Consider the following 144,179-nt stretch of genomic DNA (forward strand, 5'->3'; position numbering starts at 1 on the left):
GCCGATGCCATTACATATCTTTATTATCAGAACCACACATAATGGTTAAGTGTCAAAGAGTACAACTTTTTTGTTTCAAGTACTTTGTATTGCTTTAATTGGTCACAAACATGCATTGGCACATCGCGCACACAAATAGTTCAAACTTCACTTCATTACCAACTAATGGTATCATCATTCATTTATCATTTTTTGTAGGGGTGTCTGTGTCTAATATTTTTAATTTATATAAAAATATATTCTAATAATTTTCAATTAATTATTTTGGATATTGAAAATAGTTTTCATGTAAAATTATTTTGAAAGATACCCCCCCCCCTCCCCCTCCCCCTCCCTCCTAAAATCTCCCTCTCTACTCGAGGACAATGTCAAATACCTACCAATACTCATAATATATCCATACAAGTTTGAGATTTTCTAACTTCCTTGATGAGTTTGGAATCCAAATTAGTTATTTAAGTTAATCTAGTTGGTAAATTAATCAAATAAGCATTATAAATCATGCAAAAGCAAGTAACCACGATACACAAGAATTTTACATGGAAAACCCTTCTAGGAAAAATTATATTGTTAAAAAAAAACCTACTATAGTCAAATATGAGTTTACAGAAGTTACCATGCTCAAGACCGGTTGATTAGACTTAAATCCATTATCTATAAATGCCTTGATTCCACAGACCTTTTGTAACTCCACGATCTAAATCCACAAACCGTGTTGAGAACCACTCGATTCCACGAGCAAACCATGAACAATCCAATATCCATGAATAAATAGCAATACTTGTTTCCACAAGCTAACCACAAACAATCCAATATCCACAGATCAACAACACTCATTTCCACAAGCAAACTCGAACAAATCTTTGATTTGTGATTGTCTTATCTGATCTCTCAAACACTCATGGATGGAGAATGAAATTCTAAGGTTTGAAAGAGGTTAGTAGGGGTTGAAAGAGAGAATAGTTTAACCTAATTTCTTACTCTCTCTAACTTGTTACCTTAGAGGTATGAAATGTCCAATCTATAGGATAAGATTCTGAGTTTTACAAAAATTTGAAACTTTGTTCACCGATTAATCTAAAAGAATTAAAAACACAAGTTTACGTGCTTTGGCTCAAGGCCTACATGCACCGGAGAAGAGAGGGGAGAGAGATTTTATTCATCGTATCTCAATGGAGAGTACGACAGCAAAATATATAGAGATGTATAGATATAAGGAAACTAAAATTAGTAACACTCACTAACAATAGTGCCCCAAAAAAGGAAAACTCTTATAACTGTAGCACCCATGAAATTAGAAATCCATCTCCCCTCTTCTCGCCAACACTCCCCCTCAAGTTGATATGAAAATATCAATGGAGCCTAACTTGGATAAAATCTCTTGAAACTTGGTGGTTGGTAGACCTTTAGTGAAGATATATGTTAATTGTTGACCACTCCGAACATAAAGTATGCAAATAACATTGATTTGTACATTTTCTCGCACAAAGTTACAGTTTACCTCAATATGTTTAGTTCATTCATGAAATACTGGGTTCGAGGCAATATGAATTGCAACTTGATTATCACAAAACATTTTTGTTGGTTGAGATGAATCAAATCCCAATTCTTGCAACAAAGCATGGAGCCAAATAATTACACTAGTAATGGAAGCCATCACTTTATATTCTGATTCAACACTTGAACGCGCAACGACATTCTGTTTCTTACTTTTCTGTGTCACTAAATAATCACCCACAAAACACAGTAACATGTTGAAGATCTTCTATCAATTGGGCATCCATCCCAATCAGTGTCGGAATAAACTGTCACGCAATTGTGCCCATTTTTTTGCATCCATATGACTCTTGAACAATTCCTATAGTAAGAGAAAATTTTATCCATCAAAAATTTGATTCGGTCCATGCAATATTACTTGAATCCCATGGGAATCATTTGTATTTCAAACTTTATATTTGTCAAAATGCATAAAAAAATGGTCAGTTATCGTTGGGTTTTACAATGTTTTGGGATTTAAAATAATTATAGCCTATAGAAAATGATAATAAAATTTTATGGCAACTTATGTCTTAGAACCAATCTCTTTCCTATGATTGATTAGTGTGGATACTTTATATTGGCCATCGTTGCAGTGGAAATGAAATGAAATTTTAGTAAATGATTGATTTGCCTACATAATCATTTTTACAATTTTTATTATATTATTTACAAAGGATTTAAAGTAATTAAGATTTGTATTGAATCGACAACCCAACTTGAATATTCGAAACACAAGGGATTTCGTAGAAGGTTGACTAAGTTTTTCATCTTTGGCAGCTTCAACTCTGAAGAACTAGCCCAAATTGCCCATCTCAAGATAAACGATCAAGCCGAGGAAAGCTCTTTGTATGTGTTCAAGTTGCACCCATCTTGTAGTGTGGATGCCATTGCAAAGCTTATAGAGAGAGAAACGACAGATACTTAAAGATCTTACACAAGTATCGAATGTAAAAATGTTATTTGACTTCATTAAGAGTGGTCACATTTATACAGGTTTGCTGTAGATACAAATCAGGAACCTAATCTAAATAAGTTAACTAAATATTTACAGAATATTACAAAATAAAAAAGGATATCTACAGAGTAATTATAGAATAGTACACAATAAAGAAGGAATAAGTCCAGCCATAATTTGGGGAGAGAATTATGGCTTGACTTGTGGTATTGGTTTAACATGCCCCCGCAAGATTGACTGTCCGTTGAGGACTCCAATCTTGAACCAATGAGTCTGAAAATGAAGACGTGGCAAGGGCTTGGTGAGAGAATCAGCAAGTTGATCGGAGGTATGAACATGAGAAACTCGCAAACGACCTGTAACAACTTGATCCTGAACAAAGTGAAAATCGATGGCAATGTGTTTCATACGTGAATGAAAGACTGGATTGGCACAAACATAGGTAGCACCAACATTGTCACAATAGATGATCGGAGAGGAAGGCAAAGCAATGCGTAATTCACCGAGTAAGTTGGTCAACCAATTAATTTCAACAACAGTAGAAGCAATGGCACGATATTCAACCTCGATAGAAGAGTGAGCAACAGTTTTTTGCTTTTTGGAACTCCATGAGATAGGAATGGAACCAAGGAACACAACATATGCAGTAGTAGACGTGCGATCATTGGGATCACCTGCCCAATCGGCATCTGCAAAAGCATGAAGATTTAAAGGAGACCCCTTACGAAGCATCAAACCAAGGTCAAAAGTGCCTGCAAGATATCGTAGGAGTCGCTTTACAGCAGACCAATGAAGTGTAGAGGGCAAGTGCATAAATTGGGATAGTTTGTTGACTGCAAAGGACACATCAGGACGAGTCAAGGAAAGATATTGTAATGATCCAAGAACTTGTCGGTAAATAGTAGCATCAATGGGAGGGCTGTCATCCAAGAGTTTAAGACTTTCAGTTACAGCTAAGGGAGTGGAAACAGGTTTAACATTCGACATGTTCACCCGATGTAAAAGGTCACTGATATACTTTTGCTGAGAGAGAAATAAACCAATTGGAGTAAAGTGAGCTTCAATTCCAAGGAAGTAGGAGAGAGTACCAAGGTCTTTGAGTGAAAAGCATCGAACAAGTACTGAAATAAAGTTGTTGACAACTGAAGTAGAGGACCCCGTGATGATAATATCATCAACGTACACAAGAAGATAAAGAACCGTGTCTGCACTATGAAGCATGAAAAGAAAAGCATCAGAGTGAGAGTTGGTGAAGCCTGCAGAGAGAAGGAAGCTTTGAAGTTGATAGTACCATGCTCGTGGGGCTTGTCAAAGACCATAGATTGTTTTTTGCAGTTTGCAAACATGGTTGGGATAGGTGGCATCTTCAAACCCGGGAGGTTGATCCATGAATACCTCATTAGACAGGGAACCCTGTAAAAAAGCATTATTTACATCGAGTTGATGGATAGGCCAACTATTAGTTATAGCAAGTGCAAGTAATAAACGAACAGTAGCAAGTTTAACCACAGGACTGTATATTTCAAAAAAATCGATCGCGGATCGCTGATGAAAACCTTTAGCTACTAAGCGAGCCTTATATCGAGCAAGAGTCCCATCTGGATTTTTCTTAATTCTATAGACCCACTTACAACCTATAATGTTTTGTGAAGGGGTGCGAGGAACTAAGATCCAAGTTTTATTGGCTAAAAGAGCATTAAATTCATCACCCATGGCATGACGCCAAGCTGAATGTTTGTGGGCTTATTTGTAGGTGGAAGGTTCAATAAGTAAAGGAGATGTTGTGGTGTTGAGATCAAGAATCTATTTGAGCTTGATGATATTGTTTCATAACCTAGTATTATAAGGATGGGGTTCAGATGATGAAGATGAAAATCTTGAGTCAGAGGATTGGTGACTTGCTTGTAAAGGAGAGGAGGTGCCCTTAGAGTGAGACTCTGAGCAAGTGGCAGTTGAGGGAGCCGAATGTTGAGTAGTTGACCTGGTTGACGAGGTTGTGTGACAAAGAGGTAATGTTAAAGTGTCATTTTGGAAAAGATTTGGTGTGGAAGATGTGGACTGAAGTGGGAAAGATTTTGGAGGAGATGGTAACAATTTTATTGCCTTCTCAATTGAGGGAGATGGACTTTCAAAATCAGGATTCATAACAAGAGATATGGTTGAATCAGAAATCCAATATTTGCTAATTGGAAAGACTGCGGATGTATTGGAAGAATTGTGTGAATGGGAGGGAAATATATTTTCCACAAAGCGGACATGACGAGATAAGAAAAGCTTGTTAGTATTTGGGTCAAGACAAATATAAGCATGGTGAGTAACTGAGTACCCAACAAAAGTGCATGGACGAGACCTGGGTTCCAATTTATGAGAGGTGTAGGGTCGAAGCCAGGGGTAGCACAGACAACCAAAGATTTTTAAAGTGGAATAATTGGGTGACACATGAAATAGATAAAAGAAAGGTGATTGGTTGTGAGTTACGGGTGATGGCATTCGATTGATAAGGTAAACTGTTGTTTGAAAGGCTAAAGACCAGTATTTGAGAAGCATTGAGGCATGGTGAAGAAGTGTGAGCGTTGTTTCAACAATATGTCGATGTTTACGCTCGGCTGTACCTACATGTTCAGGTGTATAAGGAGATGAGTTGAGATGTTGAATGCCATTTTGTGATAGAAAATGACCAAGACTTGTTGCTTCACCACTTCCATCTGTGTAGACAGTTTGAATGGTAGTGGTGAAGTAACGTTCAACTAAAGTTTTAAATTGTTTAAAAACTAGTACTACATCAGATTTGTATTTGAGAGGATAAAGCCATGTATATTTGCTAAAGTAATCCACAAAAATAACATAATAACAGAAATTATTGAAAGAAATAATAGGGGCTGGTCCCCAAACATCCATAAAGATAATCTCCAAAGGTTTTGAACAACTTAAAGATGAAATGCCAAAAGGAAGCTTATGGCTTTTATGACATAAACAAGAATTGCAATGAGAAGAAATTGTACTTGACTTAGATAGAGACTTAGACAGAGGTAATTTATGAGAAGCAATAATGTTGTGGAGAGTTTTAGATGACGGATGACCAAGACGACAATGCCAAGAAGAGATAGTTGTAGAGAATGACATGTTGGAGGTGGCCGTGAGTGCTTGATTTCGTGAATCACCAGGCTGGTTCTTTGAATCTGGCCACTCATACACATGCCCTTTATTCCGGCCTCGCACCAAGGATGCCCCCGTAGTTAGATCCTTCACAAGAAAAAAATCAGGGAAGAATTCAATGGAAGTGTTATTTTGTGAGCAAAATTGAGAAACAAAAAGTAAATTTTGCTTAATTTTTGGAGCACATAAAACATTATTAAGCTGAAAAATAGTCATTAGAACTAAGAGTAGTAAATCCAATATGAGTGATAGGAATGTTTTGACCATCTCCGACAACAACATCATCATTACCACCATAATCTGAATGGATAGATAAATTCTGAAGGTCTGAGGTGATGTAGTGTGATGCACCAGAATCAACAATCCAACCTGACTGATTTCCTAGATTGTCATGTGTTGTGAAATTTACTTGTGGCCAAGAAAGAGCATAGGGCAAAGGACGAGACCTGCAGAACTTAGCAACATGACCAATTTTGTCACATAACTGACATACAATCCGCGGTTATCCACTGTTAGTATTGGATTTTCATGTTTGTTTTGGCGAGAAATTTTGATTATATGTATTGGAAGTGGGCAGATTTCCTTGAATGGATTGATAGTGTTGATGTCCAAAGCCTTGATTTTGATTTCCGATCTGATTTTGACTTCCACTGTAGTTGCTAACGTTGCCTTGTCGTCCTTGTGAGTTGTAATGTTTTCCATCTTTCCCTTTTTTGTTCTTTTGAGTATACTGAGCAGTGACAGCAGATGATTCTTTCGTGAAGCCATTATGCTTGAGACTAGTCTCATAATCAAGCAATTCTTCCAGCAGTTCTTCAAAGCCCACAGGAGATTCTCGAGCTCAAAAATGTAAAAATCTTACCATAAAGATCTTACACAAGTATTGAATGTAAAAATGTTATTTGACTTCATTAAGAGTGGTCACATTTATACAGGTTTGCTGTAGATACAAATCAGGAACCTAATCTAAATAAGTTAACTAAATATTTACAAAATATTACAAAATAAAGAAGGATATCTGCAGAGTAATTATAGAATATTACACAATAAAGAAGGAATAAGTCCAGCCATAATTTGGGGAGAGAATTATGGCTTGACTTGTGGTATTGGTTTAACAATACTTACTCCACCTCACACTTAACATCTCTCTCATTTCCTTCACAAGTCTTGTTTTTAGCAATCTCTGGTGTTGCAATGGACAATTCCCTTGTGCACTCGAATGGTTACCCCATCATTCTCTCTCAGGTATGGATTCTTGGTCTCTGGCTTTGGTTTTGGATTCTTGAATTTCATCATTTTACTCAAAACACTTGACAATGTTTTTTATTTCTCCATGGATGTTCATAGACTGAAGGAAAAAGTGAGAAGTTGATGAATAAATCTAATAGGATTCACATCGCTAAGTTGATTCTGTATTTCTCAATTCTGTTTCATTATTTTTTTTTTATGTTTTTTTTTTTTCCTTTTGAGATATATATAGATTTTCCCTTGAATAAAAATATGATGAATGTAAGGGCATGTTTGATTGAAGAGAAAATCGCGCAGGAAACCATTTACCTGGAAATCATTCGAGCATATTGTTTGCTTTCATTTCAATTTTTCTATTGCTCATCTTGGCTCTGGAAAAAATTTCAAGATTAATATCCATTTTTTACAGCTTCATCAATGTAATATTTTATTCTCTCTCTACCATACAGTTTTTTGTACATGAATGGTGATTTCCATATAATTTATGTTGGATATGATTTGTATTTAGAAATTACTAGAGTTTGTTTGCACCTACCGGCATGGGCATCTTATTTGCGAGTTAAGGAGTAGAAGAGGAAAGACAATTAAGTTGGACGGGTATTATTTAAAAGAATCGTGATAAACTGATGCTCTTTTTTGTATGCTCTTTGACCTGAGAGTTCATAGAACCATAAATCTTTGCCCTTGTGTATCCTGAAGTAAAGGATCTACGGTTCTATGAAAGGAGCATACAAAAAATAGCATCAGATTATCACGACTCTATTTTAAAAGGGCGAAAAGAGGAAAGTCGATGAAGTTAGAGGGGTGGTCTTGGAAAAGAGGAGAAGAGAAAGGAATCATATTAAAGAGTTTTCCTTGATTTGTGGTAAGGGGTGGCAATCTCAATACTATCGGCAAACAACACTAAGCTAGTGGATTTGGGTTAAGCCTAATTGTGTTGGAGTAATAATCGTGTCGACCTGTCAAACCAAATTATTAGACGGGTTGTGTCTAGGACTCTAGGTTAAGGACATCAACACACTTAACACATTTTCACCCATTTAGTTATGTGCCATTGGTGGTAGGGTTCTTGACCAATGTCGTAGTGCACTAAAGCTGAAAATTTTGAGGCTTTGATTTGCACTCATGATTTGGTCTTCTGGTAATTAACAAAGTTAAATTTTATCTAACTTGTATGGCTTACTTATCAAAATATAAACATTTATAAATTCTCTATTTTTTTTTTTTTTTTTTTTTTTGCATTTTTTGATATATTATAATGTGGATAGTTTGGTAACTAAATTGGAAGATCTCACTGAGGATATTTGCAAGCTTAATATCAACATGAATGAATCTCAATCAACCCAATGCTCTAATACTATTTGTCTTAATGCATTATACCTTATTAGAAGTATTAAGATTCACCTAAAATGATTTTAATTTTTTTACATCTTTATTTGTTTTTACTCTAATTATGACAGTGATAAGATTGGAGATACATTATCAAACAATGCTTTTATTATTATTTTTTGTTATCGGTATACATGGTTTTTTGTAATAGGTTATGGCCGATTTCTTATTCTTCTTTCCCATCCCTTTAATTGGTTGTGATACGCATTTTTGTGGTGAAAATTAATTTATGTCGGTTGATATTGGCTTATGGTTCTGTGGTTTTATTTTTAGTAAAAGTATTTTATTTTTGGTGGTGGAAATGGAAACTATTTTTTTTGCTTAAGATTAGAATTTTGTTAAATGGGTTACACAAGTCGATTAAGTTACCTATTTAACAAGAGTGGTGATAATTTGACTATCCTATGTGGCACACTCAATCATCTCTCCTGATGTGACGAGTTTGAGAATTATAGATCTTTATGCATCGGGATACACGGTTCTCTTGAGATACACATTTTTATGGGGAAGTGCAGTTTTGTATCTCGAGACATATAGATTTACGATTTTTGAATTTGTCACGTCAGGAGAACCGATTGAGTGTTCCACATGGGGTAGTCAGATTATCACGATTCATTTAATAAATGTGTCAAGTTGGGATCTAAGCTTTTGACACAATTATTTAACAGGTCAGGTTTGGGTTGGTTAAATTTTAAGAAGGGTTAATTACAGTTGGACCCCTTATAGTTTGACATAATTCTATTTTGACTCTTTAATATTTTGATAATTGCACTTACCTCCTTTATAGTTATATAAGGGTTTTACTTACCCCCTTCCATCAAATTGTTGTCAACCCAACGGTTAAAATCCTTTTTAAAAGGCCATTGTACCATTTTAAAAATGTTATGTTTTTTTATAAACAAAAATATGCCTGTGAAAAATGGGTTCCATGAATGCTTAGACAGGAGCATTTTAATTAGTATTTAACAAAAAAAAAATTTAATAAAAATAATATAAAACAAGAAGGTAAAATAGTAAAATAACATCTCAATTTTACCCCTTAGTGAAAGGGGAGGTTAGTGCAATTATCTAAACATTAGGAGGTTAAAATGAAATTATGCCAAATTACAAGGGTTAAAGTATAATTTACTCTTTTAAGAATAACCTTACCTCAGCACCAAACCAACACGACCCGACCCATTGCCACACCTAAATGGGAGAGGTGATCTCATTCACGTTTTGGTTGAATACGTTAGATATCCTTTATGTTTTCAAAATGGCAAATGCACCCTTGACCTTAGCCTCCTATGATAGAATAATGGAAAATGACTTAAATGATGTACATTTAAATGTTACTTGAGTATTTTCCCAATATATATTATAAGCGGAAGATCATATATATATATAGGGTAGCGATCAAGGGCAAACTTTTTAGCAAACTTTTTGGCAAAACATTTTTCAAAACATAGGTTAGAGGTTTTGGAATGGGCTGATTTTTGGTGAGGATGATCTCTACAGTGAGGAGATCATCCTCACCAAAAATCAGCCCATTCCAAAACTTCTAACCCCATCAAAAACAGTTTACAAAAAACGGACGGTCCACGATTTTTTAGCTTGTAAATATGGGTTAGAAGTTTTGGAATGGGCTGATTTTTGGTGAGGATGATCTCCTCGCCGTAGAGATCATCCTCACCAAAAATCAGCCCATTCCAAAACCTCTAACTTATTTTTTGAAAAATGTTTTGCCAAAAAGTTGGCCATTGAACGCCCCCCATATATATATGGGAAATGTTCAGCACCAAACATTTTGGCAAACATTTTTCAAAACATGGGTTAGAAGTTTTGGAATGGGCTGATTTTTGGTGAGGATGATCTCTACGGTGAGGAGATCATCATCACCAAAAATCAGCTCATTCCAAAACTTCTAACCCCTTTAAAAATGGTTTACAAAAAGTGGATGGTCCATGATTTTTCAACTTGTAAACATAGGGCTAGAAGTTTTGGAATGGGATGATTTTTGGTGAGGATAATCTCCCACGGGGAGATTATCCTCACCAAAAATCATCCCATTCCAAAACTTCTAGCCCGGGGAGATTATCCTCACCAAAAATCATCCCATTCCAAAACTTCTAGCCCATGTAGTACAAAAATGGTTGGCTAAAATGTTTGATGCTGAACGGGACCATATATATACCACTTTCTGAAGCATGGGCTCCAAGGCTGCATAAAAGTTCTGTACCGATTTCCCCATCACAGCTTCTCTGATCACACTGTCAAAACAGTCATTTTATTACCCTAAAATAATAAAAAATTAACCTTCATCTTCAACCTTAAAATTAATCTACTTCAACCTTCATATCCTAAGGTAGTATATGATTTTTGGGTAAGACGAAGATGAAAATTTTGAGTAAAAATATTTAAGACTTTCTACAAAGAGTTAATGTTAGGTTGGAAACAATGGATAGAAAATGAGGTTAAAAATATTAAAGTACCATACCATAGCTCAAAACTAGTTTTAAAAAGAAAAATCAAGGATTTTTTACTATAAGGCTAAAACTGAAGGGATTGGGGTCTTTTTTAATTACCGGCCTATGTTGTGAGATATCTATATGATCTGATCAATTGCGTAAGGTCCATGGAAGCAATAGAATTGGGAAAAGTATACAGAAAAAACAGTTATTTTCTATTAAATTAGTAGTAGATAGTAATCCCAACTCGGTTCCATGAGGCATCAATTCTACATTTTCTCTCTATGGACCAAGGAGAAAGGGGGACTCATCGAGAAGAGGATTATCATCTCAAATGTTCATTGAAACGTGAAGGGGCAAGTCTGAATCACTCTGTAGTTGATTGTTGTTGAGATATATGAAAAAATATTTATAAGCAAGCAGAATAGTGATTAGAAGAGAGGGAGAGAGAAGACTAACCACCAATGAGTTAGCCCAGCCCCAATCCAACCCATATTCATAATAAATTTCAAGCTTGAACAACCCAGAACACACAATTGAATCACATTGAGCTAAAGACTTATTGTTACAAGTTCGAGAGAGAGATACATATGGAGGGACTCAAGTTACCTGTAATAAACAAAAAAAATTCATGCCTACTATATGGACCCCTCAAATCTGTAATATTCTTTTATCAACTAGAAGGAAGCCCACCTGTTATTTCCACATGGCCCCAACCCCAACTAAAACAAAAACACAAAAAGGAAAAAACAAAAAGGAGACGAGAGGGAGAGACTCGCAATCCATGAAAGGCAATTACACAAGTAATAAAACAGAAACCTGGAATAAGACCAAACGATAACATATTCTCCACAAAGTCCATACCAACAATCAGGAGACACCAAATTTGGATAAAGCTGATTGGAACAAATCTGAGAATGCATCAGACATACTTTGATCATCAGCTTTGACTTTTATCTTTGCCTGGGATGATGATGTATTGATGAGACATTCCACAAGAAAGAAGATTGTGGAATCCTCAGCTTTTTGAGCAAAGAAGAAAAACTTGAATTTTGGTGCTTGACCACCTGAAGCAATGCAGTGGATGGAATGGCCTTGCATGTGCCGGAGGAGTACTTGCGGTGTCGTCAAAGCTGCAGTTCCTTGAGGGCTTATGGAGCAATCCTGCACAGATTACAAATTTGATTTGTAAAGGCAGCAAAAAGCTAGTCTTAGGTTAAAGAGAGCGAATCTAACAAAGGCAAAAAAAATGTACTCTATACATTATGAAGAGAAGTGCATTAAGCAACTTGGCCGGTTCAAACAGAGAACCGAACCAAACTGATAGCTTCGGAGCTGGTTTTGTTCGGTTTGAAACAAGTGTGCAGTTCTGGGTTAAGAAAATGGAGAATCGATGACTTTGGTTCGTTTCTCAGTTCACAGCTTGTTTAGAACCGAATCGAACTCTCATGTAATTTTATATATATATACATATAAATTTATTGTGAATTCCTATAGGTGTAAGGACATAGATTAATATTTTTTTATGGATAAATTAATGACTATTTTTTCAATGGATAGGTTAATGATTTATTATATATAATTTTATGTTTATTATATTTTTTTTCAATTAAAAATATGTTACTTCAAGCAGGTTTATAGAAATTGGCAATCCATAGAGAACCAAGCCGACCCTAGTTAGGTTTAGGTAGGTTTGGTTCTATCGGCATTTCTATTCAGTTCTGGTTCTTATTTAGGGGAACTGACTTATGTCAGTTCGGTTACAATTTGGCCCCAAACTGAACCGAGTTGCACTCCTACAAGCAACAACACAGCCACATATATCAATGTTTATAATCAGAAACAGTTGAATACTCTTGGTGCATGCATTAATTCTTTTTTAAATGGAAAGATCAGAAACTTGAAGGCGATCAGGTTCTAGTCGATAAGAAAGAGTTATTTCATGGCTCTACCATCAAGCGGTTGCAAGATATCGATGCTGGAACAGAATCTGAAATCAAGCAACCATGCATGGAAACAGAAACAAAAGATTAAAATCAAATCAACAAAATTAAGTGCAAAGTAAACCTTTGACAAAGATACTGGTAGTTGGCCCCATTTACGCTGAAAAGTGCTTGGATCTATGACTGCTTTTGCATTAAGTTTCAAAGGAGGAGGTGAAGGTGCAGGTGCGGGTGCAGGTGTGGGTGTAGCAGGTAGACCTAAACCAAGTAGATCGTCAATGGCCAAGCTAGGTTGTGGAGAATATGATGGCAAAGAAGAGTTCAGAACCAGTAGTTCTGATTGTGACTGTGAGGCAGCCAGAGATACAGACGCCGCATCATATGCAGGGGCACTGTATGCAGATCCATTGATGCTAGGACCTCCACTTTCTTCTTTCTCTGAAGTACTTAATAGAAGATCATTATCGCTTGCTTCAAGTCTCTGCACCGGTATTACATTATCTGTTGATTCTACTCCTACAGACAGACTTCCAGTTTCTTCGGAAAATTCAAACGGGCCTCGGTGTTCCTTATCGGTGAACATGTAAGAAGGCTGCAAGATTTTTTAAATGCTCAATTAGATATATATCAAGTATTCCACTTTTAAATACTTTGGATAGCCAAATATAGACAAAAGAAAATGAGAAATGTGACAGATAGTATCCGATACATAACCAAGATAATATCAAACATGAGCTTGTTAAGGTCTGACAACCTTTACAAAGTTTAGTTAATGAGAACTTCGGATAGATAGTTATGTCCATCATTTCTAATGAAGTCCAGTATCCAAAGAAAACAAGAAGCATGCAAGTATTCATTTCCTAACCATCACTTAAAACTTCCAGATAAAGAAAACAATCTGTTTCCCAAGAAAAATGTGTCCCAATTCTGAAGTTCTAAGAGGAAAACCAAATATGCCTTCCCAAGACAATTCGTCGGCATTGCTAATGTGACAGGCTTGTGAAATGAAACTCATCGATGCACTTGAACAGTGGTAGAACAGAACTTTCGGCACTCGTAGAACAGATACCAGGGTCGAGGTGGTTACTTTTGACTGCAACATACATTGGAACTTTTCAGGAAAAGGTCGTCTGCTAATTGGTTTCTAAGAAAAGCAGATTTCTATTTCGAAAATTGAATGTTTATTATGGAATTCTCTCCCAGAGCTGCTCCACTCACGACTCTATTAAAGAGTAGATCAATTTGGTAAAGAAGAGGAACACAACGCTTTTGGCTTGATGAGGGACTCTTCTATACTACAAGGAGCCAATTGTATGTACCAAAGAATGATGGGCTGAAAAAGGAACTCGTATGAGAGTGCCATAACATGGGCTGGCCATCCTGGTTGGCATCGCACGTTGGCCTTGCTTGAAAGGGGATATTACTGGCCGAGCATGTGCAACGATGTGATTTACTATGTCAAGACATGCCTCATTTTCCATAAGCAACAAAAGGTTAGAAGGGTGTGGCACTCGCCCATCCAAATGAGCACAAAGGCAACAAATATAAGCAATTAGGCAAAAGAAAGGAAGACAGAGAGGGAACCAAAGTATGCTGTATTCTTGTTAAGAAATCTCCTTGGCTTCATCCACATATGCAGCATACAGAAATGCACCTGCGCAAACTGAACATTCTCCCAACCATACGTTGACCAACTAAACCTTGTTAAGACAATTCCTATGTTTGCCTTCTCACCATCTTTCACAAGTTTTGAGACTTTGCAAATGTCATTTTTTGGTCACTGATGACACAGTAATTTAAATCCCTACCACCACTGAGAACCCTTGTAACCCCTCCGCTGAGTATTCAATTCCAAAGCCCTATATCACACTCTCATCCATTGCAGATAAGATTTGCCACCATCTCTTCCATGGTGTGTTTGATGAATCGTTGAGATTTTGAAATTGCTCAGAACTAAAATAATCCACAACATTTGCAAAATTAAACTGAAATTTATAACCTAGCCCATAATTTAATTGAGGATAAGCATTTATTATCACTGCTCATAAATGAGCCCAATCTAAACATCCAATTAAATACATCACACAAGGGAAACAAAACTGTTGACACAGTAACTACGAAACTTATCCCAGATTACTTCCTTTTAAATATATACACCCAGTTACCTAAAATGGGGGGAAAAAACATTACAAGGTAGCTAAAAATGCAAGATAGATCATTTGAAAACAAAAACTGAAAGAACGAAAGAAGGAAAATCAATGCTCAATATTAAGTGCCATCAGAATTCCAGAAATTGCTGGGATAAGCACATACAACAATGAAGAGAAAATCAGGGTACTCCAACAGCCTATAAGTTAATACAATGCCTCAAGACAACTGAATGACCATTGCCTAAAGGAACACAACAATTTTTTAATCTTTGCCACAGTATGGACATTATGTATGAAATCAACTTTAAAGAAAAGAGGTAACTCAACTTTTCTTTTTCATTCCAGAAAGGAAGATTATATTGTCATACTTTTTCTTTTTTCTTCATTCTTTTTTTCAATTTTTTTTTAATAAGCAATTAAGGCTTAATCAGAACCATATTCAGGAAACTCCTAGTCATAGAGGATTTTCTCCTTTTTTATGCTGCCTGTTCACAACAATACTTACTAGAAAACAAAAATCGAAAAATTGGTCCAGAATTTATAAGAAAGAGAACTCCACACACCTTTTGGTATATGACCGACAAGCTATTAAATTCATCAAATATGCGATCTTTGATTTCACTGTTCTGAGTATCAGCAAACACTGAAACCGCTTGCTTTGGAGGGTTCACCACATGTTCTGCTACAGATACATCATATTGTAAAAGCCTGTAGTAAAATAAGGCTCTGTCATGAACATCCTGCAGTAAAGTGATCATTTAATAGAATATCCATGCATACGACGTACAGAGGAATAACTTTTGGAAATGTTTCTCAACTGTTGAAAATAAAAAAGAGATCAACCAAAACCTGATGAGAATCCGCAAGGCCAGCAGCCAATGCAGCTCCAAGGGCTTTCTGAGTCTCAGGTGGCCTTCTAAAGAAACATTTCAGTACTGCAGTGAGAAGGTGCAAACGAACCTGAGATACAAGATGAAGTAAATGATGACTTAAAATTGATATTTTTTTTGAAGAATGGAAACAATACATAAGGCATTAAAAGGTCAAAGAGTTCAATCTGAAGAGATAAATCATGCACTCAATGAACTAAGGGTATGTGATTAAGACATTGATCTAAGGAGAAAACATTATGATCTATGTGCCTCCCAAACCAACTAAAGTGCTTAGTGAAAGATACAAAAATAGGGAACCAGTAACATAACTGCAAGAATAAGAGCTACCCGTAGAAATTTTACTAATTAGGAACAGATGCTTCTACATCCCTAATTTTATTTAACTAAAAGCATGCACACACTACAAATGAAAAGCAGTGAAATTCACTCAAATTGTTTGCTTTATCTGGAAGAATCTTCTTGAATAATGCCAACCAAAACTAGGGCTTTAGATGCTAAATGACAAAGGCTAATAACTTTAGATCTTTGTTACACATCAGATTCTTTCTTCTTTTATGGCATCTTGATAAGTGAAGAATAAAATATATCCATACCACATGCAAAGAGAATGGGTGACTGATGTGGGAAAGTTTGAAACTAGAGATTTGTATTCAATCTCATTTTCCTCTTGATGTAGGGTAGAACACCAAACCTAGAGTTTATGTTAAAGATCAGGTTCTAAGGTGAAATCTAAAGAACTAGGAGTAATGAAGAATCTCTATGTCGAGCAAAACAGACTAGAAACTTCAATCTAGTACTAAAATTGATGGAAATTAATCACAAACACTAAAATTAAGAACCAATATCGGATTTTTATGCTCTGAAAAAACAAAGAAAGGGGAGAAAAAGTCTCTCATTTTTTTCTTTTATTAATCAATCTCCAAAAATCCTAACTAATAAATTTATTTATTGGAGCTCCATATATAGATAATTCCCTCATAACAACTTAGAAACATTCTAAAATACTAAAAAATAATTTTTTAATCTATCTATAACATATTACTAACCTTCTAATCCTATTAGAACTAGGACTGCAACTTGGGTAGGCTAACCCAGGTTCAACCCAATTGATGGGCGAGCCTGAGTTGGGTTATATGGAAAATGAGTTAAGCCTGGCTAGGAAATCTCAACCCGAATTGAATCCAGGTTGAGCTCGAATAGAGGCTCCGAGCAACCCAAACCCAATGCTATATATTTACATATAAATATTTTTATTTATTGTAAAAAAATATATATTAGTTTTCTCTTCCTAAATATATTTGTAAAATTAAGGGAAAAAAATTAATAATATAAAAATTAATGGATTTGAAGGTTGTATGCAAATTTATTTACTAGTGATTTTGTCTTTTTAATATTGCATTTATTTTTTAAGATATAAAATAAAATTTATGTGTTGATCAAAATGAAATTAGACTTGCTCAATGAGCCCAACCTACCCAAAATTACCTAACTTGGGCTAACCCGAGCTCAACCCAATTTTAAAAGCTCAATCTCGGGTTGAGTTTGGGTTAATGAGCTCTAACCCGATGATTGGGTTGAGTTCAGCTCGGGTTGAGGGTTCTGCAACTTGGGTTGACCTCCAACCTGCCCAGGTTGCAGTCCTAATTAAAACTCAATTTGAACACTTAAACGCACTTCTAATTATAACCTAAAGAATAAAAACAAATTTAGAAAAGAATAGAAACATAAAACGAATTAAAAACTAGATAAAATAGAAACTTTCTAAAGTTGAAATGGCAACTAACTAGAACTACTTAAGCAACTTAAAAATAGAAGCTCAATCAAATAAAGAGTCCTAAGAGAAGTTAGACCGGGTGTTGTCGACCGGTCAAAGATTAGACCAAGTTGACTCGGTTGGTCAAGCTGAGTTGGCTCAAGTTTGACTGATTTGACTCGGGCCAATGTTGATTTCTTCTACGCATCTTAACTCAATTATAAGCATTGAGATAAGTGTCACTAAGCCGCAAGCCTATCTACATCACCTCTTTTAAGCCCGCATCCAAGACCAAACATACTTATTTCCCCTGCAAAGGATTTTAAGACACCCACATTGCCCTAGTATATGGAAAGACCAAAAATACTCTAGAACTCATAAGATTTTTAAAACACTTCCATATAGATATATTGCTAAAGTTAGCCTTCTAGAATTAATTAAAGCAACCTCTTATTATAATAGCATCATGCACTAGTGCTATTTGGTCTCATTTCATTAGTCTCATTTGGTATGTACTTGATCTTCCCACGATAGATTTAACTCTTTTACAAGTTGGCAGGTAACAGTTTTACAGTTTTGAATGGGGGAAATAGAATCTTATGGAATTTTATCCCTTTTGCAGTTTACTGGGGTATCTAGAAGGAAAGAAACCAATGTGTTTTCGATGGGAAAGAAGCTTTCAGTCCATGAGGCCGTCATTAGCATTTCAGACCTCATTTTCTTTTAATGCAAACTTTTTGATGATTTTGCGGGCCTCTTTTCCAAGTATTTTATTTTTTGGTGAAGCTGTACTTCTTTGGGTTTTTCCTTTTTTTTCTTTATGTGCTTCCACTGTACTTTTGGTGGGTATATCCTTGATCTCCTGCTGCCCTTTTCTCATTTGGTCACTGAACCTTACATCTATCCAAAAAAAAGTCGTTACAAATACACATGTCCCAAACATGACTATCTAATGAATAGCGGATTTCAACCAGATTCTTCTCATCTTTCTGAATCCAATATCTCCTACAATTTAGCTAAGCCATGAGGTGCAAAAAAAATAATTATATATGCAATAGCATCAATAAACAACAGTTCACATGTTCCATCAAAGTCCTAAATGAAAAGTATCGGCAATCCCTAAACAAGAAAGCTAATGAAACATAACATAATGCATCTTCACATACAAAGCAATTTCATATAAAGAGACTAGACTGGTGAAACCTGCATTCCACTGTAAAAGCACATGAAAGAGAAAAATATATATATTTTAACAACGTGAATAATACAAGCTCATCATTCTTTCAGTGGTCCTCTACACTCAATTTATCAGAGCTAAACAGAGGGTTTCTATTAAGTTAAAGCGTATTCGTATGAACTTCAGCAGATAATGATAGCTGGAAGGAATATGGCACCCAGTCTGCAAAATACTACAAAAAAAAATCTAAAGCATAGAAGTGGAAAAAAAGTAGTGCATACTCTAGAAGGAAATTTAAGGAGATTGACAATTACCTCTGCAGAATGCTCATCATCCCAGTTGTCAATAAGACTTTCCAGAATATAAGGAGCATCAAGCATGTCCTGAGAATACTCCCCCAGCATCCATATAAGAGCCGCCTTGGCCTTCGGTTCTTGAACATTTTTACTGCTAATATTTCCAACAACTGCAATACAATCCTGACTCCATTGAGGATATTTTCTCAGAAGATCTTTCACAAGTACCTGCACATAAAAAAAATTATTATAGGCAAGTCAAAGAGACTCAAATCAATTTGGATAACTACAAGACAGCTAAATCATTCAGTTTTTCCAATCCAATAGATCCAACCCATCGACAAGAATATTTATTTAGCATTCACAAAGTAAACTATTTACCAAAGTCTCAGCAGTAACGTAGTCCTTTTCCATCTCAAGAAACTGAAGAAGCCTATCAACGATAGCATTCACATCATACTGCTGTAGTGCTATTTTCCCAACGGCCCGGACTGACTCCCTTGCGACAGGCACGTCAACATTTGCAACATATTCACATAATTCCGTCACTGAAAACGGACTCAATAAGTACATACCAGTCATACATGAAAATCAAATCAAGGAAGAACATTGCCTATGAATGGAAGAGTCACCAAATAGATGGAAAAGAAATGCAGTTACCCTAGCATCAGGTGTCACCTGTGAGGGAAAAAAAAAATGAAGAAGTGGAATTACTTACCAATTTCATATGTGTTGCTCTCATTTGCCACTGCAGTTAACATATCAAGCTTCAGTTTCTTAACGTAAGATGGCTCATTGTACTGGCAATAGAAGTGTTTGTAGTCTGAGGAGAACAAAATTGGTGCACGCATCACCAATAGATGCAAGTGACTCAGTACTGCATAAGATTGTTCTGGACTTCCAGAACTCACTAGGGTGAGAAGAGGGGCTTTGATGCGTTCATACACCTACAATGAAAATTATGTCGTTGAAGTCAATAAAATCTGATTGATTAAACAAGTTAGTAGCTACGCAAAGGACAAGAGTGTTGAGTCCAGTCACCCAAAGATATGACATGTTGAAGAGGCCAAAGCAATGCTAGGAACCAATGACAGGGCCAAATGAGATGTTTTGGCACATTCTTAACAATAATAGCAACTGGTCTTAGCAAGTAAATGACACGAGAATAAAACTTCATTAAAAAAATGGTTACTGATATAATGATGCATATGGATGTCATTGGACAAAAGCCTTTCCCAGGGTTGACAAAGTGTAGGAGGCGTGATACTCAAGGCACGGTCCTAGAGGGCCTAATCCCATGAGGTACATGCCTCAAATTGTAAGGAGCACGTGAACATTTGGGAACACTTGAACATTTGGATACTCAAGGCACGGTCCTGATGTGGATGATTTTTAATGAAAAGATGCAAAAACTAAAAGCATCAATTGTATGAAATATCAACCATGTAGGCATAGGTGTGTCAGAACACCTTTTTTTGAGGGGGTCAAAAAATGTCTCATTGGGTTATTTTGTACAACTCATGTATTCTCCTTGTTTGGGGTGGAATGTTGTGTTCCGGGCTATATTAGAGGTATCATTGGGAAATGGCTTCAGTTGAGATTGAGCTTTCATCATGCTAAGAATTTAATTTGGAGCTTAACACCGTTTGCGATCATTTGGGGCATTTGGCTAGAAAGAAATGATAGAACTTTTCAAGGACAGACGAAGTCGGAACAAGAGTTGACTAGATCAATACTCGGTCTCTTATTCTTTTGGTGCAAAATCTTTAAGGAGTTTACAAAGGGGTTTTCGAGGACTTTTTGTCCTGGTGGGATTTCGTTTGTAGGATTGAAAGGCCTTAGTGGTTTGTTGTTCTTTTCGTTCTCTTTATGTTTTTCTTTTCATTTGAGAGGGTCATCTCGACATTCCCCTTGATTCCTTGTTTCCTTCTTTATCTTATCAATCAAAAAAAAAAAAAATTGTACGACTTCTAACATTTTACTTTATAATGGTTCAATCATTTACATTTGTTTCCCTAGGTTTATATTAAACTATATCTTTATTTCGATGATTCTGCTCTATTGCCAAAGGCAGCATCTAGGCACCACCCACTTTAAGCAGAATTTTAAAATAGGTATATTGATCACTTTTTAGTCTCTCATAGAAGACCACGGTCTTGGAGAATGTCATCAGTTTTTAGACACAAAGGAGTATGTCAAATTTTCACCAAAAGTGGCAGGGTATGGCTAAAATATTTGAGAGAGGATATGTCAAATATTCGCCGACACATTAGGTAAGAGCATTAAGTCCTGACCTCTTTCAACTGAGCCAGGTAAAAAAAAGGATTAGGTATTGGTAGGGGTATGTCAAATTTTCACCGAAATTGGAAGGATATGTCTAAAATTTTTGAGAGGGGAAAATGTCAAATATTCGCCAACACATTAGGTAAGGGCATTAAGCCCTAACCTCTCTCAACTGATCCTCAAAAAAAAAAAAAAAATCATTATTATGGCCTCCCCCCTCTCCCACTCTCTTTTTCTTTTCAAAGCCTTTTTCTCCCATCTCAATCGTATGTTTAATGTTAGGAATCAAATTTTCTAGCCTCAAACAACTTGTGAAGCTCTCCATCAAATATGAAGTAAAGATGAGAGGAAAACACAAGTTTTATGGAGATCAATATTGATTTCTCAGGGATCAGTAAAAGTTTTCTAAGAATCCATTTTCCTTTTGAAGCTCTCCATTAAACATACAGCTGAGATAAGAGGAAAGACATGTTTCCTCAGATCAGTATAGATTTTCTAAGGATCTATTTTTATTTTTATTTCTACGGGTATCTTCATATCTCAATCGTTCGTTTGATGGAAGCATATTTATCATTATTTTTTGCTCTTTTTTTCTCCCTATTTTCATTTTCAATGACTTTTTATTACAACATTAAACAAAAGTGAAACAACGTTTTTTGGCCATTCAAGGGGAAGACCTAGCACTTTTGACAATTTTTTCGTAATTACTCTTACTTAATTGATTTTAATTTTTAAACAGGGGACAAACATGAGCTAATCTGCCTCCACCTAAAAACTGATCGTTGCATATCAATATAAAATAATTTCTTATTGAAATTTGAGAAAACTTCATCAAATAGGTAGAACGCACAAAATAAATCCAATGCATAATCCAAATCTGCATTGCTACATCACAGCACTTTCTAGGTTAATTAATGTTATGGATCTCATATTTTAAAAATTACAATATCTACTCTTTCGGCTATCACATGAGCCAACATTTGGAAAAAAAAGGGCTAATTTTAATAGGTACCTGTTGATGAACATCAGTCATGGACAAGGTCACATGTAGGAACACCTTGATTGTTGCTAAGACAACAGCACCATTTGCATGTTGAAGTCTATCCTCAAGGAGATTCATAACATCAAATATCTCATTGCTATCAGAAGGCACATACTTGGATACCAAGTCAAGTACAAGACATTGTGCCCATTCACTGAACTCCTTGATCCTGCAAAAGCAATGGGGGTATAAAAGCTGGAATAAAAAAAACTTTTATGAAGCTGCTGTAAATGAAAAATGACTTCAATATTTTACTATTGATATAAAATCTGGATTCTGGAGTTAGTATATTTTTCACGGACATTACTATAAATGAAATTTGATTTACTATTGTTATCATAAATAACATATTATCCTTTTTGGTAGGTAATCTGAGATGGGAACTGACAAATAAATTTTAAAGAATGCTTCATCTACAGTAGTTAAATGTATTAACTATAATGAATAATCTACATGGACAATATTAATCATAAAATATGCAAATACTGCAGGGAAAAGAGAAATAAAAGCAGCCTGGTAGAAAAACTCAGCATCATCACCATGAAGCCTTTTCTCAAAGAATTGGGGTTGGCTGAACAAATCTTGTTCCCCAATTCAATTTTGTCTAGAACCACATCTTATGTTATTGAAACTTGGAAGTGTGTTCCTATCCCCTTCACCATCTAAATCGACATTCCTTTGGGTCTTCCTCTCACTCTTTTAAAACCTTCAACTAGCACATTCCTTTTTAACTGGGACTGCAATTAACCTTTGTCGAACGAGTCTAAATCATCTCAATCGAATTGGCAGTAAAACCCAAATAAACTTACTATAGTAAAATGGACTTGGCAGATCAAGTTTGGTACCAGCTTGCTTTGTTCATAAAGTTTGTGACTGTTGATACCACAAAACTGAGTTCAAAACTCAACCTTCACCTACTAATCCACTTACCCACTTGTTTATAATATAAAAAAAGTACTTGGCAGACCAAGTTTGCCATAAGTACTCCACCCAAAGACTAGCTAAACCAGTTTAAGAATTAAATCCCGAAATACCAAAGCAATAATAGATCTGTTATTGAATCAAATTGATGCAAGTTTCTCCTGATTCCGCAGGACAACATTTACGTATCTAGCAAACTTGGAGATCATCACCCAGGGACAGCCGAAGGAGAGAAAAAACACTGCTACTGGCCGGTGTTAATTGCACATCCTGTATGTCTCTTTCAATCAGATGAGTGATTCTTTTATTCAGTGATACAATACTAAGGCTCTCAAATATCAATATAAAATTTATTAGCAAGATTGTTAATTAGATGGAGATTAGCAATGGTGCCCATATAAACCCAACAGAATGTGCCTATCAACCTATCTATTTATGAGTCTTTAGCAGTGTCGCAGAAAGTTACAATTCAGGATGCAACATTAAACATGGAACTAAAGTCTCCATCTTTTCAGTTTCCATTTGTGTCCCAGTAGATAGGTTTGTTTTTTGGTTTATTTGTGCTATTTAAATTTTTCAATGTCAAGGAACAAATACAAACATAAATAATAGTTAAAACATGTGTGCGAGAATATAACTGCCACAATATGCTTAACTGGAGTATATAATATAAGCACCGCCCCATAATACACACATCTAAATCGTTTTCAGGTGTATAGTCATTTATTCGTGAGACAACTTGGAATTTCCATCAACAGAAAAAAAATCCATATGTGAACAGAAATCATGTTAAGTTACATGTACTAGTTAAATTAATCTGTAACCGCATGGATTGCCAGCCAAAAATTAATTATTAATTAGAATCTACAATTTAAAATAAAGAACACACCGGTTCAAAAGGTAATATATTACTGGCTTGCTAAGCAAAGTTTCTCTTTCTCTGTAAGCTTCCTCAGAGCTACTTGCTTCCAAGCTCCAAATCTCTTGTAAAGCAGATAAACAATTTGCAACTACCTGGCAAAAAATTATGATGAAACTACCAATAAATTGAAATGAAATTATGCATCTTTAAGAATTATCTTAAAAATTAAAGCATAAAAAAATATAAATTCTCTTATCTACCAATAGAATTACCACATATCCAATTTCTTGAGACTGCAAGCATATATATATTGGGACAAAATGAAAGATACCTGTACCCAGAAAAAAATGCTCATTTTCACCTTTTTTACCAAGTTGATGATCAGTGAATGAACCAGCAATTTGATCTTCACTTTTTGACTACCCTTTTTCTTTTCACCTTGTTCTAGCCAATCTCAATGTAGATATATTTATGGATGTCTCAAATATTGATGCTATTGGATTTCTTATGTCAAGATATCCAGTGAATAAGCGAAGTCACTGGTTAATCATCTTGACTAGATCTAGTGTGTTAATTCATTAGGCCGATAGTTGAGGTTTGACTAGGTTTTGGTTTAAGGATGAGCAGTTTTAGGAACATTTGAACATTTGGGAACCTGTTGGATCTGGGCTACAATTAGCAGTTGGATCAGTAAGGCATTGAACTTTATATAGGCCTAATGAATAAGGTATGTGAGTTGGGTATGACTAAGCTCGTTTGGGTTGATCTAATGTTTTTAAAAATAAAAAAAAGAATGGGTTAACGGTTGGGTTTGTAAAATAACTCCAAGCTAAATAAACAAAAAGTTTACCATTTTTTTAGGTATTAATCCAACCCAAGAGGTTATCTTCAAAATCTTGATAGAAACCAAGTTTGGGGTTGGGAATCCTAACCTCAAATTGCTTTGTTCTTGAAAGTAGGTTAATGGTCGAACAAAAATGATTGCAACGGCTAGTTGAAGCACAAAGAGAACCCTGATGAAGGTGACTTCTCAAAGGTGCAGTATACTGGTGAAAGGGCAATAACACGCTATAGTGTTGTAAGCAATGGGTCAGGTTCAAGAGCCAATAACATATCCAAGTGTTGTCTTACATGGGCTAGAAGTTTCGAAATGGGCTGATTTTTTGTGATGATGACCATAGAGATCATCATCACAAAAAATCAGCCCGTTTAGAAACTTTTAACCCTAGTTTACAAGTTGAAGAATTGCAGACCATTAATTTGTAAACAACTTTTTACGGGGCTAGAAGTTTCAAAATGGGCTAATTTTTTGTGAGGATGATCTCCTCACCATATAGATCATCCTCACAAAAAAATCCACCCATTCCAAAACTCCAAGTCCATATAGGACAAAACACGTTGGCCATGTTATTGGCTACATTATTGGCTTTTATCCATATATATATATATATATATATATATATGGTAGCGTTCAATGGACAACGTTAGAGAGCCAACAAGTGCCCAACGAAGCTAAGCCGTTAGATCGCAATAGATCCAACGACTGAGATCTAATTCTCAATTGCAAAATTATATATTTTCTCGATTTTACAATGACCTCCCTCACCACTTAAATATCTTCATGTATTTACAAATACCTCCCTCCCCACACATTACAAGAAATCGAGAGAGCCAAAACCCTAACTCACCCCTCTTCTCTCTCTTTCTCTCTCTCCGATCTCTCACGCTCTCTCAATCTAGAGGTGTTTGAATGACTCATTTTCGATAGAAAATTGTGTTGAATCGATTCTAAAAAAGAAAAAAATGACAAAGTGACCTTTTCAAACAAATTGCCTTACTCGAGGAAGATGATTTATGAGGAAATTACTACCCTCTCTTCAATCTCCCTCTCAATCCATCTCAAGTTTCTTTTTTGGGGGGAAAAATCAGAGCTTGTTTGTAAGGATGTAACTCGTTCGAGTCAGTTGAACTCAGTCAACTAAGGATTTGCAGTTTGAAGAAGTTGAACCTTTTTAAGCCATTCTCCATGAATTTTGGCTCAAGTTTTGAAATTGTTTTTTTTTAAGGAAATTAATTTGGAGAGATCTGATTTTGTTTGATTCTGATGCTTGACCTTTCTCTTTCTTCATGTCATTCACGATCAAGAAAACCTGTGATCTTCATCAATATGATTTTTGTGATTCAAATTTCACATCTGGAAAAGATTATAAATCTTGGAGTCTTATTAAGTTTATCTGATTTTTATATGAGAAGAATCCAATTAAATATCTATTAACAGATTTTAACAAGAACACTGAGATGGAATCATAGAGCTATTGAAAAAGATTGATGGATCGTGTAATAATCAAACACTGTTTGGAAGAAGGCGTTGTACATCCAGAGTGAGATAGGCCGAGGGTGAAAGAGAGGTGAGTTAGGGTTGAGAGAGGAACACGATTTGTCCTTAAATGTGGGAGTGGGTTCGTTGTAAATAAACATAAAGTTAGTTAACTGGGGTGGGAGGGTGTTGTAAAAACGCGAAAGTTTCAATGTCTCAACTAAGAAAAAGATCATAGACTTTGGATCTATCGCGATCTAACAACTAAGCATCGTTGCGTGCTTGTTGGCTCTCTAATGTTATGCCGAACACTACCCATATAAATACAAAGGCTTATACACAAGGCTTTAATGTGCAATATCTCTTCTTGTCTCTTCAAGTTAGTTTTGCTTTTGAATTTTGACAATCATGTTCTTCGTCATGGATTTTGCAAGAGACCAAATGAATGAAATCCATTACCTAAATAATAAAAACAAAACTAAAAGAAGGAAGAGCACCAGAATATCATTCAAAGTTCTCTCCAATCAATCTGACAATTATCAGCATCCCTAACTCAGTTTTCATTGTAGAAATGACGAATACAATAACCCAAGCAACCATTTTGCATTCGGCCCCTCTCTCTGTACTATATATTGGGGTTTTCTCTATTCTCTTAGTTACAATTACTACCAACATAAGATCACCAAATAAAGCCAAACATGGGGAGATAAAGAACTTTAAGAAAAAAAGGGATTTTGAACTAAGTGTGTGTTTGGAAACACTTTTGAAGTCTGAATGGAGGTGGTCCACCTTTAAAATTCAAACTTTAAAAATTTTATTTCCGTTTGTTTTGGTTCAAATTTCAGACTTCATAACTAAAATTCAGAAGTTTTGAACTAGCGATGGAAGGATGCTGGACGAAACTTCTGAAATCTGATTTTTTTATTATTCCTAAAATATCCTCCTCAAAACCCTGATTTCTATCACTTATCATTTCTTTATACAAACCTTAAAACCCTTATTTTTAACTTTTCTACTTCTCATTTCTTTTCTACTTTTCTTCCTCTACAATTGTGTTGCCAACGTCTCTCCCCTTTCTCTCGTCACGTGTTCGAAAATCCTATATTTTTATATGAACTCTAAAACCCTATATTTTTCAACTAGAAAATGAATGATTATTTATTGTTTGACTATTACCTTGTTAGAATATAATTTCTCAAGTATGAATTCAAATTGAAAATAATACTTTTGGGATGTTTGATGTGTTAGAAATCGAAATTAAATGTGTGGATGGTTTTATTATGCATAACATGTTATGTTTTTCGGTTAATAATTTATTAGAATTACAAAAAGGAATTATTGTCAAAATGGCCATTATGTTTTAAAATTTTATTTGTAACCAGAAGCTTTTAAAAATGATAAACAAACAACTTTTCCAGAATAAGATTTCAGATTCCAGATTTCAGACTCCTGACTTCAGAAGTGTTAGCAAACATACTCTAAAATTGGTATGCATTAATGGAAAATATGCATCAAGACAGGTTGCATGTTGTAGAAATAATGAAAATGCTCTCAATTTGACAATTGTCAATATCCCTAGCCTAGATTTCATTGTAGAAAATGATGGCTATAGGAACCCAAACAACCATCTTGCATTTTCTCTCTCGATCTCTACTCTAGGGTTTCCTAAGTTCTCTTAGTTACAATACCAATGTAAGATCACCAAATGAATCTAAACATCAAAAATAACATTAAAAAAAACGATTTTGAACTAAAATTTGCATGCAAAAATCCTACCTGAGCATCAGGATCATTAAGCAAGAGACTTTTAAGCATCGAGGGAAAATCTGCATCGATACATGTTGTGGCGGAGATATGATACAGCTTTAGAACCCCAATTGCCGAAACCATCCTAACATAGCTATTTTTATCCTTCAATCCCGACCCCAAAGGGCCAACCAAATACTCCACCAAATTCGCCACTCTCAAAGAACACAAACTCCTCAATGCAAGCCCTCGGATCATCGGATCCTCATCTCGACAATCCTTCTGAAGGAAATTGATCGTAAGCAATGCCAGATCTGGATTCCCTTTCGCATAATTCCCAACATATAAATAACACATCTTCTTTAAAACAATATCAGATGTAGCCGAACACATCACCATCTCGCTGAAGAGTGACGAAACATCGATTCCAACTGTCATGTAAGAGATCACCTTTTTGAAGAGCTCTCGCTTCGAATCGTCCGTTCCAGGGGCTCGGCTTCCAGCGAGTTGGCGAAGTTGCAGTTTCAGATCTGAGACTTCTCCTTTACTAATAAGAAGTGGAATTAGGGTTTCAGAACGAGTTCGATCTGTAAGGAGAATAAATCGAGAATTGAGAATCGAAAAAGCTTGAATTTTGAGAAAATTAACTTACCCTGAAGGCTGAGAAGGAGACTGAGATCTCTGCGTTTGTGCTGGAGGAGCCATGATAGACCGATCGATCGAGCTCGAGCAAAACTAGGGTTTCGCCTGCAACTTATAAAAGGGTTTTACATGAAATCAACATCGCAATCGAAAAATTCTGAGCTTATCGACATTTTTTCGTTGTTTCTCTGCAAATTTTGAGATTTCCGAAAAAGAAAAAAAAAATCAACACGTGCAAAGAAATGCCATGAGTGGATTTCTAATTTGCGCGGCTGTGCGTGGTAACCTAACTACCGTGCGCTCCTACGCACCGGGCGTATTTTAGATTTTTTATCTTGACTTCCGTAAACTAAACGGATGTTTTTGTGAATAATTGAGATATGTCATGCGTTTTTAAACTAGGATAAATTACATTCTGACCTCCTATATTTTGGCATAATTCCATTTTAACTCCTTAATATTGATAATCAATGCATATCTCGAGGTATGGATATATTTTTTATGAAATTATTAGTTCAGATTGTAATCTTATTCAGAAATAAAAAGTCTCTTAATTGACTAGAGAATATCTATTTCTAAATAAGGATAGATTTTATAGAGAATTCTGATTTGATTTAACTTTTCTTTTAAGGTTTGTTTCTCTATCTATATAAGAAAAATGAATAGGTAGAAGAAGATGGGAGGAGGAGGGGAGATCTTAGGAAAAAAGAATATGAAAAGAAGCTAGGACTTGTAAATCTTGTAATGACTTAAAGAATAGTTAAATGACTCATCGGAGTCCAAGGACGTAGTCCGATTTTGGGACAAATCCCATAAACAAATCATGATTCTTGTCTTTTTTTTTTTTTTTTTTGTATGATTTTTTAACATTTTTAATGCATTAAGAATCATGAAGATCAATTGTTAGGAGTAAATCTCGAGGAATCAACAGCTATCTGAGATTTTAACTATACAAATTAACGTCGTCTGTGGGAACGAATCAAGAACACTCATGAAAACTACAAGGTAAGGTGGATCAATGAACGGTGGGAGAATTTTGGGCACCCCATTAGGTTCTGATTTTGTTGCTAAACCCTTTGATCGGCATGGGTTTAATCGGATCAAAAGTAGTGGCATATCAGGAAATCGTAGGTAGTGATTTAATTGAGTCGCTACGATAGCGACGATCGATTGTACAAGGTGATAAGTTAGTGTTGTTCTAGGGTAACAGTCATTGAAAAATGTACAAGAAAAAAAAACGTGCAGATTATGAAACTCTAAATATGGTGTTGTGTCAACATCAAGAGGAAAAAATAAATACATAAAGTAAAAAGGTAAAGATAATGTTATTGATACTACTAAGGTATTTTAACATAACTATGTGAAAGGTATGATGTATAGGAAGGCAAAAAAAAAAAAAACACACACACACACACACAATGCATCTAAGGGTGGTGATATAGTCAAGGATATTATTAACATGGCCAAATATATGTGTCATTCATGCATTGCACATAAGGATGCTCACAGGAAGGTGTAAAAATTTGTAGGGTTGTTATCACCAGACCACTTTGAATATGACTAGACTTATGTGGGAGTGGTTGACATTGAGATAGACTCCTGATAAGTGCCAACTCACAAGAGTTGACTCGATTTACCTAACTCTACTCGATTTTTGCTCATAATGATTGGTTTGTGCACAACATGAAAGTATAAAATAAGGCACGTTTTTATTTAAGTTATGAACTTGGTCGAGTCACAAAATTATGCTAAGTTGAGTTTATCTTCAAGAATTTGATTAAATCAAGAGACTACATCAAATCATGTGACTAGATTGGGGGTTAATAATTATGTTATATTCCGTATGTGTTATTGTTTTTTGGTGTTGCTTATAAGTAATAGGTTGTAAGGTCTTCGCAACTCTACGTTGACCTAATGGTAGAGCACAAAGTTGGGCGTAACCGTTTGGCTCCTTTGGGGTTGTAGGGTCTTCACGACTCTACTTTGACATGATTGGCAAAGTACATAGTTGGGCGCAACTGTTTGGCTTCTTTGGGGTTGCAAGGTCTTCACAACTCTACTCAGACCTGATTGGCAAAGCATAGAGTTGGATGCGACCTTGCTCTATCCCGAGTAGCAGAGCAGATTATACAGGTAGAGCAGAACAAAACTGTACAAGCAGAGCAGAGCATGACTATACAGGTAAAGTAGAGCAGGATTATACGAGTATAGTAAAATAATACTATGCAAGCAGAGCAGTATTGTGCAGGTAGAGCAAAGTAGAGTTGTACAAATAGTGCAAAGCAAGACTATGCAGGTAGAGTAGAGCAGGATTGTGTAAGTAGTAGTAGAGTAAGGTTGTGCAGGTAAAACAGAGCATGATTGTGCAAGTAGAGCAGAGTAGGACTGTGTAAGCAGAATAGAGCAGGGTAGACAAAAATATCTTGTATGAAAAAACAACCATGAGTGGCTTAAGGGTCTCGAATGACTAATGTCTTGAGTAACAGTTCTATAATGAGAGGATGATGACTGAATAACCAAGATATCATGAGTAATGACAAGGCTCTAAGGGACTATCGTTTCCTCAAAAGAAGAGGAGGGAATAATATTTTCATAAAGCAAAGTGAAAACACGAGAGTGTAATGTTCTCGTAAATGGATTTTGACCTTACCAACCTCCATTGACAAGAAGGGGGCTAACTAAAAAAATCGTTATTGGACACGTAGCATAAATAAGACAAATATTGATGGGCGATCACATGATAATTAATACATATCTCGAGGCATGGATATATCCTTGATTATATTTTTGTTTAAGGTTGTAATCTTATCCAGAAATAGAAAGTCTTCTAATTTACTAGAGAATATCTATTTCTAGATAAGGATAGATTTTGTAAAGAATCCTTATTTGATTTAACTTTTCTTTTAGGGTTTGTCTTTCTATTTATATAAAGAGAACGACTATGTAAAAGAAGATGATGGGGGATCTTAGGAGAAAAGAAGATGAGAGGAGGCTAGGGCTTATAAATCTTGTAATGGCTTGAAGAATAATGGAATGACTCTTTAGAACCTGATGACGTAGTCCAATTTTGGGATGAATCCCATAAACAAATCCTGCTTCTTGTCTTCTCTCTTTCTTTCCCTTCTTTTTAGTTATTTTCTGTATGATTTTTGAACATTTTTCAGTACATCAAGAATCATGAAGATCGATTGTTAGGGGTAAATCTCGAGGAATCGATGGTTATCCGAGATTTTGCCTCTACAGGTACCATCAACACCCTTATGATTGTCAATGAGAATAAATGTTTATAGAAATAACAAAAATACTAAGGCGATTAAAAATGTCCCTTAAGACTTTGGTGAATATTTAAGACACCTCCTTATATTTTTAAACCAATGAAATATTATCATCTGCAACCATCACGAGACATCAAGAAATATGATAGGAATTTTAGCGAAGGTGATAGAATTTCGAGAAGAAAAAAAGATTTTGGAGAAAAAACAAATACAAGATCAATAACTTTAGAAAATTTCCTTGTATTAAGAGTTTGAAGAAAATGTTTTTTTTCAGACAAAATATCAAAGATTCTTATTTATATATAAAATACATCTTTATCCCCCACATAAACATGTTTATTAAGTGGTGTGAGATTAAGTTGTTAAAATCCAAGGGTTGAGATCCAAATTCCTTTTAACCACCCTACCCTCTCCACAGCTTCTAAAATTTTGAATTGACTCCACTATAGAAATCCAAGGGTCGAGAGCACTCCTTACTAATAACCAATCCAACTGTAGACACGTGATTTCGTCATTACGACGACCACATCTACAATGGTTTGGATTCGCCACCATTCATATTATAAATGGGTGTGAATGGTCACCCGATGTGCATTTTTTGAAAAAGTGACATTTTTGACGTTTTAGCGACTCTCGATGGATAGGAACTAATCGAACATTTAGATTCGGGGTAAGCGGCTCGGTTGGAGAAAAGGGAAGGTGTTAGGCACCATTTTCTCCCCACTAAAGAGTGGTAACCTCAACTAACTCGTGTAGACACCCCATTTTTGCATCCGCCTGATTAATCAAGTCGTCAACCCGACCGCAAAGGTTCCCAATGATGGATGTCTATTCCAATGCTTTATTTTGTTATCAGATATGTTTCTGAAATCCGGATGAGGTATCTCGAACTGACAAAACTTAGAAATCACGCTACGCTAGGAAAATACGACCCCAGAAACATAGAAATCATCATCTTGCAAACCAAAAAGAAGCTTCACGATAAAAATCACTAAAAATGATTAAATTACCAAAATACCCCTAACCTCAAAACAACCTTAGAGCCTACATTACGCTTAGGAAAATCCGTTCAAACACATAAAACAACAAATCGAAACCAAGTAAACCACTTCGCCAATTTTCACAAAATTTGACAAAATTATGAAAATACCCCTCATAAAGTTCACGATCATTTCATATAAAAACTTCATAAATGACAAAAACCAACATTCCCATTGAATTCCTTACAAAAAACTGATTCCAAAACATCCTGGAACATTGAAAACCGACTTGAAACGTGAAAAGTCCTCTCCGGGGGCAAAACAGTAATTTCACAATTTTTATAATTAAAAAATTCGAAATTAATAAATAAAACATTAAATATTTAAAGTGAAATATTAATGAAATTAATTCAAAATTTTGAACCTCAAAAGTCGATTAATTGGACTCTCAGGCAAAATTGTTGAGGGTTCGTGGGATATTTCTTTAAGGACCCCTCCATTTGGGGGTCCAAAGAATTAAAGATATTTTAGAGGGGGGTTCTCCAAAAATTAAAAGTAAATCAAGCAAGACTGAAGTCAAGGTATTAAAGTCAATCAAGTAAGACTGAAGTCAAAATTAAAGTCAATTAAGCAAGACTAAAGTCAAGATATTTAAAGTCAATCAAGCAAGACTGAAATCAAGGTACTAATCGAGTCAATCTCATAAGACTAAGGTCAAAACCCTAAATCAAAACCCTAATCTAAACTAATCAAGTCAATCTCATAAGACTAAGGTCAAAACCCTAAATCCAAACCCTAATCTAAAACTAATCAAGTCAATCTCATAAGACTAAAGTCAAAACCCTAAAACCCTAAAGACTAAGTCAAAACCCTAATTGAAACCCTAAAAGAAACCCTAATCAAACCCTAATGCTTCTAAAAACTTTATAAATAGGAGCCTCCACACCCTATTTTCGTATCAAAGAAAAAACCCTAGAAAAAGTAGGTGAAGAAGCCTCCATAACCTCCCCAAAACCCTAATTTTGGAGCCTCAACTCCTTCCCTAACACCCTATTCCGATTTTAGCCTAAAAAACACCCAAAAACCTTTCAAAAACACCCCAAAAATCCACCACAAATTCGAAGCATCCAGATCCAAGAAAGAGACACCTTGCCTCGGAGATCAGAAATCAGATCCGGAGACAAAACGAAGCAAGGAGTACGGTACAAGGAACTATTTTTTTTTCAGATCTGAGGGAATAGCACCTTTGCAGATCAAAGGTAAATTTTTATTATTTTTTTTAATCTAGTTTATCATTAGCGATGTAGATCTATTTGGGATAAGTAGAGACCGGTATTGGCCGGGCGAGGTTGGTGCCTAACACCTTCCAACCCCGTAACATGATCCCCGGATTCAGATTTCTATGTAGATTAGTTCTTTTTTATCCATTGTAGAGTCATTTATGGTTCCTAGACCTAAACTAGGTGGCGACTCCCAAACCTCAAGGGTCAAAAGCGGATCCGCGCACCCCGCGGATCGAGGGCGCTTTCAACTCGGTCATTTTTTATTTAAAACAAAAGTGTGAAAGATAATGTGCCACGTGGGTGCATTTGTACCCTAGATAGGGGTTCATTTTCGGCTTGATCATAGGGTCATTCCATTGATGGAAATGACCCTTATAGACCTTTAGCCTTGGGGTCCATTCATCCTAAAAAATAAAATGAAGGGGAGAGGGGTGATAGAAGAGGGAGGAGGAGAGGGTGTAGAAGAGAAAAGGGGGGATTGCTTTGAACCCACCTTGTATCTTCTTTCTTCTTCTTCTTTGAGTCTTCTTGAGTCCTTAGTATTTTAAGCAAATATAACTTTTGTATGATTGAAGGAATAGAGAAGAGATGATGAGAGAGATGAGTGTAGTAGGTGTTTTTTTGTGTGTGAGACTTGAGGATGATTAGTGAGAGAGAAGTGGTAATCTTGGTGAGAATTGGTGATGGTTGTTAGTAGAGAGAGTGTTGGGGAGAAGTTTTGTAATGAAAGTTGGGGACCATTTTTGGGAAGAGGAGGAGGGTATTTATAGATGTTGAGGAGTTATTTTAGGGATATAATGGGGTGAAGTGAAGAAAAAGGGTAGAATGGTTATGAGTTTGAGAGAGAAATGGGTGTAATTTAAAGGAGATTGGAGGGTATTTAAGGAAGGGGGGTTAAATAGGTGAGTTTTGACCCAAATGGTTTGGATCATACCCAACCCATTTGGGTGGAGTGTTTGGTGAGGTGAGTTTAAGATGGTGGTTGAGATTAAATGGTATTTGGTTTAAGAGAATGGAGGATTTAAAGAGGTGGTTGATGATATTTTGGGAGGGTGAGGGAGATGATGCCATGTGTCAAAGTGGTTGGAAATAAAGGGTTGAGATAAGTTGATGGGAGAGGTTGAGTGTTTGACTTGAGAGGATGGTGTAGGTTTAGGTTGTAGATGTAGGTTTTGTAGGGAATGATGAGGGTAGATTAGGGGAGGTATAGGTTAGGGGTGTGGGTAGATGTGTTTGATTTGAGAGAAAATGTGATGGGTTGATGTGTGGGTAGATGAGATTTAAAGCAAATTAATGGGGTAGGTAGTTGGGTGAGGGAGGTGAGATGGGGTGATGACATGTGTCATCTTTGATTATCAAGATAGTGATTGGTTGATGTGGGTAGTGGTTGATGGGTTAGGGTTGTGGGTTGGATATGAATTGGATATGGATTTGGGCTTAGAGGCTTTGGAGTGTTTTGGACTTGGGTTATGAAATGGTTTTGGATTTTAGGAATTGGTTGGGGGTTATTTTGGAATGGATTTTGAGGGTATAGGTTGGTTTTAGATTTTGGTTGATGTGGATTGATTTTAGGTTAGGGGTAAGATGAGAAATCGATTTAGGAAAGTGTTGAGGGCTCATGGGCCTTAGGTGGGCCTATGGTTTTTTGCGGATTCGGAGGCGGAGCGGTGGTAGTAGAGGAGGGGTAGGCATCCCAAGTCTCACATTTTTAATTTTTTAATTTTTTTAGATTTTTGCAATCATTAGTTTGATCAAAAATGCCACATGTTGGCGAATCGGGCTTTTTAGGCCCGTTGGTGAAATTTATCGAAAATTTGGCATTTTTTATTTTGGAAGCGGAGCGGTGAATATTGGGAAGACGTAAGGTAGGCCGAGTCCTTTTGGTAGGTCTCCTAAACCATTGAGAGGTCTTAGGGGCCTCGGGTTGGTAAAAATGTCACTTTTCAATGACTTGGGCCTTTAAGGCCCGTTGGCCCATTTATTTAGAAAATCGATATTTTTGGGCCCTTTCGAGAAATGGCCCGTTCAAATTGAGGTGTCTACACCAACTATTCGGGAACCACCCCTCTTACTCTTACATTAAACGTTTCTCTCTCTCTCTCTTACTCAATGATATTATTTCCTCTTTTTCCTATAGTTTCTTAAGAAGAATTTTACGGGGGCTAACCACGTGGTTGTGGGGTAAGAATCTTCAAAAGTAATTCCCACATACGACACCCAAAATGTAAAGGCTTTTTACAAATTCTATTCCTCAAAATGCGAACTATCTCTTGAAGTCAAGCTTGGTCTTGATTTAATGACATCTTCCTCTTTACGATAGTGGTTTGACTCTCTTTTTATAGTTTGCTGGTGCTGACTTGGTTGACCTTTTTTGATGGTTGGCTTGATCTTAATTTAACGATCTTTTTTCCTTTTGTTGACAATGGTTGATCTTTTCTCTTTCGCCACTTATTGGTTGATAGAAGGCAAGAAGAAAAGAAGGATGAAGGTAGAGGCCCCGACGTGGTGCCAACCAGAGATCCTCCAAAAATTTAGGTAGTAAAGTGGTGGTGATAAACAAATGAAGAAGATTTGGATGAGCAAGACGATGAGTAATGAAATTGCTGAGAGTTATGGTATGTAAAGACTTCAGGAAAAAATTGTCTATCCCTCTCTCAGACTGAATATAGGGATTTTATAGCTAAAATCCAAAGATAAGTGTCACCGCATAGTTGGTCAAGGTGTATGGTGAGTTGGGTAACTGAGATGCATTTGAGTGCTTTGGAAGATGTACCTATTACTTGTAAACAAGCACTTGAGTTGGATTTGCAGCGTCTTCGTGCATTAAATGCTCACTAGTCATATTTCACTATTTCAGGATGGATGAGTTAAGTCATGTCATATTCATCCCTACATTGATTAGTATTTATAGATATCACATAATGAGGAGATTTGGCATATGAGAGAGCTCATATTGTGTTAAATCCTCTTATTATAGTTAGGATATTTGACCAAACTCACAAGTCAACCAATTTTCGAGATCATACCGAACTGATGTGGCCTACAGTCCTAAGTTTGATTTACATTTGTCATTTGAACCAACCCACAATGGGAATCTTCACTCTATTTCTTGGGTTCACCATTATGTTTGGTTAATACCATCTTGTTGACTAATTGGGTGAATTAGGGTGGGATCACACTCCTTACTATTGTTCTGAACCTCATTTAGGTATTAAATCTAACCTCGACAAATACTCTTTTTGCTTGTGGTGATTATTTGGTATTAGTAGTTCTAATTTAGCATTTTACCTTAGGCCCTACTCAATCTTTGATGACATGTGCCTTCATCATAAAGCGTGGCAAAAATGGTCTCCACATTGAGAATTATTAGTGGTTGGCATGAATAAATATCATCCATACAATCTTGAAAAGAAGAATAAGTGGTGAAAGCTTCTTGCATATGGCTTTTTCTTTGCCAAATTATTTATTTATTTATACATTTCAAAACTATTCAACAAGTGAACATACCTCCAATCTCTTAAAACAATTTATAGCCCCTACTCAAGTACAAATGATTATCAAATGCCCAAGAACAAATAGAGGACCAAGAGTGAATGTAAAATGCAAATTATTTGACCTACAAATATTTGGGCCCTCTCTCATAAATCAGCTTGATCATGGATTTGAGATCTTCTTATAAGTAATTTTTAACAATTGGATTTAATCGGGCATGGTTGATAACTATGTAAATGAGAGAGAAAGGGGCAAATAATTGGGTTGGACCAACATGTCTATATGTCTGCATTCAAGATTATTAAATGTTCTAGGTGGGGCTTTGGTGGACTTAAAGTATAAAATCATGCTTTAAATTTCTAATATTTTAGTAAAAGTCTTCCATCAAATGAACAACTAGGACATAAGAATATAATTAAAGGTATCAATTAAAAGCAGATCCTCAAATAATCTTTAGTGATATTTAGGAAAATATGTCTGCCCTCTTGTTTCAATTGCATGTTTATGGGAGAGTGTCAAAAAGAAAAATACTTCTCAGACGACATTTGCGACTCTTCATCAATCAAACAATTGATATGGAAGGACATTCTTGGGGATTTTCAAGAAAAATAAATTTTGAAAAAACCAATTTTGATCGATAAGAAATTAATATTCATTTATAGGATATTTGTGTTTTCATCTCAACTAGTCGGATGTTTGATCTAGAGCCTCAAACATTATTTCAACTTAAAAAATTTGATTTGATGCACAACATCAAACATATAGTAGAGAAGTTTCGTGAGTATTCAACACATCTCCTTTCAAATATTTTAGACATACTTTATGTCAAACCTTTAGACCATGATCTTCTATAAAAAACGACTAACAAAAAAAAACGATCAAAATAAGTAAATACTTCCTCTATAAGTCTTGTTTAAATCGGGTGGTGCTTAGATGCAACATTTGATTGACGATAGGGCACTATTAATAATAGGACTATGCACCTTGCGTTGCTCGTTAGGATATAGGCTTTGGATTAAATTAGGGTTACCAATGGATCAGATTATACTCGGAATCCGATTTGTTCTGATCCCATAACAGAGGTTATGGATTGATGTTTTCCAGATCGTAATAAATATTTGATTTGATATCTTATTGGATCGGATTTGGATCAACCATGTCCTGATCTAAAAATGACATTTTTGATAATATGTTAGTAAGTATATAAATTATATTATATATTTGTTAAGATACGTGAAAATTATTTAGATTTTGTATATAGAATCAGGTTTGGCCAGATCAAGACCCGATCGATTAGATCTGGATCTTAATACTGAGATCCTATAAAACCTGATTTAATAAGTTCTGATCGGATCCTTATTTCATCGACAACCCTAGATTAAATGGCGGTTCATTGGATCAGTGTTGGATTCGGGTCAGTCCGACCCTATTGACATAGGAATGTGAATAATGCGACTTCATTCGGGTCTCACATAGCAACAAATGGAAGAGTTCGAGAGCATCAATTGCGAATAAATATTTTGAGAGACGCTCACACTCAGACAGGTTAATTGTAAAATTCCGTACATTTCTCTTTCTCTCTTGTCGTTCGTTTAACATTAAAATATAATTAAAAGCACAGAAGAAAGGGGAAGTAAAACTGCCAAAGACTAGTCGGCAGTTGAATTTCAACGAAGTGGAGAGAGAACCTAACAGTCTACGAGACCATCTCGATTTCTCTCTAGAATCTATTCGAATTTCACCACATTTTGCCCTAAGATTTGTTTCTAATTTCTCTCATTCGATTCTTGATTTTGAAGAGAAGATCGGATTTGATTTTTTTTTAATTGTGCGTATTATTCTCTCGGATCGATCCTAAATCGGCCCTGATAGGTTTTACAGACGAGTCATGTTGTTGATCGATCGAGTTGAATCATGGAGATGAAGATGGAGACGCGGTCAGATTAGTTTAACAGGTGATCGGTTTAATTTGTTTAAAACGAAATATAAAAAAGAGGAGAAAATGTTGTTTGGATCGAGAATTTGGTAGGAGTTGCTGGATTTGATTGTGTTTTTAGAGGATTTCGGGTTGAATGTCATGGAGTTTGCTTGAGTTGCAGAGATGAGTACGGGGAGGCAGGCAGTTCCTGACCTCGCTGAGGAAGCGAAGAAAAGGATTGTCTTGTTGGTCATATGTGCCTTGGGATTATCTTATCTCATGTCCTGTAAGTTTACTTTTAGGTCTTTTAGTAATTGTTATTTGTTTCAATTGTCAATTTTTTTAAATATAGTTTTAATCTTCAAGTCTCTGAGTTGAATTCCGCTTGCTTGATTTGGATCATGGGGAAAATGAGAAATTGGTTTTAGGTTTTAGTACTTTTTGTAGATTTTTCTTCTTTTAAAATTTTACTTTTATTTATAAACAGAGTTAGTTTATGTTGAAGTTTCATTGTTATTGGCCAGTTTGTGAATATCTGTGTGTAGATTGCAAGTTTCTTGATTTGTTTTTTTTCATTCTTAGTATTGTCGTGTGGAAATGTGGAAAATCCAGTCCTATGTCTGCAGGCGGACCAGGGAATTTCTAGTATGAGAAATAACTGAAGAAATATACAAGAAAGAACTAATTTTGAAACCAAAAATCTCACTCCCAAAACCCTTATATGCAGCCGTTCTTTCACACACTTTAAACCCTAGAAAAAATACTCCATACTATAGAACAATGTCCCAACATTGCTAGGGATACAAAAGAGAAACTTATCTTTACTGTTAGATTAAAATCTCATCTAACAGCTGGGATGAATGACGCATAAATAACACTATGCAGACTTATTTCTTTGATTTCTTTTAGCTGGAAATCATGCTATTCAGTAATGCATAGTACATGCTGTAAACTTAATTCATAGTCAGAAAAAGTAGTTTAGATCCTTAAATTAGAATCCCATCTAATGGCTGGGATGAATGACGCCTAAATAACACTATTCAGACTTATTTCTTTGATTTCTTTTAGCTGGAATGCTATTTGTGAATGCATACTACTTGCTGTAAACTTAATTCATAGTCAGAAAAAGTAGTTTAGATCCTTAAATTAGAACCCTTTAATGAGTGTTTTGGTTTCACTTTTTTTTTTTTTATTTAAAATGTTTTCCACACATTATACTTGCATAATAGTGAACACTGCTCTCAACAGTCGGCATCATGGCAGTCTTGTAGTTTACAAAAAAAAAAAAAAAAAAAATTCTTAAAGCTTTTTAGCATATCCCAATTGTAGAAGAATCCGAAAATCTGATCTCATAGAATCAAGAAAATAGGATATTCTTCTTGATTATTCTTGATTACTCTTAACTTTCTAGAATATTCTTGTAATGTTCTACAATAGGATAGTTGGTTTATTATTCTAGAATATTCTTGAAGTTCTAGATTATTCTTGTAATAGGATAGTTGGTCTATAAATACCACTATTGGGGCATTTGTAATGATCATCCAAGAATTCTCAATAAATTCAATTTTTCTACATGGTATCAGAGCACTAGGTTCTGATCTAGGTATTACCTATGGCGGGTCAAAATCCGTGGAAGACGGCTTTAACCGGTGCGACTAGTAAGGACTCAGTGGTGTCAGGGGAAAGCACCACAAGTCCGAACCTGAACTCCTCCATCTCATTTAGTGGTTCAGAAGGGTCCACGAATTCGTTCCAATTAAATATCCACCGTCTAAATGGAAAAAACTACACGGAATGGTCGCAAATCGTTCGTTTGATTTTGGAAGGCAAGGGGAAGCTTGGATATCTGACAGGAGAAGTGACAAAACCTGCCGATGTAGATTCGACTCTCAAGACCTGGAAATCAGAAAATTCTTTGATTATTGCGTGGTTAGTGAACTCAATGGAACCCGCAATTGGCAAGCCCTTCATGTTCCTCCGACGGCCAAAGATGTTTGGGAAGCAGTCAGGGATACGTATTCCGATCTAGAAAATTCTTCGCAGATTTTTGGTTTAAAATCGAAACTTTGGCACGCGAAACAGGGTGACCGAGATGTAACCTCCTACTACAACGAGTTGATGACATTGTGGCAGGAGTTAGACCTCTGTTATGATGATGTCTGGGAGTGTGCGAATGATAGTGTCCGGTTCATGAAACGACAGGAGAATGATCGTGTATTTATGTTCTTAGCAGGACTTAACAAAGAATTAGATGAGGTGCGGGGCCGAATTTTAGGAAAAACTCCTCTGCCAACAATTCGTGAGGCCTTCTCAGATGTTCGGAGAGAAGAAGCACGGCAGAGTGTGATGCTTAACAACAAATCGGTTCCTAGTACTACTAACTCGGAAGTAGAAAGTTCTGCCCTTGTAACTCGAGATTTTCAGGAGGAGGTGAAGAAAGATGGTAAGCGTTCTGAACGGCCGTGGTGCGATCACTGCAAACGTCCGTGGCACACACGGGAAACCTGTTGGAAAATTCATGGCAAGCCTCAAAACTGGAAGAAGAAGTCTGGTGGAGCGGGGTGTGCACTTCAGGCCAGTGTCTCGGATCAAGAGCAGCAGTCTTCTTCAAATTCGTTTCCTTTCACCAAGGAGCAGATAGACCAACTGTACAAGATTCTCGAGTCTCAGAAAAATCCTACTTGTTCTTTGGCTCAAAAAGGTAATTACCTGAAAACAACTCTCATTGGTGTCAACCCTGATCGCACCTAGATCATCGATTCAGGTGCAACCGATCATATGACAGGGTTGTCAAATCTTTTTTCTTCGTATAATCCTTGTGCAGGTAATCAGAAAATTAAGATTGCAGATGGCTCTCTTTCAGCCATTGCAGGAAAAGGTTCTATTATAGTATCTCCATCACTCACTCTTCACGATGTTCTTCACGTTCCCCAACTTTCCTGTAATCTTTTGTCTGTCAGCAAGCTAGCCCGTGATCAAAATTGTCAAACTAATTTTTTCCCAACTCATTGTGTGTTCCAGGATTTGACCTCGGGGAGGATGATTGGCAGTGCTAAACAGAGTGGAGGACTCTACTTCCTTGATGATGGATCTGAATCGAGGCGACAATCTCAACAAATAAGTTCCTGCTTTGAATCTATTTCTGTTTCCAATAATAATATTATGTTATGGCATTTAAGATTAGGTCATCCAAGTTTCAAATATTTAAAACATTTATTTCCTAAGTTGTTTGGCAATAAAGATCCATCTATGTTTCATTGTGAAATATGTGAATTTGCAAAACACCACCGTACATCTTTTCCTTCACAACCATATAAACCATCAAAGCCTTTCATTATTATTCACAGTGATGTTTGGGGTCCTAATAAGATAAGTACACCTTCTAGCAAGAGATGGTTCATCACATTTACAGATGATCATACTCGACTCTGCTGGGTGTATTTATTGAAAGAAAAATCAGAGGCCGAACGCGTTTTTAAAATTTTTTACAATATGGTGCAGACTCAATTTCAAACTAACATACAAGTTTTCAGGAGTGATAATGGGAAAGAGTATTTTAACACGACCTTGGGAAATTTTTTTCTTGAAAAAGGAATAATTCATCACAGTTCTTGCATCGATACACCCCAACAGAATGGTGTTGCAGAAAGAAAAAATAAACATCTGTTGGAGGTGGCTCGTGCATTACTTTTTACAATTAAAGTTCCTAAGTATCTATGGGGAGAGGCTGTTTTAACTGCTGCGTACTTAATAAACAGAATGCCCTCCAAAGTTTTACAATTTCGAACTCCTTTCCAAGTTTTCACAAATTGTTTTCCAACTACTAGACTTTCTGCTGATCTACCTCTAAAAATATTTGGTTGTACGGTTTTTGTTCATGAACATCGAAAAATTGGAAAACTTGAGCCCAGAGCTATAAAATGTGTCTTCATTGGTTACTCCCCAACTCAGAAAGGCTATAAATGTTTTGACCCGATATCGAAAAAATGTTTTGTCACAATGGATGTTACATTTTTTGAAAAACAACCATATTTTAAGGATATTCATCTTCAGGGGGAGATTTTTAAGGAAGATTCATTTAACTCGGGCAATGTTTTTCTCTCAGATGATGTGTTTCTCTTGCAAGAATCTGAGTCTAGTATCTCTGCACCTACAGTAAATGGCCAAGATTCATTCCTTGAAAATCCTACTATTATGAGTGATGTTTTCCCTGAGTCTAGACCTACATTTGAAAAACAATTTAAAAATCAGAATTCTGAACAACAAATTTTGGAAACCGAAAATAAGGAACAACCTACTATAATGTCACAACATGATAATAGATTCAAGGATGGTGACCGAACTTGGAAAGGGATTGTTTACTTGAAGAAGAATCATAAGAAAAGGAAAGACGAATTGACTCTACAGCACAGCCATGATTCTGAACCAAGGACGAATCAACAGTCTGAGTCTGTTACAGGTAATTCTCTTTCTCTTTCCAACAGTCAGTCTAAGCCTTCTGATTTAGACATTCCTATAGCTCTTCGTAAAGGGGTTAGATCTTATACTAGTCATCCACTGTCTAAATTTATATCATACTCGAAATTGTCATCATCTCTTGCTGCTTTTACCTCTCAATTGTCCAGTGTAGAAATTCCTAATAGTGTACAGGAGGCTCTAAAGGTTCCAAAGTGGAAGGAAGCAGTACTTGAAGAGATGAAAGCTTTTGAGAAGAACAATACTTGGAGTGTTGAGGCATTGCCAGCTGGGAAGACCACTGTGGGTTGTAAATGGGTCTTCACTGTGAAGTACAACTCTGATGGTTCAGTGGAAAGATACAAGGCTAGGTTGGTGGCAAAGGGATTCACCCAGACATATGGCATTGATTATTCTGAGACTTTTGCTCCTGTTGCAAAATTAAACACGGTGAGAGTATTTTTATCTATTGCTGCTAATCTGGACTGGCCCTTGCAACAACTAGATGTGAAGAATGCCTTCCTCAATGGTGACTTGGAGGAAGAAGTGTACATGGATAGTCCACCGGGCTTTGAGGAGAAGTTTGGCTCAAAAATATGCAAACTAAAAAAGTCCCTGTATGGTCTCAAACAGTCTCCAAGGGCTTGGTTTGGGAAGTTCACACAGTCTGTCAAAAAACAAGGATATTCTCAAGGACAAGCTGATCATACCTTGTTTTTCAAGTTTTCTCATGAAGGAAAGGTTGCTGTGCTAATAGTTTATGTTGATGATATTATTCTCACAGGTGATGATGTGATCGAAATAGAGAGATTGAAGAAGAGCCTTGCTTTAGAATTCGAAATCAAGGATTTGGGAGCACTAAGATATTTCCTTGGCATGGAAGTTGCTCGTTCAAGGAAAGGAATCGTTGTCTCTCAACGAAAGTATATTCTTGATCTTTTGAAGGAAATCGGGTTAAGTGGTTGCAGACCGGCTGAGACTCCCATGGATCCCAATGTAAAGCTTTGGGAAGAGGGAAGTGTTCCTGTTGATACTGGTAGATACCAGAGATTGGTTGGAAAACTAATCTATTTATCTCATACTCGACCGGATATTGCCTTCTCTGTCAGTGTTGTTAGTCAATTTATGCACGCACCTTATGAAGAACACCTCGAGGCGGTCTACCGAATTATGAGATATTTAAAGTCTACTCCTGGAAAAGGTCTGTTTTTCAAAAAGACAAATCAAAGGAGTGTTGAGGTATTTACTGATGCAGATTGGGCAGGTTCAGTGAATGACAGGAGATCTACTTCAGGGTATTGCACCTTTTTGTGGGAAAACTTGGTTACCTGGCGAAGCAAGAAGCAAAATGTTGTTGCCAGAAGTAGCGCAGAGGCTGAGTTTAGAGCAATGGCTCAAGGGATCTGTGAGGTATTGTGGATATACAGAATCCTCGAAGAACTCAAGATGACTGTGGAACTTCCTCTGAAGCTGTACTGCGACAATAAGGCTGCAATAAGTATTGCTCACAATCCTGTCCAGCATGATAAGACGAAGCACATTGAGATTGATCGACATTTCATTAAGGAAAAAATTGAAGCTGGAACTGTTTGCTTGCCGTTTGTGCCTTCTAGTCAGCAAACAGCCGACATCTTGACTAAGGGGCTTGCTAGACCTAACTTTGAACATCTGATAAGCAAGTTGGGCATGATTGACATCTATGCACCAACTTGAGGGGGAGTGTAGAAGAATCCGAAAATCTGATCTCATAGAATCAAGAAAATAGGATATTCTTCTTGATTATTCTTGATTACTCTTAACTTTCTAGAATATTCTTGTAATGTTCTACAATAGGATAGTTGGTTTATTATTCTAGAATATTCTTGAAGTTCTAGATTATTCTTGTAATAGGATAGTTGGTCTATAAATACCACTATTGGGGCATTTGTAATGATCATCCAAGAATTCTCAATAAATTCAATTTTTCTACACCAATGCTCACCTTAGTTGTATAGAATGTCTTGTGGCTTGAAAGGTGCAAAGTATAACAAAGTTCTTAACTCATTTGGCTTAGTTTATGGTAAGGTTCTGGCAAGGTCAAATATTGGGGAATACAAACTGAATTGGTTGGAGGATACATTTGTGGTTTCATGAAAAATAACTTATATCAGGTCCAGAATCAAGAGCTAGTTACAGATACACATTCATGTCTAGGTCAATAGTTTCACATCAATCAAAGTCTCTTTTACTGTCAGTTTGGATGCTCAAGGTGGTCTTATTAATTGTGGTTTGGTTACTAGCTACCGTGTGAACTTCTTGAGAGATTGGTAAATGGATTGGTTGCTGGTGGTAACTCTTTCTTGGTGTATATCCTCTTTTGTGGATGATAAATAGGCATCTTCATTTTTGGTGGAATTTTGCACAAGATCTCAGCTTTTCATCCCATGTTATAGACTTTGTTGGTACGTCTTTGCCACATCTGTATTCAGGTTACTTGGTGTATAATAGGAAAAATGGGCAGTGGCATTGACTGGTTTCTCTACATGGATATAAACAAAATGCAGATGGTTTCTTACAATGAACATATTTTATGGATATAAACAAGATGCAAGTGGTTTCTTATAGAGAGCATATTATTATTATTATTTATAGGTAAAATGTTTTTATTAGAACTAAAAAAAAAATGTTTTTATTAGAAAGAGATAACAACAAACAATGACAAATAGCTCATAGGAGGTTGAGACAACTACCGAAGGCTCTCCACCAACAAAACGAAAGATTACAAAAACACAAACCCACAAAGACCTATGAGGCAACTCATCTCATTACAAAATTAAAGACTTCATCTGAAAACCACATAAGGAAAAAAAACTCCCCTTGAACTCCTTGAAGACTTTTCACCAAAGAAACATTAGCTTTGATTTCAATGATAATGTCATGGACATTCTTTTCCTTCCCCTCAAATGACCTAGATTCCTCTCCATTTAATTTCCTCAAAAAACTACAAACATTTTAAATTTTAGAATTTTCTACCTTTAGTATTAAAAGCATATGAGGAACAACAATCACATCAAACCTTTGTGTATCTTGGAAGAACCCACACAATATTGAAAGATTGAAAAAATGAAACCAAGTGTCTAAGGCTAATGGACAATGAAGGATAAGATGATTAATAGGTTCTCCACTCTCCTTAAACATGACACAAAAGTCAATATGATCATTCTATGAGCAATAAGACCGTCAAGTATTAAGATTTTTATCTAAGGCTGTGGACGAAGCAAAAAAAGCTACCTTGGAAGGAATTTAAGAACCCAAGATGAAAAACCCAAGGAAACGATGCTCGGATTGAGGCATAAGAAGAGAATAAAAAGGTTTGATTGAAAAATTTCATCTCTACTATTCTACCATTACCCTTATTTCTTCTATCCTATAAAAGAGACAGAAAAAGGAAATGTGACCCTTTAATAAAGTGACCGAATCCACTTACCAATCATTCTCATGAGATCTAAGTTCCAAGAAGGACCATTTCCTTATTCAGCAATCATACTTTCAGTGGAATGATTTTCTTGCTTGATTGCAAAAAATAATTTAAGGAGTTGAAACCTTAACAGGGTGTTACTACACCCACTATCCTCCCAAAATCTAATTTCCCAACCTTGAATCCAATACCTTTGGAAAACTCCTCATTTTCATGATACCTTTTCACATAACACATCTATTTGAAGACCTAGCCTCTCCATTTTCCAACCCAAAGGCATTGCAATTGGATTTCTCAGCAATGATCCTTCTCCAATGACTCTTTATTACACCTTTGAAAGGATAGGTCTAACATACCTCTGTTTTTTTATAAGTATAAAATTCTATTGAAAAAGCGAAAGAGCGGCCAAGTTGGTCAGCAACAAAAGAAAAATGAAAACAAGAAAGAAACAAAGAAGACAACCCAACAACCTAGTCGTTGCAAATCATCTCCCACTTGAAGAAAAGGTCTTCAAAGAAGATCCCTTGAAATCTTTACAAAGCTGGAACCAAAAGAAAAGAAACCCCTTGATCTCCAAAATAACTGCATGAATTGTCTTTTCTTCGTCCTGGAAAACCCTATATTTTTCTCTTTCCAAAGCCCCCAACAAATGACAAAAGAATAATAGCCCAGAGATATCTTTTTATTTTGAAAAACACATTACAAGTCCAAGCACGAAAGAGGTCAAAACTACCAAAAGGAAAAAATCCAGTCCACATGAAAGAGGGATAAGAAGTGAGCCCAAACCAAAAAAGAGAAAGGATAATGCACCAAAATATGATTTCCGATTTCTCCATTCTTTTTACTAAGAAAGCAAAAAATGGGGTCGAGAAACCGCGTTTGATTAGATTATCGAGAGTTAAATTCCTCTCCTTAGAAGCTAACCACACAAAGAAAGAAACTTTAGATGAAAGGAGACCAAAAAGTAGAAGCCGAGAAAGACAAAGCAAACGGAGTCAAAAGAGAGTTATGAAAAGAGTGCATAGAGAATAAATTGTCCTTACTCTTGGTCCATTCTTTATGGTCCTCATCATCTTCACCCAACTGATAAGAAGAGATAAGCTCTAGGAGAGATGCCACCTCGTTGATCTCCCGGTCATTGATATTCTATCTAAAACCCAAATTTTAAGAACATTCCAGCCCATTGCAAATCCGACAAACTCGAATCAAAGCATTATTTTTCAAAGAAGTAGCGTAAAGAGAAGGGTACTGAAGTTTATAGTGCTACACCACTAGTCCTCCCAAAATCTCATTGTATCTTCTTTCCCTACCTTGAATTTAATGCCCTTGTTGAAGTCATGAGTAATCTTTAAAACCCCTTTCCACACACTACAACCGTAAAAAGATCTTGTCGCTCCACTCCCCCATCCTGTAGTACTCTCCCCATACTTAGCTTTAATCACCTTTCTCCATAAACTTGTTCTCTCCTCTCCAAACCTTCCCCAAAAGAGTCTTATTCGTCAATTTTAGATCCTTTAACCCCAAACCTTTGTTCTTTTTTGGAGAACAAACGACTCTCCACTTCACCATATGATATTCTTTATTCCCCTCTGTATTGTTTCACTGAAAGCCCCTCATTAACTTTTCCAACTTCACCTCCACCGATTTTGGCAACGAGAATAAAAAGAGAAAGTAAATCGGAATACTTGAAAGAGTGGTTTTCTTAGAGTCAACTTTCCCCCCTTCGACAAATATCTTGCTTTCCACAAACTTAATTTCTTCCCTACCCTTTCCAACACATGACCCAAATTTTTGTGCTACTATAAGAAAGAGGGAGACCCAAATAAGAGGAAGGTAAAGAATCCGCTCGACAACCCAAAATAGCTGTCAAGGTAGAAATCTCATTAGTCTCTCCAACCTCATAAAGTTTGCTTTTGAGAAGATTGATGTGCAAACCCGAAATAGCCTCAAAGCAACAAAGCAAAGCCCTTAGATACCGCACCTGATCTCTATAATCCTCAAGGAAGACAATCGTGTCATTGACGAACTAAAGATGAGAAACTAAAGGACTATCCTCCTTAATTGTATAACCCACACCTAAATTGACCGTTCTAGAGAAAATCCTACCCAACGCCTCTGTAACAATGACAAACAAAAAAAGGGGGAGAGGATCACCTTGTCTCAAACCCCTTGAACCCCTAAAAAAAACCCGTCAAACTCCCATTAACTAACACTGAGAAAGAAGTAGTGGAGATGCACTTCATAATCCAACCTATCTATCTCGCCTCAAAGCCCATTCTACCCCACATGCACTCCAAGGAATCCCAACTCACATGAGATAAGCTTTCTGAATATCAATCTTCCCCACCATACTTGGGTTCTTAGCCTTAATCCTTGAGGCAATGCACTCGTTTGCTACAAACACTTCATCCAAAGTTTTTCTGCCCTTAATGAAAACCCCTTGCTCATACCCTATCAAATCTTGTAAAGTCTCCTTTAGCCATGAGGCTAAAACCTTTGCAATGATCTTGTAAACAGATCCCACCAAACTTATAGGTCTGAAATCTTCAATATCTTCTGCCCCAACTTTTTTCGGGATGAGGGCCACAAAAGTACTGTTTAACCCTTAGTTCAAATGATTTCTCCCCTAAAGATCCCTAATCACTTCCATTAAATTTTTCGACGCAACATCCTAACATTTCTTATAAAAAGCCATAGTGAACCCGTCTGGACCTAACGCTTTATCCCCACTCAAAGAACCAATTGCTGCCAAACCCTCCTCTTCTCCTATTAATCTTTCCAATCAATCCCGTTTGTCTTAGGCTAAAACATTAAACTCTAAGTTGTTCGGTCTCTGTCTCCTAGTCTCTCTTTTTCGTATACTAATCCTTGTAGAAATTAGCGACACCATCCCTTAACTCTTGTTCTCCTTCAACCTCTACTCCTCTAATCAGAAGCTTAGGAAATTGATTCGATCTCCTATTGAAATTGGCAACTTTATGAAGGAATTTGTGTTGTTATCGCCTTCTTTTAATCATTTAATCCTCGATTTTTGTCTCCAACTAAACTCCTCCATCAACGAAATGCTTTGAAACTCCAACATCAAGTTTGTCCTCTTTAGATTATTTTCCAAGGAAATAGTCACTTTCCTCGTTTTTTAAAATATCAAAATAATCAATTTCTTGAAGAATGAAACCTTTTTCAACTCAATTCTCCCAAACTCTTTTTTGTTCCAAGCTTTTAAATTTTCTTTAAGGGCTTTGAGCTTGTTATTAAAAATGAAACCCAGACTTCCTAAGAAGGAAGAAGCACCCCACCACTCTCTCACTTTGTCTAAGAAATCTGGATGAAGGAGCCACATGTTCTCAAAACGAAAAGGAACTGGTCTACTATTTCTATGACCCACTTCCAAGATCATGCGAGCATGATCAGACATAGTGCTCGGAGCACTTGCTTGAGTCACGTTATTAAGGTGCTCCTCCCACTCACTTGACACCAAAAAGTGATCTAACCTTGACAAACTAGGACTATATTGGTTATTCGACCATGTAAAAAGTCTACCAACTAAGGGGTTATCCATCAAACAATGCCTCTCAAAAAAATCGTTGAGCTCTCTCATTCCTTTCGTAATTCTCTTTCCTCCCTTCTTTTCCGGCATATATCTAACTACATTGAAATCCCCACCCAAACACCAAGGTCTGTCCCAAAAACCAGCGATTGCATCCAACTCATTCCAAAATTGATCTTGATCTACACTTTTATTCAGCTCATAGATTCCTGAAAAGATCCACTAGAAATCTTCGCCCTGACCTTACACAAAATAGAAACTGAAAAAACACCAACCAGGGAATCCAACACTTCTATTGCTGCCTTGTTCCACATTACTATAATGGCCCCCGTAGAGCCTAAGGTCGTTTGCCACGACCACCCTACATCTCCACCCCACAACTCCTCAATTGTGAATTACTATGTGGCAAATCCTTGAAATTCCAATGAATCTAGAGGATTTGGGATTTTAATATCATAGGAGGATTCCCTCTCATTAGATAGAAAGATGTGTTATCTTCCCATAAGAGAGGATGGCTTGGCTCTCTGTCCATGAGTCATTCTCCCAAAAGGAATGTCTCCCTTGATAAGCAAAGGAACATGCCATTCTCTTATTAGTGAGACAAAACATCCTTTCTATTATGAAAGTCATTCCCAATGAATGAAACTCATGATTGGAGAGAGGAGTGTTGGCTCTTCAACCACAGAAACATGCCATTTCGATGGAAGTCATTCTCTCTCTCTCCACCCTACATGGAGGAGATCTTGAAGAGGAAGGATACCTGCATGCAAGAGGCATTGCAAATGAGAGGTAGTTGTTAGATAATCACCTCATTTTTTTCTGTGTTTTTATTCTCTAGAAAATAGGTAAAGCCTATATGCAAACATTGGGCTCAAAAAGCAAGAAGCCATGTAACCAAAAGCGGTCATGTTCCAGAACCTCCCTAAAATGTAAGAGCATGTAAATTGTATGTTACAGATTCGTAATTTTCGTATGATCGCAATTCCTCTCAAAATAGGTACACTTATACATTTCCAAATATGTACAGGACTCTACATTCCCATAATCCTTATTATTATTATTATTTTTTTGCATTTTATATGTTATTGTATTTCTTAATAAGAGGTGTTCTCCAGTCTAAGAGGAGATGAAAGTTAATGGCCCAGATTGTTTAATTTAGGGCCAGAAGTATCTTCCCATATCTCAATTATCTGATCAATCAGATCAATGGTCATGAATGACCTGATTGATCTCAAACAAGAGATTGGTTCACCAGCGATCCCTTCGAAATTGATAAGGTGACTCAATTCCCACCCATCAGATAGTTCCACTCGCCTGATAACTTCTGGACCATATTGTCATTTGTCTTAGCTGGTACAAGTTTGTCTCATTTTATTATCAGATTTCTGTTTTCTTTGAAGCTGTGGATCAAGAAAATAATCTATATTTGCAGCCTCCATTATATCATTGGTTATGTTCACTGGTTAAAATAGAGGCATTAATCGTAAGTTTGTACCTCATCAAATAAAAGCATTGTGTTACTTAGGTCATGCAGTATTTGAGAATGTGGTGATAATTCTTATCTTATAATGAAATATTTGTACTTGTCTATTCAAGACTGTGGTTTGTGCTTTCTGGATGTTTTCTAATAATGACTTATCCTATTTTTCAGTGACTAGTTCCTCAGTTTGGGTCAATTTGCCCGCTGCTGCCTCCTTAATTATTTTCCTCCGCTATATCACATTAGACTTTGAAATGCGAAGAAGAGCTGCAGCATACAACAATAAACCATCCACAACCAATCATGTTTCTAAGAAATCTCTTGAAGGTTCCAAGGTTGTTTCCCGTGAAAAGTCCAATTGGAGAAGGAAGGTGAATTCCCCTATTGTTGAGGCTGCAATTGATCATTTCACCCGACACCTAATTTCTGAGTGGGTGACCGATCTCTGGTACTCCCGTTTATCACCGGATAAGGAAGGTCCTGAGGAACTTGTGGAAATCATGAATAATGTTCTTGGAGAAATTTCATGTCATGCTAGGGAAATAAATCTTATTGATCTTCTCACCAGGTTTTATTTTTGTATCTGTCTTTTTGCATGTTCTCTCTAGACTTTTGATCTGTTATACTATGAAATATGTTTACAAGAAGTTTAATTAGTCATGGATAATGCAGGGATATTATCAGCCTTATCGGCACTCACTTAGAGCTTTATCGTGCAAGTCAAGCCAAGATTGAGAAGCACCAGGACAGGAACCTAGATATTGATCAACGAGATATAGAACTAAAGTTAGTTTTGGCTGCTGAGAACAAATTGCATCCTGCTTTGTTTTCTGCTGAAGCTGAACATAGGGTTAGTCATTTAACATCATCAACAAGTTAATTTACATTTAGAAGAACTTGGGCTTAGGTGGTGTTTGTTTGCGCTATTTTTCAACGCTTATTGCTGAAAAATAATAAATTCAGCACTTTTTGTCAAAATAGTGCGCGTTTGTTTACTCCTTATTTTCAGCGCTTATTGCTGAAAGTAAGTGAAAAAAATTCAGCACTATTTCGATGCTGAAAAAAAGTGCTGAAGTGTTAAGCACTTTGCTTTTTTTGGCACGGACAAGTATACCCTTCATTTTTTGGGCATGGACAAGTATGCCCTTATACTTAAAAGGATATTACCTCTTATATCCCATGGATTAGTATATAAACATGCCACAAATTAATAAGCCCACACCATGGCCAAATTGTTGTCTTATATGGGTTAAAAGTTTTGGAATGAGTTGATTTTTGGTGAGGATAATCTCTACAATGAGGAGATCATCCTCACCAAAAATCAGCCCATCACGAAACTTCTAACCCTATCAAAACAAGTTCAAGAACCGTAAATCGTCCATTTTTTTTTTTTTTTGGAAACTAGTTTTGACGTGGTTAGAAGTTTTGGAATGGGCTGGTTTTTGGTGAGTATGATCTCTAGACCATATAGATCATCCTCATCAAAAATTGGTTCATTCCAAAAACTTTAACCCATATAAGACAAAAAAAATTGGCTATGGTGTGGGTTGCCCTTATTAATTCGTGGGGCGCTTTTATAATTACACATCCTTCATTTCCATCAAAAATTATTCTCCCAAATTAAGTTCTTTCAATGTTGATTTCAAATTTTGGTGACTTGTATGTCATTATTATTTTTAATTTGAAATTTGTGGGCTTTTATAAATAAAAATTATTATTTATAAATTGAAATTTTGAGTATTACTTATTATTATTTAAAAATGAATTGTATTTTAATTTTATAAGAAATAATATATTTTATTGTATTTAATAAGAAATAGGCATTTGAAACATGCAAACAATGTATAATATGATTGTAAGGATTAAAAGACAATTTACCAATTTCAGCAATGTGTAACAAACATGATTCTGCATCTAAACAAACAACTTTTTCAGCACTTAAATTCAGCGTTTATAAGTTTCAGCGCTTAATGCTATTCAACACTTATTTTTTTCAGTTTAACAAACAACACCTTAGACTTATAGCTCAGTTGGTTTGACACATTGCAAAGCAACTTTGAGGCCGTGGGTTCAAGTCCACTTACCCATAAAATAAAAAAAATTGTAGAAGAATTTGGAGTGTCCATCTTACTTTGATCGCCTCCTCTATCGTCGTGACGATTCTTTTTTTATTTCATATGTTCACAGGTTTTGCAGCATTTGATGGATGGACTCATCTCTTTGACTTTCAAGCCTTCTGATCTGCAGTGTTCTTTCTTCCGTTTTATTGTCAGAGAACTTCTTGCTTGTGCTGTGATGCGACCAGTCTTGAACTTGGCCAGCCCAAGGTAACTTATTCTTTTCTTTTTTGGGTCTTTACGCTATCAGTATTCTGGTGCTTTATCTAGTCTTTTTCTTCAATTTACATGGCAGGTTTATTAATGAAAGGATCGAATCTTTGGTTCTTTCTTCTAAGAGTAAGGCCAACAAAGGAGTTACTCCTTCAGCGCAGGAGGCATCCCAAAACAAGCCAAATGGCCGTTCAAGGATTTCAACTGATCATTTTTCAACCTGCCCAGATCATTCTGTTACTGGTGTTGAACTTGTGCAACTTAAGCATGATAATTCTAGAATTGTCTCTGGGGAATCTGTGAAAGAAAATGTGAATGGAGAAACTTATCAAAAGGATCCACTTCTTTCTGTTGATCCTCGATTCTCCCGTTCTTTGAGCTCTTTGACGTCAGATTCCCAAATTGGTAATGGAAAAGGCATTCAACGACACAAATCTGGAGAAGAATGGGGTCATGTGCTAGATATGATGTCCCACAGAAAGACTCAAGCTCTTGCTCCAGAAAATTTTGAAAACATGTGGACAAAAGGGCGAAATTACCGGAAGACAGAAGGTGCAAATCGATTGGCTAATCAAGATGCACAGAATTTGTCAACTGGGAGTGTAAAGGTGTCATCTAAGAACCATATAAAATGTGGATCAGCCAATATTGATTTTCCTCAACATGATGACCATCTCCGTACTGATGGGAGCAGTTCAGTTCACCCTTCAGCTACATTATTCCATCAAGAAAAGAATGAGAATGTTATTATGCATTTTGAGGACGTTGAATCAGAGAGTGATAGCTCTTATCCAACTGAAGATGATGAGAGCAGCAATGTGACAGGTCTTGATTCTCCCGGGACTAAAGTTTGGGATAGCAAAAATAATAGAAATGCTGCTGTTTCACATATACGACATCCCCTTGAAAGTTCTGAAGGTCATATGGTGAAGAAGAGTGGTAAGGGGAACTTTCACTATCGGAAAATACCTAGAACCCATTCGGGTAGGAAGAGATCTAGGTTAAGCAGTGAGAGACCTCACGTTTGGCAAGAGGTTGAGAGAACATCTTTCTTGTTAGGAGAGGGGCAGGATATACTAAATGCATCACATGATGTTAAAACAGAGGAATCTAGTGATGATCCCGAGTTGGAAAGCTGGGGTAGAGTTCATAGTGGAGCGTCTGCTTCATCGTCTACGCCTTCTATTTCAGTTTCTGAACTTTCTAATACAACTGTGAATGGGCCTGAAAATTCCATGTTGGCTAATTCATTCTTAAAATTGAGATGTGAGGTAGTTACTTAAAAACTCAACCTTTTCTTTTTGTCTGAATGTATGTCATTGTTGCACATTCTGATTTACTGATATATGTGAAGGACGTGAGCTCATTTCCTGTTACAGGTATTGGGTGCAAATATTGTGAAGAGTGGCGCTAGAACATTTGCCGTGTATTCTATGTCTGTTACCGATGCAAATAATAATATCTGGTCTATCAAAAGAAGGTGCTAAAGATAATGCACAAAACTTTCTCCTTTCTCCCTATATTGATTTGTTTATCCATTTCAATTGATCCTTCATATTTCCTGGTCAGGCTCTGTTCTTCAATTTGGTTCGATGTGTCATATTTCTGTTACAAGTAATATTCTCAGTTTAAATAGGTTTTAGCTTCTGCAACTTAAAGTTCCTAAATGTTTCTATTAGATTTCGTCATTTTGAGGAGCTACACCGGCGTCTTAAAGAATTTCCTGAGTACAATCTTAGTTTGCCGCCAAAGCATTTTTTGTCTTCAGGTTTAGACGTGACTGTTGTTCAAGAAAGGTGTAAATTGCTTGACAAATATCTCAAGGTGATATACAAAATTTTGTTCTCGTACTATTTTCATTGGATGGTTTAGAAATGCTCTAAATTTTGAAGTATTAATCTAATTAAGATGACTGGAACTCACAATGCATTATGATAATACATGCATATTTAAAATATATCTATGATCATACATGTGTAATCTGCCTCACAACTTGATTAGATAGATGTGCTTTCATGTCACACTGGGATTGGACCATTGAACTTGTCATTGTAACACTCACATCCTAACCACTTGGCATGAGGTCTGAACATAGTTAGCAGTCTAAAGTTTTTTTTTTTTTTTTTTTTTTGGGGGGGGGGGGGGTGTTGCAATACTATAGTCTTGTTATCTTATGTTCCTAAACCGTTGATAACTCCTCACTATCATGTTTATCAGAAACTAATGCATCTTCCAAGGATATCGGGATCAATAGAAGTTTGGGATTTCCTTAGTGTTGATTCACAGGTTTGATGATTTTGCTTCTGTTTTTCCTCTTATTGTCCATTTAATCTATTTATTCTTCTAGACAACACTTCAACTCCTCTTATACTGTTTGTTGCAGATGTACACATTTTCAAATTCTCTTTCTATCATCCAAACATTATCAGGTGAGTCAGGTTTCTAAGTAAAGTTTTGAGCACTTTTCTTAGTCCTCTAGTTAATTTCTTTTGCATACTTTTGACTAATCTATCCCTTTTGCTTTGTGTATTCAAGTTGACCTTGATAATAAACCATACGAAAAGAGTACAAAGATTCAGAAAGAAGTCGATCCTATAAGAGATCCCTTCTGCCCCAGGGAAGAACTCTCAGGCACCAAAAGTAAGGGAACTCCATTACAAATGAAGCAGAACCTCGTAGCAAACAATTCAAGATTGGTAACAAGAAAGGCAGCAGATTCCACAGTAAAAACCCATGGTAAAGAATGTGAAAATCCCGTTGAGGATTTAGGGAATGATCCAGATAGTAGGGTGAAAAAGAGTGCTTTTTCTACCAGACAATCTGAAAAACTCTCAAAAGAAAGAGTAGGCGATGGTCCACAAGAGACATCGGAGTTGCTTCTTGACACTGTTACTGACACATCCCTTCCCACAGAGGTATATACTGTTTAAATGTTGTCTTTATCTCACTTCAATTTTGTCTGCATTCATGCTTTCTATTTCTGTAGGTTTTTCATTTGTTTGTTTGTTTTTTATGCCATGTAATTGTTGCCTGCTCATGTACCATTTAAATTTGATAACATATCTATTGTCAATGCAGTGGGTGCCTCCAAATTTGAGTGTCCCTATATTGGATTTGGTGGATGTTATATTCCAGCTTCAAGATGGTGGTTGGATCAGGTATCTCATATATGATATGGCTTAAACTTTGTGATTGTTTTCCAAAAATTTGAAAAAATATCGAATAAGGATCAGCCGACTAATCAGTGAATCGATAAATGAATCAGTGATATACTGATTAATCCCCCCTCCCCACCCCTAAATATAAGGGCTAAAACTCTTTTTCTTTCTTTTTTCCTGAAACCCTCTGAACTTTGCTTCTCTCCATCAACCCATCTTTTATGTCTTCTTCTTCTTTTTCATTTCAAGTTTTATTGATCTTTTTTGCAACCTTGATTTTTCCCTAAAAACTCATCATCTTCAACCTTCGTTCTTCTTCTTCTTCCAAAATCTTATTAAACATTCTTTTATGATTTTCATTTCCAATATAAGAACCTTGATTTTTCCCCCACAAACTCATAGACTACAATCTCTAGGCTAAAACTTTTACCCTTGTACCTCAAGATTCTTAGCCCTTGAATCTGAAGAACAAGATAGGGTTTTTAGGGAGGTTGAGGGGTAGAAACTTTCCTGGATTTAACCAAATTTAACAGAGGTGACTCCCCAAGAATAATTGTTGAATCTGAATTTGGTTACTATGCTTTCAGCAGAACATGTTGATTTTCAGCTTTTACAAACTTTGTAATCATGATTTTATCAAGTTTACACCTCCTGACATTATTTTTTATTGGATTCATAGGCGGCAGGCATTTTGGGTAGTCAAACAGGTCTTGCAGTTGGGAATGGGTGATGCCTTTGATGACTGGCTAATTGAGAAAATTCAGCTTCTGCGTAGAGGAACAATAATTGCTTCTGCAATCAAGCGGGTCGAGCAGGTGATGACTGAAAATTTTGATTTCTCATTTTTATAGAACAGTGGCATATTTGTGCATTATCTATGGTTTCATCAAATATTGGGCTATAAAATCTTCAATGCTTGTTGAAATTAGTGGTGTTAGATTTAATAGAACAGTTCATTCAAGGAAGCCATTATCTCTAGATGCTTCTTCTGGGCCTCTGAGCTCCAAATTCTTATTCTTATAGTACAAAAATAAGATTCATTCTAAGTAAGCTAGCTGCATGGACTTTGACGGTCATTATAAAATATGTAAGTTTTTTTTTTTTTTTTGACAACAAATTTCAACAAATCTACCTCGAGATTCGTGAAATAAAATCGCAAATGATTTTACTTATTTGGATGAAAATGAGAGTACACATTTCAGTATTTTCTTCTGATTAACAGTCAAGTACAAAATAATAACGTATGTAGCTTTTCTTCTCTCCGAGCTTCGCGCTGATCGGTTGAAAATGTTACTTTGACGATGGCTTTATTTGTGCTTGATTTTCTTAGTGGCTTCTGTAGATTTTCTTCTTTCCAAGCTTCACGCTTTGTCGGCTGAGAATAATTTCTTGGTTTTTGGAGAAGGGCTTGATGCTTGTTCTTCTCTTTAATTGGAGTTCGGCTGTCTGAAGAACTTTGCTTTGTCTCTGGAGGAGGGCTTGAGTTTCTCCTCGAGAGGGAGAGCTTCGGTCTTCTAAGAGAAAGTGATCCAGATCCCCATTAAATGAGGGACTCTTGTATTTATAGATAATTTAGCTTTCCAATCATCCCTCAACTTAAAGAGATTTGATTGGTTTGTTTAAAGGGTAAACTTGTTCAAATCCAATTTCAAGGATTCTGTGGATTGTTATTGGGACAAACTCATTTATTTGGGTATAAGGCCCAATTTTTAATATGGATCACTTAAATTTGTTAGATCATAGGCTTTATATGCGAAAGTCCAAAATCTAAAATTTTGAGGAGGCACGTTTCTAGTTAATGGACTCAATTTGGATGCAAGGCCCATTTATAACTTTAGGGACTTCATTTTTGTTTATAAAATTTGTAAAGGCCTCCTCAAAATTTTGATGCCTACAGTAAGCATGGAGGACTAGAATTATCTCTGGCACTAGCTTTTTCTAATAACCTTTAAGAAGAACAAGACATTAGGCAGAGCATAAATATAACTCTTACTAGTTCTTATATTTTACTTACATCAAATGCTATCTCGTTCGAGTTCAAGGTTTTCTTATTGTTTTTCTCCTTCAATGTGATGACTAGAGAATGCATATTAGTTCTCGAATAACGTTTTCTATGTGACCAAACCCCAAGTTTTTGGTTCTCATATCCATCATTTTCATCTGCTTTAGTGACTTTTACTTCTAGGAAGAACGGAAGAACCTCATAATCTCGTGCAATGAGTCTTATTTTGTTTTTTCACTTAATAAATTTCCATTTCGTGTTTTCTACATAACTGTCTAGATCAGATGGTTGGAAGGATAGGTATGAGTCTCCTCTCATTTCCCAAGAAGGTCATTTGACATCTTTGTATTGATCTTTTTGTTTGCATGGTCTCTTCATTTGTCAAATCAACTTTTGAAGTAGCTCTTTCTTTATTATTATTATTTTTATTTTTATTTTTTTCTTTCAATAAATAGCTTGTATTTTATGTTTGCTGTGCTGCATGTCCTGATCTGGTTTCTCTTTCAATGGAACAGATCCTATGGCCCGATGGAATCTTCATAACAAAGCATCCAAAGCGTCAACAACCACCTCAATCTACAAGTCAGTCTCTGAGTTCACACCATGGTGGTCAGCCTACACAGATATCATCTCCCAAGAAAGAGGATGTCGAGAAGTTGCATGGGAAAGAGAACAACTTGTTGACAGATAAGCAGCAACAAGAAGAGGCTGCTCGCCGTGCAAAGCTTGTTTATGAGCTTATGATTGGTAATTTCAGTGATTCACATTTTCCTGCTATTTATGTGCATCTTTATTGCTATTGGTGTACTTCCATTTCCTTCATGTCATATAGATTGTACATGGACGTGTACTTATCCTATATTTGTGCATGTGTGCATTTCCTGTGTTTTATATTGTCTTTGAACTGTTTTACTGTCAAACTCAGACTTGCTTGAAAGAAAAGGTTTAGAGAATCAAACTCGGGATTGAAATTTCTGTTAGTCTCAGATTATACTCATTGGTTTAATGGTCAAAATTGCTGGAATCAGCATTGGATTTGATCTATTTCAAGAGGAAAATTAGAGTTTGGACTTGCTTCTCTAGAGCAAGGCCATGCTGTGTTGACTCAATCAGTGAGGTTCCAAGCATTGTTAAGCAGCAATATGTAGTAGGATAACTTCATGTCATGGCATGCATGGCCCATAAAATATGTATATTTTTGTGTTATTTGATACTTTTTTATTTGGAGTTGCTGAGCCTTGTTTACAATTGTTTGTGGTCGGAGAACTCATACCTGTCCTTTTATTACCCGGTTCTTCCAATTTCGCTTTCCTGCAGATAATGCCCCAGCTGCTCTCGTAGGTCTTTTTGGTCGTAAAGAGTATGAAAGAAGTGCCAAGGATCTCTATTTCTTTCTTCAGGTAAATTTTCCTATGTTGTAAAGCAAAAACATTTAATCTTCAGCATTAGGAATCAAGGTTTTTTTTTTTTTAAAGAATACTTGACTCCTTGTTAGCGGTAATCTGCTACTATAGGTACCACTATAGCTTAAAAATCTCTCGCCCACTTTGAGAATCTGCTATTGCCCCCAACTTTCTGTCATGACTTCATTATGCCACTTTTAGCTCAATGTCACTGACCTTGGATCTCTTCCTCCGAAGTGCAATGTCAGTTCCAATCTCCTCTGAAGCCATAAATTTGGCCTTCCTCTGAACCAGGCTCCTTTGAACCTTTGCTCTTAGTATGCATCTACTGCCCTGACAAGAGTGGTTCCCTATGGAATTGCGATCCTTCTGTTGGTGGCCTTGTAAGATATTTTTTTGAATGATTCATATGGCATTGTAATACTCATTCTCTGTTCACAAATCACAACTCAACCCAGTAGTGTTCCTTGTATCATTTGAAGTTTATGTTAATAATGACTGAAGTCAAAGCAATAAATTTACCAAAAAAATAAAAATAAATAATAAGGAAATAAAACATAGAACCACTTGTCCTACTTATACATGGGCATGTTCTATCATTTTCAGTCTGGTCAATTGATCATATCTTATCTGGATTCTGAGATTTTTTTTTTTTTTAAACTTCTTCTATTGTGCAGTCCTCAGTTTGTTTGAAGCAGCTGGCTTTCACCCTTCTTGAGCTGCTGCTCATATCTGCGTTTCCAGAGCTTGATGATGTTGTCAAAGAGTTGCATGAAGAGAAGCAAATGTTTGGACAACTTGAAGTGAAGTAGATGGAATTTTCAATGTTTGTGTTTGGTCGCAGAAGATGGATTTCGACAAGTTGAAGTCAATGGAATTTTCAATGTTTGGTTTGCAAGTTAAAGTTTTTAGACCCAGTGAGATCTTGGTCGCAGCAGATGGATTTGGACAAGTTGAAGTCGATGGAGTTTTCAATGTTTGTGTTTGATTTGCAAGTTGAGCTTTAGATCCATTGTCTTGGTTGCCGCAAATGGATATATGGAGTATATGAAAGGAAAAGACAATCTTCAGCACACATCACGCAGTTCGTTACTTCTTTGCCAACATTTTTCCCAGGTACATAGTTTGCTTTGGTACAAGGTTTCCATTTGTCATTGATTGTAAGCTTTCTGTAACTAGTTTATCATTCAAGCTTTTCTGTAACTAGTTTATCATTTATTCTCCTTGGTTTGATCTGTGATATCAAACTAACCTGGTGAAATCTCCAAATCTGATTTTGTTTTGTAATTCCCCTTTGATAGGGTGATCTGAGGAAAAAAAATATAAATTTGATACGAATTATATTCTACAATCATACTTGAATGTGAAACACTGGTTGCTGCTCTATTATTTTGATAAAAACAGGATAAGATCACGAGGGAGAGTTTTGGGCTTTGCCTGAGGGAGCCATGGTGTCATGTTGTTGTCATATATATATATATGAGGGAGCCATGGTGTAATGTTGTTGTCATATATATATATTTTGGCGAGGTCGACTTCATTTCTCTCCGACACCATTTTTTGTAACCTAAGTGTCCGTTGTTGGGTTAACCCAACTCAGTACGGGTATTCACACTCTTGTATTTGTTTTCTCAATGATAGTCCCACTGGGCAATGTGGCACCCTAGAGGTTATAAAATTGATGGTCTGGATGCAATGGGTTCTTTTGATCGTCCACTCTGGCATTGCTCGTCTTCTTTTCAGTGACTACCTCGGATATCTGGTTTTGGGATCTCTTTTCAGCATCAGATTGATCTAATGGGATTTCTCAGTCTGCTTCAGAAAAAAAAAATTCAGTTGTTTGTAAAGGATGCATGGGTGGGGTAATCTTGAACTTCCTAGCTTCTGTAATCAAAGCCTGACCTGCATTGGCACCACATCTACTGTTAGAATCATACTGGCCAAACCTATGTAACCTGGTTTATTGGTTCGAATATGGGTTTGCGGTTTGTGGTTTGCCACTCTTGAACGAACTTGGTTCATAGTGGTAGTTTGTGGCGGATATTTAAATCATTTATATGTCATAAAAAAAGACTCGGGTCAAGGAGTTATATCATTAATTTAAAAACAAAGGGGGTATCTTTAATATTGATCAAATCTTGGGATTTCTAAAATAAGGATTATTTCTCATATTGACCAAACTATGGGTTCAAATGTGTCACTTTAGCCCTCTTCAGGGTCCTTTAGTCCATGCAACCTTTTCCCTATATATTTCTTATTGGATAAAAGATGTGTCACATTCAAAGTTCTGAAACTTGAAGTCAAGTTTGAAACTAAAATTTTAAAGTAGAATGTTTGGATGATCCGGGAGGATTTGTTCAATATCAATCAAATAATGAAAAATACTATTTCTCATAGAAAATGAATTTCCCATCTAATTTTCATGTATGATCAGACATGCCTTTGGATTCTTCTAACCAAAAATCCATTATGTTCTACTTCACAAAAATTATATTTTGTTTTTAACATTTGAATGTTGAAGGAGAGAAAGTCTTACCATTGAAGAAGAGAGAGAGAGAGAGAGAGAGAGAGAGAGAGAGAGAGAGAGAGAGAGAACCAAGAAAAAAAGAAAAGAAGAGGTTGTAAACTGGTTTTAGGAAGCCTATTTACAAAATTCATCGATATTTCATCTCGTCCAAATAAATTGACTTGGTCAAATAAATCAACAACTTAATTTGAAAAATATTTCAAAAAAGAAACGGGCAATTCCTTCCATTCAAAAATTTTTTCCGGCTTATACGTGGCTGAAATGTCTTCAAATATTTTTTTCCTGGATTAACCAAATTGACCCCTCACCAAATGATTGCCCAATCAAAACTTGTTTACTATAGGAGCATTCTAACAAGACCCACTTTTTTGTCTCAGTGTACTAACTTACTAACTCCACCCAAAACAAAAAAAAAAAAAAAAAAACAGAATTGGAAAAAAAGATTTTTTCATTAAAATTAAAAAAATTACTTAAAGGACCTTCATGGAGGGATTTCTTTCTCAATAGTCCCTAAATTTTTGGAGGTTGCTTGGCAAGATATTTAGTATACCTTTTCTTTCTAAATGGTCGTTGGACCTCATTTACCACATTTTTCACGATTGAATCCTCTAACAATTTGAACTCATCGTTTTAATAAAAATATTGAATTTTTGAGACATTAATCAAGTTTTGGAGACTCCATTTCATCAAAAAGGATTTAAGAAAAAAAAAAAATCATTTTCAAGAGGTTTTTTTTCAAAAAATATTTTCTTTCTTAGTTTTTGGATGAAAATCAATCAATAATGAATCTTTTGGGTTGAAATCATTTAAACAAGTCGTTATCTCAAGTTTTTTGTCGATCTTTCCATATATTTTAGTCGAAAAAAGTCGAAAATTAAAAATGGGTTAAAAAACAATGAATTCGACGATAATTTAAAAAGCATCGAACTTGAGAATAAATAAAAAGTGGTGAATTCGATAGTAAAAAATGTGAACTTGATACTAAATAATAAAGCATCGAGTTAGATAGTAAAAACTATGAACTCAACAATACGGGGGACCATCAAGATCAAAAAAATTTACTAAATGTCCTGTCAAGCTAACACACAAAATTTAAGGACTATTTAGAAAGATCCCTTCCATGAGGGTCCTTTAAGTAATTTTTCCTTCAAAATTTAAATCTAAGAGTTCAATGACCGTCCATTGACGAGGGTACTTTGGTCATTCCGTTAATCTTTTTATAGCAAAGAAGGTCCACTGGCTAAGTCATCAATTTGAAAACACTGAGGTATCTCTAATATTCACACAAAAAAATGGAGGTGTGTCTAAATTACCCAAAAGAATATCATCTCTCCTCAAACAAAGCGAAGGTCCACCCAATTCCAGTGTTCATGAGCTTCTCCTCACTTCTCACACCCAAATTTCAAAATTCCCACAAACAACAATAACAGCACTGATGTTATGATGCTTCTCACAAACCTCACTCGCTTTTATTCTCCCTTTACTCATCTCTTACTTCTCTCCAAACCAACACTACTACCCATTACTTCTACACTCTTCTATAAACCCAAATATACTCTCTCCACAACTCAATCCATATCAATCCCTCACTTTTCTTCAATTTCTTCCATTTCTGAAGATACCCAGATCGAAATTCCCCATAATTTGGCAATTCCAGAAGAAACCCAGATTGAAATTCCACTCGAAAAGCTTTTTGTTCCTCCAGAAACTGAAATTTCCTCTGAGACTGAGTTCTTGAACACTAGGGTTTTGAAGGGTTCCAACATTGTTCTTAGCAAGTATGCGAGAGACGCCCAGATATCTGAGGCAGAGTTTGTGAAGAGCAGTACAAGGACGGAGGATTGTCCCTCAGATGGGTTGCCAGAATTTGCCCTTGTTGGGAGATCAAATGTTGGGAAATCATCGCTTCTCAATTCTCTTGTCCGACGGAAACGGTTGGCTCTCACGTCGAAGAAACCTGGTCAGTAGCTCTCCATTTCTTCCTTGTTTTGTTTGGGTTCTTCTTATATCTTTTCTTAGATCAATTATACTATTTTGATGCCAATCTGTTGAGCTTAGTTTAGGCGTTTTAATAAGAAGAATGTAAGGGAAAAGAGTGGTAATAGATACTAGATAGGGTTATAGGATACAAGCTTTAATTGGGTGTAAGAGAAATAATGAAACTAAATGAAAGATAAAATTAGAAATGAACTCATTTGGGAACAAATACGAGAAGCTCTGATAGGTGATAAAATAAGAGAAAGTCGGCTGAGATGGTTTGGGCATGTTCAACGAAGGTCAATTGAGCTTAGGAGGCAACTTTAATTAGAAGAATTTAAAGAAAAATTGGGGCAGTAAATAGGGTTCTAGGATATTGGCCTTAACTTTGGTGTTTGAAATATAATAAAATTAGATGTAAGCTATAATTAGAAATGAACGCATTTGAGAAAATATAGGATTAACTCCAATAGGCAACAAACTGAGAGTCAATTGAGATGGTTTGGGCACATTCAATGAAGAACGCTTACAGCCCTGGTTAGAAGGAATATATAAGTTGAAGGTTATAAATGAACGAGAGGAAGGCCCAGAAGAGCATGCATTGAGATAGCTAAAGCAGATGCGAACACACTTTGAAATATAGAAGATGTTGCTCTGGACAAAATTGAATGGAGGAACATGATTTATTTAGTTGGCCCCAAATCTTTGGGATAAGATTTGATGGATTGACAAGAAAAGGTTTGAATGGAGAAAGAGGCAAAGTAGAAGAAAAAACAGACCGATGAGAAGAGACGGTCAACATACTTCAAGGTCAGGTTCTCAATGTTGGTGAAACTTCAACCAAAGACAAAAACTCTAGTGCCTAATAGTGCATATAAGGGCGGGTAACAAACATTGTACGATGCACCCTTTAGGAAGGTGCATATCAACTTTAAACATTTATTTGAACAACCAAAGCGAACTAGATTTTGTTAATATTTTGCAAAGTTGTAGGCATTGGAGCCTAAGTTTAGAAAATAGATTTGGAGGTATACTTCCAAACTAAAAATAAATTACAAATCGAGAAAGGCACTCAGGAAGGATAAGAAAACTTTGTATGTATACATATTGTTTTTTCTTATTTGGGAAGCACATTTAACATTGATTTTATAGATATCTCCGAGCAGATCTCTCAAAATGCCTAGCGCCTAAGCGACTGCTTTTTAACTAGCTCCTACCTAGGTCCTGTTTTAGGTGCCTCTTCTAGGTGACATGTTTGCCTAGGCAACACTTAAGCGAAGATTTAAATGTAGTGAATAGTTTAATACTTTAATTTTTCATGATTCACAAAACAACCCAAAGAGACGGAATGACATACATCTAATGTGCGCCAAACCTTGGACGCATTCACCAGGTGGGAGCAAATAAAATCCTTGATTCCATGAGGAAGAAGAAAACAAGCTCTTGATTTGACAAGAGGAGGAGAATACAATAAAATTCTAGAGCAAGGTATTTATTTATTTTTATTGATAATTGAATTATTTATTACAATGCTCCACGAGGCCTCTATTTATAGGAAATCCTCCTTCTTCAATAAATAAAAGAAATCGTAATCTTAAATCTAAAAATAACAAAGAAAGGCTCTTTGGACACGAAAATAGAATTAGAAACTTATTAGAATTCTTAATTGATAAAACCCAATCAGTTGGGCTTCATATTAGGCCCATAAAAGAGGTGTGACTGAGCTGGAAGTTGGCCCATGCTATGGTTAGAATGAGTTGACTCAGTCCTAGATGGCCGAATTGACTCAGTTCTGGATGAATGAATGTTCTTCTTCTTTCTATCTTTCTTTTTCAAGGAATTCCACTACAAGATGTTCTGCATCACACATGAAGAATATCCTCTATCCCATTGGGTGGTATATGAAGTGCTAGGGGCCATAACATTGCCAAGCAACTTCTCACTGTAAACCCGTACAATATTTTGTGGCTTGACACATAACATGTTTGAATTGAAAATCTTGAGAAAATGTGTGCCACACTTAGCTTACCTCGCACACACTGCACTCTTTACAGGTTTAGTCATAGAAGATGTTTCCTTGTTCTTCTTTTGAATACAATTAGGGATCCTTTTGACTCCCATCTCTGCATCGTGCACTTCTTGGATTTTTAGTTGTAAATTAACTACGGAAGATCTTTATCTTTCCCCACAGGAAAGACGCAGTGCATCAATCATTTTCGGATAAATGACAACTGGTATCTAGTGGATTTGCCTGGATATGGGTGAGATCTTAAAATTCATTAATACTTATAATCTGTCTTGTCTTTCTATGCTCTTCGATTATTGTCATTTTTTTGCTTGACATGGTACATCACTATTTGAACTTTGAAGATGACTGAAAGACATAGTTGTGGTTTTTAGTTTGTGATTCACAACTGAGGAAGTGTATTTACTTTCTATTCCTTTGAGAAATTCAACCATGTCCACATTGATATGGTAAAACAAAATTTGTTTAATGGCTTAGAACAATGGACGTATTTATGGAAGTTCATATATATCAAACCTTCTGGTGAATGTAGGGCATAAAATGGGTCAGATTTTATCAGAAATCCGAGCGATCCAAAATCGGAATTTAGCAGGTTTGGACCTTTGGAGTAGATCCAAATTAAAAAATGGGTCAAATATGGGTAGGCGTCCCTTGTAGGGCATAATATATTACTTTGAGCCCTAGGTGAATGGGTGCCTTATGATTAATTTGGGAGTTGGACACCTCAATATTCTATTTTTTTTGCTAGGCATGTGAAATTTGTGGTCTGTAATTAGTTGGTGAAGGCGGGTTTTGAACCAAGGTTGTGGTATCAACACTCCAACTTTAACCAACTTAGCAAGCTGGCACCTTCAGTGCCCTTTGTACATGATCCTAATTCAATTAAATTTATTGGATTTATCAAGAGGAGAACAAAGAGTTCATGGCTCATAAGAAAAACTGAGCCCAGGGATAATTTTTAAGCCTCCTACCAAGTGAGTGAGAGCGCTTCTGATATGTGTAACTCAAATTCTAAATCTTATCACTAAATCTTCATGTAATGACATCAGATTTTATTTTTATCTTTCTATTTAATGCCTAAAGATCTCAGGTTGATCTTTTGCAATTGCTCAAGTAGTATGTCACTCTGAACATGAATGTGTCCTTGATATGTTGCTCAATTACTGTCTGTATCCATAATTAAATTTCCATTTAAACTGAACAGGTATGCATCTGCACCACAACAACTTCGAACAGATTGGAACAAGTTCACTAAAGACTATTTTCTCAATCGGTCGACACTAGTCTCTGTATTCCTCCTTATAGACGCTAGCATTCCTGCAAAAGAAATTGATCTTGAATATGCTAGTTGGCTTGGTCAGAATCAGGTAAATTTTTATTTTTATTTTTATTTTTATGGTAGAAGGAAGAGAAATATGGGTTCAGCTAAAATGGGTTGAGGGGAAAATGTCATCATCATCGAAGCCACATCCCAAAAATTTGGGCCAGCAAAATGAATCTTGTTCCTCCATTCCACTCTATTTAAAGCCACGACTTCTGTTATTAGAATTGTGTTCATTTCACCTTTTGTTATCTCCATCCACATTCTTTTGGGTCTTTCTCCCATTTTTTAACCTCCAATTTGAATTTTTATTCTAATTGGGTTATAATATGACTTTCTTGAACATCCCCAAACCATCTGTCGACTTTCTCTTAATTTATTGTCTATTAGAGCTACACCTACATTTTCTCAAATGCGTTCATTTCTTAACAAATATAGGAAGGCTAATTTTCTATCTTTCAGATTCCAATGACATTAATCTTCACAAAATGCGACAAACGAAAAAGGAAAAAGAATGGCGGGAAGAGACCCGAAGAAAATGTGGAAGATTTCCAGAAGTTGATACGTGAGTTCTTCCAATCAGTGCCACCATGGATCATGACCAGCAGTGTCACCAACCAAGGGCGTGATGAGATACTACTTCACATGGCTCAACTCCGGAACTATTGGCTCAAGCATTAGGGAAATACAGAACCAACACCTTCATCCATCTCTTTACTTAATTGCAGTTTGCTCTTCAATCTTGTCTTCTCCATTACAATATAGGTCGAGTGTTTAAGGTGTCTTACATCTGAAAAGATTTTTTTCAGGTGAAAGAATCTCTTTGTAGTTGCTTTGGAACAATTAAGAGATTCTCTAGAAGAAATACAGGACAGGTTAAAAAATAAACCCAGAGTTTTGATCTTATTGTCGTTTTAGTTTTTCTCGTGTCTGTTATTAAAAATGATCACTGTTATTGGTTGAATTTTCATTAAAATTTCCTTTAGAATTGTATGTTGTTCTAGATTGCCATTAAATGCTAATATTTACTTTCAATCAATTTTCACTCTTCCCTTGGTTGACTATTTTGTTTTTATGAAAATTTTAGGGTTGTCAATGGATCTGGATTGTATTGGATTGTTGTGAATCCAGATCCAATCCAATACTGATGAGATTGAATTTTGATGAGCTCCCATATATGATATCAGATTGGATCTTTTTGGAACCCAAAATCTCTGTCCAAACCATGGTTTTAAAACTTGTTCGAGACCGGGACATATCACCTGAGTTAACTCGGTATTGGAGTTGAACGAAATCAACTCACAAAATCACTTTTTTGACTGAGATTTAGGACTCACATCAATTTTTTGAACAAAATGTCTCAAACATATTGGAAAACTCTTTGAGACAACTCGGTATCAGGCTTGAACTAGACAAGACATGAAACCGAATTTTAAAACCATGGTCCAAACATAATCCAATAATTGCCGTTTTGGATCTGGATTGGATAAGAAATTGGATTGGGCACCATCAGGTTTGGTCTTGACTGGATCCCAATAGGTTCCCAAACCATATCTAATGGTAGTCGGATCAGGTCTATTAGAACTCACAACCAAGACTCTTGAGTTTGTCACACCGAGCCAACATGATCTGTTGGATTTTAGCCTCAAGTTCTGGATCATGATAATTGCAAAACCAACTAGTTAACTTGTTGAAGCCCAAATCTACCGAGATCATCATTTATTTGATCCATGTCCCAAGATAATAATTATTCATAATTTAACAAAAAATAAGTTTTTTTTGGTTGTTGTAATAAGTGAATTTTAACTTAAGAGGATCAACTCTCTCGTGAACCAATGGTAGCTTTTAGGTATGGTTGAAAATCGACCTGAGAAATTAATCAATCCACCTCCACTTCAATTAGGAATCATCAAATGTATCCATAATAAAAGTTCTATATATATAATACAAGGGTTCGGTTCCCAATAAGAAATTAGTTATTTCTTCAAAAAAGAGTTATATAGAAACTATGGGATTATAGCCATGATGTACCTTCAAGTGTAGCATTTAAGATGACAGACCTCTAAGTCAAGATAAAGATAATGATAATAATAATAATAATATATTAACAAAAACATTTAGAAATATATATATAAAAAAACTAGTTGTTATATAAAGGTTCATAAAATCACACGAAATTTTTTAATTTGTAGGAATAGGCATATGGGATAACATGAGATGGGGAAAGTTTGACTTTGACAACATTTTAATGCCCTCTAATTTTCTGGGTGGTATATAAGAAACTCACAAGGTTACAAGGCATCCCATTAAATGATTAAATCATATTTAAATCCCCATTTCTGATTTCACATCACACCCCTTTGTGCATAAGAAACATATTTTAAATTTGAAGAAATTACACCACATACCAACGAGACTGTTTTGCCAACTCAGGGGTGGAAATGGATCGATGTCAATCTTTTTCAGTAACATTTTCATGAATTACCATCGCAACAAATTTTGTTGTTCCCCAAAAGACAAGAAATATGAATATCACATAACAAACATTTTTTCTTGAGAAACACACCAAACTAAAAAGCAAATAACAAATAACAAAAGTACTTCTTCTTGACATCATCTTCACAATCAACACACTTTCCCTTAAGAGTTGAAGGATTCACTTTTAGTATGCAATTTTTCTTTTATATAATCAAAAATGAATTCATTAATAAAAGAAGGCGGCCAGCCGAGTTGGCCAAGCAGGCAAGAACAATACAAAAAACTACTCGTGTCATACTACAAACCCAATCCTACCTCCTTACAAAATCCTAAAAATAAACCCCTTACAAATTCACAACAAGAGCCCTAGGATTTAGCTACACATCCAATCCCACCTCTCTACAAAATCTTCAAAATAAAACACACCCTCTAAGCTCCTTCCAAATTTAGGACCACAAAAACAAGAGCCCCTAGGATTTAGCTACAAATCCAATCCCACCTCCCTACAAAATCCTCAAAATAAACCCCATCCAAGCTCCTTCTAAATTTAGGACCACAAAAACAAGAGCCCTAAGATTTAGAGAGGGGTCCGGAGGAGACAAAGTTCTCTTCAAAGATCCTACCATTGCACTCCTTCCATAAGAGCCACCAAATTGCTAAATGAGTGAAGCTCCAAAGCACCCTCTTTATCGCTGCAAAAGAGCTCCCCAAATGTAACCAAGACTCAAAAAGATCCCGCATGGAGCAAGGTAAGCACCCCAAAATTCCGAACAAGCCAAAAAAGTGATTCCAAACCTCATGAACCATCTTACAATGTGATAAAATGTTGTCCGCCAATTCTGCATTTCTTAAGCACAACACACAACAGTTGGCTGCACAGAAACCCCTCCGAATAAAAAAATCTAAGGTTTGAATTTTACCCAAAACAAGAGTCCAAGCGAAGAACCTCACATTAGAAGGTACTCTAGGTCCCCACACCACTACTTCTGGGAACGAGACTGAACCATTACTTAGTAAAGACCGATAGAAAGAATTAACCGAAAGCATACTAGTTTTACTCTCTTTCGAAATCCGTGCATCTTCACTTACTAAGTCGAAATGGTAGGGACTAGTACAATTTATCAATCTACCCACCTCTAGTTCCCAATCGTTATAGGCCCTCCAAAATCCCAAGACCACAACCCTTCTACACATTGCCTAAAACTAGTGATTAGTAATCCTCTCTTCGTGGAGATCGAAAACAACGTGGGCAACTCATTCATAAGGGGTCTATTACCATATTGGTAAAACCTTCAAGATACCTTTCTAGACACCACAACCATGAGCCACCATAAACTGGCCACAAACTACTCACCTCCACCCAGAATCTCCAAATCCATTTGCCCAATAAAGCCGGGTTAACCAACCCAAGTCTTTTGATCCCAACCCTCCTTTGTTCTTTGCCTTAATCACACACCTCCAACTCACGAGATGGTGTTTGTGTTTCTCCTCTATCATGCTAAAGAAAATCACAAATTATCTTATCCAATTTCAACTCAACCTTTCTAGGCATCTAGAAAATAGATAGGAAGTACATTGGTATGCTGGAAAGAACACTCTTAATCAAAGTCACTCGCCCTTTGAAAGACAATTAGCCTACCACGATGATAGTTTTCTATTCACCTTTCCAACACCGGATCTCACATCAACATGCATCTATAAGGAGCACCCCATGGAAGGCCCAAATACAAAGTGGGTAGGTTATCAACCTTCCAACCCAAATAAGTTGCCAATAAAGCTACATTTGGAACCCTTCCAATCACAAACACCTTACTCATACTCATGTTTATTAGAATTCCCAAAACTGCTTTAAAGCAACAAATCAAACCTCCAAGTCTCCTAGTTTGCTCCAATGGCTTATCTTGAAAGACTAGAGTATCATCTACGAATTGGAGATGAGACACTATTGGCCCATTATTTCCATCTGAAAAATCAATTGATGTCCACATTCACTACCCCTCTCTAACATCCTCCCCTAAAGTCTCCTCAACAATAACTTTCGTATGCAAATAGCCTAACAACCAGTCACAAGTGAGATGGTTCACCAATACCAAGTTGGATTGCATGCTAGTATCATACATACCTTTTTGTACCTTTCCAACGTTAAAAAAAATACAAAAAAAGTATTGATACTAAGAGTTAGGTTCAAAACCCATCACCCTATAATTACAAACCCACTTGCATATCCAAAATAAGTAAAAAAAGGGATCCAAATTCTCTTTTTTATAGGTTTGAAGTATCAAGGCATGAACATGATCCTAGATCTATGGTGTTACCAATCAGACCTTACCCCCTCACTGAGGTGGCACGTTCATGGATCCGGGCCCCCAATCCACTTAACGACCACCACTACAAAAAAAATTATAAGAAGATATTCATTAATAAAGAAGGAAGACCGACCGTTTCCCAATTTCCTGTAAAATCTTCAAAGAAAAAGAATACCCTAAATTCTTTGAAAAACTTAGACCAAAAGGAAACCCAAGATAGACAAAGTTGTTTCTTTACAATCCTTCCTTTTTTGGGTGTGGCTATTTCTCTCTTTCCCCCCAACAAATAGCAAACAAGGTGCTGCTCCATAATAACCTCTTTGCACCAAAGAAAGAGTAGCCAATAGAAGTCCAAGAAGCAAAAAGGTCCTATAGAGCGTTTTAGGCACACAAATTGTCACTCCGAACAAACTAAAAAAGTGCACCCAAATCTCAGACATAAAGCTGCAATGAAGAAGAAGGTGATCCAAAGATTCACCATTTCTCAAGCACAACAAACAACAATTCACCCCTTACATCAACAACACTGATCAATCCTTACATGCTAGCCTATCTTACTTGGATGTATTTCAATGAGATAGTGGAACCCAAATCTTATTTCTTTTAGATTTTACTTGATGAACACAGTTTTGTTTCAAAAAGATATTGAAATTACTTAACAAATGGAAACCCAAGGAATTCATGAAACAAACTGCAGGGCATATCGATATAAGAAATTGCAAGTGTAGAATGGATCAGAGAAGGCAGAGTCATCCCAAGCCCCTAATCATTAACTAGAAAGTCCTGGGAGGCTAATCATAATGACACATAAGTTCAACATGCACATGGTACACCCATAAAATGGTCACATGCACATCTATAAGCAAACTGATGTAACTCAGTTGGCCAAGTCTTACCCATCTATGGGCAAAACTTCAAGATCTTGTCCCCAACTCCAAAACCAAATAAATGCAGTAGGAACCACCACAAATTACACTAGCCAAACACTGACCAATAAAATAACAAAATTGCACATTCCACTAATACCTACATACTCAATGATAGACCTTAGACAAACAGTATAAAAAAAGCTATCAAATCTTTTCAATGATACTTCATTTTTCTCCACCTAAATTGATTCCACAAATCAATCTATAAATACGAAAACTCTAAAGTATAGTTATAATCAACAATATAATAATAATGAAAATCCAAAACTTAAGAAATTAAAATATTCATGCATTCATGATTCACCTCCAACAAAAAATAACACAACATCTAAAGCAACACTCACTAAATAAATCATCCAAAAACTCATTTCTAGAATTCATGATGATTGAAACCATAACAAGATACCAAAATTCCCTTCCCACAAACAATTAAGAGGCTGCTGCACCTTTCTTCCTTGGAGCTGCTTCCGTGCCTAAATCAAAAATATTTTTTAATAAAAAATATATATAGAAGGTGGGTCTGGTAACCAAACTATTGTTATAAAAATTTAAAAAAAAAAAAATTAGGGTTTGAAGAGGTTACCTTCTCTGAAGTTGCTCTTGAATCTGCGAGGGACATGGCGGAGATACCTCATCCGACCAGTTCCAGTGGTCTTCCTACGAATCGCCTTCACACTCCAGTTATCTAAAAATCATTTTTTTTTTTCAAAAAAACATAAAACACAGATGAATCAAACAGAAAGATTGGATCCAATAACCCATAAAATCAAGATACACGAAAGCTTGACTCACATTTTCTGATTCGGCTCGATGGATAACCACAAGCGGCGCATCTACTTTTCTGTAGATGAAAGCTGCGGCGACCGCACCTCACACAGAGAGTGTGAGTCTTGTTCCTCCGCTTACCGAAGCTTCCTGTACCTTTTCCCTATTAAGATCAAAACCCCAATTTGTTTTACAGATCTTTGAAGAAAGAAAAATATAGAGCGAGAGAGAGAGAGAGAGTTACCATCTTCGCAGGTGCAGAACCCCTAAGTCCAGAGCTCCTTACCGCGACAAAGATGCTATTTATATGGGACTTTAGGGATTAGGGTTACGACGTGTTGTTGTGCAGTCCTGCGTATTTTAGCATGGTCCGTTCTATTTGCACCCACCTTTATGCTCCGTGCACCCACATTCTTAAATACTTCCCGGTTCCCACCCCAAAATGTGCCTTAGGAGGTGTAACGAGGACAAATGACGGGTGCAAGTATCCTGCCCTCGCATATCTGGCTAATTCACTTTCCAGGGTTAGGGCTTGGGAGTTGAGGTTAGTGTTAGAGTTGTCAAGGGTATGATTGTCAATGGATCAGATCAAACTCGAAATTTGACCTGTTTCGATTTGATCACTTCAGGTTTGGATCAATGCTTTGGATTCTGATAAGGATCCAATCAGATTTGGATCAATCATGTCTCGATCTGATAAAATGTTAGAAAGTATATAAATTATATTATATATTTCTTGAAATATATGAAGTTCATTTAGATTTTGTATATAAAATAAAATTAGGTTGACCGATCAGGAAACGATTCGATTGTTAATGGATCGGGTTTGGATCTTAATATTTAGACATGATAAAACCTGATTCGATAAGGGTCCAATTTCATACTTGTCAGATTTGTCCCTGATCCAATCCTTATTGGATTGCTACCATATTGACCCCATTCCAATTTAGACATGATCCATTCACAAACATAATCAACGGGTCAATTACAAATAATACCCACAACCGAATCTAAAAGTGTTGTTATCTATAAATACGTGATTTTCGAGTTCGAAGATCAGCACTATGTGGATTTGGAGTCATTGCAAATTTTTTTTATATATAAAAAGGGCGTGAATGGTCATCCAAAAGATATTTTTCAAAAAATTGACGTTTTGACATTGTAGTGACTCTTGTACGGATTTGGACATTGATCTACCTAAGATCTAGATAAGGATTCGATTAAAAAGAGGGGAAGGTGTTGGGCAACTCCCCTCTTTCTACCAAAAGATGGCAATCTTAAAAATTGTGGTCATTTTAGAAAAATAAAAGAAAGTAAAAAAAATTCAATTAAACTATGATTTTGTGCCCTCAAATGCGATGAGCTTTTGATGTCGACTTAAAATAGAAGAGTCATCTCATTGAGAGAGAAGACCATACCATGTTTGTCTTTAGAGAAAAAGTTTTGGAAAAACGTCGGCTTTGCGGTTATTAGCCCACTTTCATGGAATGAGAAGGGCCCAACTTCCTTTAACCTCAAAATGAGTTTTGTGGAGGTGCATGAAGTATGTGAGGGTTTAAAACGACTTTCTTTTGAAAATGGTTACAACCACTACGCTTTCGACCGAGTCAGAACTCGATCTACCAGAGGTAGGCGAGGGTATTCATTACATCTTATGACATTCTAAAACCAAAATTAAGGAAATGAGGGGGAGAGATAGAAGAGGGGAAGTTAAAATGAAAATCCTACACTATAACCCATCTTGAAGCTTTTACTTTCTTCTTAATCCTTGAAGGTATCCTTTTGATATTGATCTTGAAGTTTTGAGATTTTAAGGATGAAAATAGAAGTTATTTTAATGTAGGGATTGATGTGGATTGAGATATTTGTAAGGTGAGGATTTGATAGGAATAAACTTTATGATTGATAGTTGTAGATATTGAAGTTGTGAGTTGAGAGGTTCTTTAGAGGGATTGAGAGGTGTGAGATAGATTGGGAGTTGAGAGGCTTAAGAGAGGGGATTCAAGCATGAGTTTTTCAAATGATGAGATAGGTTTTTATAGGGGTTGGTGGTTACTTTCAAGGGTAAAATGATCATAGGTAAAAGGTAATGGAAAAAAATACATGAATCTTAAGTTAAAAATTTTGGCATTTTGGATCGGGGAGGGGTAAGTGAGGTAAAAGGGTTTGATGAGTTGCTTTTGACTTAAACCCATGGTTAAAATCCAATTGGGTTGGTTAGGCAACCTATACTGAGGTTGAGTATTGGTTAAGTTGAGAAGTGTAGGTATTTGGTTAAAAAAATGACTTGTGTAACAGATTAGGTAATTAGATTTTGAGATGGTGAGTTTGGTGGTAACATGTGTCTAATGGGGTGAGTAGGTTAGGTGAATCGATTAAAGAGAATAGATATATGGATAACTTGTAATGATGATAGTGTGGGTTGTGGTATGAGTTGTATAGCTTTTAGGTATGATGATGAGGTTGAGTAGAATGATTTTGAGAGGTGGGTTGTGGTAGTGACAAGGGTCCACCTTGATGATCAAGGGTTGTGTGGATCTTGATTGATTATGATCATGGACATGGGCATGAACATGGGTTTGGGTTAGAATAGGATTTTAATTAAAATAGACATTTGTGTGTTGGGCTTAGGATTGGGTTGTGACTTAGGTTAGAAACTTTATCGGAATTAGTTTAAGTCTAGGGTTGGGGTTAGAGTTAGGTTTGTCTTAAAGATGGGAGCTTAAACGAGACTTAGGTGTTGTTTGTTAAACTGAAAAAAATAAGTGCTGAAACTTATAAGCGTTGAATTTAAGTGCTTAAAAAGTTGTTTATTTAGATGTCAAAATAGTGTTGAATTCATTAAAATTAAGCGCTGAATTTGCATAATCATGTTTGTTACATATTACTGAAAACTGGTAAATTATCTATTTTACCCTTACAATTATAGTATACATTGTTTGCATGTTTCAAATGCCCATTTCTTATCAAATATAATGTAATATATTATTTCTTATAAAATTAAAATGCAAATCATTTTTAAATAAAAATAATAATACTAAAAATTTCAATTTCTAAATAATAATTTGTATTTATAAAATCTCAAAATTTTCAAATTAAAAACAAGAATGTTATGCAAGTCACCAAAATTTAAAATCAACACATCCATTAAAATTTTGGGATCAACATTGTCATATAATCCATTAAAATTGAAGTACAACATTGTCATACTCAACAAAATAACATCATTTCATATATTTGCACTACTAAGATTATTTGCAATATGATCTCGTAAGGTAATCATAAATGCTTGTTCAGATTGTCCAAATAACTCTTTCAGACCAAGATGAGTATATCTACCATTAGTTACTTTGAGAAGAATATCTTCATCGTCGTACTGATGAAAAAGCTCACCATTTATTGAAATTTTACGAAGAAAATTGTGAATTGCCATGCATACAATCACTATATTTCTCTGAATAGGAAAAAAGTATGGTGCTATCATTTTTAAAATTGGGAACCACACCTTTAAAATTCTGAAAGTCCTTTCAATTACATTTCTCAGTCTAGCATGTGTATGATTAAATATTTCATCTTTGCATTTAGGACGTCCACGATAAAAATCAGATAACCAACGCATATTGCGATATGGTGCCATAAAACCTCGTGTGTGCGTGTAAGAAGCATCAACCAAATAATATTTATCTACATCAAAATAAATACATCGTTAAATTAGAAATATATTTAGATAATATGTTTATTACTAATAAAACAATATAAAATACTAATAATACCATATGAAGGTATTGAAAATCTATTAGCAGGATCACGAATAGTCTCCATTAAGACCATTAAATCATGTGTCACTCCTTCTCATCCAACTTGTGTAATGACTTGAAATCCTAAAATGTATCTCAAGGAAAGAATTTTAGATCCGTGCATTGATTTAAAAGTATAGATTCTTAATTTTTAATATTTGAAAAAAATTAACTTCACCAATAGATTTAGAAAGATCGAGAAACACACTTTAGCCTATAAGCACGCCGAAATCTGAAGTCGATTGAAAAAATTATCAAATCCTCGAGTTTCGCATTAGATATTTTTTCAATAGGTAAACGACACCTTAGAGACGTAATTTGGGAAAACCGATCATACCATTAGATTCGTGTCGAAAAATCACCCGAAATAGAGTATAAGTTTGTCCAATTCGACATTCGGAAAAAATAATTCCCAAAATGACAAGTATGTAAAATGACAAGTATGTCCCAACTTAAGTAATATAAATATCTAAATTCTATTAGAAAAAAATAGATTTTTCTTATTCTTCTCTCCAAACAAATCTCAATCATTTTCCTTCAATATTTGAAACTCAGATCTATACTAAACAAGAACGATCCGAGCTTTAGCACAAGAAGGAAAGTTGTTCCTCTCGCCGAGGGTTACGCGTGGATGCAAAGAAATCCGATTTTCACCGGAAGAAAAATTTGGAGATTGGCCGGAGGCGATTTTAAACTCCGTTCAACCGTTGAAAATAGCTTGAAGTAGGTTGCCTTCCCTTCTACCTTCTAGTTATGCGATAATTTCATAGAAAATCCATATGATTGTTGATAAATCGATCGTTTCATTAAGTTTATACATATTTGAATGATTTGAATCATATTTACATGATTATTTATGATTGATTTTAGTTCATTTGATGTAATATAAGCATTTTATAGTTGGTATAATATTTGGATTGATTTTAGGTGAGTTTCGACGAAAAATCAACAATTCGAAAAAGTATCCGAATGTTGAGTTTGGATCTAATTTGTTTTGTGTTACTTCCATATAGTATGTATACCTATTTCCTACATTTATTTCATTAAAAATAATTAAGTATTACTTTAAGTTCTTTAATAAATAAATAAATAGTTCGTTTTCATTTTCGACTTTGAAAAATTATTTTTCAATACTTAGTTAAATTTTCATAGATTTTCAGCTTTTAAGTCTTATGGTTTTGTCTTTATTTTCGAGTCTCTCGACTCAATCAAAACCATCGAATGGAATTGGTTGATGCTTTATGGATTTCGAATTACTTTAAAAGTAAAATTACTTTAATAGATATGTAGGAAATTAGATGATAGATTGATCGATTTAATTAATGGATGGATAGAGAGAACATATGTTCTCAACTAATTGATGGGACAGTGCCTCCAGTTCTACGTAGTGGCCATGCCACGTAAAACGTGATAGATAGAGGGATGAGATGGTTGATAGATGAAAATGACAGATAACTGTCACTGGAGGGTACTACCAGATTTTGTTTGTATTTTCGATTAAAAGAAATGATATATTATATACAAAATAAATTATTTTGTTTACCAGTAAAGGTTTGTAGAAAATCCATAAAGAGTGACGCGTTGCTGTGTATCCGGAAGCGGCGAGTCAATCTAGGATAACACTAGATGTCATATGCTCTTCGGTAGTATGAGATTCCTTAGAGTATATTACAGCTTATGAAATCCGGGAATTTTTCCTACTTATTTTCTGGGGAACGTTGTGTGTAAAGGTGGTCTCTGTATAGTGTAGAGCTAGGCGGGGTTCACATGCATTGCCTCTTGATAGGCTTCGACGCGAGGGGTTTCCTAGGCTAGTTAGTGATCACTTTTAGTCTGTAGTCGTCAAACAGTCGACCTCACTGTTAGTTGAACTCAGTATTGGGTTCTTGGTCAATGACCAGTCTGAGCCGGATAAATGGTCATCCAACCGTGGTATGCTAGACCGGCCACAAAATCAGATCTATAACGATGGGATTCCACATCGGAGGTTAAGTTTGGAATATCGTATTGTCATAGTCGAGGCGGTTATATCGGCGTGTTCCTCTGTTTTCTTCGCCGTGTTCTTATTATGTATCTTTTTCTTATTTTTTAATAATTGATAGATGTTTTCATTTAAAAGATGCATATGTTACTTTAAATGATTGAAAATGATAGATTGAAAGTTAATATAACTGTTTACTGGGTATGCTTAAATATTTATCGTATGTTACATTATGAAAACTTGCATTATTTAATTGTTCTGATGATTACTCGTGCATGTATGACTCGCTGTTAGAACAACGTTCATCCTGCTGAGTAACATTCCACTGTTACTCACCCTATCCTTCCCCTTTCAGATTATTCAACTATTGAAGAGCCGTTCTTTGAGGAGTCTTTTGAGGAGGTCCTCGAGGAAGAACAAATTGATGTCTTGCCACCACCGTGTCTTTGAGGATTAGTAGGGAATCCTAGTGATTTTTGTTTGTAGATAAGAAATATGTTAGTTTAGAAATTTTTGTAACCTGATGAATTATGAGATTTAGGATCTTGACTTATATCAGTGTTTGTCGATTTCTTCTGCTTACTCTAGACTCTCGTATAGATGTTAGTTAAATGTTTATTCCGCTGCGTATATTTTCTTTTCATAAGTATTATTATTTATGAATGTTCTGTCAGATTGTGTGATTGATTACCTCACACCTTGAGATTCTAACCGATGAATCATAGGGATTCATGTTGGGATTTCGGGACGTGACAGCTTGCACATATGTAAATATCATATCAAAGTTACAAATAGCCATTACATTTTGAAAGCATTCATACCTTTCTCTTCTTCTATAAGAAATTTGTCTATCCAATGGAATGCAAGTATGGATAAGTGTTTCATCAAGAATACCCTTGTTAATTAATTAAAAAAATACATTACTACTAGTAAAAAATATAAATTATTATAGGTAGAAAGTTAGGTACCTTAAATATTTGTCTAAGATGTCGATGAGTTCGAATTTTTTTGATTGGTTGATCGAAAGATGGTGATATGATCATTTCTTTGGAAAAATACAACATAGCTACTAGAACCTTATGGATATACTTATAGATTATTTATAATGAATGTTGAAATCGATTTTTTATTAGTCGATACCGACAATTATGACACACTGTCATAAGAAACATTGCAATTATCTCCGATATTTTCACATGTCTACTATCTACAAGCCATCCTCACTCTTGAAATAAACGACAAAGATTAACAAATGATTCATTTTTCATTCTTAACAACTCATAAAAAATTTGATGAAGGACCCGTTAAGAGTTCATTTACAAATTGTGCACTCGTAAGTGTTGATATATTGACTGCATCTCAAGTGATAGATTGTCGTCTAATACGTTTCAATATGAACTTTAATATTAAATTATTAGAAGCCTCCGTTGTTGTAGTGTCATATTTACTGTTACATAAATAATTTGTATACATATAAAAAGTAATATGATCATCAAATATTTCATAATCAAATATCCATTCAAAATAAGAATGTTCTAACATTCAAATCTAAATAAACTTATTCAAAATAAAAGTATTCCAACATTGAAATTTAAAGAAACCAGTTCAAAATAAACATTCTAACATGTCATAAATACAAAACAAACAAAATGTTTCATAAAAGACAAAAAATTCACAAAATTACCATTAAGATATCACATCTGAAAGCCTATGATAAGTTAATATCATTAAGCCAAGACAACCATAGTGTTGGATCTACCAATTCCATCCAAATTGTTCTATACTCATTTCCTTTAGCAAATAAATTAAGTGTAATATTATAGAGGTGCCCTCTTTTCTTCACCATCGTCATTTCATTCAAAGATTTTATACAGTCTTGTATCGAGCGTCCATTGTCTGTATCTTTCATAAGAACATCGATAAGTATTTGAATATTATTTTGAAGATCATCTTGATCATTCTTTTTACGATATTTTCTTGATGATGAAATATCCATATTTTTTTAAGGAGTTGGTATATTGGGAACACTCTGTCCTAAAGATTCATCATCCAAATGTTATGATTCAAACTCATCAAAATTTTGTGGATCCTCTCCAACTTAAGATGACACATCCACGGGCAACATTTCTTTATGTGGACCCCATCCAGTATCTCTCGTGGTTATTGTACATTTAAATAATGTACATAACTTACTTATAAACATCAATGGTTTATGACAAAAGTTTTTTATTTTCAGGTATTTCTGAGACACATTAGAATCATATTAAAAGTGAGTCTAATTTTAATATTCTCAAGATTTATAAATATATAGTAAAAATATAGGTTTAGACATGCCTTCAAATAGTCATCCCATCGTTTATCAGTCCAATGAATGGTATTTGTTTCTGTATTGTATCCTTGACCCGTGTAAGTTGTAAGCTATATCCAAAAGTTCATATTGCTTCTTTTGATAATCCCATTGATTTTTTAGTTGTCTTTGCTTAAAAGTAGTCAAAAATTTCTTGTTCATTTCAATTATAATTATATTCCATGATTGGGATTTTAGAGTCTCCCCCGATCTTTCTTCACGATTAACTTCTTCAATACATAGATCAATAAAAAAATTTCTAATCATCTCATCAAGCCAACACGCTCGATTGCTTTCATTAGAATCTATATCTAGATGTAGTAAAAAAAATAAAAATAAATAACTATAAAAATTATCTATATTGATGTCAATTATGTTTAAACATGGAAAATAGTGCAAACTATCATTCATGGAACAATTGGAAAAATATAAGCACATCAAGTGTAATTAGTAATAACTAATAAGCAATTTGTAAGACTAAAGTAAATGATAGGGAAATAGGGGAAATTCGCTTACTAGTTACATAATATTTATACCATTTTAATGTCTATCAATCCATGTCTCTGTTACACTACTCTGATATTGATCAAAATACGAAGGGTTATCTTTAATATATATATTTCTTTTAATGGGGTGCAAAAGTAAATTTTCACAACAGGTTTGGGTTACATCAGAATATAAGTTCTGTTAAATGTCGTTATGCAGGATACTGAATTAAAACATCTTCAACTATTTAGTTACATAAGCCAATTCAATTAAATTACAGATAACTAACTAAAAATAAATTAAACAGGATAAAAGCAAAATACCATCAAATTATAATGTGAGGTATGAACATTATTGATTCAAAATACCATCAAGTTATATTAAATGACAACATTGTTGTAAAATTAGGATAATTATTTGAAAAAAAAAACTCTTAAATTGGTTGTAAAGATAATTTTAATCTTTTATAAGCATAAAAATTTATGTAAGTAATATGAAAATTCCACCCCATTCCATATATTTATAATAGAAAATATGGTTTATAGATACAATTGAATGCATTCAAGATTTCATCACTGAGTATAAAGTGTCTGAAATCTAGCATAAATATCAAAGCAAAGAAGATCATCTAATCTTCCAAATGAATTGACTTCTCTTTTTTAACGATTAACCAAAACTTAAGAACACTGAGCAATTTAAATTTTATTCAATACTTCAAAACTCAATAGATAAGTAAATAAAAAATTGTCAAATTGGCCTAACTATGGTTCAATTTGGTTGGACTGGTTTACATTTTATTATATATATATATATATATATATATATATATATTCTCAAAAAATGCTAGCATCAACCCACGTTAACATGAATGTTGAGATGTTAGAGATTCAAATACTATATTTACATTTTATTATTGTAAGATATGAGACAACTTTATTTCAAGTTTTGAAACAACTAAAATTAATCTTCTTTACAATTAATTTAAACTTCTAGATAAATGTTTTAAACTAAAATACATAGATTAAATGGAGTTTGATAATTTTACGGAATATTTATTAATTTTAAAACGTAGGGAAGCCTTCAACTATTTATAATATAGAAAAACTAATTAGTTTTGAGTATACTCGATTTCACTTCCTATCAGTTATGTTACTTTAAGAACCAACTCTAATCAGACTATAAAACATAAGGTAATAATTCACTTGTTAGCTTATTGACATCCCCGCTTCATCATTAAAGATGGGTTGAAGTAGGTCCAGTCCACCATTTTTTCAAAATGATTTTTAAGAGATTATGATTTTAGAGAAAAAAAAAAGTCATAGATGGTTAAAAAAAAAGTTAGAATTTTACATCGTTGCTTTTACCCTGTTCAATTTATTTTTTGTTAATTGTCTGCAATTTAATTGAATTGGCTTATATAACTGAATAGTTGAAGATGTTTTAGTTCAGTGTCCTGCATGACGACATTTAACAAAATTTATAGTAAAAAGGGGCCTTCTGATTTAACCTAAACCTGTTGTGATAATTTTCAGCATAACTTAGGTTCCATTCTTGATGATCTAAGTACTTGAAACAACTCCAAGAGAAGGTAAAGACACTAGAAGAGCAAATGGTAAAAAAACTCTGGAGTTAGTGACCTTTGTCAATAATTATTGTAGTACGTGGCTCATATTGGGTGGAACATGTATATAGAAAAAATAGACAGATGCCGGAGTGGAAAGAAGGAAGTGCTCAGAACGCAATACTTACTGAATGGAATGAAACGAAACGAAACGATGGCATCTGTTTTTGGGATTGTTGGGGACAAATTGATAGGTTGGGGGTGCGGAGGTAACACCCCCGCGATACGGCACAAGGGTATAGCTTGCCTAAGAGATCTATATTGCCTAGGTTTTTTATTATGCTTAAAGTATTTTGTGTCTTGTGAATTATTTATACTAATATCATACAATTTGCATAATTTTATTTTAGTGTATCAATAACAAAATTTTCATAGCTTTATTCTATTTCTTTAAATTTCTTTGGGAAATATGACATAATTACACTACAATATGTTATAGTTCTCTTCCAAAAATCAAAATAAATGGATGATAATGAAGCCATGCTTAGTATACACATTCAATTGAATTTGTGGATAAATGATCTACCCAAGTTGGAATCAGAAAGACATACCTGATGATCTGCAGAGATCTGGTGATAGAGAACGAGATCAGGTAAGAGAGAGCAAGATCTAGAGAGAGAGACGACAGAGATTTTGTTAGAGAGAGATGACAAAGATTAAAGATCTGACGCGAGAGAGAGACGTGAAAGTTGCAATTTCAAATGGTGCTCAGTCGAGAGAGAGATGCGATTTCAGTCGATGCTCAGTCGAGAGAGAGATGAGAGAGATGCGAGAGTTTCACAGTTGGGATTTGTTTCAATTGAGAAAGAGAGAGACAAGATTTCTGTCGTTTGGGTTGAAATAGAAGACAGGACAGACGCGATAATTCATATATTTGTGAAAGGTATTGAATGTCCATGAAAAATATAAACGATGTTGAGCGCAAAAAGCAATAAGCATTCAACGTCTTTTTTGAACTGAAATTTTAAGCACTTTGTGCTGAATTTTTTCTATAAACAAACGTGCTAATTTTAAGAAAGTGCTTAAAATAATTTTTTTCAAAATTAAACACTGAAAAATAGCGCAAACAAACACCACCTTAGGATAATTGAGGATTGATGGGCTCTAGGTGAACTTAAAAATGGGCTCAAGATTTGATAGTAGAGTCCGGATTTGAGTGGTACGGGGTCGAAATGGTGGTAGGCTTAGAAAGCCTTATTGTGGGTCCACGAGACCTTTAGAAATCTTAGGATTCTTTGATTTTAACAAAAATATTGAATTTGAAGATTTTGGCCCTTAGGCTTGTTAATGGTTTTTTTTTTATTAAAAATATGATTTTTAGGGTCTTTTTCGAATGGGGCCAGTTTAAATTAGGGTGTCTATAGTTATCAATTTTTGATGTTTGAGTATTTGACCCTTGAAATCATAGCCAACCCATAAAAATACTCATTGGATACCTATCATATATTATTAATATAAAATTCTTTTAATGAAAAGAAAAGGTGAGTATTTAATTGAATAGACAATTATTTTTTTTACGATAAATCTAACTTGTATTCTTCGATCAAGAGTTGATACCAATAATGAATTTTTTAAGAAAATCAAACTTTGGGGGGAAAGAAGCTAAAAAATTGTGGTATAGAGTATTTATTTATAATTTAAATTGAAAATGAATGTGGACTATAAATGAAAATTTACTTAGAGAGAAGGTAAAAATTAGACACTTTACATTCTCTTTATATTTTAATTTTAGTTACAATATATTTACTCTAAGATATATATCGGTTGATATTTAATTAGATTATTAATTTTATTATAAATATTTGTTTTTGGAAGGTGTAAATAAAATGAAGTTATTAGTCAAATATTTTTTTGGGGGTGTCTTAGCCTTGAACTATGCTAAAAAATGACTGAGTCCATGCTGCAAGACTCAAAAGTGATTACGCGGTTGTGGGTACATCGAGTACCCATTGACACCCTTTGAGCATCTCTAATGATAATGCTAAAATTACCTTTAGCAATTCTAATTTTTGAGACCAAAAAGTGAAAAAAAAATGCTAAATTTGAAACGATGTGCTCTAATGCATCGTCTCAAATTCAAGTGTCATATTCTCATTTATCTTATTTTTATTATTTATCTCATTTTAATCACCACCATTTATCTTGCCTACCACCTATCAATCACAACCATTCATCATACCAATCACAATAATTTTTTTTATGTACAACCAATTATCCCACCAACCACCATTCCTTGTAATTTTTATAAATTTAACATTTTATTATTATTATTATTATGAATAATCGTATCAAACATTATAATGAGTAATTTAAATAAAGACATTTTGAGAGGAGACTTTGATGAATATTTATCCGATGAAGATCAAAGAATGAATGTGGTGCAACTTCTTACATTAAAATTATACGAAAACATTTAACAACACAACTGACAAAGGCACGTTGATTCTTCAAAAGATTGACAACAAATTTTTCGTGATAGAATCCTTATTAGTAATCTCTCGTTTATTCTTGAAAAATTCATCAATTTTTCATTTTTTTCAATGAAAGTATTGTTTTCTGGATTATTGAATTATTTTGGATAATTTATGGATTTTAAGTTTGAAAAGAATAAAACACATTTTTTTTATGAATTTTTATGAAACTTAGTGGAAAACAAAAATGCTACTATAACTTTTTGCATGTTGCAAAGTGTAAACTTGTAGGTTGTGGCATATAACACAAGTCGACTTTGAAGAGGCCTTACTTCAAAATTTTGGAGGAATCTACCTTTTTACGTGACAAATGTCTCTTTTATCTTTTAAAAAAACAATTACATGGCCCTTTACATTTATTTGATATTACACTTTAATTTTTAAAATTGATGATTTGTCACTTGATTTTGGTCTTCTTTTAAAAATTAATGGAACAATAACCTCAATGTCTTCATTATCACCACCATCATTATTACCATCACTATCATATGGCCAAAATTTTAGTTTTTGAATTTTTGAAATGAAATGGATAATACACGTATGAAGCATATGCCGCATATTTTCCATTTATCGAATTTTTGACCGACTTTTAAATAAGATTTTTGCAATCCAAAATCGAATAGAACTTAAATTTTTCATGAATCAATTTTTTGTTGTATTCCGAATTACTAACAAGAGATATAATCTCAAGCAATGAACAACTAATTAAAGATTAATTCATTGATAATCTTATGTACATAGATAATATTGTTCAAAGGTATTTTTAAAGATGTCATACACTATTTCTTCGTATCTTAAATTCTATACAACAACATAATGATTATTTTTATTTTAAGAATAAAGTCTATATTTTCAATGTCTTTCATATCAAAAGATGATTGAAGATAATTTTTAGTTTCTACAATTATATCAATACCTGTACCAAAAATTAACATATCATCTACACATAATGACACAATCACATTATTTTGATTTATAACAATATTATAAATACATCTATCATACTCATTTGATTTAAAATCAAATTCTTTTATTTTCTTATAAAATTTATAATGTCACTGTTTTGGTGATTGTTTAAGATCATATAAAGATTTATTCAGTTTACAAACCAAATTACTTTTACTTGATTTTGTATAATCTTCTAATTGTTCTAAGTACATTTCTTCGTCTAAATCACTATTTAAAAATGTAGTTTTTTACATCCATTTGATGTATATATAAGTTATGAATAGATGCTAATGCTAAAAGAACTCTAATAGAGGTTAATCGAGCAATGGAAGAAAATGTATCAAAATAGACTATTCCCTTTTTTTGCCTAAATCCTTTGTCTACTAATCTTGTCTTAAATTTTTCTATATTATCATACGATTTTCATTTCTTTTTGAAAACTTATTTGTGTCTTATAGCTTTACAACTTGGAGGTAAAGATACTAAATTTCAAGTTCTATTAGATTCTATTTTATCATTCAAATATACTATCTAAAGATGTTGTAGCTTTTTTATAAGTATTATGATCTGTTTCTAAAATATAGGTATAAAAATCTGGACTAATATTATAATATGGATTTATGGACATGATATTTTTGATTTTTGAATATCTCAACCATTTTGAGAGATTTTGGAGTCGCCACCATTTTTTTTTGGTAAAAGGGTGTGAATAGTTACTCGAGTTACATTTTTTAAAAATGTGTTATGTTGGCATTTAGTGACTCTCGTATGGATAAGGTTTATTAGTTAAACTTTTGATTCTAGGTAAGGAGGTCCATGTTCGGGAGTAGGGAAGGTGTTAGGCACCTTACTTCCTCTACCGTTGGTGGTAACCTCGGATTCGATCCTTTTTTGAAAGTAAAATTGTAAAATCTCAAATTTTCAATTCGTATCTCGAGGAAAATAAATATTGAAATTTTAAGAAAATTTTGAAAGTGGGACTTAGGGGTAAAACTTAAGGATATTTTTGATCATTTTTAATGGAATCTGACCTCACCATTGGATTCAAAATTATTGAAAAATATAATTTAGCCTGTAAGCACGCTCAAGTGTGAGTCAAAATAGAAAAGTTGTAAAATCCTCGATTACCAAGTCGAACCAGGCTAAAATAGTGATTTTTTATCTAGAGAAAGAATTATTAATATTCGATCATACCATTGGGTTCGTAACGAAAAATTATTGAACATGGACTATTTATTTGTCATTTTTTGAGACTAGGAAGTCGAATTATCGTTAAAAATGAAAACGACATCAATTTTAGAGGTCACCTCAAGCTAAAAATGTAAATTTTTTTTAGAAACAAAATTTGTAAAAATTGACTATACCATTAGATTCAGAATGAAAAATTAAGTGAAATAAGGTATTCATTTGTCAGTTTTGAAGTCCGGATGGTCAAGTTATCGTCGATCAAAACAATTGACAAAATATTAAATTCGTCCCAAATTTTATATAAATAAAATTTTTAATTTTTTTTATAACTTCGTCTTGTCCAACCCACCCAAACACAGTCAATGTTTTTTTTTTTTAAATTTCCACTGTAGATCTACGACAAACGACTCACCATCGACGACCGTCGTAGAAGGGAAAAATATCTGCATCTTCGACGTCTATAAAATCCACCCAAGATCCCTTCATTTCATTTTCTCTTTCACCCCATATCATCAAAAATTAGTCGTATTTTATACGAAGATTTCATAACTTCGACTTCGGATTTCATCCGTTTTAGGGTCAAATCGTCCTCCGCCTTAGAAGGGAGAAATGACGACTACATTGAGATCTTCGAAACCACTGGGCCGGTTTTGAAAATCAACCACTTTGAAATTTTGCATGTCTCCATTTTCATGCTGATTGCTTCGATTTACGTGCACACGTTTCGATCATTTTGCCTAGAAATTGTAAGTAACTCTCAATTTCTATTAGTAATCGTAGATTGTGAAAATTGCATTTAGGATTTTATCGAAAAAAATTTGGATATATTTCCAAAATATAGAATTCTTTTGTTATTTTAAAATTCACGCCAGAAATTGAATGTTTGATATGTTTAATTGTATTTTTTAACAAATTATACGTGGGTAGGGTATTTTAACGGGTTATTTCCATAAATTGAGTCTTGTGCACTGCTCGGACCCCATTTTGATATAAAATTCATATTTTTTTTTCAATATTATTGATAAAAATAAATTCAATAGTTAGAAAATGTGATTTAATATTCAATGAACTCATATTAAGTTGATGAATATCAGAAAATTGATATTTTATTGAAGAGATTGAAAACTGTAAAAATCAAAAAAATGAAAAAAAGGTATGAAACGATAAAATGTCAGTCACACCCGAGAGGTGATGTCTGCATTTTACGTTGTTGTGTTGTGTGTAGGTTGGTGAACAGATATCTATGAATAATATTGCTGGTTGCATGTTTATTTAAATTTCTATTAATGCGAGGCGCTGTTTACCTTTCCGTTATGTTATTTATTTTAGGTCGATTGGCCACACTTGCATGGCAGGAAACTAGATATCCATTCTCAACCTTGTATTGTTAATTTCTCTTTTATTTTCAAATGAAAATAATATATATATATATATATATGTAGTTATTTTGTGAGTTGTTAAAGAGTCTGTGAATGCTTGAAGGGATAGTGCGTTATATCATCCAGAGTGGTGTACTATCCTGGGATGTACGGTAGGGACCACCAAGCTCATACGTGGTATGAGATGTGTATGAGAATGGAGTCACAACTGAAATCTGGGTTATTCCTCTCTATATTTACCAGTAAACTTGTAATGTAAAGGTGGTCGTATACGAATGGTTTATAAATTTGGGAATCACATGCACACCTGATAAGCATGGACGAAGATGATTAGTCAGTGATCACTAACAATCTATAGTAATCGAACGTTTTGACATATCGAAAAGAGACCTAGTGCTTACGGTCACGTCAAATGGCCAGCTTAAGAAGGATAAATAGTCAACCAAGTGTGGTAAGTGCAGCGACCGATCACAAAATCAGGAACTAAAAGTCATAGAAGAATTGTAACATTATGTCCCAACTGGTAATGATCCAGTCGTGAATCCCAACTCTCTAATTCCAATACTCAACCATAGTGTATTATGTATCTGTTGCCTTACTTTGACATATAAAATGAAATACATGTTTAATATTTCCATTTGATTAATTAGATTTGTACATAAAGAAAATGTTATAGTGAGTACTGTTGATTGATGTAATGTCAGTTTTAAAATGTTTAGTTGCTCATCCCTGGCTATATGTACCAGTTAATTGTAGTTTATTATGTAAATTTTAAATTGTTAAAATGATTTAGTATGCTTATTCGTTCATGCTAGGAGGGATTATTGACAGAAATTTTTTGTTTTCTTACTGGGTAACCATTGTTACTCACTCGTTCCTTCCTATTTTTTTTAGCTTCAGAGTCTGCAGTTGACGAGGCGGGCATAGAACCAACGAGTGAGGACCATTTGGAAGGTTAGATAGACAACCAGAGTCCATTACCTGATGAGTATTGGGGTTATTACCCCTAGTGGTGTCGATTTGTCTGAGAGTAATATAGATTTTGTTTTGAGTGATAGAAATTTTGTTAGAGTGAGGAATTCCTGTATAATCATGTATATAAACTTCTTATTCCGTACTCTGATTTTTGTACGTTATTAGATGTATATAGGCTTTCGCTAGTATTATATTTTGAATGTATATATGCAGGAATGTATGCTGTTTATCAGGTGCAGGTTGAACGCCTTGAAATGCTAACATAAACAGAGGAGACGATGCCGAAATTTCGAAGTGCCACCTAGTACCTCGAGATCTGACATGGGGATTTGTGTTAGCGTTTTGGCGGGGCACCACAAAAATAAAATAAAAATAATCGAAAAAATTCGATATGTACTTTCAAGTATAAGGGACTTTGATGTTGGATTAAACTGTTGAGGGCATCTTTCTTGAAAAACAGACCCTTCTATGGCTCAAATCCTTCATGGTGTGTGTATAAGTGTAGGGAGAAGGGAAGTTGTGGCGCCCCGCCAAACGCTAACACAAATCCCAATGCCAGACCTCAAGGTACTAGGTGGCACATCGAAATTTCAGCATGATCTCCTTTGTTTATATCAGCGTTTCACGGAACACAAACCTGATAAACCAATCTATAACAAAACCTGTATATAAAGATGCAGATACAGGAAAATAACAGCGAAAGACTAATTACATCTAATATATAAATAGATCAGAGTGCAGAAGATTTATCAATATACAGGCTTACCAAAACACTCTCACTCTAACATAGGCTTAAACTCTCAATCCAAAAACTACATACATCCTGGCGGAAACTGACAACACTAAGGGATGTAGCCCTCGTGCTCACCAGGCAAAAGACTCTGGTCGTCGATCTGACCGACCAGATGCTCCTCAATTATTGACTTTGCACCTGTCTCGATAACTGCAAGTGCTGAAACTAAAAAAATAGGAAGGAAAGGGTGAGTAACAATGGTTACCCAGTAAGTCCACAGCCAATTCCTACTAATAACCCTTCCTAAACATGATCGAATAAAGCATACTGAACATTTTAATACATGCAAGATTTTTACAAGATAAAATACGATCAACTGGCACATATAGCCAGGGATGAGCAACTAAACAGTTTAAAAGTAACACATAGCATCAATCATCCATACTCATTATACATTTTCCATTTTATGCAAATAATGTTGACAACATTGAAATAATAGACATGCTTCTCATTTATAATTCGAAATATAACAACAGGTACATAATACAAATGGTGGAGTATTGGAATTAAAGAGTTGGGATTCACGACTGGATCGCTCCCAGTCAGGACATGATATTCCTCAATAACATCGTAGTTCCTGATTTTGCGGCTGGTCGTGTCTACCACGCTTGCGGAACCATTTATCTGGCTCAGGCTGGCCGTTTGACGTGACAGTAAGCAATGAGTCTCTTTTCGATGTGTCAGAACGTTCGACTACTACTAGATTGGTAGTGATCACTGACTAATCATCTTCGTCTATGCCTATCAGGCGTGCATGTGATTCCCAAATGACACTCCACTCGTATACGATCACCTTTACAATACACGTTCACTGGTAAAGATAAGAAAGGAATGGACCCGGATTCCAGTTATGACTCTACTCTCATACGCGTCCCATACCACGGATGAGTTTGGTGGTCCCTACCGTACATCCCAGGATAGTGTACCCCTCTGGATGATGTGACACACTATCCCTTCAGGCATTCACAAACCCTTTAACAGCTCACAAAATAGCTACGTACATATATGATTTTTCATTTAAATAAAAGAAAAATTAACAGAACAGGGTTGAGAACGGATATCCAGTTCCTACCATGCAACCGTGGCCACCCGGCCTAAAATAAATAACAGTACTCAGCGCACGCGCTAACATAATCAGAAATAAACATGCAACCCTTTCATTAATAACCTGGATATCCTTTCACCAACCTACACACAACATACAATGTAAAAGGCAGACATCACCCCTCGAGTGTGATTCTGACAATTTATCGTTTCATCCCTTTCCCATTCTTTCAACATTCTCATTTTTCGTCTTTTCAAATCAACCATCTATTTTCAATCTTTCAAGGCCATTATTTCGGTCTTTCCTTTGAAAACCTTCAAAGTTTATTCACAAACAAGGTCCCGATGACGCACGGAGCAAAAGCTGTTAAAAATAATAAAAACTGGTGAAAATTTGGCTAAATGTTGGAAACTCAATTTTTCAAAGTTCTCGAAATTGAAAATGGGTTTTTCGAAATGAAAGTCTCACTTACGAGATTCGACACCATATAGTTTTTGTAATCTAATTCAAAGTAATGTGAAAATTATTATATTTTGAAAACTTGTCGAAAACGTCGAAATTTACGTTTTGTTCTTAAAACCAAAATTTGGATTTTGATCCTTTGAGATTTGGATCTTAAAACCATTCCCATTGTTCCGAAATGGGGGGTAAAACCTTAATTTCATTAAAGAACTTAAAGTAAATGGAAAGTAAAAATTAAAGAGGACATTTACTTAAATGTTCTTTATGAAATAAAGGGTGAGAAATAGTGTATAAGGTGTGAGGAGGTCAAGCCAAGAGTCAGAACACTGTTCTGGTCAAAACTGTGTCTGTCGGTGGCTGAATCAATATGCTGTCGGTGGAACCGACAAAATACATATCGGCAGGTGTCGGTGGGACCGACGGTCCTGCCGACAGAACAAAGTTTTCGGCGGCTTCTTGATTTCGTCGGTGGCAGAAGCAACATTCTGTCGGTGGGACCGACAGAATGCCTTCGGTAGGTGACGGTGGCACCGACCCTTCCTACCTACAGCCTGAACCTCACTCGCGATTTTTTTGAGTTTTTCGATCCCTTTTTCGATTTCTTCTTCCATTTTTCGAACCATTCGACCCACCCACGATTTTGTTATCAAAATTCAATAAAGCATAAACAAAACACCTACTTCTACCATGAATTTAAAATCAAACACCAATTTCTACGATTTAAATGCAAACAATAAGTTTTGTTTCAAAACCCTAAATGCACATTTCAGAAATCTAAAGCTACCAATAAGAATTGGAAGTCCTTTACTTGGTTGTGAACGCCAAGGGTACAAGCTAGCACTACAACTCAAGGTTGGATGGCTCAAGAGTCGAGGTTGGGTTGACTTGGATGCGAAACGAGCGAGGGTTTGCAAGGTATCCGACAATGACGTTTTCCTTCTCCTCTAAAATGAAGTATAGACCTAGCTCCTAACTCGATGAAGCCCTCGGATGGAATGTGTTGGGGTTTACTCGAGCTACCCGGCTATTTTTTGATGAAGGATGGGGAAAACGAACAAGAATGGGTAAGTAAAGATGGTGAAGTTGTAGCTCTCGACGTGGCCGACAACTTTGTCTTCTTCGTCGATGTTCAACTCGGCTTCGTTTGCGCACAAACTTGATGACAATGGGTCGAAACCCTTGGATTGAAAGTGACTGTCGTTTGGGTTTCTTAGAGAATGAGAGAAAAATGAAATAAAAGAAATCAGATCCCTTTTTATAATAAAGCTGAGGGGCATACTTGTAATTTTCCCCTTATTTCTAGTTTTGATCGTAACTTAACTATTCGGACTCGGAAAACGACAAACGAATATACCATTTCGAATAATTTTTCGATTTGGATCTAATGGTGTCATCAAATCTTTTCGATTCTCGCTCTAACGAAATTCCACTGTTTTGGATCCCACTTAACATGAAATTCAAGGATTCTATAACTTCTCTATCCGAATTCGAATTCGGACTTGCTTACAGGCTAATGTATATATTTCGATCCTTTTGAATCTAATGGCGAAGTTGATTTTTCTCGAAATTAATCATAACAAGATCCGAGTATTTTACTCTAAGTCTCTCCTTCGATATTTTCTTCCAAATCTCACTATTTAATTTCTTCGAGATATGAGTTGAAAATTCGGGGTGTTACAGAAGTTGGAGGGGATAGGAAGAGTTTTTCTCATTTGTTTTAGTCCATGTCCTACCTTATTTTTAGGTTGACTTTCTTTGACCTTTAAATGATGAGTCTTTGATTTGATCTTGACTTACTTGAGAGAGAGAGTAGATAGGTGAGTTGAGAGAATTGTGGTTTAAGAGGGTAGTTTTCTTAAATTTTCATTAGGTGAGAATTATGTTGAGGATGAGAGGATTTTATAAAGTTTTGGAGGTTATTTTAGGGATAAAATGGGATGAATTGATAAAAATGAATAAAATGGTTAGGTAGTTTGTGAGAGATGTGTAAATTGAGGGTGATGGAAGGATATTTGTGTAAATGACGTTAAATGGGTTATTTGTAAAATCAAATGAGTTGGGTTTTTCAACCCATTTGGGTTGAATGTTAGGTGGAATGAAATGAATGGTGTTTGGTTGAGAGAATGTGGGTGTAAAATGGTGGTTGATTGATTGAGTATTTGATGAGTTGAGAGGAGTGGGTTTTAATTAAAAGAATGGGTTGATTAAGAGGGTAATTGATTTGATTTTTGCGAGGGTGGAGGAGGTGGTGACATGTGTCAAAAGGGGTGTGGGTTTGGAGTGTTATATGAGTTTATTAGAGAAAAGGAAAATTTGATTTGAAAGGAGGGGTATGGGTTTGGAATGTGAGAATAAGTTTGTAAGGAATGTTGATGGTAGGTTATATAGTAGGGTAATGGATTGGTGTGTGGATAAATGATGTTTTTAGAGAAAAGATGATGGGGATTGGTAATTAGATGAGAGAGATGAGTTGAGGTGGTGACATATGTCCCACCTTGATAATCTTGGGTGATTAGTTGTGATATTGGGCTTGGGTTGAGAATTAGGCTTAGGGAGGTGCGTTGAGTAGGTATGGTAATGGGTTGGACTAATGTTGGGTTGGGTAGAAGAGTATAGAAGAGTGGTGAGGAGTTTGGGTCCGTAAGCCACGTGAGTGGGCTGGGCTTGGGTATAGTAGTGAGTTGAATAGTAATGGATTTGGATTAGGGTTGGGATGGGTTGAGAGAGGAGTAGTGTGAATTCTTTTGGTCCATGGGCCACGTGAGTAGGACTTGAGCCATTTATTGAAAGAAAAAGAAGAATTTTGGAAGGTTTGGGCTTTAGAGCCCATTCTGATTTTTATGGACTTTAAGGCATTTTAAAAATATATTTATCAAATGACACATGTCCTGTTGTACTTAAGTCAATCCACCAATGTTTTTTTGTTTCAATCATATTTACTTTAGACACAACGGCAATCATTACATCTACCATGTTAAATTCAACTTTCGATTTCTTACTTAGACGTTTTCTGCAATCTCTTGCAAAATGTCTTTTTTTCCCACACAAATAACAGTTGTTTTCATTCATATTGAATTGACCATGGCCATTTTTTAAAATAAATTTCTTAAATGGTTTTCTATTAGTAAAATGCTTATTGTATTTTTTCTTTCTATCTCTAATTTTATTTTTTTCTTCTATTTTTAAACCTTTGAAAATCTCATTTAGAGTTTATAAATTCTTATTGTGAGACAAGGTTTTTCTATAGTCTTTCCAACTAGGTAGTAATTTGGAGATAATTTCACCTACTTGAAAACTTTCGGCAAGTTTTATATTTTCTTCCTCCATCTCAGTAACAATAAATTGTAACTCTTGAACTTATTCAAGAATATATTTATTTTCTATAATTTTAAAATTGAAGTATTTAGAAATTAAAAGGTTTTTGTGCCCGTATCTTCGGTTAAATACTTATTCTCTAGTGAGTCCTATAATTCGTTGGCAGTTGTGTACTTGCAAAATGAGTTGAACAATAGATCAGTCATTGCATCGAGTACATGGTCTCAACAATTTAGATCATCATCTTGCCATTTTTGGTCAGTGTTGACTTGTTCAGAAGTTTCATCTGTTGAAATAGTTGGATATGCTGTTGTAAGAATATACATGACCTTAAATTGACAGAGTATAAAAAATACCTTTTGTTGCCATCGTTTGAAATTTGACTTATCAAAACGATCAAATTTCACAAGGTCTTGATTCATAAAACTTGATGCTCTGTGCCATTAGAGCAATATTATGTTGTCTATAAATTCTTAGAAAAATAAAACTTGAAAATAAAGAAGAAAATTGCTTTGAGGCACGTAGTAATCTAAGTTGTCTTATTGACAACAGACGTCCCCACTCCTATTGAATACAAATATGCAAATAGGTTGCTGACGAACTTTTCTTCAAGATACAACAAAGCCCAATTTTATCAGAACTATATATTTTCTCAAAATTTGTATTATTTTGATAAAAAATTTTACGCAGAATCTCGGATACACGAATGCCTCTTTTTTGTAGAAAGTTAGAATTAATTTTTTAATCGAATTGATCTCTATAAATAGAGAACAATTTCAAAAGTCACATCCATTCGTAAATGGATTAAGAAATTCAATAGGTATGAAACCCATTGGAACCACCAGACACTTATTTGGATCAAGAGTCTGTTAAGCACCCTGTGGGCCCCTTCGACACCTTTTGGGTTGGTCTTGGTGCCTATCTAAATTTGGATTGCTCTCCTTTATTTTAATTTCTCTCTCTTTCTTTCTTTATTTTATATATATATATATATATATATAATATATATATAATAAAAAAGAATTATTAAAATTTCCATATAACTAAAAGCCATTAGAAACTCATAAGGAAAGTATTTGGAATGAAGAAAGAGTAGAGAATATGTTTTTATTTATAGGTTTAAAAATCCCTTCAAAAAATTTAGAAAACAATGTGGGATTTACAAATTATTTGAAAAAAGATCCAAAAAGTACTTTTACAATCTTCAATCCATTTGAAAAGATATCAACTAATAGAAATGTTCAAAATAAAAAATACTTACTTTTACTTTAACAAAAAAATATACCAATCATAAAGTAAATTTCAAATATCATTTTAAAACAAACTAAATTAATTTTATTTGAATCAATTCTAAATAAATATTAATCAATATTTATTGACATTTATTTTAACATTGAAATCGTGAAGAATGGTTAGGTTTCTAAGCTCTTGAAAGTGGAGAAGAGGAGTGATCTTTGGGTTAAGGTTTTGATTTGTTCAAAGTAAAGAAGACAAATTTTTTGGGGGGTATTTTCAATGCAAGGAGGTCCTTGTAATTTTGTAAACATTTAAGTGAATAATAGATCACGTGTTTGAGAGTTTTATTTGTGCCAATGGATCACAACCCATCTAATGGTCTAAAGCATTTGTCTGGTTATGTGTTTGAGACTATCACACAAACCCGACCCATGGGGGAATGCTAGGTATTAGACGTTAGCATTCTCCAACACCTCATTTTTTTTCATTAATATCCCTCTTCGTTTTGTCTTTTACTGAAAAAGATAGATCATGTTAATCTTTTACATGATAAATACATTTTTTTTGTCAATTAATGGGGGATTAGGCAGACCCCCGATCAGAAAAAAAAACATGATTACACCCTATCATAGGCATGCCTAGAAGCATCCTTACATATAATGTCTACCAGCTACTGAGGTAGGTCCCTATGCTCAAACATAACTCTACCTAAAGAAGGAAGGAGCGAAGCAAGAAAGTTATCAGCTTTGTAGCATTATTTACAGGAGAAAGTAAACTCGATTATTTGAAAGTAGCTCCCTTTCGTCTTAATGGCTTTTACCAGCATTTCCTCTCTTCATGGGACTGATCCTTCCCCCCTAATGCATTTGATAGTCATTTTAGAGTCAGCTTTGACCTTTAGCACTTGGATGTTTTCATTTTTCGCCATTATCATTCCATTGAGAATTGCTTGAAACTCATGGTATAAAACTGTCTTTCCTTGGATTTGCTTTGCTAGAGCTTTCACCGTCTTTTTACCATTATCTCTAATAATAGCCCATACTCCTCCCTTGTCACCTCTTAGAGACCCATCGATATTAAGCACAAAACAATGTTTCGAGGGCTTGGTCTAGCTGCATTTCAATGACACTCTGACCATGTACTTAGGGGCCAGGTTCTACGAGTTCATAAAGGCTCTAGAAGATGGGTTGTCTTTCATAGAGGCTTTAATGCTTTGGAGTCTCATTCGAACATCTCTAACTATCATTATCTCTACAAGCTTAGAGGGGTTGTAGCTATTGTGGAAGATCCTCCTACATCCTCCAGTCCACACATGGTGAATGAAGGCATTGAATGCTAATTTTTAAGTGATTGCCTAAAGAGTTTTTCCTTTGAAGTTGTTGCATGCCCACTCGATCTCTCCTTTCCATTCTCTATTTGACTGTGGTAGGTTGGATCTTCTTAGTATTCTTTTCCACAAGTCGTAGGAGAAATTATATCCCAAAAATAAATGATCCTCTAATTCAGGATGGTTTCTACAAAAGCAACAACATGAGTTCTGAATGACCACCTTAGCCTTGAGCATGTCTTGAGTTTTTAGTCCTTTGCTAGGGCAAAGCCATGTAGTTGCACTATGCCATTTGGTGTTGGTAGGAAACTAAACGAAGCTGTGCCATCTAACTTGAGGTCTGGTCTCTTTAAGGGCTTTAATAGTCGACTTCATGGAATACGTCACTTTAGGATTAACTGTCCATATGACTCTGTCTAACTCTGAGCAACTGAGGTCCATGATTTTGATTTAATCTCATATCCTTTTTAACGAGGTAGCTAGGTGGGCAAGACGGTGCCACTTGCGTCATCTAATCAGATTGCTAACCTTGGCCTCGTTGTGAAGTCTGATGTCATAAGAGTTCCCTTGTTGCATCATTCCCTAAGCAGTCCATGGGTCATGCCATATATAAGTGTTGCTACCATCCCCGATTCTATGAGTGATCATGTCTTTGGTTTCTCCTCTCATCTGCAACAGCTTTCTCTACATCCACGACGCATTACCAAGGATACTCATAGTCCAGAACTGGTCTTCTCTGATTAGATTCTTTTGGATCCATTCCACCCAAATGTTTTTCCTGTTCGAGGAAATATCCCACACTTGTCTAGCAATACCCACTTTATTTTGAGTACCGAGGTCATGAAATCCCAACCCACCTTCTTCTCTTCCCCTAGCCATTCTTTTACAGCTCACACTATGTATCTTATTCCCCATTTTCGGCCCTGCCCATAGGAAACTAGCACATATTCTTTCAATTTCTTTCAGTACCTTTTTGGGGAGCATTAATATACTAGACCAATAGATTTGCATACTGCATATAACTGATTTGATGAGTTCCATCCTTCTTGCAAAATAGAGAAAGTTGGATTTCCAAGATTTGTTTTTTTTGGAAGTTAAGAGGGGGTTAGGCAAACCCCTAACCAGAAGGAAACAAGCCACATTCTTACATACACGTGCCCATTGGCATCCTTCCATATAATTTCTTTGAGGTCCCTAGGAAGGTCTAATGGATCTAACATCAAGTTGCTAGGAGAGGTGAGGTAGAAGGCCAAAAAATCTACAGCTTGGTTGCTTTCCCTATGGCAGAAATAGAAATTTATGGTGTCGAATAGTTGCACTGTTGATTTGATAGCCTTGAGAGTTCTTTCTTCTGTCCACGACACTATATTGTTCCCATTGATGATGTTAACTGCCACTTTTGAGTCTGCTCTAACCATGATGTGTCTTATGTTAAGGCTCAAAGCCATATTCAGGCCTTTTTGAATAGCTTGTAACTCATGGTTAATAATCGATTTCCCTCTGGTGTTTACGGCAAGGGCCCCCACCGTGTCTCCATTGTTGTTTCTGATGATTGTTCCTTCTCCCCCATCATTGCCTCTGAAAGAGCCATCCATATTTAGAACATAACTTCCTTCTGAAGGCTTAGCCCACAAGCATTTCATTGGGCTACTCAGAGTAAATTTCGGGTTGAGCTCCCAGGAGTCCATAAAGGCTTTAGTGGAAGGTGAGTCTACAGTACAACCCTTCAAGCTATGAGCTCTGAGGTGGACATCGTGGATTATCCTGTTTTCCAGTAGATCTAAAGGTAGGTAGCAATTCTGAAATAACCGTCTGCATCTCTCCAAGATTTGATCCTACTAGTTATCTTGGTAATAATAGGCTCGCAATTAGCAATCTTGAGTCTTGTTGAGATGAGGGTCATTAATAAATGCATTTATTATGGTGGCATTAATTGCCAAAGAATTTATTACAAAAAAATATATTTAATTTAAAATACTTAAATGCTTATATGATTTATTATGTAAACAAACATTTATGTATAAAAGATCAATATATTATTTATCTTTTTCACTAAAAGACAAAGCAAGGAGAAATATTATTGAAAAAAAAAAGTGTTGGATGATGTTAACGTCCCCTTAGAGTATTGGATGTTAGCATTCCCCTATATACATGGGTTCCGTTAGGAAGACAAAATTTGTTCTATATAACTTAAAAGTTTTGAATTGTGATGATTTTTTGTTAGGATGATCTCTGTGGTGAGAAGATCAATGTCACAAAAATTCAGCCCAATTTGAAACTTTTAACCCCATTAAAAGTAGTTTAGAATTGTGGACCATCGATATTTTATCGTTAATATGTAAATCACTTTTGATGGGGTTATAAGTTTCAGATTGGGCTGACTTTTTTTTTTGTGAAGATGATCTCCTCACCATAGAGATCATCCTTACAAAAATCAGCTCAATTCGAAACTTTTAAGTCATATAGGACAAATTTTGTTTCCCAACATTGTACACCAAATGCTACCCTATACTCGAACTAAATCCCATTAGATTAAAATGGTTGGTCCACAATTGAACCTATAAGTTATCAAATCGGATCCTTATCAGATTAAGTTTTATCGAAGCCCAAATCATTGATCCAGATCCCAACTTGACGGATTGGATTTTTGGATATCATCCAATCTACTAAAATCCTATTCCAGCTTTATATTTAGATATATGAGTCTCACTAGATCTATTAAGAGTCATGTTGGAGTAAGCTTATAGTTTCACACATTGGTGTGCACAAAACCATAGATGCATCTCACTCATATCTCAATGAAAGCAATTATGTTATGTACACACATCCATGTCAGCAATGTGTGAAACAATGTCAATTTCAATGTTGGTTCAGCATTTTCCATTTATCAATCATGAATGTGGCAATTTTATCTTTGACTTTCGAAAGCAAACCAATGGGTGTTGTGCATAGTGGTCAAGGTTAGTCTCTAAAAATGGAGATGTCTTGAGTTCAAACCCCGTCGTTGACTACTCACATGGATTTATCCTAACTTATTTGGTATGTGTGATTTGTTGGGTGTTGCATGTACCCATGGGATTTGGGAGAGATATGGTGCTCTAAGTGGCCAGTTACCTCACCCCTGCTAGTCGGGCCTATAACTTTGGACACCTGCATCATAAAAAAGAAAAAAAAAACTTTCTAAAGCCTAGTTAAATTGATAAATGATCAAATGGAGTCAGGTTAAAAAATTGGGCCAATGGACTGAGGATAAGGGTACGGTTTCGGGTTTGACATAAAATGGAGTCGGGTCAAACTATTGGGCTAATAACTAAAATACACCTAATAAAGCATACCCCAGAACCGAAAAATTCTTACTTGAAGGCGTTGTTGAACCAGGTGAAACCTGGGGACCAAAACCAGACCCAACCCAAGTTTGAAACAACTAAACCCCTGTTTCATTGTTGTTGGGCTGGATTTTTCAGGGATAAAGGTATTAGGGTTGTCAATGAATTGGGCTTTATATGGGCCACTTTTAATTGGACCTAAAAATCGATTCATCGATTAGCTGAGCCAAGCCTATAAGAAAAACTACAATGCAAGCAAAACCCTATTGAATTCGAATAAATTTGGGCTGTTTATTATTTGAATGAGACAGAGATGACGAAAGAACAGGTTGGGTTACCCCCAAGCCCAAGGCCGACTCTTAATATATGAGCCTAGTTTAGTCTTACCTGAAAATGCTTGCTTGTCTGAACCCGTCCATTATCGGCTAACGGACTCGAATCCATGACCTATGGGTCCGAAGGCATGGTTAATTAGTACTTTGCAAATCTGAAAAATTAAAAGAATAATGATAGAGTGACTAAGATATTGGGTTGCACATTGAGCTGATGTAGAGGTGTGCTTAGAATCATAGATGCTTTCCACTAACAGTGTTGTAGGAGGTCACTTTAGCATTATTCAAATTAAAATGGCACATGCAATACTTTGTTTGGACTTTTCTCCTAAAGATATTAATGTGGCCCATATTGTTATACATATATTTTAAAAGTTTTAAATTACTGAGTCATTGGTCCCTAAATCACAAGTCATGTAATAAGGATTCTAGCAGTATGGGAGATCAAGATTCCATCCAAAGATCTCCAAATTCTCTTAAACTATATTGTCTCGATGAGGAGGAGATTATCATAGTTAGAAAACAAGAAAGGGTCCACAAGCACAGAGACTTGCTTAGAACAACTATGAGGGAGATACCTATGCCCATACCCATTTATGGGTCACCAAGAACCTATGGATAGTTACTTTGGATATCCATGGGGTATGCACTCCAAAAATACTATACAAGAATTGTTAGTCTAAAATATTATTATTTTTAAGAGTCGTACTAGAATAACATAGAAATGTACATCGATTATGACATTCTGATGTTGTGGTGCACGCATAATCATAGATGCTTTTCAATTGTATCTCGATGAAAAGCATCTATGGTTATGTGTGCATCACATCAGAATGTACAATGGATTTACATTTTAATGTTACTTCAGCATTATCAAAAAAAAAAAAAAAAAAAAAAATTTAATATTTTCAACTAATTGTTTAAATTTTTCCCAAAAAGAAAATGGGGAAGCTGTGTGGAATAACTTATTTTGGGCAGTCAAAATCCCATGAACCAAAAAATGGTGTGAGATAGGTAGTGCGTTACCCTATTTTGGACTCCGCAACCCAAAATGCATTTGAAAGGAGATGGGTAGTGGGATGGGTTATGGGTTGAACTTGCTCTCACATTAGAGACCCATTCCTCAAAAATAAAAAATAACAAGCACGTTTTAATTCTGTTGGACCTGTGGTCTTGCAATATTATTCTTTTTGGTTGCCATCAACATAACAATATATTCGAGCAACCAAGCTGGCCCAGACACTCGGTTAGCTAAAAAAAATATTCGAGCAACAACGATTAATGGTAATCCTAAACTTCCACCGTAAAGAATTGTTCTCTTTACTACTCTTGAAGGCATATAGCTTGATTGTTAAGTATTAGCGGTTGGATTTGAGAATTTATTATATCATGAATTGGGCGAGATCCTTTGTACTTTTGTTTGTTATTTCATTTTTTAGCACCTTATATCACTTTTTTGGTAGTTGAGATAGTGTCATGTTGAAAAATATATAACACCTCGACATTCTATTGTTCATGATCTAGATCAAACTAAAAAGAAAAATGGTCTGATTGAAGACTTTGAAAATGGATGGCCAATGAATTCTAAAATTGTGATGAAGTGATTTTGCTTATATCTTGATCACGTGGCTCTCTCGATCATGGAAAAAAATTCTACAAAGGATCCGCTTCCCATGAACTTGTAGCCCATCCAATGTTCAAAATCCAACAGGATGGAAATCAATGATCAAGCTTCCTTTGTATAGTCCCACCAATTAATGTGTTGTGATGGGATCATTGAGGGGGTATCACCGTGGGAACTGCAAGCCAGAATTTTATGGAAGGGGACATAGATACTCTTAGTATCGTAAAACATGATCTCGACAAAATTGAATGGAGAAAAATGATTCATTCAACCAACCTAAAGTTTTTTATGAGATAATGCTCCAATGGTGATCGACCAATCCAATTAAAGCCAGGCCAGACCTATTCAAAAAAATTTAAAAGCCAAGCCCGGGCCGACCATTGACACCCCAATTATTGAGGTCTCATCCATGGGTCATGACATCAGTGTCCAACCAATATAATGGACAAAAAACCAATATCAGAAGTCAGATCCCACTAGGGGTGGAACTTGGAGACCCCAAAACCCTAACAATAAACTAATGTGGATTTGGTTTAGAGACAGCTTGATCACAACCATCTCATCAAATCAAAATGTAAAAGTGGGTAAGGAGATTTATCTTCCTTGATGAGTGGTGGTTGTCAATTGTCATGGAGTTCACTTTAGTTTGAAAAGTTGAATCCAACTAACACAAAGTGTCTCTTAGCTTTTGGTTGTGTTAAGTAAAGGAAATGAGATGCACTCATCTAATGTGTTTGTGTGTTGTTGGAAGCTTTATTTGGGTTTGAGATGCTCTCTTCTTACGTTCTCAAGGGACTTGGAGAGTGTTTTTTCTGTGTTTTTGTTTGGGATGAAGTAGTATCAAAGAATCAATCCCTCGTTAACCAAAACCTTTTTAGTCTTACTCTCTTGTCTTTTAATTGATTTTTAGCGTTCTCTCTCTTCGAACAAGACAATGGTATGGTGACACGTTTGGCTGGGAAACCCGTGCCACTACAAAACGTGGGAAAGGTGACAATATTGCCTTTGTCCTTCTTCCCGTATTTCAAAATCCTCTCTTGGACACACACACACACACACACACACCAACTCAAAGAATATTTGAGTCAAGTTAGAGTTTTAAAACTATATGCTAAACAAACACAAACACAAACACCACCTTAACAAGAAAAGAGAAGAATATCTAATAACCCATCACACCATCCGTGCACTTAGATTGACCACTTCATGCCACACACTAAAAATTAGTTTGATTGGTGATTTCTAGAAAAGTTTTAAACCTCATTTGACTCAAAACTAATTTGAGTCAATTCGAATGAATTAGATTTCATAGTGATTTGACCCCCAAAACTCAATGGAGCCAATTACTCTCTCCCTCTCTCTCTAAGTACACTATCAAATAAGCCAAAATTACATGGCATATATATATGGGTAGCGTTCAAGGGTAAACTTTTTAGCAAACTTTTTGGCAAAACATTTTTCAAAACATAGGTTAGTGGTTTTGGAATGGGCTGATTTTTGGTGAGGATGATCTCTACGGTGAGGAGATCATTCTCACCAAAAATCAGCCCATTCCAGAACTTCTAACCCCATAAAAAACAGTTTACAAAAAATGGACGGTCCACGATTTTTCAGCTTGTAAACATGGGTTGGAAGTTTTGGAATGAGCTGATTTTTGGTGAGGATAATCTCCTCACCGTAGAGATCATCCTCACCAAAAATCAGCCCATTCCAAAACCTCTAACTCATGTTTTGAAAAATGTTTTGCCAAAAAGTTGGCCATTGAACGCCCCCCTATATATATATATATATATATATATATAGGGTCCTGTTCGCCACCCTTAGTTTTACCACACACTTTAACAAACGCGTTTTGTCTTACATGGGTTAGAAGTTTCGGAATGAGCTGATTTTTGGTGAGGATGATCTCTATGTCCTCACCAAAAATCAGCTCATTCCGAAACTTCTAACCCCATCAAAATTGATTTACAAAAAATGGACGGTCCATGATTTTTCAACGTGTAAACATGGGCTAAACATTTCGGAATGGGCTGATTTTTGGGGAGGATGATCTTCTAATCATAGAGATCATCCTCACCAAAAATCAGCTCATTCCAAAACTTCTAACCCATGTAGGACAAAAAACGTTTGTTAAAGTGTGTGGTAAAACTTAGGGTGCTGAACATTTCCCATATATATATATATATATATATCTATCTATCTATCGGTAGCGTTCAATGGCCAACAGTTTGGCAAACACATTTTTCAAAACATGGGTTAGAGGTCTTGGAATGGGCTGATTTTTGGTGAGGATGATCTCTACGGTGAGGAGACCATCATCACCAAAAATCAGCCCATTCCAAAACTTCTACCCCCATCAAAAATGGTTTACAAAAAATGGACGGTTCACAATTTTTCAACTTGTAAACTGGGGCTAGAAGTTTTGGAATGAGTTGATTTTTGGTGAGGATGATCTCCTCACCGTAGAGATCATCATCACCAAAAATCAGCCCATTCCAAGACCTCTAACCCATGTTTTGAAAAAGTGTTTGCCAAACTGTTGGCCATTGAACAGGACCCTATATATAAATATATATGGGAAATGTTCAACACCCTAAGCTTTACCACACACTTTAACAAACGTGTTTTGTCTTACATGGGTTAGAAGTTTTGGAATAGGCTGATTTTTGGTGAGGATGATCTCTATGATGAGGAGATCATCCTCACCAAAAATCAGCTCATTCCAAAACTTCTAACCCCATAAAAAATGATTTACAAAAAATAGACGATCCACGATTTTTCAACGTATAAACATGGGGCTAAACATTTCGGAATGGGCTGATTTTTGGGGAGGATGATCTTCTAATCATAGAGATCATCCTCACCAAAAATCAGCCCATTCCAAAACTTCTAACCCATGTAGGACAAAAAACATTTGTTAAAGTGTGTGGTAAAACTTAGGGTGCTGAACATTTCCCATATATATATATATATTCAGCAACAAACATTTTGGCAAAACATTTTTCAAAACATGGGTTAGAGGTTTTGGAATGGGTTGATTTTTGGTGAGGATGATCTCTACGGTGAGGAGATCATCCTAACAAAAAATCAGCCCATTCCAAAACTTCTAACCCCATGTTTACAAGTTGAAAAATCGTGGACCGTCCATTTTTTGTAAACCATTTTTGATGGGTTAGAAGTTTTGGAATGGGCTGATTTTTGGTGATGATGATCTCCTCACCGTAGAGATCATCCTCACCAAAAAACAGCCCATTCCAAAACCTCTAACCCATATTTTAAAAAATGTTTTGCCAAAATGTTTGTCAAAATGTTTGTTGCTGAACATTTCCCTATATATATATATATATGGTCCTGTTCAGCAACAAACATTTTGGCAAAACATTTTTCAAAACATGGGTTAGAGGTTTTGGAATAGGCTGATTTTTGGTGAGGATGATCTCCACAGTGAGGAGATCATTCTCACAAAAAATCAGCCCATTCCAAAACTTTTAACCCCAGTTTACAAGTTAAAAAATCATGGACCGTCCATTTTTTGTAAATCATTTTTGATGGGGTTAGAAGTTTTGGAATGAGCTGATTTTTGGTGATGATGATCTCCTCACCGTAGAGATCATCCTCACCAAAAATCAGCTTATTCCAAAACTTCTAACCCATGTTTTGAAAAATGTTTTGCTAAAATGTTTGTTGCAGAACATTTCCCATATATATATATATATATATATATATGAACGGTTCATGGGACATAAGTTAAAATCATATGTAAAAATAATTATTTTCTAAAATATGGGTTAGAAGTTTTGAATTAAGCTGATTTTTTGTGAGGATGATCTCTATGATGAGAAGATCATCCTCACAAAAAAGTCAACCTAATCTAAAACTTCAAAATTCATCAAAAGTAATTATTAATTATTGGTAAAAAATCGATTCTCCATATTTTAAATCACTTTTGATGCGATTAGAAGGTTCAAATTTGGATAATTTTTTGCGAGGATGATATTCTCATCATAGAGATCATCTTTACAAAAAATCAACTTAATTTGAAACTTCTAACCGATATTTTGAAAATTTATTATTTTTACATATATTTTTATTTATGTCCCATGAACCGTCTCACATATATATATATATACCCAATTTTAAAATAATTAATATATAGAGGATATCTCTTATTGAGTAATCAAATTTTTTACCAAACATAATATCTTAGTGAGTTGCCCTTGTGAAAAGGAATTAGAGTTTAGGATTTTAGGTTTGAAAATTTCTTTATGAAACATAGATATCTCCTTTCTGCTAAATAATTTAAAAACACATGTCTCATGTCATGATACTTTTGACTTCTTGGATGTCCCTGTTTTGTATTTTTCCCTCCAATCATATTATCATCCTTCATCCCCCACCTTAAGAAGACTTCGTCATTTGAAGGGTTTTTATATTCGTTTAAAAAAGAGAGTTTCTATTGTCACACCAGCTTTTACTAACAGCACCTAAAGATAAATATGAGTTGAAAGGCTGTTAGTAAAAATGGTGTGGCAATAGAATTTCTCTTTAAGAAATTGGAGGGAACCAAATTCTTTATAAGATGTCCTATATTTGTTTTCTCTTAGAGAGAAAATGACTAGCCAATGCATCATCATTATGAGATAATCAAAAGAAAGTACTGGAAATGTCTGACTTGCCCAACACCTACCCCTACTCACTCTCTCTCTCTCTCTCTCTCTCTCTCTCTCTCAAACTGAAGAGATTGTTACGAGTGCAGAGGAAGGAAAGCCCACTGCAAGGGAAGGTCTATGTCCCTGTCAGAGGAAAAGATTTAAAAAATTAATATTAATTTAAGATGCTTTTTCTCTTAATTGAGTGAGTATTGGAGAAGAATATAATAGGCAGCATTAGGTAGTCCATTAAAGAATAAGGAAATTGTGAATTTCTTTTGGAGGAATCATCCCTTTTGAAATAAATAAATAACCCATTTGGGATAAATACATATATAAATTGGTGATCCAATCCGGAAGATATTATCGAGTTATCGATAAGGACTCTTATTGTATCAATTTTTTTTATTTATTCGATGTCAATTGCTTAGAACACCTCACAAGCTATTGCATTGGCATATTAAGTGCTCAATCTTATCTCATCATCAAAGCCTTTTCCTAAAATTTTAATAGGGGTGGAGCAAGTCATGTTTCATGCATACTTCTGATAATTTAAATTGAAGCAATTGGATTTTATCGTCGAAGCTCATGAAATATATTTGTATGCCTCGGGATAAGACCATGGTCTATGAACTGGGCAAAACCCAAATACAAGCCTAGTCCGTTGTCAACATGGATATCTGATTATCAATATATATATATATATATATATATATATATATATATATAGATGGGTCACGTTCAATGGCAAACTTTTTGGCAAAACATTTTTCAAAACATGAGTTAGAAATTTTGGAATGGGCTGATTTTTGGTGAGGATGATCTCTACAATGAGGAGATCATCATCACCAAAAATCAGCTCATTCCAAAACTTCTAATCCCATCAAAAATAGTTTACAAAAAATGGACGGTCCATGATTTTTCAACTTGTAAACATGGGTTAGAAGTTTTGGAATAGGCTGATTTTTGGTGATGATGATCTCCTCACTGTAGAGATCATCCTCACCAAAAATCAGCCCATTCCAAAACTTCTAACTCATGTTTTGAAAAATGTTTTGCCAAAATGTTTGCCATTGAACGCTACCCTATATATATGCCTTAGGCTATAAGTGATTGATCCTTGTGGCCTTGTTGAAAAAATCTATGATATAAATTTTTTGGAATAGGCTATGAGCCATCAATTCTATTTAGAAAATGATTTTTTGATGTCCCCTAATGTGGCATGTGCTAGAAGCATAGATTCTATTCCTCGGGATACACAATTACACATATTTATGGGGATGTATAGTTGTGTATCCATAGGGGAAAAAATCTATGGTTCTAGACCATGCCACATCAGGAGGTGTATGGGGGGTGTGTGTCAGAGGAGGCGCGGAAAATCACGACTCTTCTATTTAAATTCATATATTTTGTTAACTCAGCAGTAATTGTATTCCTTGTTATTATATACTTCAAATCTAAATTTTCTTCCCTATCATACCCTTCCTCATCTCAAAGTCTAGATATTTCATGACCTTGGGTTTGTTGGATAGTCGATATTCCTTCTTCACTAGATCTCTAAGGGGAATTAAAAAGGCCTACCTTCTTACAATCTTGAAATCATGTGCTCATTTATCGATGGATGATCTTTGCTTTTCTCGGCCCAACCTATCAGACAAGATCACCTGCCTCACAACCAACAAATAGGGTAGTCAACGGATCAATTCAAATTCGAAATCTAATAATTATAAGTCGGATCAAGGATTTGGGTTTTTTATAAGAATCCAATACGATAAGAATCAGATTTGATAACTTATCAAATAGGTTTCGGATCAACCATCCCACTAACCCAATTCTCACTTATATTTATATTTAGATATATGATGTACATTATATTTTATATATATTTCTAGGGGCGGTTCATGGGACAACAATTGTAACAAGGGCATAGAATCATAGATCGTTTTCATCGGGATACATAGGAAAATATGTGTGGTTATGTCTTCATTGCCATGTCAGCCACGTATCAAGATCACGTGCATTCATCATTATTCTTAATAAAATGTGTTGGATATCCCAAAATGATTGATTGGATCTAGAACAATACACATTACATTTAGATTGGGTTTGAACTTAAAATAATAGATCTAATCTCAAGTCGATTGAATCGATCCGAACCCAATCCATTGATGGGAATGGGACACTTTTTTGACTTAAAAATTACTAATCTACAACATTCCTCACTTACTTGAAATACAATTTTTTTGAATTTTGAACGGTCGACAATAGGTCATTTAAATAAATTGGTCCCCAACTCACATATATGAATTACAGATTTACAGTATTATGGTGGGGGTATAATTACAGAATAACCAAACAAGGAAACTAAATTACCAAATATATCCTCTGTTTGACCTTTACATTTGATTCGTCTGTATTTATAAAAAAATGTTAAAGGGCCCAATTGTCAAACAAAACATTTTTAAAATTGCAATAAAGGACAAAAATTAAAGCTAAATTACCTTAAAAAGTCCATCTCTTTAATCTCTTTCTCTTTTCGAGACGCAGAAGTAGACGAAAAGAGCAAAAAAGCATCAGAGCCATTTTAAAATCTCAAGAAAAAAAAATATAATTCTCAAACTTCGTTTGGCGCCCTCTATCAAACGAAATTTTCTTATATTTATATCTTACGCACAGCCATCTCTCTCGCTGTCTCTCTCTCTCTCTCTGTCTCTCTCTAATGGAGTCTCGGTTGAAGCAGCGAATCGCTCGCATGTTTCGTGCTTCATTTGGGTCGTGTCGGACCCGAAACGTATCGGATGTTGTATCCAAACCAGTTTTCATCTCTCAAAACCATCAAGACTTCCACTTAATCGAACCTTTGTTCCCAAAGGTTCGAACTTTCCCATCTATTAGAAGACCCAGATTTCCAGAATCACTTGAAATCTGCTCAATCGATTTTAAGGCACCAAAGGAGGTGTTACATAGGAGAAAAATAACGGACAGAGGTGTGTGTTTCGTATCGGGTGATACAGAAGGAAGAACATGTCCTCCTGCGTCACCCATTTCACCTCTGAAATGGGATTTCCAAACGAAGGAGACCAGAAAGAAAAAATCGAAGAAAACCCATAAGAAGAACAAGAAGAAACAGAGTTTTCGATTGAGTTCTTCATCTGGAGAGACTTATAATGGTTGGTTTAGCAGCGAAGACGAAAGAGAGGAAGAAACAGAGACTTTTTTCTCTTCTAAGAGCTTTTCTTCTGATTCTTCTGAATCTCAACGAAGAAAGAAGAGGATTTCTCGAAGAAGAAGATTTACAAGGAAGAATTCTAATATGGGTTTTTGTTCATTTGTTACAAAAGGGAAGATCGAAGAGAGTTTCGCAGTAGTTAAGTGTTCAAGTGATCCTAGAAGCGATTTTAGAACATCAATGGTGGAGATGATCATAGAGAAGCAAATATTTGCAGCTAAGGATCTTGAGGAGCTTTTACAATGTTTTCTGTCGTTGAACTCTTCTCATCATCACAGAGTAATTGTTGAAGTCTTCTCAGAGATTTGGGAAGCTTTGTTCTGTAACTTTTCTTGAAGAAAAAAAAACTGTTTTCTTCCTTCAAGAAAAGTTGTTTTAAGTTTTAACTTTCTAAGTTCTTTTGCTTCTGTGTATCAGATTTTGTTGCCTTTTCTACTGATCTTAACTTGATTTATGTTTGGAATCTGAAGTGGGATTCTTGTTTGTTTCTTTCTTTTTTTTTCTCCTGCAGAGGGATTTATTCAGGAAGCTGCTATTGGCACCCCAACCCCAATTAAAGTAAAAAAAAAGTGAGTGACTAAGAATAAGTAAGAGTTGGGGTGCCAATAGAAACTGTGCTATTGGCACTCCAATTTATATTTAAAATCTGAAGTTGTTAGAATGTGTTATAATGCTTTGTAATGTTTAATTGATTATTTGAACCAACATTTTATAATGTTTGAATGGTGTGTTTTAATCTTTAATTAAGATGTGATAAATAATTTAAGAAATTGGGGTGCCAATAACAGCTCTCTTTATTTATCAATAGATGTAGGAGGAGAAGGAGTTCTCTTACTTTGTTTCTGCTCTTCTTCTGCAAATGAGATTTTGTCTCAGTTTTGAGAAAGATAGTTGAGGAAAGAAGGACAAAAGTTGTTGGATCTTTGTTTTGAGATGGGTTTTGATGGATGGATCGAAAGAAGAGGATATAAGCGACAATTTGATTCAGAGAAAAATGACAAAATTTGTCCAACTTTGATTCCTTGTTTGGTTAGACTTTTGAATTCTTCTCACTTAAATTGAACCCAAGAGTAGAGATCCTGTAATCCAGGGAGTGGGTTCCAATTTGATTCCCTGTCTTCTTTTTTATACACATGGTACAATCTTTGGACCCACTAAACGATGACAATTAGGGCCCCCACTGCACCCATTGGATATTGTCAATGGGTCGGTTTTGGATTGGTTCTATTTGGGTAAATGGGTTATTTGATTGGCTAAATTACCATTTCGTGCACTAAATATGAGAAAATTCCAATTCCAGTCCATTGGTCATTTTAATTTTAAAATATGTTTTTTAGCAAGATTGTCACTTTTCAAATAAATATCAACAATTTCACTATATTTTTATCAGCAAACGGAAATTTTAACTAAAGTTGGGCATGTTTTTGAAATTTTCTCTATTTCCCATCTACACCCATAAATTAAAACACCAACAATCAGCTTGATTGATGATTTCAAGCCGTTCGATTTGAGCAATTCTATCACGAGCTTTATAAATATGGGCGTGGGTAGACTCCAATTTTTGGATCAAACGGCTTGAAATAATTAATTAGGATGATTTTGGTGATTAAAATCACAACTAGAAGTAGTAGGCCAAATAGTTGTTAATTCTCTTTGTCTCATTGTCATGAAGATAAGGTAAAAGAATTTGTTTTTAAATTTTTGTGTTAAGAATTATTTAATATTTCTATAATTTTATTTGTGTTAGGTGATCTCTCTTTTTTGTCTTCAATTATTCACTCTAATAAACTAATTATCTGGTACAAACATCCAATGTGACTTAAAAACAAACGGGGTTTATTCAAACACTGTTTGGCAAATAGTTTTATATTGCTGGTCCAATACAACCCTCTTACAAATGTGATACTGTCTTAAGTTAATTTGTTTTTAAAATTACTTAAAGGGCCTTGGCGGAGGGATTTTTTTTAAAATAATCCTTAAGTTTTGGGCGGTCTCTTAATAGTCAATTTAATAAACTTTTATTTTCTTAACAGTTCATGGACCTCATCCCCCACATTTCTCATGATTGAATGTCCTAATATTTTCGAACTCATCATTTTCCTCCAAATTTTTTTGATTTTTAACATCTAAATAGACAATAAATAGTGGTGAGTTCAACAGTAAAAATTGTGAACTCGACACTAAATTAAAAAGCGTCGAGTTTGACAATAAATAAAAAGTGGTGAATTCGACAGTAAATAAAAAAACGGTGAGTTTGCCAATATTGAGGGACCATTAAGAAATAAAAATGTTTACTAAATGTCCTATCAAGTTACCACTTAAAACTTAGAGACTATTAAGAAATAAATCCCTATGTTAAAGTCCTTTAAATATGTATATATATATATATATATATATATATTTCCATTTTAGACTTGCCTACGTGGTATTTCTTTTATCCTATAGGTTCCCAAACTCGGATAAAGGAGGAGAGTTACTTTCGTTGGCAATTATTGTAAAATTTCTCCACTCCCTAAAGTAAATCTCGATGATACATTTCATGCAATAGAATTGATTTGAGGAACATCATTCATTCTAATTTTGGGATAAAAGGTTCAAAGGTTTTTTTTTTTTTTTTTTTTATAAAGAAAAGAAAATACTTATTAAATGAAATAACTGTTCTTATGTTTAATTGAGGTGGATGGGATGGATAATGACTTTGCTCATGTGTCTTAGTGATTCACTTAGAGAGATTTTGAACCTCACCTAAATTATTCTATTATTATAATTAAATAAATTGTGTGACCTATGGACCTCACGGTTTGATGATTTAATTGCATAAAGATTTTATAATGATAATGATATTAATATTGAAAGAAAATTCAATATCGTTGGAATTAGAAAGTATTTTTTTAAAGTTAGTAAGAAATCTTGATGGATAAAAATCTTACTAAAGAAGAACTCTAGGCCCTCAATCCCCATCTATAAAAGATGATCGGCAACCTCATAATAGAGAGTGGAAAGCGCACACAAGGAAGAAAGTTTTGAAATAGTGATATCCATTAATTACTAGAACCCTAGCCATTTCATATAGAGAGGAGGGAAAATGTGAGTTTAGAATTAAAAGATTTGTACGATTGAGGTTCGAGCACTTTGAAAAACATGTGGATTGCAAAGGCACACCTCCAACGATTCTTGAATCAACAATTTTATTATGGCACAAGGTATGTGCCCTAACTTAATATAATTTACATGAATAACATTCTTGAAATATGTGATTGATTTCGATCTTATTGGGAATCATAGTTTAAAAGTTAAGTTAAATATTTATATATGTGAAATCTTACCTGTGGTATCAAAGCCTTAGATTTCTTGAATCTCCATATCTTGGTTTTAGATTATTCATGCATGATGATTTCCATGACTTAAAATTCTTTTTCCAATTTTTCTCTTTGATTATCTAATATATATAACCATGATTGTTTTTAATTGAATTTCGATTTCAATATTGATTAAAAATTTTCGTATTTCGGTTCCAATATTGATCTCAGTCTTTCAGTTCATGTATTAAAGATTTTCATTTTGAGTTTATATATTAATCTTAGATTTTTTATTTGAACATTGATTAAATTTTCGTTTTATACATTGATCATATTTTCATTTTGAGTTTATGTATTAATCTTAGATTTTTTATTTGAACATTCATCAGATTTTTGTTTTGGCTTCATGTAATTGATCTCAGATTTTCGATTTATGTATTAATTTCAAATTTTCGATTTGAACATTGATCAAATTTTTGTTTTGAGTTTATGTATTAATCTCAAATTTTCGATTTATACATTGATCGGATTTTTGTTTTTGAATTCATGTAAGTGATCTCAAAATTTTTATTTATATATTAATTTCAAAGTTTTGGTTTATACATTGATCAGATTTTCGTTTTGAGTTTATGTATTAATCTCAGATTTTCAATTTGAACATTGGTTAAATTTTCGTTTTGAGTTCATGTAATTGATTTTAGATTTTTGGTTTATATATTGATATCAGATTTTCAGTTTATGTATTGATACCAGATTTTCGTTTTGAGTTCATGTATTGATCTCAAATTTTTGGTTTATGTATTGATCTCAGACTTTCGATTTGAGTTCATGTATTAATCTTAAATTTTTGGTTTATACATTGATCAGATTTTCATTTTGCATTCATGTAGTGATATCAGATTTTCAATTTATGTATTGATCTCAATTTTCGATCTTGAATTCATAATATTGATTTTCGATTTTCGATTTTAACATTTATCTAAAATTTTAGGTTTTTGGATCCATAATATTGATTAAAGATTTTATGGTTTATAATTTATACTATTAGATTTAAATTTTATTTTGAAATCATGCATAATAGATAATATGTTACGTTTATGTTCTTTTAAATAAGTTTCCATGATAAAAGTTTTGTGCAATGTTATTTTATTCAAACTTTTAAAAATAATTCAAAGATCTAGTAAATATTATTGAACAATTTAGATGTACATAAATTCTATTAATTTTGTCGTCACCAAAGTAATCTGAATTAGTAAAATTTATGGAATATCTAATTTTATTAAATTTGGTTATCGAGGTAATATTAAAGAGCAATAATATTTACAATTACATACTTAATTAGGTAAATGTGATTCGTTTAAAGGAGAATTTCACTTAACTAATTGAAATCTGGGTAAGATAATATAATTTACATGAATTTAAGAGAATTTCGATTAAATACTTAAAAATAACAAAACTGACTAAATAAATTATATAAATTATGTTAGCCTTATAGGATAAATAAATTAATCATTATCCTAAAATGAACGAATAATAAATAAATCTAGTTAAACCCAAATGATAAATTTAGGTGATATTAATGAGTTTATCGTTTTCAAATAAAACTCAAAACACTTATTAGAGCATTATCCTTATTTTATTTCAAATCTTGATTCATTGCTCTCTTATGTATTTATCGTTACAATCCTTATTGAATTCAATTTTTTGAAATGATATGCGCACATCTAATTCACTCTAGGTTTTTAGGATCTTGACCTAGCGCTCATTTCTACAAAACTTGCGGACCTCACTAAAAGTTATACGGTAAAGCAAGAAAACTTGCTTTTCGTTAGGAAAATATCAAATATGCTTAATTTGATGTTTATAAGGATGACGACCGTTAACAACATCAAGACATCCCTACCTCCGACTGACAGTGCATAGGAGTTATAAAAAGAAAATAACTTCTTGAGATCATATGCATTGACATTTATTGACCTTTTTTCACTGCATATTTAAATGGAGAAAAATACTTCATCACCTTTATAAACGATCTCTTTAGTTTGAATATGCCTATCTGATTTATAAAAAATCTCAATCTGTAGATATTTTCCAGATATTCATAATTGAGATAGAAAGAAAGACAGATAGGATGGTTAAAATAGTTAGGTCAGATAAATGAGGTGAATACTATAGTAGATTTAATGAATTGGGTCAGAATCCTAGCCCTTTTACCAAACTCTTAGAAAAATTATGTATTTATGTACAATATACAATGCCTAGAACTCCTCAAAAGAATGGTGTAACTGCAAGGTGTAATCGTACACTTATGAATATGGTTAAGAGTATGTTGAGTCACTCAATAATTCTAGAATTCTTGTGAAGAGAAGCATTAAAGACCACAATATACATTTTAAACAAGATTCTTAGTAAGGCTGTACCTAAGACTCTATTCAAGTTGTGGATAGGTAGAAAACCTAGTTTAAGACACTCACATATTTAGGACTGTCCAACGAAAGTAATGATTTACAACCCATAGGAAATGATATTAGATTCTAAGACCATTTCGGGATATTTCATTGGTTATTTAGAAAAGTCTAAAGGATATAAATTCTATTGCCCTAACCATAGTACGAGAATAGTTGAAATTGAAAACGCTAGATTCCTAGAAAATGATGAGATTAGTGGGAATGTAGAATCACGCAAAATAACTTTCAAAGAAATAAGAGTGGATATCCTACCACATTTTAATCTTCAATAGATTATTATTCTCAAGATGTTCAATAACTTGAGGAGAACGAACAACAGTTAGAGCAAGTTTTTTTTTATCGGTTAAATAAAAGGACCAACGCGACCGATAAAAAGAAGATATTTGAAAATTCACCACTGGTAATTTTGGAAAGATATATTAAAATTAAAAGACCTATCATTTCAGATTATTATGTAGTGTATCTATAAGAATTTGATATTGAAATTGGGATAAATAAATATTCGATTACGTTTTCAAAATCAATGAGAAGTAATGCTTTTACCAAGTGGATAAATGTTATGAAAGAAGAGTTAAAATCTATGGACTTGAACCGTATTTGGGATTTTGTCGAATTACCTCTTAAAAGTAAGAAAGTCAGCTGTAAATGGATCTTCAACATCAAACATGACACAAAAGACAATGTCAAATAATTTAAAACCAAACTTGTAACCAAAGGTTTTATTCAAAAGAAAGGTATCGATTACACTGAGACTTATCTCTAGTTTCAAAGAAAAACTCACTTAAAATCATTATGGCATTGATGTCTCGTTATGATTTGGTGTTATATCAGATGGATGTGAAAATAATTTTCTTGAATGAAAGTTTGGATGAAAAAATCTACATGAAGCAATCAAAGAAATTCACAGAAAAGAAAAAGAAAAATTTAACCTACAAACTTAAGAAATCTATTTATAGGGTCAAACAAGTTTCAAGACAATAATATCTAAAGTTTAATGATACCATTATCCCCTTTGGATTTAAGGAAAACACTGTTGACCAGTGTATATATCTGAAGATCAATGAGAGCAAATTTATTATGTTGTTCGTGTATGTAGATGATATTCTATTAGCTAGTAGTGATTTTGGCGTGTTGTACGAAACTAAGAATTATCTCGCTAAGAACTTTAAGATGGTTGATACTGGTAAGGCAACATATGTCATTGGCACAGAAATCCTTAGGAATCGATCTCAAGTATTATTAGGGTTATCTTAGAAATGTTATATTAATAGAATTTTAGAGAGATATAATATGTAATCTTATTCTATTAGTGACATGCCTATCAAGAAAGGAGACGAGTTCAGCTTGATCCAATGTCTGCAGAATGATTTAGAAAGGGAACCAATAAAAAATATTCCATACGCTTCAGCTAGTGGGAGTTTGATGTACGCTCAAACATGTACCAAACTGAATATTAATTTTGTAGTTGGAATGCTAGACAGATATCAAAATAACCTAATAATAGATCATTGAAAAGTTTCAAAAAAGGTTATGAGGTATATACAAGGGACAAATGACTGTATGCTCACTTATAAGAGATTAGATCATCTAGAAGTGATCAAGTACTCGGATTTAGATTTTACTGGATGTTCTAATAGTAAAAAGTCTACATCAGATTTTGTATTTCTATTAATAAGAGAAACCATCTTGTGGAGGAACGTGATTTAGAACATTATTGCTTCATCTACAATGGAGGCTAAATTCGTGACCTGCTTTGAGGCCACAAGTCATGCTCTATGGTTGCAAAATTTTATCTTAGGACTTGGAGTTGTCCATTCTATAGTCAGGCCACTGAAGATATATTGTGATAATACTGCAGTTGTATTCTTTTATAAGAATGGAAAGTACTCGAATAATGCAAAACACATGGAGGTCAAGTATTTGATGATTAGAGAAAGAGTTCAGAAACAGTTAGTGTTAGTAGAGAACATTAGTACCACTCAAATGATAACCGATTCATTAACAAATAGATTATCACCAAAGACTTACAAAGAATATGTTATTAGGATGGGTATTTTGAGAAATTCTTTTATGTATTTGGAATAAATTATTCTAAAGTACTTATGTAATTGACATTAACATTAGTAATAAATAAAGTTTGTTTTTACTTATTTCCTGTTTTCATTTATATTATGTATATTTTATTTGGATTTAAATAATACAAGAAATGTCTTGACAAGACAAATGACAGTGATACAATTAAAAATTATATAAGAAAATGTATTGATAACGTGGTATATGGAAAGAAGTGTGACATAGATGACATACAACCACCATGACTCACATTAATATCTAATTGAAATATGACATTATATAATGTAATTTAATATTTGGCATACTGACAAGTTCTTTTAATTCGTGATTGCGTATAAAAATGTTTTGTTTATAAAATCCTAAATTGAGTCTTTTCAAATAGTTTTAAAAATTCACTTTTGCACAATTGGTCAAATGGGCCAAGTGGGAGAACGTTAAAATTAAATAAATCGTATGGCTCATTGACCTCACAGTTTGATGTTTTAATTGCACAAGAATTGTATAATGATAATAAATATCAATATTGAAAAGAAACCCAATATCGTTGGAATTAGAAAGTATTCTTTTAAGGTTAGTAGGAAATCTTGATGAATAAGAATCTTACTAAAAAAAGAATACTAGGTTCTCAATCTTTATCTATAAAAGATGATCAACAACTCTCATAATAGAGAGTAGAAAACGCACATAAAGAAGAGAATTCTAAAATAGTGATATCCATCAATCACTAGAACCCTAGCCATTTCATAAAGATAGGAATAAGAAGTTAAGTCTAGAACTAAAAGATTTGTACGACTTGGATTCAAGCACTTCGACAAGCACGTGGATTGCAAAAGCACAAGTGTAGTTTAAATAACTACATTTACCTCCCTTATAGTTATCTGAAGGGTTCATTTACCCCTTTCGTTTATTTCATGTCAACTAAACAGTTAAAATATGATAAAAAAAATTATTTATAAAGATCATTTTAGTTTTTCAAAATGTATTCTTTTTATAAAAATAGTATTTCGGTGAAAAAATAGGTTTACTTGTGAATGCACATTTATATAGTTTTAAATTTTTTTTTTTTTTTTTTTGTATATAAAAGATAAAATGAGAGGGTAAAATAGTAAAATAACATCAAAATTTTAACACCAATTGTCAAAGGGGAGGTCATTGCAATTGATAAAATATCAGGGGATCATAATGGAATTTTGTCAAACCATAGGGGGTCAAAGTGTAATTTACCCTTAAATTTATTACAAACATAATTTATCTCTGGTAGGAAGTAGGAACTATTTTTAAAATCTTATTAGGTTCATGTAATTGATCACTTAAGAATGAATCATATATCTAACTACAACTTTTGAGGGATCTACTTTTTTGCCTTTCCTCTTCATCCTTTCTAACTTTACTATATTTCTTCTTTTACTCATTTTACCCATTTTATTGTTTTCCATATATATATATGGGTTGAGATCAGTTGACTCCTAAGAATGATTTATTAAAAAAAACACATAATCCTAACGTGAAATTTTGACAATATTCCACTATTCTAAACCACTTTTGATGGAGTTAGAAGTTTCAGAATGGGTTGATTTTCTCATCACCATAGAAATCATCATTACAAAAAATCAAATGTATTTCGAAAACTTTAATTTAAATATGGTTTAGAAAATGGTGCTCCACAATTCTTTAACTTATAAACTACGGTTAGAAGTTTAAGAATTGTGTGATTTTTTGTGAGGATGTTCTCCTCACCATAGAGATCATTTTTACAAAAAATCCGACCATTATGTAACTTTTAACAATATAGGACAAAACTCTTTGACTATGTTTTTGGCTCTGAAATCTAACTTTAGGCACAAAAGAAGTCCTACTTGGTCCAAACCTAATTGTTGAATGTCCAATCATACCTTGGCCAAGGAGCCTCTAAATCTATAATGATGCCCAATGAGCCTCTAGTCCTAGTGATCAAGCTCTTTATTTATTTTTGAACCTTTGAATCCTTTTTTATCAAACTCATCTTTTCCCATAGAGGTCCAATCTCATTTTTATTAGAATCCATTAATTTTAGGACTAACCTAAATTGATCATGTCCCACTGAGGCCCATTTGAGTTGAATTACTTGCTTTTTCTACTCACAACTCTCACCTACAAGATGGAGGCCTTCAAAGATTCAGCAACATATAAATTGAAATTGGCATGTGTGGAGACTCTTATTGATCTTTAATCACCATGAGTTTGAGGAAGTGTATTAGAGTATTAGGTTTTGAAACATTAATTATAATAAGGTATATTGTGCTACACTATATCACATACAACTTATTCTTAGATGGCCAATTAAAAGAACCCTAATAAGATTTATAAAAAAAAATCCTATCCAAAAGAAGTTCTATCCCTAATAAATCTAATTTAATCCCAATCACCATGAGTTTGAGGTAGGGTGTTAAAGTATTAGGTTATGAAGCAATGAGGTGTATTATGCTACACTGTATCTTATCGGATTATATTTAATTATTACTTGTGAGTTTGAGGTAGGGTGTTAAAGTATTAGGTTATGAATCAATGAGGTGTATTATGCTACACTGTATCTTATTGGACTATATTTAATTATTACTTGTGAAAGATAGGATTCCATTAGATTTATTATGGATAGAAGTTATTTTTCTATAGGATTTATTTTATATATAAATCTTATTAGAGTTTCTAAAGTTTGACTACCTAAGAATACACCTATACCTAATTTTCTCACACCTAAATGGCATGGGCCTCTATTTATAGGGGACAAGAGGTAACTTAAGTAATTGTCTTATACCCTTCCCTTGTTGTTTGTTGTGGTAGGTGAGAGTTTTCTAAAGGCCCCCCTTGAATTATTAGGCTCACCAGTAGTTCATTTGATGTTGTTTAGTGTCAACACTTGTTCATGGCAAGTCAAATACTATACTTGAGCCAGTTGTGTCAATTAGTCTAACTTCTTCATCCTTAGGTATCCATCCTAGGTACACTACTTTCTAATCATACCTCATCAAGAGAGGTCGTGCATGACTTGTACCCATTATAAGTTCTCCTAGAAATAATTGGCAATGCCTACATCATCTTTGCTAAATTATCTAGTTCTAGTTGGCAATGCCAATATTACCATCTACAAAAACATATAATCTGCATTTTCGAAATGCAAGTTTGTACAAAAATCACCTTCAATGGTCTCGCCTCAATTTTAATGAGCTAGAGACAAACCTCATAAACAAATACCCCTTACCCCTAATAGATTACAATGATTTGATAGATGGGGTCATCTCTTATATATATATATGTTCAACACCCAATCATTTACCCAACAATTTGTCCAGTATGTTTTGTCTTACATGGGTTAGAAGTTTTGGAATAGGCTGATTGGTGATGATGATCTCTACGGTTAGAAGATCATCTTCACCAAAAATCAGTCCATTCCAAAACTTCTAACCCCATGTTTACAATTTGAAAAATCATGGATCGTCTATTTCTTGTAAACCATTTGTGATCGGACTAGAAGTTTTGCAATGGGCTAATTTTTGGTGAGGATGATCCCCTCACCATAGAGATCATCCTCATCAAAAATCAACCTATTCCAAAACTTCTAACCCAGGTAGGACAAAACATGTTGGACAAATTGTTGGGTAAATGGTTGGGTGCCGAACGGGACCCATATATATATATATATGGTTAGAATTAGGAGACAACCTTATTTTGATAATTTCCTTTGATAATTTTTTTCATGTATGTGTTGTAAATTTTAAAATAGGCCGATTTTTTTCCTTTGTTTTTGTGAGGATGATCTCTTCGCCTTAGAGATCATCATCTTTAAAAAAAATTAGTTCATTTCAAAACTTCTAACCCATACAAGACAAATGGTCGCCAAGGAAGTTATCAAAATAAAATATATCCATATACTAAATCACAACAATGCCCCTCCAACTTTATTCTCTTTTCTTTTCTATCCCCTTCCACAAATTCCCTTTCAGTTTAATATTTTATTTTTGAAAAATTATGAAAAAAAAGGATTTATATTTTAATTAATTACAAAAAGATAATAATTTTTAGAAAATTACAATAAATGATTGAACATTGTACTATCCAACGTTTTTGGAAAATTACTAAATAGTTCGGCATTTTATGCTTTCATATTCCCATATTTATCTAAAATATTATTTTATTAAGAGACGCTTTCCTTCCTATCTTTGTAAACTTTCAAATCTTACTAAAGGTCATTAAGCTCAAATGGATTGCCTAATTATTAGCAATCCAACACCACAAACCTCTAGATTTCATGGAAAAACTCAAATTCAAATATAGAAAACTCAAAAAAATAATTTTTTTTTAGGCTTAATCGAAGGTTTTGAAAATAGATGGTTATCGAACTCCCCCATTTAAAATTAAAATTTAATGGTGAAAAATAATTTGTTTTAAGTTCATAGAATTCCATTTCTGTGGGATCAGTTCATATTTTTTATGCCACAAGGTGAGCTCAACGACCCTTTGTGAGATTTTAAATCTTTCTAAGTGAGTATGGCTAATTTCTATCCTAATACACATTGGATGCATCGGTTCAGTTATGTATGGGCATTTTTGGCATTTCAAAATATATGAAAACATGAGATATTTGGCTTGTGGTGAGGACAATCCAACGTTTGAAAAATAGACCTTCGTAATTTTTTTTTTAAATACTATCTTTTTAATAAATAATTAGAAAATCAACCTTATTTTGATAATTTTCCCTATTATTTTTTCTCTTTTTTTATTAATACCCTTCCAATTTTATCGTCTTTTCTCTTCTACCCATTAACCCCAGAGAAGTAAAGAAGAACAAAATTTGATTGGTTCGCTTTTAGATTTTCAATGAATTACAATCAACCCTAATAGAATTTATATAGAGGAACAAATCTAACAACAAATCTAATAGATCTAACTAGATTCCTTATTATAAGGATTCTAATATAATATGAAAAATTTCTTAATCTCTATAAAAATGATTTGGTGTGTCATATATTACACCTTATTACAATGCTTCAACTCTAATAAGGGGATCCCAAGTATTAGGTATTTCTATTATATATAAAACTTTGACTTTTATTGAATCAATTCGCTTCATTTGAGTTTCATCGTTAGGATCAATAAGGTAAAAAAATTTCCATTGTTTGAACTTCATTTGTCTAGTCCATTAAATTAATAAAAGTAATTTTATCCTTTTTTACCATTAAAAGAGGACAAAATAATAGAAGCTTTATCTTACGAGATGATAGGTCTGTTTCAGTGAAATGACGATTATAACCTTTATCATGCAGAGAGAACGGAAGAGAGACAATTGAAGAGGTGAGAGTATCGGGAGCTGGAGAGAGATATACAGAGAGAACAAACCTAACAGTCCTATTTGTAGGAGAGCCTTTATTGTCTTTGGTTTTGAGAGAGAGAGAGAGAGAGAGAGAGAGAGAGAGAGAATGTGTTGTGTTCCTTTCGATGATGGAGAGGATATCATGTGTCATTTTCAGAAAACTATAGAAGACTTCTGTAATCTCACATTTTAGTCGTATCTGTAGACTTCTCAGTATCCGCAGACTAGAAGGGCAGAGAACCGTCTCGGTTTTTCGAATGTAATAAAAAGCTTTTTAAGGTTTTACTAAAATTTGATTGCTTGAGAATTTTCTTACTAACATGGTAAGATTTTAAGTTTTAGTAAGGGGCATTTTGCTTAAATGTATTTTCACATCAACAATCTGACACTATAGCCTTTAAATTTTATCTAATTTTTTTTTTTTTCATAAAACAATTTTTTTAAGGTTTGATCCATGATTTTGAAAATGATCGATTATTGAACTTCCACCTAATTCTCAAATTTTAAAATTAAAATTAAATATTGAAAAATAAATTTTTTTCAAAGTTCATAGAATTTCATCATTTACAACCCAGAAGCATCGGATCATATTTGTAGATGCCACAAAGTGAGCCCAAGCACCCACCATAGTAAGGGTGAAAACGTTACTAACTTAGTAAGGTTAGTCCGACACTTGATCAAAAGTTAAGTTAGTTTTTGTTACCAGAGAAAAGACAAAGGTGGATTTAAAAATTGAGTAGGGATCCGGTGAGGTGTCCTGTTTCTAATCATATTGATACGTGGTCCATCTCTTGGTGAATCTATACACAAAAGATCAGTTTGATTGGTAATGTGTATCCATTGATTATAGCATTGTCTTAAAAATAATCTATAATCGTTGGATTTAAATTCCTTTTCAAGAGATTCGGTTTAGTTGATTCAAGTTGTCAAATACATTGCTTTTTGGTTTGTAGGTTCACCAAGGGATGGACCACATATCCATACGGTCAGTGGGGGAAGCAAATCCTCTGTAGCACACTTTCAAAGGAGGAGAAAGAGATATTTAAAAAAAAAATTAACGTTTCAACCTCTTGTGATCATGACTTAGATCTAATTAAAAAAAATAAAAATAAATAGAATCATGATAATATGATTATCCCACGTCGCACACTCAATTGACTCTCACGACGTGACAAATTTGGGAACTGTGGATCTGTAGTTCTCGAGATACAAAATTACACTTTCTCATAAAAATATGTATCTCGAGACATATAGATCTACGGCTTTCGAACTAGTCACGTCAAAATAGTTAATTGAGTGTGTCACGTGAGGTAGTCAGATTATCACTACTGAAAAAACATGATTTTTGATAGATCCATGTCTTTAAAAATGAACGGTTACTAAACTCCCCAAACTTTAAGTGTGAGATATAATTTTATCGTTGATGTGGCATTCTTCCAACCATTTCATGTGTGCTACATAGGATTCGCTTCCCACCGTCCCCTAAAATGCCGTGTGGCATAAAATGGGGCGACACCTGACTGGCTTCCTACTCTTAAACATTTATGCAAAACATTTTTTTTATTTGTCTTTTGTTTGTTTGTATGTTGGACTGTGGGCTCAAGTGCCCGACTAGAAGTGGCATATCTTACCCAAATCCCCGGGATTCACGCAATACCCCACAGATCCATGGGTGGACAAGAGAAGGCTTGAACTAATTTATGAGAAAATGTATGAAATACTTTTATAATACTAAAATGGTTAAAACACCAATAGATTTGAAATGATTTCAGATAAGATTTTGTTGGGCTCACCCTTTGGATTTGTCATCAATTAAGATTCTTTATTGAATCAAATCATTATTTAGGATTTTCTTTAAATAATATCCATGTCTTTCATTAATTTCGTTATTAACTTATTTCCATTAAAATCTTGAAATAATCTTTTAAAATTAAGCTTAAAAACTATTATTTCAGACAAAAATGGTGGTAAAAGGTTTTAGATACATATTTCCAACTCAAAATCTCCATTTCTTAACAAAAACATGTTCTATAAATATTGATATTCCCATTTCAGTACTCTATTCATTTTAAATTAAAAAATGGTAAATTCTAATTTCTAATTTTAAAACATTTTACTTAAAGTGGGAAAAAGATTTACCATTTTATAAATCAATTTTTTAAAAATGTTACTCGAACTATAGTAGGAAAAATTATTATTGTTTTAGAAAAAAATAAAAAAAATTCACACCTTAAGGAAAATATTTTACTTTCGAAAATGGTTATTTATCATTTCATACATTTTCGGATTTTTCTCTATAAACTAATCTCAAATTTTTTTTTGTGTCTAGGATGAGTTTTATTTCTGATATTTGATTTTATTATGGCTCAATGGACATATACTATCGGGCCACACCCGCATGGCTTAAGAAAGGGTAGGGAATAAGGTAACTACCTAACTCCGAGGTGCCAACACTGATTTGCTATTTTGAGATGACTCATGATCCAATATGGTGTTATAAAATAGAAACGGTTTTTCCCGGGCATTATTTAGTTGGAGGTTAAGACACTTCAGGCTCCTAACTAAGTCATGCACGCAGTCCTATGTGTTTATTCTCCAATCAAAGTGTGCCACATAGAATCGTTTCTATATATAGGAACAGGATACCATATTGGATTACGACTCTTTTAAAATTTATGTGCTAAGTTGATGAACCAATGGTATTTAGAAATTAATGTGCTAAGGAGATGAAATAATGACATGGTGCTCTATGTGAACCAATGGAACGGTGTCTTTCGAAATTTTCTCCCCACTAACCAATCATTTTTGCTCATGTGATACGCACGGCCACTACGTTAAAAAAGCCCAAACTCTGTGCTTATTTAACATTAATTTCGATGGCCCAAATCTCATGCTTATATTCGCAGGCCCAAAAATCATAATTAAGCCCAACAAAATAAATCGACAGCCCCAGTCCAATGAACCACCGGTTTTTTTTTTATACCAATAAATAACTTAAAATTAAAACTGTTTCAATTTTCTGAAAATAACGAATTTCTTCTCAGCCTTCCTCTTCAATCTCCCTCTTCTCTTCACAAATCCCTTTCGACTCTGAATTTCTTCTAAATCTCCCTCTTCGATCTACACTCACAATGGTTTGAGCATTCGAGAGGCATTAGAGAACATCGAACACCGATCAAACCAGATATTAGAGAGGCATTCGAGAACCTCGATCGATCAAACCAGAGCTAGCTCAAATCGAAGAACACCTAGCTCTTTTCACTTCATCGATGGAGTTTTGATCTGCTTCAAATTCAGAAATCTTTAATGTTTCTACAAATCAAATCTTCTTCCTACCTCATTTTAGCCTTTTAAAAGGTACATTTTATAATTTTCTTTGTAATGGTTATTTATCATTTCATACATTTTCGGATTTTTCTCTATAAGCTAATCTCAATTTTTTTGTTGTCTAGGATGAGTTTTATTTCTGATATTTGGTTTTATTATGGCTCAATGGACATATACGATGGGCCACACCCACATGGCTTAAGAAAGGGTAGGGAATAAGGTAACTACCTAACTCTGAGGTGCCAACACAGATTTGCTATTTTGAGATGACTCATGATCCAATATGTGTTATAAAATAGAAACGATTTTTACCTGGCATGATTTAGTTGGAGTTTAAGACACTTCAGGCTCCTAACTAAGTCATGCACGCAACCCTATGTGTTTATTCTCCAATCAAAGTGTGTCACGTAGAACCGTTTCTATGTATAGGAACGAGATACCATATTGGATTCTGACTCTTTTAAAATTTATGTGCTAAGTTGATGAACCAATCCGAACTCCTAACTACTCCTAAATTTTCTCTCAACCAATCAATCATGTTTGCTTTTCCAACTCTCCTGCCATTGTTTTATCAACTTAGCATAGAAATTCCTTATCAGCAAATTTGTATTCATAGTATTGAAGTAATCATTCCACGGGTCTCAATTCCCTTAATTTGGATAATTAAAAAAAAAACATTAATTTTTTTTAGGAAAATATAATAATGATATTTTTGAGTTTCTCATCATTTTCAAACCCTAGAGAACCCCTCTTGTTCTTGAAATTTTAACTATGAAGAAAATGAAATTATAAGGTTGAAAGGTAAAACATGTTACTACATTTTGCAATAAATTGATTAAAACGGTTAGTCCTTTCTTTATCTGGGGAGTTTTACAATTTTTTGAAAAAAAAAAAAAAAAATCAGAGAATTCTGTGACCACGGGTTCAAGGACAAAAGATACCGTTCTCTTCTAAATTTACATTTCAAGTGAGATGCACTAAACAATGCGTCTATTTCAATGAAATGACGATTATAGCCTTTATGATGCAGTGAGAACAAAGAGAGCGACAACTGATCAAGGGAAGCCTCGTAGAGAGAACAAACCTATAAGAGAGAGAGAGAGAGTCTCTCGATGAGGATATCATATGTCATTTTCAGAAATGTAAAAGAGACTTTTGTAATCTCTCTTTGTCTCGAAATGATGCAACACCAGCAGTGCCGTAAACATTCGTGGGACCACACGAACCAACGTAATCGTAGAACGCTGCATCACTATATATGTGTGGTTGTACGGAATCCTTTTTTTCCATTTACGTAGGCTGCAGGTGCAGAGAACCGAGGTTTACCATTTTCATGATGGATTCTTATCGTTGCAGCAAAATCAGACTTTATTTATGATGAGTTAATTGGAGAGATCACCCCCTACCACCTTACATACACCTGTCCATATTGGCATTCTTACAAAGAATTTCTTTGGAGATCTATCCCAATTAAAAATAAATAAAATAAGTAAATGATTGAGGATAAGTAAAAATTGGGGTGCTTATAGAAATTTATTTTTTTGCCTATAAAATTTTATCTGAATCTAATCATAATTGTAAATATTTATTGAAATTATTTGCCCGAGTATTAAAATATTGTGTGCAATTGAAATTAGAATTTGAGTCAAATCTTTATAATGTTTGAAGAGTGTCTTTTAATCTTTAATTGGCTTATGATGAGTCTAATCATAATTATAAACATTTACTGAAGTTCTTTGAACGAGTGTTAAAATGTTGTGTGTGGTTGAAATTATAATTTGAGTCAAATCTTTATAATGTTTGAAGAGTGTCTTTTAATTTTTAATTGGCTTATGATAAATAATTTAAGAAATTGGGATCTAATAAGTAAATTTTTGGGTGCTAATAACAGCTCTTTAAAAATAAGCATCTTTTGCAATTTTTAAGGGGAAGTTTCCAACTCCAATTGAGCTCCAATCACCTTCTTAAATTAATATGAATTTTTATAATATGACGCAATTTTTGGTTAATGCCCTGACGCCCTTTTCTCTTCTTGCCCATATTGAAAAGGAGAACTTTCTTATTTGATCATCTTGTGAGATTCAAAAACATGATTTGATGCAATGGAGTTGTAGAGAACAAAATTATATAAACTTTAAAAAAAATAAAAAAAAATATTTATTTTTTACTGTTGAATTTTATTTTTAAATTTGGGTGCTCGCTGACCATTCATTTTCAACACCTTGGATCAAGCTTGAAAAACAATATTTTTTTTAATATGACTATTTTCATGAAATTTAGAAGGTTGTATTGTGGGATTGTAAATTTTATAATTAATGTGAGCCTAACAGCCTTTTTAAGATTTGAAATCTAAAAAAATAAATACATGAGCAACATGAAAGAGAGAGAAGCTCTCTCTATTATTGATTTCATTCGCACCACATGTCAAACGTTTGTTGGGCTGTGAGCAAACACTTCAATTAGTTTTCAAGGCGTGTGTCAAAACCGTGTCATATTATCAACACTCAATTAATATTCATTCTTTTAACTACTAGCTAAATGCCCACGCATTGCATGTGAACTATTAAATGATTATTAAAAATTATATTAACTTTTTTACCTATGATTAAAAAATTTGATTTGGTTTGAAGTTACTTGAACTTGTAAGTATATTAATATTTTCTTAAGTTCTCATTACTTATTATTTAAAATTATTTATTTTATAGTAGTTGGAGAGACATTTAATTTAGACTCTTAATCTTATTAAATGGGATGTTAATTTTTATTATTAAAAATAATTAATAAGTTAATTTATCGATTGCTTGCATTTGTATCGTTAACTATGAACATGCGTGTTTGATTTATATGATTTAAAGCATATGCAAATCGCTAGCAAGCTAAAAATGGCCCTAACCAAATAAACCATTGACAAATTTTGATTGTGATATTATAGCATGAATATACCCCACGGTAACTTCTTCGCATCATTGAACAATTTCTCATCTTAGACATTTTTGACTCTTTCCTTAAGTTTTTCTTTCTTAAAAAGAGGAAGAACAAGGATTTGAGTAGGGTGTGAGAGAGATAGAGAGAGAAAAATGTTTGAGTTAAGGGAGAGAGAGATGGCTATAGAGGGTTTTGAGAAAGATTTTGTAATTTCTTTTAAAAAAAATAGAGAGACTAAGAAGGTTTTTTGTTGTTGTTATTGTTGTATATAATAGATTAAGAAGAGAAAAATATGATTGGATTTTTATTAGTTGTGGTTGATACAAACTCGATTTGAAAATTTGTTGGATCTATACTTTCCAACCCAAATCTGATTTGAAAATAGAAAAACTTAGATCCGAACACTATTTTTTTGGATCGGAATGGATCAGATAATGGGTCAAATGAGCCCTACCCTAGACCCTCTATATTTATTGTAAAAAAAATAGAGATATAGAGTGGGCCTTTATGTTGGAGAATTGTCTTGGATTCAACCCGAATTCTTGATGATCTGTTAATGACCTTTTGGCCGAAATTTTGGACTCATTTGATTTAGGTTTTGATTCGACCCATTTTATCCTCTTTGTAACCCTAAGTATATAAAGAGTATTCTTAGAGTTTACTTTTTGTACGTAAGAAAGAGAGTCACTAGAGAGAGATGAGAATGAGTGTAACAGGGGACTAGGGTTTTCTTACAAACTTCGTAGAAATCTCGTTGCGGATAGTGGATTGATCATCGTTGCCCGTGGATATAGGTTTCTTGCCAAACCACAGGAATTGTGTCTCCTATTTCTATTGTCTCTATTTCATTTTGTTTTTAATCTCTTGCTCGTAGTTCGTTTTATTTGTAACACGCTTTTGCACAACACTTTAAAATTTGAAAACCTATTAGAGTTTGATTTTGCGAAAGTCCCACTAAATTTGAAGATATAAAGATCAGATGGAGATGCTTTCATCAATGTTACCTATTAGTTTTTTTTTTTAACTCAGTGAAGGAGTGAAGCTCAAGAATCGAGAGTCGTCCAATCTATAGCTAGCCCTCGCTTAGTTAGGTGTTATTTGTTATAGACGCCATTAAGAAAAAGAAATAGGTCCTCCTTCCCTAGTTATTAACTAAGGTGCTGTTTGTTAAATTAAAAAAAATAAGTGCTGAATAGCATTAAGCGATGAAACTTATAAGCTCTAAATTTAAGTGCTGAAAAAGTTATTTGTTTAGATGTTGAATCATGTTTGTTACACATTGCTGAAGCTGGTAAATTGTCTTTGTTACCCTTACAATCATATTATACATTGTTTGCATGTTTCAAATGCCTATTTCTTATCAAATACCATAAAATATATTATTTCTTATAAAATTAAAATACAATTCATTTTTAAATAATAAATAATACTCAAATCTTCAATTTATAAATAATAATTTCTATTTATAAAAACCCACAAATTTGAAATTAAAAATAATAATGTCACACAAGTCACCAAAATTTGAAATCAACATTAAAAGAACTTAATTTGGATGAATAATTTTCGATGGAAATGAAAGGTGTGTAATTATAAAAGCACTCTATGAATTAATAAGGGCAACTCACACTATAGCCAATATTTTGTTTTGTTTTATATGGGTTAAAGTTTTTGGATAGCAAATTTTTAGTGAGGATGGTCTATATGGTCTAGAGATCAACTTCACCAAAAATCAGTCCATTTTGAAACTTCTAACTCGTCAAAAATAATTTTCAAAAAAAAAAAAAAAAGGGATGATTTACGATTCTTGAACTTGTTTTGATAGGGTTAGAAGTTTCAGGATGTGCTGATTTTTGGTGAGGATGATCTTCTCATTGTAGAGATCATCCTCATCAAAAATCAATCCAAAACTTTTGACCCATATAAGACAAAATAATTTAGCCATGGTGTGAGTTTATTAATTTGTGGGGTGCTTATATACTAATGAGGAGATCATCCTCACCAAAAATCAACTCATTCCAAAAATTTTAACCCATATAAGACAAAATAATTTAGCCATGGTGTGGGTTTATTAATTTGTGGGGTGCTTATATACTAATGAGGAGATCATCCTCACCAAAAATCAACTCATTCCAAAATTTTTAATCCATATAAGACAAAATAATTTAGCCATGGTGTGGGTTTATTAATTTGTGGGGTGCTTATATACTTATCCATGGGATATAAGAGGTAATATCCTTTTAAGAATAATTAAGGGCATACTTGTCCATGCTCAAAAAGACGAAGGGCATACTTGACCATATCGAAAAAAGCGAAGTACTTACCGCTTCAGTATCAAAATAGTGCTGAATTTTTTTCACTTATTTTCAACAATAAGTGTTGAAAATATAGAATAAACAAACGCGTTATTTTGACAAAAAGTGTTGAATTTAATTTTTTTCAATAATAAGCGCTGAAAAATAACACAAACAAACACTGCCTAGCACTATTCTATCCTCTAAGGGACTCTAATAAGATATTTTTTCTCTTACGTAATTTTGCTCGCTCGTTTCACTTTCGTGATAGATGAAATGAGATTTGAACTCATGATACAATCATGTTGTATGTTGATTTAGTAGATCATTGGCTTAAGTCACTAGCAACACCTCCAAGAGCACTAGAAGATGGTTAATGTAATATAAGAGACGTTGAGTTTGATAGGAATGAATGAAGTTTAGCGTTATTAGATCCAATAAAATGTGTAAGTCGTAGCGTGTGTAATCTTCCTCTATGAGTGAGACTTCATCGAAATCTACCACTTGTTGGGCTATATTTTCTTTTTTATTTCCTCTACAAAATGATAAACTTTGCCAATCTTTGTTTTTGACCTGACCAAGATAAAAGATGCAATCAAGCCAAGCCCTTACTAGTCTGAATAAAATCATATCTCGTTCGTCTTATTGAAAAGGGAGAAAGCTTAGGGAGTTGGACTGAGACTCTTTTATTACATTACATTAAGAAGATGTCCATTCTTGTCATAATTGATCCACCTCCTACCATATCGTCTAAAGAGCCAGGCTTGTTTAGCTTACTAAGCTAAGAGTAAAGGATTTTATCGTTGATTGCACGAGCTAACCAGAACATAATTTGATTTTATAAGTATAGACACCCAAATTTGACCAGGCTCTCGATGCAAAATGCCCCAAAAATGGGAATGGGCCCCAAGGCTCAAACCTTCAAAAATTCAGTGCCTCTTATAATTTTCTTTCAATAAATGATCTAAGCCCAACCTACCACGTAGCCCATGGACCCAAACCCACCTCATCATTCTACACTTCTCAACCTACCCCAACCTACTACCCAATTATCCTATCTAAGTCCAACCTACCACCTAAGCCCATTGGACTAAACCCATCATCTATTACTATCCTACCCAAGCCGTTCCTCAACCTAACATTATACCTATCCAATCTACTACCCAACTATCCTACCTAAGCCCAACTCTCAACCCAACTATCATCAAGGTGGGACACATGTCACCACGCCAACTCACATCCCTTATTCAATTACCAACCCCTATCATCCGTTCTTTAAAAACATCATTTACTCACATCTCAACCCATACCCCCCCTCTAACCTACCCTCATCATTCCTTACAAACTCATCCTTACAAACCAAACCCACACCCTTCATTTCCAATCAAACACTTATTCTCTCAAATCAACATACCAAAACACTCATTCCCATACCTTTCGACACATGTCATCATCTTCCTTATCCTCACAAAACCCAATCAACCACCCTTTTACACCCTTCATTCTCTTACCCTAAAAAAATGTAATTTTGTTGATAAACGCGGAGATATAAAAGTTACTTTTTAATTAATTTTTTTATTAAAAAAATATTAAATGCGGAGTTTGAAAACATGTGGCTATCAAAATTTGGGTTGCATATCTAAATTACCCTTAAAAAAATTGTAAATGTTGAGACGTAGAGGTATAAAAGCTATTTTTTAATGAATTTTTTGATTTAAAGATATTTTTTATTTTAAAAAATTTGATCAAAACGTGGGGGTGCATATCTAAATTATCGTAAAAAAGTGTATGTTGTTAATAAAATACAGACAAAAAGGTGGAGGCATGGAAGTTATTTTTTAATTAATTTTTAGTTTAAAATTATTTTTAATTAATTTCTCTATTAAAAAAATATTAAATACCTAGTTTGAAAACATATGGGTATCTCTAATATTGATCAAAATACGGGTTACATATCTAAATTACCCTTAAAAATTGTAAATTTAGAGACGTGCAGGCGTGGGAGTTATTTTTTAATTAATTTTTTTATTAAAAAAATATTTTTTAGTTGACTTTTTTATTTTAAAAAAATATGGAAAAAAAGTTCCTTTTGCTTTTTAAGGAGGTAAAGGATTTTCTATTTAATATTTGGAACGATTCTTCAATTTAGAGTTGAGTTCTTTGTAATCTATGATTTATTGATTGGGCCCATTTTCTGGCAATCATAGCAATCAAATGGTGGAGTTTGAAAGACAAAAAATGGGCCTTCTCAGAGTTAAGTTTAGATTATCTTGGCCCATGCCCTAAGCCCATCTTGAGGCTAGATATTTCTTTTTAACAAATGTTTGCTACTTCATTTATACCACATCAAACATGTCCCGTATGGCCTAGTAGCCAAAAGACCAATTAGAGCTGGCATGGCTATGACAGGGATTGGGCCCATGGTTACCATATTGCAATGTAAGTTAGAGCTCATGGGGGTTAAAGTTTAGCCCAATTCGGTTAAAGTTTAGCCCAATTCTTACTTTCCATGAAGCTTCTACAATCCCAATCTAAGTCCATGGGCCTGTTGATAATTTCTTAGCCCATTCCAAAAGCTTAAGGGGCTCGAGTGTCAATCTTGTTAGCCCAAGCCCATGTATATTCCTAAATAGAGTAGTCCACTGTATACACCATTGAGCCAATGAACCATGTGTTGGCCAACATCAGGCAAACCCCTCCATGTATTTTCAAACTAATGATGTCCTCCCTTGACCTACGTTTTCTCTGAGAGACTTAACATAAATGACTTAAATGCTCTCATCTTCAATCTCTAACAATCTAACTGGAAAACCTTGATTTTCTTCCCGAAATCAGTCTTCTTCAATCGAAGGGTGAAGTTTCTTACCCTCCTCTTCAACTTTAAGATTCTATCTTTTTCAACCTTCAATTGTTTACCTTAGAGTTTAACATAGAAGATGAAGAGAAAAATAAAGGTGCTTTTAGCAAGAGGTAGCTTGATAAGGGTATTTAGAAATTATTATTTTTTGGTTAGTCTCTCAGGCAAAACCTAGGTCAAGGGTTTCTAATGAGTTTGAAAACAAATGGGTATCTCAAATGTTGATCGAAACATAGAGGGTCATGTCTAAATCTCCCAAAATATTTCTGGAAAAACGAAGTAAGATATAGTGATCGAGAAGTGGGGCAAATTATAGGGAAGAAAACCGAAAAAAATAGTAGAAAAATGATTATGCTCATATTATAACATCCAAAAGTAAATTAAGAGTTTTATCATTCATTAAGGAATCAAAGAAGGGCTCATTTGAAGCAACACTTCCATCATCCTAAGTGCTTCTATAAAATCACTTTTCTTATATAACTTCTATAAGAGTCACGATTGTGAATTAGTTATTGGTGACACTATTTACATATATATAATATAGATTGTGTTTGAATAACAATAATGTTTCTTAAATAATAAATGGGCCGGGCATTACAATATAACACATAATTAGTTTTGATCCCGAAAGGCAAAAACTTTGTACTAGTAAGTATTATGCAGGTCCCATTAATCAGATAATACACAACTAAAGTAAACCTTTTTTAGAATTTAGAAATATTAAACTACAAAGTGGGGGACCTTTTATTATCTTAGGGAGAAATGCTGGTTCCATTTGAGATATGGATGGGAGAAGATGGAGTTGTGAGCCGGTCCACCCTTTCGTATAAAAGGTTTATGTAGTGTTACTAGGCCCGTTTAGTGATTCATGCTTAGGGTCGCTCATGGAAGATACATCATATTTGGGTGATTAAACCATGGTTTCGCATCTCGTTTTATCCATTCCAGATACCGAGTCGTCTCGAACAAGTTTTCCGATACATTTAAGATGTCTTATTCAAAAATGAAAAAAAATAATCTCATCCAAAAAATTAACTTGTCCGTCCATCTTGTCCATGCATGCATGATACTAAATTTTGGTCTCAGACGAGTTTTGAAACCATGGACTAAACAGCTATATTCATGGTATGTCCAATTCCTAATATATGTCAATGGTAACGGGGCTATCAATAGAAATTTAAGGATATTATAGTTCTTTAGTATTCTACATTTATACAAATAGGACCCCAAGGTTGTTAAGAAGACGCATCATAGAGACAATTGACAACTATATCTATTTTCTTAGAGTCATTATTAAGTATCCTCTTCAAGCTTCTTTTTGTAATCTTCTTCCTTCCCTCCTATCTCTTCGTGTTTATTGATGCAATTGAAATCAAATGGCCATTGATATGTACACACTACAAAATTTTAAGTTTTTAGCGGGGCTCAAAAACCCTGCAAATACCAAAAAACCGCAACTATTATTAATAGTGATGGCCGCGTGTAATGCCATTATAGGCAGTGTAGCTAAGGGCCATATGGAGCCCATAGTGGCGGTCAAAAACCGCTGCTAGTATTACCGTCGCAATAGATATGAGTGAGTCCTATAGTGACGGTCAAAAACCGCCGCTAATATATTATATTACCGTCGCTATAGATATAAGTGCGCCGCTAATAGTGTATTACTGTCGCTATAAATATGAGTGAGATCTATGGTGATGGTTAAAAACCGCCGCTAATTAGTTTTTTACCATAGTTATAAATACAATTTTGAATGCTGACGGTAGTGGCCACCGCTAATAAGATTTATTTATTTATTTATTTTTTAATTTCTTTTATTTTAAAATTATTTGTAAATTAAATACATATTTTTGTACAACCTGTCAATTAAACACAATTACTTAGTAAATCAAATTAGTTAAGAGACAAGTACAACAAAATAATAAGTCGATTGAATTAAGTGTCAATGCTTATAAATCCATGTTTGATGCTTATAAATCCATGTTTATCACTCAAAAAACAAAAGCTATCTATCATGGTTGTTGTTGTGGACACTGATCATTGTCGGGTTGATTGTGCTGCTCATCAACCTACAATTCATATACATTAATCAAATTAGTCATATAAATAAATATTTATTTAGTAATAAAATATTTTAAAACACAACATATTCTATTATCGGTGAGAATTTACCTTTCTCATTAGAGTAATGATCAATTCCTTGAGTCTCTCCACCTCAGCATCTCTCACAATCTGTTGTTGCTCCAAAGACTCTAATTTCTTCTTCAACCTATGTACCTCACCAGAATCGCTAGAGGAATTTTCAGAATATGATGCAAATAATAGGAGTCGATCCCAGGCCAACACCACGAACACGACCATGTCTATCAGGACCCAAGACTTGCGATAATACATCATTTCAACCTGTAATATCTTAAGAGTCTTCTGGTAATAAACTCAAAAGTTCTTTTATCTTGTCCTGCAAAATATTTTAAAAATTCTTAGTATCTTCAAATTCAGATATTAACATATTTGATTAATGCTTGATGAAAATTATCTAAAATTAAACTTACAATCTTCTCAGCCATGGCCAAATCATTGGGCTTGTGTGTCATGAGAAATAAGATTGCTCAACTTGGCTCAGTATTTGTTGAACTATTTAATTTCTATGTGCATCACATTAAGACAATGACAACAAGATCAGTTTATAATATAAATAATTGGGCACGGAATTGATAGACAACATAATAAAAATATATATATACCTCATTATATCTAATACAAGCTATACTCTTCGTCCCAATCGTATGGGTCATTGTCTGTTGAGCACGATTTGTCTTATTTCTATAACTTCGAGACTGTACATTAAATAATTTATGAGAAGTTAAATATATGAGATATAGAGTACCTTATAATTTGTTTGCAACTTTTTAAAACTCAATATGTATAAATTTCAAATATAAAATATACCTGCCCCTCCTCCGAATTCCAAAAGGCTACGAGAGAATACCATTGAGCCTCCAAAATATAGGATGGACGATTGGCACATCGGATTGCATCATCTTTGTATTTATAATAGAATTTGATTTTCAACTTACATTAATGATCCCTCCACTTCTTGCCGATAGATTGTAACACAACTTGTTTAAGCGTGGGCGGGATATCAAATTTGGCTTGTATTAAAAATCAATTTAAAATTATGGAGTCAAAAATTTTCAATGTTAAACTCATAAATTATCTAATATTATATTATAATTAATTTATACCAATGTTGTCTGCCATGCATTTTCCTTCATTGATTCTGGCATTGCATGCCAATCAAGGATGTCAAAGGGAAACATATGGCCATCGCGGGCCAATATACCCAAGTATCTTTGGAGCTTAGCCACATGCTTCCCCACAGGTTGTCCATGGCTATCTCGCATTATTTCAAACCTTTCTCCTGACTTTAGATTCTGTAATGAGAGGCATCGAATGCGACCTCTTTTTCTTTTCGACTTTGTCCTCTCACCAGATGAACTTTGTCCAGGTTCCATTTGCAAATGTAAAGTGCAACAGAAAAATGAATTATTTATTCAGATAATTATGTTTTATGTACTAATTGTGGAAAAGCATATACAACAAGTTATGCTTTATTTACTACTAAAACAATTTAGATTCACTAACACCTCATACAAGGACTAGCATTAAAGAGAAAATTTTGTCAAGTTGTTAAGTTGAGTCAATATAAGGTTCAGCATTCTCACATGAGTCATAAATGAGAAAACAAAAGCATTCATGATATGAAAGATTTCTTAAAAAATTATCATGAATGCTAGAATCATGAGAGTGCTGTGCTGTGGTTCTTGATGGTGTCATGGAAAAATGCCTAATAATTTTTTGTCCATTGAAATTTCTTGCAATATTATGGTATATTTCCTTGAATGTTTCTGACCATCTAATATCTTATATAAACTTGTATTTTAAAGAGGTGTAGCAGTTTTGAAATGGAATATGGAGTTTAACACAAATGACTTAGCTGTAGTACCTCCTGATGTGCACAGCACCAAGTGTATGTATCTTTCCTTTACAAGCCATTCATACACTCTAGAAAACTCAGACCTTTCATTTTTTTTAAAATCCCAGAATGCTTGTTAAGTGCACAAGTGATTTACCTGTCTTGTAGAAAAGTGTCTTTGGCAATCCTCTTATCTACTACTACAACTTTTGCATGACAGGCAGATTTCACAAATTGAAGTGTTTTGCTATTCTGCCAATGTCCATTGATCCAGCTCTATGAAGATTTCAACCCATTGGATTGTAGCTCCTAATTTCCTGCATATTTGCATGCTTTAAAATCTCATTTACATATTCATTTCCAGAAAATGAAGTATGATGAACAAATTGAGAAGCATCTGCTATGAAGGTATTGCATGTCCAAAATGAACAAAACCAGTATAGTAGTGTTTAAGATATTATCTATTGAATGAAATAGAAAGAATAACAGGAAGGATGTGTGCTGCCAGAGTAAGCATAATTATGCTACATAGCACTATAAAAATGCAATGCGAGAATCCGAGAATCTGAGAATCAAATGGATAACAGTGTAGTATTTTTATAAGAAAACTTTTTTAGCCTAAACAGGTCCTTTGAAAAAATTTATTTCCAGAAAAAAGATCAGCTAAACAGATTTTATCCAAATGAGTCTTAAAACTCAGAGAATCAGAGAAGTATTCTCAAAAGAAACACAATCACAACCAATCCAAGAAAACACCATTAACTAAATGACTTAAATCTTTTTTTTAAATATCAGAAGTTAGCATACTTTACATAAAGCAGCAAATCAGATTGTCACAATGTTAATTAATGAACACAAATATCACAATCTTTGCAACCATCTTAGAGCTTTAAATGTTCACCAGCTCGTCTTATATCTTCTAGACTTAAAACACTCAGAAACTTTGACCCAATCACTCCTGAATTCACTATTGTCTCAAAAAAGCTATTTTTGAAACAACTAAATCCATTATAATGATATAGAAATTCGATTAGATTTGACGGGGCTCAAACTGCTAGGAGATACTGATCCAGACCAAGGCTCACTATGGGGAAATAAACACCATGCCTAACCCATTTGGCATTGAGAAATTTCAATCCGTTGATGAAACCTGCAGGTCAAGGACTAAACCCATTACCTCCCACTTGTGTACACACCAACATCTGAGTTATCGGGTG

The 144,179-nt window shown here is 34.5% G+C and overlaps 5 protein-coding genes and 1 long non-coding RNA gene across 6 annotated transcripts; 3 read left to right on the plus strand and 3 right to left on the minus strand.

The window, feature by feature from the left end:
* Positions 1-11,270: 11,270 nt before the first annotated feature.
* LOC147388792 (adaptin family protein) lies at positions 11,271-28,986 on the minus strand. The gene is made up of 11 exons (XM_086417552.1): positions 28,770-28,986; positions 28,148-28,664; positions 24,082-24,206; positions 22,242-22,440; positions 19,665-19,893; positions 19,328-19,494; positions 18,965-19,174; positions 15,677-15,787; positions 15,391-15,567; positions 12,802-13,269; positions 11,271-11,898 (listed from the first exon to the last, which is right to left on the minus strand). Exons 1-11 carry the CDS (start codon positions 28,820-28,822, stop codon positions 11,605-11,607), a joined length of 2,550 nt encoding a protein of 849 aa, XP_086273678.1. The 5' UTR covers positions 28,823-28,986; the 3' UTR covers positions 11,271-11,604.
* A 10,338-nt stretch (positions 28,987-39,324) lies between these two features.
* Positions 39,325-62,877, plus strand: LOC147388793 (phox (PX) domain-containing protein). The gene is made up of 16 exons (XM_086419047.1): positions 39,325-39,744; positions 39,889-39,993; positions 52,818-53,214; positions 53,319-53,496; positions 54,834-54,973; positions 55,059-56,247; positions 56,356-56,456; positions 56,656-56,800; positions 57,194-57,262; positions 57,360-57,405; positions 57,512-57,891; positions 58,055-58,134; positions 58,814-58,949; positions 60,652-60,883; positions 61,454-61,536; positions 62,217-62,877. The coding sequence occupies exons 2-16, from the start codon at positions 39,891-39,893 to the stop codon at positions 62,349-62,351; spliced, it is 3,414 nt and encodes a 1,137-aa protein (XP_086275173.1). The 5' UTR covers positions 39,325-39,744; positions 39,889-39,890; the 3' UTR covers positions 62,352-62,877.
* Positions 62,878-65,363: 2,486 nt separating this feature from the next.
* On the plus strand, positions 65,364-70,381 carry LOC147388794 (P-loop containing nucleoside triphosphate hydrolases superfamily protein). The gene is made up of 4 exons (XM_086418011.1): positions 65,364-66,026; positions 68,235-68,304; positions 69,274-69,436; positions 69,853-70,381. The coding sequence occupies exons 1-4, from the start codon at positions 65,507-65,509 to the stop codon at positions 70,069-70,071; spliced, it is 972 nt and encodes a 323-aa protein (XP_086274137.1). The 5' UTR covers positions 65,364-65,506; the 3' UTR covers positions 70,072-70,381.
* A 4,990-nt stretch (positions 70,382-75,371) lies between these two features.
* On the minus strand, positions 75,372-76,267 carry LOC147388795 (large ribosomal subunit protein eL37x). The gene is made up of 4 exons (XM_086418012.1): positions 76,113-76,267; positions 75,896-76,031; positions 75,687-75,788; positions 75,372-75,576 (listed from the first exon to the last, which is right to left on the minus strand). Exons 1-4 carry the CDS (start codon positions 76,113-76,115, stop codon positions 75,533-75,535), a joined length of 285 nt encoding a protein of 94 aa, XP_086274138.1. The 5' UTR covers positions 76,116-76,267; the 3' UTR covers positions 75,372-75,532.
* A 37,531-nt stretch (positions 76,268-113,798) lies between these two features.
* Positions 113,799-114,983, plus strand: OFP8 (ovate family protein 8). Its single transcript, XM_086418894.1, has one exon. The coding sequence runs from the start codon at positions 113,890-113,892 to the stop codon at positions 114,733-114,735; it is 846 nt and encodes a 281-aa protein (XP_086275020.1). The 5' UTR covers positions 113,799-113,889; the 3' UTR covers positions 114,736-114,983.
* A 25,915-nt stretch (positions 114,984-140,898) lies between these two features.
* LOC147388797 (uncharacterized) lies at positions 140,899-141,303 on the minus strand. Its single transcript, XR_015171058.1, has 2 exons — positions 141,159-141,303; positions 140,899-141,055 (listed from the first exon to the last, which is right to left on the minus strand). It is a non-coding gene; the product is annotated as an uncharacterized LOC147388797 (long non-coding RNA).
* Positions 141,304-144,179: the final 2,876 nt, after the last annotated feature.

The sequence above is a fragment of the Akebia trifoliata genome, chromosome 12 (genome assembly GCF_017979445.1).
Source record: "Akebia trifoliata isolate Shusen 1 chromosome 12, ASM1797944v1, whole genome shotgun sequence".
NCBI classification, from domain to species: domain Eukaryota; kingdom Viridiplantae; phylum Streptophyta; class Magnoliopsida; order Ranunculales; family Lardizabalaceae; genus Akebia; species Akebia trifoliata.

What these genes read in the sequence shown, in the direction of transcription:
- LOC147388792 (XM_086417552.1), bottom strand. Translation starts at nt 28,822, where the DNA reads ATGGCTCCTCCAGCACAAACGCAGAGATCTCAGTCTCCTTCTCAGCCT. An exon ending in GAGCAACACATATGAAATTG is followed by an intron (nt 19,495 to 19,664) that starts GTAAGTAATTCC and finishes GTCCGTTTTCAG; the next exon opens with TGACGGAATTATGTGAATAT. An exon ending in ATGATGAGCATTCTGCAGAG is followed by an intron (nt 15,788 to 18,964) that starts GTAATTGTCAAT and finishes CTTGTATCTCAG; the next exon opens with GTTCGTTTGCACCTTCTCAC.
- LOC147388793 (XM_086419047.1), top strand. Translation starts at nt 39,891, where the DNA reads ATGAGTACGGGGAGGCAGGCAGTTCCTGACCTCGCTGAGGAAGCGAAG. An exon ending in CTTATTGATCTTCTCACCAG is followed by an intron (nt 53,215 to 53,318) that starts GTTTTATTTTTG and finishes TGGATAATGCAG; the next exon opens with GGATATTATCAGCCTTATCG. An exon ending in CAAGATGGTGGTTGGATCAG is followed by an intron (nt 58,135 to 58,813) that starts GTATCTCATATA and finishes TTGGATTCATAG; the next exon opens with GCGGCAGGCATTTTGGGTAG.
- LOC147388794 (XM_086418011.1), top strand. Translation starts at nt 65,507, where the DNA reads ATGATGCTTCTCACAAACCTCACTCGCTTTTATTCTCCCTTTACTCAT. An exon ending in TCTCACGTCGAAGAAACCTG is followed by an intron (nt 66,027 to 68,234) that starts GTCAGTAGCTCT and finishes CTTTCCCCACAG; the next exon opens with GAAAGACGCAGTGCATCAAT. An exon ending in GTTGGCTTGGTCAGAATCAG is followed by an intron (nt 69,437 to 69,852) that starts GTAAATTTTTAT and finishes TCTATCTTTCAG; the next exon opens with ATTCCAATGACATTAATCTT.
- LOC147388795 (XM_086418012.1), bottom strand. An exon ending in ATCGAGCCGAATCAGAAAAT is followed by an intron (nt 75,789 to 75,895) that starts GTGAGTCAAGCT and finishes AATGATTTTTAG; the next exon opens with ATAACTGGAGTGTGAAGGCG. An exon ending in CAAGAGCAACTTCAGAGAAG is followed by an intron (nt 75,577 to 75,686) that starts GTAACCTCTTCA and finishes TTTTTGATTTAG; the next exon opens with GCACGGAAGCAGCTCCAAGG.
- OFP8 (XM_086418894.1), top strand. Translation starts at nt 113,890, where the DNA reads ATGGAGTCTCGGTTGAAGCAGCGAATCGCTCGCATGTTTCGTGCTTCA.